The 144,179-nt window shown below is 42.6% G+C and overlaps 2 protein-coding genes across 6 annotated transcripts; one reads left to right on the top strand and one right to left on the bottom strand.

The window, feature by feature from the left end:
- Positions 1 to 14,548: 14,548 nt before the first annotated feature.
- Positions 14,549 to 26,074, top strand: MC5R (melanocortin 5 receptor). Of its 3 annotated transcripts, none has more exons than XM_045005122.1 (4): positions 14,549 to 14,610; positions 20,646 to 20,740; positions 22,299 to 22,396; positions 23,347 to 26,074. In XM_045005122.1, exon 4 carries the CDS (start codon positions 23,430 to 23,432, stop codon positions 24,405 to 24,407), a length of 978 nt encoding a protein of 325 aa, XP_044861057.1. In that variant the 5' UTR covers positions 14,549 to 14,610; positions 20,646 to 20,740; positions 22,299 to 22,396; positions 23,347 to 23,429; the 3' UTR covers positions 24,408 to 26,074. The 3 variants fall into 3 exon arrangements, with proteins under 3 accessions (XP_044861057.1, XP_044861058.1, XP_044861060.1); XM_045005123.1 differs by lacking the exon at positions 14,549 to 14,610 and adding an exon at positions 18,937 to 18,979 and having other exon boundaries at positions 20,646 to 20,752; XM_045005125.1 differs by lacking the exons at positions 14,549 to 14,610; positions 20,646 to 20,740 and adding an exon at positions 21,601 to 21,697.
- A 756-nt stretch (positions 26,075 to 26,830) lies between these two features.
- Positions 26,831 to 106,592, bottom strand: MC2R (melanocortin 2 receptor). 3 transcript variants are annotated; one of them, XR_006576893.1, is made up of 3 exons: positions 106,426 to 106,592; positions 29,427 to 29,480; positions 26,831 to 28,578 (listed from the first exon to the last, which is right to left on the bottom strand). XR_006576893.1 is itself a non-coding variant. In XM_045005126.1 (2 exons), exon 2 carries the CDS (start codon positions 89,222 to 89,224, stop codon positions 88,271 to 88,273), a length of 954 nt encoding a protein of 317 aa, XP_044861061.1. In that variant the 5' UTR covers positions 89,225 to 89,371; positions 106,426 to 106,592; the 3' UTR covers positions 78,886 to 88,270. The 3 variants fall into 3 exon arrangements, 1 of the variants encoding a protein (XP_044861061.1); XR_006576894.1 differs by lacking the exon at positions 106,426 to 106,592 and adding an exon at positions 30,376 to 30,466; XM_045005126.1 differs by lacking the exons at positions 26,831 to 28,578; positions 29,427 to 29,480 and adding an exon at positions 78,886 to 89,371.
- Between the last annotated feature and the right edge of the window lie 37,587 nt (positions 106,593 to 144,179).

Consider the following 144,179-nt stretch of genomic DNA (forward strand, 5'->3'; position numbering starts at 1 on the left):
ACTGCCACCACAACCATTAGACACGATCTGCTTCACCCACTAGACAGGCCATCCATGCCCCAGCAGCTAGCAGTGGGAGGGTATCGGCTTAATGACGTGGAGATCCCTTCTATAATGACCACAGTGGGAGCCCAGCTTACCCTTGTGGACTTAGTTGGGGCCTTACAGGACCTGGTGGCATTTTAAGAACAGGACCTGCTGCATTTTAAGAACAGAATGCAGTCCTGCAGGCCCAAGAAATGCAGGCGTAGGCTGCCACACTACAAGACAGGAATGCCACCCTTCAGGCCCCCTGACTCTCACACCTATTGCCTCTGAGCTCAAGGTTTTCCTACCATGCCAAATTCTGAGGGTTCTTGAATCAATGTTGCCAGCTGTTCATACTGAAGTCTCTATCATACCCCATGGACCCGTCCTTAGAAGGACTTGTGATTAGCCTGCTAACCGGAGAGGCTCAGGCATAAGCATGAGCTTCTCCACTATTGGAGGGGTCTACCCATCTGCTCAAACTCTTCGAGGAATTTGTCCAGGCAATGACTGGCATTTTTGATGACCCTATCAGAGCTTACACGATAGTAGCTGTGTCCAATCCCTCTGGCATGGGTCCTGGTCTGTGACCAGATACGCAGCCGAGTTTTGATGCCAGGCAGTAGATACCCACTGGAACGAGGTCATGCAATGACATAATTTCCAGCAAGGACTCAGTGATCCTATTAAAGACAAATTAGCTTGGATGGAATCTCATCCTAGCCTGAGGCACTGATCATTCTGTGCATTAGGACTGATGACCAGCTAGCAGAACAATGCTAGGAAAGGAGGTGCAGCACCCAACCTTCATCAAATCCAACTCTTCTGTTGCATGCAATTCTGGGTAATCTACCAGACCCTGAGCAAGTTCAACCCCACCTCTCTGCCAATGAAAATAACCAGCACCAGGCTTGAGGACTACCATTTTGTAGCCGGATGCCCAGCTGGGTCAGGAAATGCTAGAACCCAGCCCCAGTAGTGAGGCTAGGGCTGAATCTGTACTTTACTCTGCCCTGCAGTGAGTCATTCTGCCACAGCTCTGCCGGAATCCTGACAACTCCTAACTCCTGACAACTCAGCAAGTCACCACTCCACTCCATCTTCCTCGCCATCTCCAGGATGCCACAATGCTCAATCACCACTTCGAGGCACTGGTCAACTCAGGCGTATCCAATAACTTCATCAACGAAGAAATTGTCAAATGTCATTGGATTCCTACTCTCTTCAAAGACTCAGGCTCATTAAGACCATCGACAGCTCACCCCTCTTTTCAATGCCCATCACGTATCAGACAGTGCCTTTTGGAGGTCATCACCAGTGGTGGCCATGGGAAATTATCCAGTTCAGGGTGATCTATGCCCTGCACTAGCCAGTCATCCTCAGTCCCCTTGCCTCATCACCTACGACCCCTTAATCTACTGGCAATCAAGAACAGTGCTCTTCCGCTCCCTGTGATGCCTGCAAGAATGGCTCCTGAGCCCCCATCCAAGGCTGATAGAAGTCTGTGATAGAAGTCTGTGGTGTGCTCCAACCCCCAAGAGAAATAAACAGTAGGCCCAGCTACACCTAAGATTCTTCTCAAATACTGGGAATTCACCCAGGTGTTTGACAAACAGAAGGTGGGCACTCTATGACCCCACTGCAATTACGACTGCCCTATTGAACTCCACCAGGGTACAGAAGTTCCCTTTGGGCACATTTATGCTCTTTCTGAGCCTGAGTAGCTACAGGACCTCTGGAAGAACTTAGAGGAAAACTTATGGAAGGGATTTATTTGTCCTTCCCCCTCCCCAGATGGCACCCCTATATTCTTTGTTCATAAGAAGGACAGCACTCTCTGATCCTGTGTTGATCACCAGGCATTAAATCAAGTCACAGTATGCAGTTGATATTCCCTTCCTTTTACCAGTGAACTCCTGGAGAGACTCAATCAGCCTGGGTCTTCATGAAATGAGACCTCTGTGGAGCATATAACTTAGTCAGAGGGATGATGGCATATTGATCTAGATACAATCATTTTGAATATTTGGTCATGCCATTTGGCCTCTGTAACACTTCTGCTACCTTCCAACATTTTATGTATGATGGAAATCCTTGAGCAGTGCATTGTCATCTTCTCTGAAAATCAAGAACTTCATGATCCCCAGGTACATATTGTTCTAGATTGGCTTTGCCAGAATCAACTCTATGCCAAGCCCAAAAAGTGTGAATTTGACAAGGACCCTGTGGAATTTTTGGGTTATGTCATATCCCTGGCTGGGCTCACTGTAGACCCTCACAAAATAGCAGTGATCAAAGATTGGAAGGCACCCTCAAATGTGTAAGGGGTATAGTGATTCCTGGGCTTTGAAAACATTTACAGGTGATTCACAGAACAAGGGGTTCTCCAGTTGGGTCATTGCCTTAATGTCCCTCCCTTAAGAAGGGAGCCAGATTCACCTGATCTGCTGATGTGCAGGCTTCACTTGATCACCTGAAAGGAGCCTTCACACTGGCTCCTATCCTAACTCATCCACACTCCACTCAGGTCTTCGTCACTGAAACTGATGCCTCAGACATTGTAATAGGTGCAGTTCTTTCCCACTTCGCAGGTCCCTGTAAGGTACTTCACCCCTGTGCCCTTTTCTCTTGGAAACTGACTTTCACAGAGAAAAACTATGACATATCGGATAAGGAACTCCTGAACTTCAAGTTTGCCTTCAAGGAATGGTAGCACCTTCTTGAAAGGGACCGCACCCCTGGCCAACTTTGGGTTGATCACAAAAACCTAGAGGACCTACAAATGTTATACCAATATAATAAAAACCAGCAGGATCTTATTAAGAGGGATAAGGCAAAGATGCCACATTTATTGTAAATATAATAAAAAAGCAAAAGACAAAAGTAAACAATGTTGTTTAACCACTTATTCCTATTACTACTTATTCCTTACACACACACACACACACACACACAAATATTCATTCACACAATCATTCATTCAGGTTCTGTACAGGTGTTATAGTTACCAGCCTAGAAGTTGCTCATGCCAAGTTACTGGCCAGGTATCTTGGTCATGAGGATGGAGCCGAGTCTGTGTCAGATGCACCTGATGCTCCTGGAGGCTGGCAGCAGAACCAGAGACTCAAAGTCCTCAGTTTTTAGAGTCCATTTTTATAGGAATTAATTCCTATGTTAGTCTATGGGAGCTTTTACATTCCTGGTGGCTCCACACTGTCTAAAGTGGCACATTCCTTCCAGGTGTTTGGAGTGGATCCCAGTTTACCCTCCGGGGGTTGTCTGGTGGTCCACTTGACACATTCTTCGGCCCATGGATCCTTTCTAGGCTGGCACCTCCCTAACCATTCACGTACATTAAGCATGCATTAACATGCATTCCATATTTTAGGCAGCGTCAATTACAGGCTTAAGGCTCACAGCAGGGGTGGTAACATAGTGTCCACTTCAAGAACAAAGTCAATTACCTTGTTTGTAAGTTTTACATAGTAATAGAGTATCTTTCACAGGACAGATACAATTAATGTTTTCTGCAGACAGGAGCTCACAAGTTTTAACAGAACTAAAAGATTTTTGTACTTGGTGAAACTGGGGGGGTGGGGGAGAGGGGCACTGTCACTTGGGGGAATCACTGTTAGTACCTTCTTTAATATCCCTACACAGACAGCCTGATGGTTAAACCAATGCCAGATCTGCTGGGCATTTTCTTGATCCAGATTCAATTTCATAGTCACTTATCATCCAGGGACTGATAATGGGAAGGCAGATGTGCTGTCTTGCAAGGACAAGCAGCACAAAGTAGAGAAAGAAGCTCTTACCACTGTTATCAAACCCTCCCGTTTCACCAGCAGGATGGGCAAGGGCCAGCTGATGACTGCCATCCACTCTCTGCCAATCTGTGGTGCCAATCTGCCAGTACCTGGAAAACCCTGATACCTCCCCAGGATCAAGCTTCTGTCTATAGCAAGGCCTCCTCTGCTACAGGGGGATGGTCTTTATATTTCTGAAGGGGACCCCCAGCTCCAAGTATTGAGATTGTGCCACAACTCCCCCATGGCAGGACATTTTGGCCAGTTTAAGACTGGGAATTTGATTTCCAGGTATTTCTGGTGATCAACCTTATGAAAAGACATAAAGGACTATGTTAAGATTTATGATATCTGCAGCACACTAAAAACACTGCACATGAGGCCAGAGGGCCTTCCCCAGCTCCTTCCCATGCCCTTGATCCACCCTCTTGATGGACTTCAATGTGGAGCTGCCCTGTTCCCAAGGATGTTGGGAGTTAAGGCATATTTAGGCCTGACAGAAGCCTGCTGTGTATTTTAAGAGTCTGTTCTGATAACATTTAACAGAGTAAGCATAAGTAGAACTGTGCACGTGTAAGAAATTGCAGAGTAATCATGTTTGTGAGAACAAGAAAAGATAAAGTAACCAAAAAACTAGAAAAGACCAGTTTGAACAAATACTAAACCTGTACTGACAGCAGAGGAGAGTTAACATAAAAATGAGAGACTAATACATATGTATAAGAAAAGATAACAATAAGTTTGCTTAACAAAGGGAGGATGAAGCTGTATTGTTCAGTGCCGGATTCAATGGTGATGAGATTGTCCTGATAAGCTACCCGCTTGTAAGCAATTGATCACTACTTGCTGAGTGTTTTGCCTTAATAAATGTTTGTTAGTCCTATCTGCTGAGTAAGTGAACCATAATCCAACAAAGGTTTGGAGGTTCAGTGGTACTGACAGTTATGGACCTTCTGACAAAAATGGCCCATTTCATCCCCTGTTGTATCCTGCCATCAGCCCATGAACAGCACAGCTCGTCCTGGAACATATCTTCTGTTACCACAACATGCCATAACATATCATTTCTGATAGGAGTGCCCACTTAATCTCATAATTCTGGGAGGAATTCCTTCGATTTCTCAGTACCAACCCCTTTATCTCAGCTGCCTACCACACTGAGATTAGTGTCCAGACTCCAAAGGTCAACCAGACACTGTAACAGCATGTCTGCTGCTTCTTGAATTTTCACCAACATAATTGGGTCCCCCTATTATGACTGGTTGAATTCATTTACAATAAAGCAACCTATGCCTCCACCCAGCAAAGCCCCTGCAACCTTTGGTTTTCACCCCCAGTTTCAATCTGAACTATCAGAAAACTCCTTGATTCTGGCAACCACAGACCTGGTCCTTCATCTCCAACAAATTCATCAGGTGCTCCCAGAGCATGGGTAGGCAAACTTTTTGGCCCGAAGGCCACATCTGGGTATGGAAATTGTATGGCGAGCCATGAATGCTCATGAAATTGGGGGTTGGGGATGAGGGCTCTGGCTGGGAGTGTGGGCTCTGGGGTGGGGCTGGGGGTGAGGGGTTGGGAATGCAGAGGGTGCTCTGGACTGGGACCGAGGGGTTCGGAGGGCAGGAGGGGGATCACAGCTGGGGCAAGGGGTTGGAGTGCGGGGGGGGGGGAGAGGTGGAGGCCACGGGTGGTGCTTACCTCAAACAGATCCCAGAAACAGCAACATGTCCCCCTCTGGCTCCTATGCAGAGGCACGGCCAGGCGGCTTTGCATGCTGCCCCATCTGAAGGTGCTACCCCTGCAGCTCCTATTGGCTGTGGTTCTCGGCCAACAGCAACTGCGGGGGTGGTGCTTGGGGCGGGGGCAGCTTGTGGAGCGGAGCCCCCTGGCTGCCCCTATGTGTAGGAGCCGGAGGGGGACATGCTGCTACTTCCGGGAGCCATGCGGAGTCATGGCATGCACAAAGCGGGGCAAGCCCTTGATGCTGCTCCCCAGCTGGAGTGCCAGAGCGGGTCAAGCCTTGGACCCCGCTCCCCGCTGGGAGCTCAAGGGCCAGATTAAAACACCTGAAGGGCCAGATGCAGCCCTCTGGGCCGCAGTTTGCCCATCCCTGTTCCAGAGCATTTTGCTGCTGCAAAGGAGTCTTATAAGAGCTATGCTGATCAACATCAGCAAGTCACCCCAGACTTAAACATAGGGTGATAAGTTGTGGCTCTCTGCCAAGAACTGGAAGTGAACCCATCCCTCTCTCTGTCAGACTTGACCACAAGTAGCTCTGCCCCCTTCAGATCACCCAGAAAATAAATCCAGTGACTTTCAAATTCCAGCTCCCAGAGTCTCTTATGGTCCACCTTGCCTTTCATGTCTCCTTTCTCAAACCATTCATCAACAACCCCCTCCCGCAGGTTGGATGGATTCACCACTGCCACTGGGGGCAGGAAGAGTCCAGGGGCAGGAAGAGTACTAGGTCCATCAAATCCTTAATTCCTAGTGGGTTGGGGGAAGTTCCAATACCTAGTGGATTGGCAGGGGTATGGAACAGAGGAGCCATCTTGGGCGCTGTAGCAGGGTGCTGGTGCAGAAGCACCTAATTAGCCCCTACGTGGCCAGCTCCAATCAAGGGAAGCAGATTGGGGATGATGGAAAAGGCCTGATGCCAGCCTGAGGAGTGGCAACATCTGCTGGCCTGACAAGCCAAGGGCTATAAAGGCTGGGAGGGGTCCAGAAGGAAAGGGGGCAGCAAGGGAGAAGTCAGTCAGGGAGGGAGCTGGAGGCCTCCTAGCTGAAGGCTGACTCTGCCTGTAAGAGAGGTAACCAAACCAGTAAAGCTTGTATATAAATGGACACTGGTGGTGGGACAATGTTAAGTAAATAAAGACACGGGTGGTGCACAACCCTGAGGTCTGTCTGAGCCTTACTGGGGAGGGCAAACAGGCCCCAGGAAGAGGGGTGGGTCATGAACCCTGTTACACGAGCCTGTAGAAAACATCCATGCCCCTGTCCTGTTACAGGAATTTCACCAGCAATATCATGAAAAACCAGGACCAAGAAGGACCCCTAAACGAGTGGGTAAAGTCAGGAGCACAGCTGGCTCCCAGTCTGGTCACTACACATCCTAGCAAAGCTTAGCTGGGCCCAGTGAGCCATCTGCAAATGGCAGTTCTTTCTGACTGGGCAGGTGAGCCTACGGCCTGCTACTTGAGCCTTGCATTGGCAGCTGCACAGCGACTGCTCTGTGCGTACAATGCCTGCAGCTGCATTTGCTCTGCTCCTTCTTCCAGTCCTTGTTCCTGCCTCATTCCAGCCTTGACTCCTGTCTGCTCCAGTCTAGTCATTACCTCCATGCCCTGCTCCCAGTCCTGACTTCAGTTCAGATCTTTGACTTGGCTCCTCAACCTTGATCCCAGCTTCACCCTCATCCCAGTACCTGTATCTACGCTCTCCCTTACTCTGAACTGTCACTGCAATCACCAGGTAAGGCCCTGCTCCGCTCATGCTGCTCATGCCCTGGTATCTTACAATTTATAAACTTTCCACAGTGATCTACCAGGTCTTGCAGCACCATGGAGAAATACTCCTTTCTGTTTATAAACTCTGAGGCCTGATGTAAGGACAAAAAGTAGGGGACATGGGTCTTACCAATAATTCCCCTATAATTCAGGAACCCCAACCATGCAAAACCATTAACAGTCTTTTGTGCATTGCCCAGTCTTATGCCCCAATGTGACATAAACGTCTTGAGAGCAGTGCACACCTCCATGACCACATCCCTGACAGTTGCTCTATCAATGCCAAATTAGTTAGCTACTGATTGGTATCAACTGTGGTTTGTGAATTTCTAGTCACATTCTTCTCCATGCTGAGGGCAGCTTTCATGGTGGTGTTCCACTGCTGCAGCTCTAGGTGAGTTCTGCACAGCTTTCTAGGAAAGTGGCTTTCGACACCTTAAAGTTCTGTTGCCACAGCTGGTCGTCCCAGGTCTGCTGCACTATCTTGTCCCACCTCTAGAGCCCCAAAGCAGTGTTCCTGCTCCAGATCTTCTAGGAGAAGTGTCTGTTCAATTTTTAGCCTCCTCCTCCTCAGGTACCCTTATCACCTTGGTTCTGAAGTCACTGTATGACTTTAAATATGCTTTCAGCAGCAGCAATCAGTTCATATTCATCACCATGAGGCTCACAGTACTTGCTAATTTCCTTCATGCTGCCTGACAGTGCTTTGAAAATGGTGCTGGCTTGCAAAAGCCAGTGGGATGATAGGATGAAAGGAGAGGAGTCATGGGAATGATGTAATTTGACCCCCAGAAGTTCTTTGCCTTCCAGTAGGCACCCCACAACACACACTGTGAAAAATCCCACAATGCATACACCACAGCACAACACACCATGGGATGTCTGTCCAGAATGCTTATTTCAAAACATCACTATGCTGTGTGATTGTGATGATATGAGGCAAACATACCTTTAATAATGGGACAAACAATGCAGTGTGCATCCACTGATAGTGCTACAGCTGTTGTGGATCACTTAACATGGATACACAAAAGTACTTGGATAACACAGAACTACACTAAAGTTAACACTTTAAAATTTGTAAAAGCAACAAAGAATCCTGTGGCACCTTATAGACTAACAGACGTTTTGCAGCATGAGCTTTCGTGGGTGAATACCCACTTCTTCAGATGCAAGACTTGCATCTGAAGAAGTGGGTATTCACCCACGAAAGCTCATGGTGCAAAACGTCTGTTAGTCTATAAGGTGCCACAGGATTCTTTGTTGCTTTTACAGATCCAGACTAACACGGCTACCCCTCTGATACTTGACTTTAAAATTTGGATATCTAATCTTGGCCTTTTAAAGCACTCTGGTGAAAGTAGTCTAATTATCAGAAGTCCTGAGCATCAATAACTCCCAGTGCAGTCCATGGAAGCCATGTGTACTCAGTATCTCTGAAAATTCATTTACTTCTATTTAGGTGCCTGTGTAAAGAGTAGGTGCCTAATTTTAAATTTTGAAGATTACATTAAACTAATAATTACAGTCCAGATGTGGAATATATAGAAGGGTTATGTGACATATGGGCAAAGAACATAGTCAGAAGACAGAACCAGAAGAAAAATAAATTTTTATTGAACAATAAAAAATGATTCCTGTAGCCAAAGAGAGATACTGGAGTAAAAGTAGTTAAGTGTATTAACACCGAGCAAGTAGGGTAGATTTGCATTGGCTTCAGTTAAAGTTGTACACTACATCAATTGGGATTAGCATCAACTAACACCCAAATCCACGAGTGTAACAAGCTCTTTTAACATTAATCTCTTCTGGGGGACATGCTACGGTATTCACTGATAAGTCACGCTGGCATGAATAAAATAATATGCAACTTCCCTTTTACATCTTGCAGATATACTATAAAGGAGTGAAAAAATCTATTTCCCATCCACCTCCACTCCTGCCTGCATTGGATTTAGACAGTACTGTATTGTAATGTATTTTTGAAAGTGTGCTTACTGTTATCTTTTATTTATAATTTACAAATGCACGGAATGACTGTTACAGAGTAGAACGCACATACTATAGTAATACACTCCCGTGAGCCATACCGGAATACTCCTTTACATGTACTGTATGCTCTGTCTTTGACCTGGTTCATATTTCACATCCCGAATCCCACATAACAATTGTACACTCCCTACATGAATGGGAGTGTTCATTTATATATATATATATAAATAAATTTACAGTGTGTCTCCTCCTCTCTTTAACTATTTAAAGCAATCTTTCCTATTCATTCTCAATTTTAAAACACAATGCACAACCACTGACCGTCTTCATAATAAAGGATCATCCATGTCTCAAAAAGGGTCTTTGTGAAGTGCTGTCCAGGAAGGAATTTTTAGCAGCCCTAGTTAATCATCCTATGAAAAAATAATGTATGAAGAGGGGTTAACTATGGCCTTTCCTGCTCCCTCTGTTCTGGTGGAAGCAGTCCCAGAAGAAACAGGTTTTTGGAGTGGCTTCCTGCTGCCGCTAGTGTCACCACCTTGTTTGAAGGAGATATTGAAGCAGTCATATCTCCTCTTTCACAGCTGTTGCTCCCACCTCGCTGCTGCCCTATTGCAAGAGGTGTGGGCATCACGAGGTGGTTGGAATGGCTCCCTGTCCTGGTGGGAGGAGAGGTGAGTGGCCACAGCAAGCCCAGCCAGCTCTTCCACTGCTGCTGTTCCATTTCCTTCTTTAATTATGGTCATCTGTGCACCTCCTGGTGATTTCAGTGAGAGCAGGATGGCCCTTACACTCCTGCAGTAAATCATCAAGCTCTTTCTCCAGAAGATCAACTACATCCTCTTTGTGATGTGTGAAGAGCCTTCTCCTGCTCCAACCACGTGGAACAAGAATCCAAAGGCTGACTCGAAGTCTGAGTGTGTGACCTGGCATTGCACTACTGGACAACAGCCAAACCATCCAGTCTGGTGGCTGATTTCTTGTAATCAATTGGTCTACTCAGAGTATTAAAAAGAACAGTGAAAGCTATTGTAAATGCAGTTAAGCTGCGATGTAAGGAACATTATCAAGGGCAAACAGAATGCACAGAGGAATTTATAAATGGAAAGATTAGGAGAATTAAAAAGAAGACAAAGTAATAAACAAACAATTAGAGGACTAAAAGAAAATAATCAGCACTGAAAAGAGCATAGTATCTACACTGTTATTGGAAAGTTTATAAACAATGAAAGGAAATGATTTGCCTTAGGAATCTGATTTCCAGGTGCTGCAGACAAAGGATTAGAAATTATGCAGAAAGCACAAGAAAGATAAAACATGCCATACATCAGAAGTACTTCAAGATGAGAACCCCATATTCTTCTCTTTAGGCCACGGGATCAGAACTATGAGATTGCCCTGTAAACATAAACCATGCTAGTTACAACAGAAAGCTTTGTTTGAAAACCGTTAGAACCTTATTATGAAACTGTGCTAACTAGCACCATCTACACAGCTGACTCAACTGTATTTAACCACTGTGCTTGAGCATGGTTTAAAGAGCTGTTGCTGATAGAAAGAGTTATAAACACAGTTGGATAGTCCCAAACTGTGTTAAACTGTAAAAGTCTATGTTATTTAACCCTGTTAAAACACAAATTGGAACAATTTAATTTTGCCACCCAACTGATGTTATATAAATAAACTGTTTGGGCCACATGCTTAAGTGGATTTGTTAGGCTAGGTTGTTTCAGTTGTGTAGACAAGACTGGACTACCTACCAGGTTAGTAGCACGATTCTCAGGAGAAAATCCTGTCCATAATGGCTAAGGAAGACATGCTTGAATCCTGCCCTCAATAGGATTAAACCATATTGTGCAACCAACATGGTTCTGATACCAGCCTGGATAGTACCTTAGTACTTAGGCTTGTAATTAGAGCTGGCTGAAATATTTTGGGGTTGAAACTGGTTTTTTTTTTTCAGTTAAAAAATGCAGATTCAGTGATATCAAAATGTTTTTGAATTCTTGTCACTTTTGCTGAAGTTGGAAAAAAATCTGAACAAGTGGAAACAAAAGATTTTAATTAGGGCTGTCAAGCAATTAAAAAAATTAATTGCGATTAATCACGCTGTTAAACAATAATAGAATAACATGTACTGAAATATTTTTGGATGTTTTCTATATTTTCAAATATATTGATTTCAATTACAACACAGAATACAAAATGTACAGTGCTCACTTTATATTTATTTGTTATTACAAATATTTGCACTGTAAAAAACAAAAGAAATATTATTTTTCAATTCCCCTAATACAAGTACTGTAGTGCAATCTCTTTATCATGAAAGTTGAACTTACAAATGTTGAATTATGTACCAAAATAAGTCATTCAAAAATAAAATGATGTAAAACTTTAGAACCTACAAGTCCACTCAGTCCTACATCAGCCAGTCGCTCAGACAAACAAGTTTGGTTACATTTGCAGGAGATAATGCTGCCCACTTCTTGTTTACAATGTCACCTGAAAGTGAGAACAGGCATTCACATGGCATTGTTGTAGCCAGTGTTGCAAGATATTTACGTGCCAGATGCACTAAAAATTCATATGGCCCTTCATGCTTCAACCACACCATTCCAGAGGACATGCGTCCATGCTGATGGTGGGTTCTGCTCGATAACAATCCAAAGCAGAGTAAACCAACGCATGTTAATTTTCATCATCTGAGTCAGATGCCACCAGCAGGAGGTTGATTTTCTTTTTTTGGTGGTTTGAGTTCTGTAGTTTCTGCATCCGAGTGTTGCTCTTTTAAGACTTCTGAAAGCATGCTCCACACCTCGTCCCTCTCAGATTTTGGACTGCACTTCAGATTCTTAAATCTTGGGTCAATTTGTAGCTATTTTTAGAACTCTCACATTGGTACCTTCTTTGTGTTCTGGCAAATCTGCTGTGAAAGTATTCTTAAAATGAACATGTGCTGGGTCATCATCCGAGACTGCTATAACATGAAATATATGCAGAATGTGGTTAAAACAGAATAAGAGACCTACAATTCTTTGCCAAGGAGTTCAGTCACAAATTTAATTAACACATTTTTTTTTTAACAAGCATCCTCAGCATGGAAGCATGTCCTCTGGAATGGTGGCTGAAGGGACATACAAATATTTTTCATATCTGGCACGTAAATACCTTCCAACACCAGCTACAAAAGTGCCATGTGAATGCCTGTTCTCACTTTCAGGTGACATTTCAGGCAGCAGTATCTACCATAAATGTAAACAAACTTGTTTGTCTGAGAGTTTGGCTGAACAAGAAGTAGGACTGAGAGGACTTGTGGGCTCTGAAGTTTTACATTGTTTGTTTTGTTCAGTTATATAACAAAAAAAAATCTACATTTGTAAGTTGCACTTTCACGATAAAGAAATTGTACTACAGTACTTGTATGAGGTGAACTGAAAAATACTATTTCTTTTGTTTATCATTTTTACAGTGCAAATATTTGTAATAAAATACTACTATAAAGTGAGCACTGTACACTTCGTATTCTGTGTTGTAATAGAAATCAATATATTTGAAAATGTAGAAAAACATCCAAAATATTTAATAAATTTCAATTGGCATTTTATTGTTTAACAGTGTGATTAATTGTGATACATTTTTTGAGTTAATGGTGTGACTTAACTGCGATTAATCAACACCCTAATTTTAATTTTTCAGTTTGAAATTCCCTTCAAATTTATGAATTAAAAATAACTAAAAAATAGAAATGAAAACCAAACATTTTGTTTTGGGTCAAATGAAACATTTGGTTCGGCCTGAAACAATTTTTTTCCTGACTTTTTCTGAAAAATTTCATTTGCAGTTTGACCTGAAACATTTTTTTAAATTTTTGTCAGAATTGCCAACAAACCGAAATAGCTTTTATTCACACAGCTCTAGTTGTCACTCTCAGAAATGTGCCCACTCTCCCAAAAAGAAGTTTGTCTTGGAAGGACATTAGAATGGGACAATTAGCCACAGAGATATGAAATACCTTTTTTCTGGATTTCTTTCTTCTGGAGAACATAGGTACAGATGACTAAAGTGGTGAGCTGGCTGTCACTACATCACCTTCCCTCTACTCATGTCATCTGATATAATAACACTGAATCCCAAGTCAGAGAATAACCTTGATATTGTTACTTGAATATACACACAGATGAAACATGTTTTGATGTTGCAAGATCATTAAGGGTGGCATGAGCCAGAGAATTATCATGATATGGGCTTTTGAAAAGTAAATAAGGATCCTCTCTCTCCTGAGTGAGGCCTTTGACAGCACTTTGCCTTGAACTGTGTTTGTGTGTCAAATCTGGAGAAAGTTCAAATGGTTCCTATTTGGAGCAGCTTCTAAGGGCCTGTTCCTGCTTCCGTTCTTGTAATTGTCAAAACTCCCATTGGTCACAGTGGGAAACAGGAGTGGGAGCAGGCAAAATTAATTCCCAGAGGAACCTTATGAATCCACGCTCAAAAAGACAATGAATCAAACCTCCTTGGGGGCAGGGACATGTTGTCTTCTATATTTGCACTGTGCCTAATGCAGTGCACGGCCTGATCCTGAGAAGAACCTTTGGACACTACCACAGTGTAAACAATTATAGCACTAAAGAAAGTTCCTGCTGTGCATCGTAAACAGACACATTGATTTAATTCAAAATTAATAACAAATTCCTTGTGACCTAGATCTAAAATAACTGTCATTTCACTATATTGTCATTTGTGGTACATTGCATTGAAAATGCACACAGCAACATAACATGCCCCGTTTGTTATTGTAATACAGTTTGTTCTTAGTCCAGTATTGCTGTTAATTCTTTAAGAAAACTGACATATTGAATTTTTAAATTGCTGTGCACTGTGGAAAAAGAACTCTGGTGAACTGCTGGCTAAGGGCAGCAAAGCTTTTCACCTCACGCAAATCTGGGACCAACTGCTCAGGTTCAAATCTGGCACCAACTGCTAGTTGATTAGTGGCTTATGTGGAATAAGTTGATGGTCTGAGTGCTGATTGTTGTGTATTTGGTTGTCATGGTTTTTGTTCCTATGGCAACTGAGTTAGATTATTAGGGGATAGCCCAGCCGGTTTCGGCCGGTTGGGTGAGCTCTGTGTCTGTAAATAAAATGGGAGTTTTGTTAGCTGTCTGCTGTCTGGCCTCAAGTGATTTCTTCCTAAACCGGCTGCCCCCAAGGATATAACAAGTGGTGACGAGGGTAGGATTCCGGTGCTGCTCCAGTAACGGAAGGAAGTAGAAGTCAAGGTAAAGAACAAACAAACAAAAAAGCTGCTTGTTTGCACTGACTGTGAAAGTGAAACTAAAAATCATGGCTACTCTGACCAGGCCAATGGAACCTTTTGATGAGAATATAGAGCAGTGGCATGTGTATACTGAGCGTTTTGAGCTTTTTGTTATTGCAAATGACATTACAGAAGCGAAGAAGGTGCCAATATTCTTAAGTGTTGTAGGGGCTAAAACTTACTCCCTGCTACGCAGCTTACTACACCCTGTTAAGCCAGCGACTAAATCTTACAGTGACATTGTGGAAATCCTGGGGTCCCATTTTTCCCCCAAACCACTGGTAATTGCTGAAAGATATAGGTTCCACAAAAGAGACCAAAAGGAAGATGAAACAGTTGTACAAGTTGTAGCAATTTAAAAAAAGCTAGCAGAACACTGTGAATTTAAGGAGATGTTAAATGATGCCCTGCGTGACAGGTTAGTGTGTGGCCTCTACAGTGAAGTTATACAGAAGTGCCTACTGACAGAGGCTCAGCTTACCTTACAGAAGGCTGTTGATATTGCTGTCTCCATGGAACTGGCTACAAGGGAGGCGCAATACATCGGTGCATCCCCTAGGGTGCAAAAAGTGTCACAAGAACCGACCCACAAAACTGTGCAGAGTCAAGAATGTTACCGCTGTGGTAAGCCGGGTCACCAGTCATCAGAATACTGGTGTAAGGACCCGGTGTGTCGACACTGTGGCAAAAAGGGACACATTGAGTGTGCCTGTAAACAAAAGAAAAAGAGGCCTGTGGTCTGGCCGACAAAAAGAGGAACCCAGCATACCCTAGAGCAGACCCAGGATGATCAAAGTGACACCTCATCGCAAGAGGAAGTACCACTGCATGTTTTGTCTTTGGCAATGGCTCACATGAATACTGGGTAACCCCGTTGTTGGAGGGCAAACCTATACACATGGAACTGGACACCGGTGCAGCCGTTTCACTGGTCTCCGAGACTGTGTATAAAGAAAAGCTACAGCATCTTCCGCTTAAGGCAACAAAAACTGTTCTGAAGACGTATACTGGAGAAGCTGTGCCCATGTTGGGCACTATTGATGTTAAGGTGGAGCTCAATGGACAGGCTGCTAAATTGCCACTGTATGTGGTGAGAGGTAACTACCCAGCCTTAATGGGTAGGTCTTGGCTTGGGAAGATTCAACTGAACTGGGCAGAAGTGCACTGGATGACTAAAGAAGAAACCAGTCTAACCCCTATACTAAGGAAACATGCTGCTGTTTTTGGAGATGATTTGGGAAGTATGAAGGGAATCACTGTGACATTGAACATTAAACCTGACAGTCCACCAAAATATCTGAAAGCCTGAACTGTGCCATATGCCATCAGGCCGAAAGTCGAAGCGGACCTGGAGCGCCTGGTCACCAATGGAGTCCTAATACCAGTTACCCATAGGTCATGGGCCACTCCTATTGTTCCAATAGTGAAGAAAGATGGCTCTCTCCAGATTTGCAGTGATTTTAAAGTCACTGTCAACCCAGTGTTGTGTGCAGAGCAATACCCGCTTCCCTGCATCGATGACCTCTTCGCAGGCCTGGCTGGGGGACAAAAGTTCAGTAAGATTGATCTGAGTCAAGCATATTTACAGATGCATGTCGATGAAAAGTCCCAAGAGCTGTTGACTATTGTGACTCATAAGGGGCTTTATCGATACTGTCGCCTACCCTTTGGAATAACATCTGCTCCCACCCTGTTCCAGAGGGCTATGGACCAGATCTTGTGTGGCTTGTCAGGAGTTCAGTGCTATCTGGATGATATCCTGGTCACTGGAAGAAATGAAGAGGATCACTTAAAGAATTTAGAGGCTACCCTACAAAGACTGGAAGAGTATGGCCTACGAGTTCGCAAAGACAAGTGTGAATTCTTCAAGCCCTCTGTTAAATATTTGGGAGACATCATTGATTCTGCAGGTCTTCATAAGGCCCCTGCAAAAGTTAAAGCTATTGTGGAGGCTCCCCCACCTCAAAATGTAAGCCAGCTGCGCTCGTTTCTAGGACTACTGAACTATTATGGAAAGTTCATCTCACAGTTAGCCAGACTGCTAAAACCACTTCATGAGCTCCTTGGGCAGAACAAGGCCTGGAAGTGGACTGAAGCCTGTGATGTTGCATTTAACAAAGCTAAGGATGCATTGCTAAATTCTGAAGTTCTAACGCACTTGGATCCATCCTTACCCCTACAATTGGCCTGTGATGCCTCCCCTTATGGAGTGGGAGTGGTCGTGTCACACATTATGCCTTCGGGAGAAGAGAGACCTATTGCTTTTGCTTCACGCATTCTAAGCAAAGCAGAAACTAACTACGCCCAAATCGAACGTGAGGCATTAGGAATTGTTTTTGGAATTCGGAAGTTTCATCAGTACCTGTTTGGGCGAAAGTTTACTCTTCTCACAGACCATTGACCTCTGACGTCAATTTTTGGACCCTACACAGGCATTCCCCCATTAGCTGCTAGTCGTATGCAACATTGGGCATTGTTACTTTCAGCACACACATATGAAATCAAATATCGGAAATCCACTCTGCACGGCAATGCAGATGGCCTCTCCAGGTTGCCTTTGCCGGTCAAACATCAAGATAGTGCCCAAAAGGAAATCTTCTACTTTGAACAGGTAGAGAATACACCCATCACTGCTACTCAGATAAAGAAGGCAACTCGCGTTGACCCAGTATTGTCCCAAGTTATGGACCTGTTGATGCATGGAAAATCTCGACAAACCTCTCTGGTCTCACCCGACCTTGTTACCTACATGTCCAGGAGGACGGAGTTATCGATCCAATCTGGTTGTTTGTTGTGGGGGAGACGTGTCATTATTCCACCACCACTGAGATCACAGATGTTAGAACAGCTACATTCCGGTCACTGTGGAATAGTGCGCATGAAGGAAATTACACTAAGCTATTTTTGGTGGCCTGGACTGGACAGTGCTATTGAAGAGAAGGTAAAAGCTTGTATGTCATGTCAGGGTGTAAGGAATGCACCCCAGTGGGCACCCCTACACCCATGGGACTGGCTGAAAACCCATGGCAACGTATTCACATTGACTTCGCTGGCCCCCTTGAAGGAAGCATGTTCTTGGTGGCAGTAGATGCCCATTCTAAATGGCCAGAAGTCTCTATAATGCAGTCCACTACTGCAGAGAGTACTATCCAAAAACTACGAGGACTCTTTTGTCATTTTGGTCTGCCAGCACAACTTGTGAGCGACAACGGACCGCAGTTCATCTCTCAGGAGTTTCAAAATTTTATGAAGGCAAATGGGATACACCACATCACGTCAGCACCATATCATCCATCCACCAACGGATTAGCTGAAAGATTTGTGCAGACAATGAAACACGCTTTGAAATCAGCAAGGGGACAACACTCCATTCAAAAGCGTCTGGATACCTTCTTACTTTCCTACAGAAACACACCTCATGCTACAACCAAGGCATCTCCGGCCTTTCTAATGATGGGACGACAGCTGCGCACTTGCTTTGATCTGCTGAAACCTTCTGAACCCCAACAAATTGTGCAACATCAGCAGCAAAATCAAGTTATCAGACGGGCACCCAGAGCAAAAGAGCGAACCTTTAGCCCAGGACAGCCAGTTTTGGCTCGGAATTATACTTCCCGAGCTAAATGGGTCCCTGCCACAATCATCACTCAAACAGGACCTGTTTCTTACACAGTCCGGACTGCAGAGAATCTTACCTGGCGGCGACATGTAGATCAGCTGTTGCCAGGTCATGCCAGTCCTCAGGACACATCTGCAGTTGAGTGGTCTGACTTCACCACTTCTGGTGAGACACGGAATCACAAATCACCTGTTTGTCTGTTCTCCTCCATTACTGCCGGCGGCTGAGATACCCCTTTGCCCAGCACGAGCTGATACCACCTCCTCACCTGTTCGTGCTGCGGACCCAGAGCCCATGGTACTTTCAGGTGCAACAACACCAGAAGTTCGCCGTAATCCACCTAGAGACAGAAGGCCTCCTCATCGGCTGGATCTTTAGCTAGGGCGAACCCACGGTTATGGGGAAAAATAATCCCAAGGGTTTAGCCGGGAATGGAGGCAGTCTACCCTCCTTCTCTAGTCTAGTGTGTGTTTTATTTAGGGGATGTTCTTATTAGGGGGGGGAGGAATATGTTGTGTATTTGGTTGTCATGGTTTTTGTTCCTGTGGCAACTGAGTTAGATTATTAGGGGATAGCCCAGCCAGTTTCGGCCGGTTGGGTGACCTCTGTGTCTGTAAATAAAATGGGAGTTTTGTTAGCTGTCTGCTGTCTGGCCTCAAGTGATTTCTTCGTAAACCGGCTGCCCCCAAGGATATAACACTGATTCCAGCAGGTATTGTGCTGATTTTGATTTAGACAACTATCAGTCATAGCACAGAGGCAAAAGACTGAGGGCACGATCCAAAGCCCACAGAAAGTAAAGGAAAAACTCCCACTGAATTCACAAGTCTTTAGACCAGGCCCAAAATGAACACAAAGGACTAGAGGAGGTTAAACTAGTTGACCCTTGTGGGGAAATATATAGTTCTCATTGACTTGTTCTGTGGATAGAGGCTGTCAGTCAGTCTGGCAAGCAATACATTTACTCAAAAAAAAAAAGAAACAAAGCACTATGGATGTAAAGCTTCATAGCTTATTTTTGCTTTTCAGCGATGTGCAGAAAGTATTTGGAGGTATCAGATGGCAAGCCTTAAATATCTTCCTAACTACTGCATTGTCTGGCAGGCTGATAAATGTCTGTTTGTGAAGGTTTAAAGTACATCTGACATAAACAAAAATTGTGCTGTCACTTGAGGTCTTTGTTGTGATTTCATTCAAAATGTCATTTTTTTAAGACCTGCAGTAAAATCCTATAAATGCAGATGGAACAATGGAACAGTTGGGTTTTATTTTTTCCATCACTGCATGTTCAAATAACAGTAACAAAGAAAAATATAATTTATTTGGAGAGCTGAATATTTATTGGCCAAACAATCATGTCACAATAGCCTAGGAATAATTTGAATAACACTGTTGAGAGAGATTTGTCTTTCTTTTACCATAGAGTGAGTGGAGCAGGTTGTAAGGGCTAGATTCTCTTTTTGGACAATTTTTTCATGCTCACTTGCCATCTAATCCAGGGCAGAAGTTGGGTCTATCAATATAAATTGTGACATGTAGACACAACCAGATGTAGGAGTGGTACAGAAATGACACTGCCCTACGGAGAGCAACTGTGCCTCAGAAAGGCACCATGCTTCCCAGGGCCCCATAAATGTTCTGGGGTGTGTGTCTTAAATTTGGGACACACCTTTTTGTGCAGCATACCTCTCCACATGCAACCACACAACTCTGCTGGCTGGCACATGAGGGAGGAGAAAAGGAAATCCTGGATCTGTCTGCTTCTTCCCTTCCACATGTTTCCAGAGGGAAGATTATAAGGTGCAACACCAGTGCAGGAGATGTGATTCTGGGGAGGCATTACATGACCCTTGCCAGGGAGAATTCTGGTAAATTCTTATTTCCCCCAATCCAGCTCTAGATTTCAAACACCAGTTTAAGAGTCGTCAGATCTGCTGCCCAGTAGAAAAATACGCATTTGCAAAATTCAGGGTGAGTAGCAGGATTAGATTTCAAACATCCTCCAAAGTTTAGGGGTGTTTAAATCTGGAGTCTTGGTACAGTTCCAGTTTCCAGCAAACACTTTTAATCTAGAATAGGGTGTTTAACATTATTACCATTTCTTGTTGGTTGTTTATACAGGACCAAAAGTGTACATGGCACTTTAGAGTGGCAGAGGCGGTAAGGTGCCTGCCCAGATATGTTTGCTGTCTCACTCAGATGGCTACAATGCAGAAAATGTTTTATTTGGAGTACTCAGGAGTTCTCGTTCTATTAGAGAATGACTGGGAAATTACCGGGAGGTAAATGCTGCTTGTTTCACTGTTCTGATTAATTTCATTAATAGTAGTAACATTATTGTACAATAAATACCTCACATGCATTTTTGTATCTTGAAGGAATCTAAGGGACAAGTTCCTGCCTTGTGTGGATTTGCTAGTGGGAGCAGCACTTAACCTTAGCGAGGGGGAGTCAGCTGTCTTGCATGCTACAGGTAGATCTACAGGTCAGTATTTTAATCTTGGATGGGGTGTGATTTTTTAAATAACATTCTTATACACTAGTAAAAGTGCTAGTGTAGACATGGTTATACCAGCAAATTAAAAAAAGAAAAGCTTTTTTGGTCAGGGAACTGGTGAACTCTACTGATAGAATTGCTCTTTTGCCAGTATAAGTTGCATCCCACCAGAAGGATTTGCCAGTATAGCTGTCCCTGGCTGAATGGCTACGATGGCAAACCATGTTTAGTACAGGCTAGACTTTTCCAGCGGAACGTTTTTTGTCTCCACAAATGCTGGTTTGTTGAAATCAAAATGTCCTGGGTGACCATGCCAATTCTGACAAAATTCAGGCAGAAGCCAGGCAGGTTTCCAGTGTATCCCTGCCTGCCAAGCAGATTTCAAAACCTGCCTTGTTTCCTTTTAGCTCACCTGCCTGGCTTCTCAGCAGCCTGACTGGAATGGGGAGCCTGGAAGTCTGCGAGCCCTGGTTTGTGGTTCTTTGGCAGACCAGGCTCCCAGGTCTTTCAAGGTCCCCAGCTCCAGAGTAGCCTGGCAGGTTGGCTCCCAAGACTCCCAGCTCCTCAGCAGCCCAGAAGCCCTGGGAGCTCCCTCTCACAGACTCCTCAAGCTATGGGCTACCAGGTGTCTGGGCAGCTTGGGAAACCACAGAAATGTTTTAGAAAGGTTGAAATGAAACCTGATGATGTCTGGGAACTGCTAAATTTAGACCTGCAGCCCGAGCCCTGTGAGCCCAAGTCAACTGACCCAGGCTCTGAGACTTGGTTTTTCTATGCAGTGTCGACATACCCTTAGTCACAAACCTGACCCACCAGTCTGCGTTCTACTCACAGGACAGAGTGCCTGCCCAGTCTGGGTTATCCTGTCCTGCCCTTATGGGCTAGCACCCCTCCATTTGATCCCCTAACTTGGAGAGGATCCTACTAGTAAAGGTAGGCATTGCGTGTTCTTCGTTTATGTCTTTTTGCAGTTCTGTTTAATGACACTGTGGCTCTTTGTCTGTTGAAGATCAAGTGCCACTGAGAGTGCATATAAGGCAAATGCTAGGTGTTAATAAAAATAAATAAATAAAGGCTACCACAAAGTTCTGTTCCTGTGCTTGGATCGATGATTTCAGTGGAGACTTGTTTTCAATCAATACTAAAAATAATAGGGAAAGAAAAATAGAACATGTGCATAAGTGTAAGAAAACAAGCAAAGCAACTGGCATATTATACACACACACACACACACACACACACACAAATAAAACAGTTTGGGAGTGAATTCTGGATCGCAAACAGCTGCCAATAAAAAATAAAAGTTGAAGTGCTCTACAAGTATGAGCCACTAGGTGGTGGTAAAAACCCAAGCCTTCAGTAATGAAATGTGTGGGAAGGGAAGTTGGAGGCAAAGAAGGGGGTAGAGGAGGAGTCACAGATTGAGCACTGAAGTCATTAACTCTCTGAGACTATATAAGGGCAGTTGCATGGTAAATAGTTTATACCTGGGCAGCCTTGACTCTATGAATTTGAACATTCTTTTTTCATTTAGCCCTTGAGGATGGACAGGCAGAGGAGCTGAAACATGTGACAGCTAGAGGGAAAGAATACAGGATATGAAGAGAAATAGGATCTGAAGGAACAGTCCTGGTAAATAAGTACAACTGCTTCTTAATTGTATCGGAAATGTTACCTTTTAAAATGGAGAGTAGTTTTTCTTAAAAGCCTTTGAATTTTATTTGCACTGACGAACAGCAAGCTAAATATGTTCTGCTTATTAAGAATTTTATTGCTTATGACATTCCTCTCAAAATATTATCATTAGTGGGGAAAAAAAGCCTTGATTAATATACCCATAATTTGAATAGAATACCCATTCCTGACAGAAATTCCCTTGTGATTTTAGTGGGCAAGTTAAAATATTCAAATCTTAATTACAAGAGAATAAAACAATGTGAAACCTGAAATATACAGATTTGTCTTGTTTAATGGTTTAAAACAGTATTGTTAAGCTGAGCATATTAGTCTGGAGCAGATAAGCTGTTTATACCACAAGTTATGCAAACTTAAGAAGTGCAAAGGTCAGAAAAAATATTTAAATCTTTTGCTTAAAAGGCTCAGTCATTAATTCTTGCAGGAATTCAAATTTTATATAAGTATGATCAGATGAGAGGATACAGTCTGATTTCAGTTATGAATAGTGTATTCTTATGGGTTTCAAGGCTGCCAGGATTGAGACACCTGTCAGATACTATTTATTGTTCTGTAGTAATTTAGCTGAAAATATTCTGAGTTCACCAGAATTTCCAGATAAAATGTGCTAGCTTCAGGGAAAGACAATCAACATTGGAGAATGAGCAAAAGTCTGAGGAGAAAGAAAAAAGAAGGGTCATAAATCTCTCTATTAGTTTGTGATTTTAATTTCCCTATGAGCAAGGATAGCTGGAAAAAATCTATGACAGGTTAATTTAGAATAAATATAGAATGTGGAGCAGTCACGAGCTGGATATACTGAATTAAATACAAATATTTGATTCCATTTGATATTTGTTTTGTCAACTCTTACCTGTTTTTGTCATGTTGCCATATTTTTTTGGCAGGGCTTCTTGCCTTTCTGGAAAATGCATTTACCACCCTGCTTTACAAGTCCTTTGGAAAGAAGAGAGCATATTTGCCTCCAGATATGAACTCATCCTACCAGCTACACATTCCAGAACTTAACTTGAGTACTTTTGGCATCAACTTTACGGTGCCTATTGTCAAGAACAAATCATCACCATGTGAGCAAGTGGTCATAGCAGTGGAGGTGTTTCTAATCCTGGGCATTATAAGCCTCCTTGAAAATATCTTGGTCATCTGTGCAATAGTAAAGAACAAGAACTTGCACTCACCTATGTATTTCTTTGTGTGCAGTTTAGCAGTAGCTGACATGCTGGTCAGTGTTTCTAATGCTTGGGAGACCATAACGATATATTTAATAAACAATAGGCATCTAATTATGGAAGATGCTTTTGTACAACATATAGACAATGTTTTTGATTCAATGATCTGCATATCTGTGGTGGCTTCCATGTGCAGTTTGTTGGCTATAGCAGTAGACAGGTATGTCACAATTTTCTACGCCCTGCGTTATCACAACATCATGACAGTGAAAAGATCAGGGCTAATCATTGCATGCATATGGACGTTTTGCACTGGCTGTGGCATTATCTTCATTCTTTATTATGAATCAACTTACGTTATCATTTGTCTCATCACAATGTTTTTCACCATGTTATTCCTCATGGTCTCTCTGTACATACATATGTTCCTCCTGGCTCGTACTCATGTTAAGAGAATAGCTGCTTTGCCTGGATACAATTCTGTCCATCAAAGAACCAGTATGAAGGGGGCTATCACTCTGACCATGCTACTAGGCATCTTCATTGTTTGTTGGGCTCCATTTTTTCTCCACCTCATCCTGATGATTTCTTGCCCTCAGAACCTCTACTGTGTTTGCTTTATGTCTCACTTCAACATGTACCTCATCCTCATCATGTGTAACTCAGTGATCGATCCCTTGATCTATGCCTTTCGTAGCCAGGAAATGCGGAAGACCTTCAAGGAGATTATTTGTTGCTATAGCCTAAGAATGGCCTGTGGGTTGTCGAGCAAGTATTAGGAAAATGCATTTTTGAATGAGGAAACCAAGATGCAATATTATTATTTATCAGGAAAATCATGCGTCAAAATTGTTAGCATCTTCTTGCCCTATTTCTGCTGAAGGAACTATAAAATGTCTTTCCACCTTGTAATGAGGATCATGTTTTTATGGAAATTAGAAAGCTGTTTTTCTAGTTTGATGTTATTTGGTTTATTTCCCCTTCCATACACACCTATAGCTCTACCTGGCATTAATAGGAGTTAGCATATGCATGTATATCAAGAGAAGAATAGAACATTTGGGGCCAGATTCAAGCCAGATATTTTATAAAAGTAGCAGAAATTTCATCCTTTCCCCTCTGATTTTTATGGGTAGGGTACATGAATATGTAGATGTGGGTAGGATATCCCTATTTGTCTCACTGCCAAATGCAGTGAGCATTAACTAACACACAACCAATAGATGGGTTTCTAGTTAACATTTTCTTTGGGTACAACATGGCTCATTGTGGCAGTGTGAGAATGGACAGGTTTCCTGTCAATTTCTTCATTGACATAAAGCCAGAAGAATAACTGATCAGCATTAAGTGAAAAGTATAATCTGTAAACGTCAGTGTCTATACGCCTCAACCAACACAATTATGAACAAGAAATTGTATATGTATATATACACAAATTTTTGTACCCCAATCATGATTGTTGCATTCACAAAATACATACTACACAAGAGGTCAATGTAATTGCACCATTTCCCAGTATTAAGCATAGTATTTTATGACACCTGTCTGTATTTGTTCCAGTGTGCCTATTACTGTATATTTAGGCAAAGGTGTACCACATGCTGATTTTAATGCTGCAGTGGTTCATCCTAAAGGTAGCACTGGATATGGGTTTTTCTGGTCCCTGAAATGAGTACAGCATATATGGCTTCAAGGTAGACAAAGGTAACCCATGTAACCTTTTGTGGGGAGACGTTAGGCCAATGAGCATGTCAGAGGCAGCAAGAAGATTGTCAGATGCGGGTGGATTTGGGGCACTTATTATTGGAAAAATTTGGGTCCCAGAGTACAGCTTTCACGATGGCATTATACAAAGTAGGGATGGTTTTCAAGGCATGCTGGGGGTGGCTCCCAGGAACATGGGAGAACGTGTAACATGTTTACATAGGCCTAAGCCAGCATCTGATATGCTTTTCTCTTTACCAAGAGGCTGCCATTTTCATAAAATACAGCAATCCTCTTAAATTTTGTGTGAGCAATTTGCTTCCTGTTGTGTTCTCTCCAATACTGTCTTGTGTAACAGTTATATAATGTGAAAAATGTGGGATATGATCACAGATGAAGAAAGTACAATCAAGGAGCTACAAAATATTCTAATTTCTCTTCCAAGGAATGATACAAATCTACTGAATGTCCTCCCAAAAGCTGGACTTTAGCATTTAAATATAAAATATATAAAGACTCACAGAGGGAACAGTTTCATATTGATTACACATCTGAAATGTAAGTTAGCTCACAAGAGTAAATTATTCCTTTCCAAAACCAAGAGGTTACTCTTGCTAAATTGTCTCCAGTGAACCTGTTTCAAGGCCTCAACCAAAGCCCATTGAAGCCAGTAGAAAGACTCCCATTATCCCAATTGGCTTTGGATTAGGTCCTTAGATCGTAGCATATTATAGAAAAAAAACTTGGATGTTTTATTATAAATGTCAATTTTTTGCTCCAAACTCAGCACCTTATGCAGCACTAGCCTCAAAAACAAAGAAATCTAGAGATCCACACTGTTAGGAGGACAGCTGAATATCTTCAAGTCTACATTTTCAGTGTGGAGGTTTGTGGTATTATGATCACAGTGGAGACTGGATGATAAAGCTTTGGACTTGTGTTTGGAAAGTAGTCAAGTTTACAAAATGAGGGCCATATACTGCCCTTGATCTTCATCCTCAGCTCCCATTTACATGAATGGGCATTTCACTCACAGTTGAGACACCTGAGTACAGAATTTTAGTGCACCAATTGTATCAGGAAACCACCAATACTTTAGGGGCCAGATTCTTCCCTCAGTTACACTTGAGAATGGGATTTTACATCGGCAGAATTTTGCTTTAAGGTGAAGTTCACTCCAGTGAAGAGTTCACCACTTAAATCCCACTTTAAGTAGCATGGATAGTCACTCTACACTGGGGTGAATTTCATTCTAGCTAGGGTGAAAATGAGACAGTACATTTAATTTCCAGCAACATAATTAAAGGCACAACAAGTCTTCAAACCACTACATATATATATATATATATATATATATATATATATATATATATATATATATATATAAAAAGGTTGTATTGTAAATAATTGTAAATCAGTAAATAGGAAATCAAAACTGTAAAAGCTTTGGATATTTTCTTGAATTGTACATTACCTCATATTTTGTTTTTGCTCTGGAATTTTATTTGATGTAAAAAGATAAGTATCTGAGGTAATTATTAAAGTCGAGGGTTGGAAAACCCATTTGTTGTTGAATATTCATTGTAATATAGTCTCTAGAGTTTATTTGGAAAATTGTCAGTATTTTTGGGCTGTTATTTCAAGTGGTAAATTGCAAACAGAATTCCCGGGGAAGGGAATATTACACACCAGGATTTCATGTTTCAGTTTAAACTGATATTTAGTGATGAAAGCCTTATAAAAGAAGTTACGGGCTAACCAAGAGATATTTAAATTAATTTATTTTCTCCTGCAGGTGTTGACATTTTCTTTACCCATCATTGTCAGCTTTACATGGGGAAGAGGGAACTCTGGCATGACACTGATTGCACAGAGTGGAAACTGCTAGCATCTGTAATAAGAGACAGGAAAAATATGCCACAATAGTGGCCCTGATTCCCCGTTCTGTTACACCAGTTTCAGTGGAATCATGCCAGTGTAACTAGTATAGCAGAGTGGCAAATTAGGCCCAGTGTTTATTGGTCATTGTGACTAACACTATTAAAACTAATGCTAAATAAATGAATACATAGATACCACCATACATACGCCTCATATTCAACAACTGAATGAAAACAAATATACTGTTTTTGTTTCTACTAGAATATGATGAGGAAAAAAAAAGTGAGTATTCTGATTGTTTCTGGCAGTCATCATTATTGAGTTTTAATTAAAAGTATGAACCTTCATGCCAGTACCCTCAAGAGAAAACCACAAGAAAATTAGCCACTGGGTTTTGCTCTCAGCAGCCCACCAATCCATGATACCACCCATGCTCATGCTGTCATTCAGTTATGGTTCAACAGAGGGTCTGTCCACCCGGAAGACACATGCATAGTAACAACTCTGTAATAGAGCAGAATGTTAACCAAGAAAAACAGCCCTGCCTTTGAAGGGGACACTTGATCACTCCTTCTTCACCGATCCACTAAAAGGCCACTTCATTTTAGACCTGGTGGTGGTAAGAGTTATCCTCTGATGCTTAATTTATTTTTCCTTTAACCTTAAACACAACAGATATGACCACTATTATTTGCTGTATTGGATGTTTCCCTTTTCCCCATGTCAAAAACCAAGAGAGAAAAAGAATGGAAAACTTGTTTTGTTCTGTGTGGACACCAGTAGTGTTCTATTATGAGTCATTACTATACATCTCATTTATTCTGCATTCATACCTATTGAAAGTAGATGCAACTTGCATAGAAGTCACGGGGGCAACTGATGTAAAGGGCTAGTGTCAGTTACATATCCAGTCAAAGGAGGTCAGAAGCAACTAGGAGAGTGTTAGAAAATTGAGTCACAGAGCTGCAGCAAAGCTGAACTTTGGAATCTTTGATCCATAGGGCTGCTGGAGGATTGTTTTTCTCCCAGTATAAGATAAAGCAGCCCCACGGCTGCTATAAGTTCTATTGGCTGCAGTAGACTCCAAGAGGCGTGTTGTTGGAGTTTATGGGCATTCCAGCCACGACCCCCATCATGCTCCTGTGGTGGCTCTATGGCACTTGAAGATTTCCCTATGCCCTACACACCGTGGTTGGTCTCATTGACTTGAAGGAGGTACCAACATGAGTAAGGCATGCACGGTTAGGCCCCAAGTCAGACATTGTGTCAGACAGATTGAGGAATCCTTCTGTCTGCTCATTTAGCATTATCAAACTCTTCTCACTAGTAGAGCTGAGTGAATAACTGATTTTTTCAGTTCAGTGGCTGAAACAAAACAAAACAAAAAATCAGTTGCTTTCAAACTGAAACTTTTTTCATTTTTTATTCAGCCAACACTATTAGCCAAATTCCACTCCAATTCACAAGTAGTTTTGGTTGCCCTGAAACTGCATTTTCCAGCAAATTTACTATTTGACTGAAAAATTTTGTCCATCTCTACCCACTGGTGACAGTACAGGTACACCCTCTACTGGACTTTCATATCAAGTTTAAATTGATTCTGTAGTAACTCTCTGGAAGGGGAGTGTCAGAGGGTGACATTGGCCTTTTATGAGGGAAGAGGCCAGTGACTGGTCAGTTGACCTCCTATTAGGCTTAAAAGAGGGCAGCTGGGCCCTAGAGGGGGTGGTCCCTAAATGGGAGACAAGAAGCAGCAGCAGAGACATGCTCTGAGAGAAACCTGAAGAAAGCAGAAAGCTCCGGATGACCTCCCTGGAAAGAGGGAGAAATTTCCAGGAAGCCAGCAGAGGGAGAAGCATGCTGACCTTTCTGAGCCTGAGAAAGCCCAGGCCGGAGAGGGCTGAGAGCACCAGGGGGAGATGTCTGATAGCTCTCTGAGCCACAGTGCTGAAGATAGAGGGCCAGAGCGGGCTAAAGGCTGGACTGAGAGGCTGGAGCTGCAGAGAGCCTGAGCGTGGTGAGAGACGCTGGGGCTGTACATTGATGGACTATTGAGGGCTTGCTTTGTGATGCACAGGGAGGATTGCCCGGTTTGGTTGGACGTATTCCCGGAGGTTTCATCACATGGGACTATACTGATAGTGAATTTAAAATGTGTGCAGCTTAATGAGACGGGGTTAGTGGAGGAAGTTCACATGTCTGGATTATCTCACCTGAGACAAGACTGGAATACAGATAGGCTGAGAACCAAAGACCCAGTGGATAACCTAATGAAAGAAGTGGGAAATACACCATTAGTCCCATCAAGCCTTCATACTGTGAACCTTTGGATGGGAAAGCAAGGAACATGAAGAACATAGTGTTTATATCCAACGACATGCTGCTGAAAATGTCAGTTTGAAAATAATGTTGATAACAAGTAACTGAATAGAATGATGAAAGGTGCAATAGTCAGACCAGGAAAGGAAAGGAGAGAACCTGGAAATACAGATGTTTTAAAATGGTAAAGGATAACTAAATAAATCATATCCAATGAAATGTTAAAGAATGAGAAGTGTTAGTGCTGGTGGAAAATCAGATTATTTGAAGGTGTACATAGAAAATCAAAGGGAATTTATATCATTCCTAAACAGTATTACTTATTGACTGATATCTTACAACAGCCCTGAGAAGAAAACCCTGAAAATGACATAGAACCAAACCCAGAACCACACCTTTAACTAGATAGATAGAATATTGCTCTATTAATCTACCTAAGAACCTTCCATTGACTTCAGTGGGGTTTGGATTAAGCCCTAATAGTATTTCCGTTATGTACTGCATAACACTATAGTGCCACAAATGATGGCAAAAGACTTGGTAGAGTTTATGTATCTAATTCCATATAATTTTGTTGTTTTTGACTATCACTTAATGTCCCCGCAAAGTTATCCAGATGCTAATTGAGATCAAACCACAGCTGACATGTAAATTCAACCGTATTTTAGTTCTTTGTGCCAAAAAAATAAAAATAAAAAAAAATCTGAATTCCATTTTCTTTTTGAAAGTGTCACATTTCAGGGGCACATACCACCTTAGGGACATGTGCCCCCGTCTGTCCTGGGCACTCTTGCCAAGTGACAGGCCTGTCTCTACCTGCACTTCTCCCATAGTGGAACTCACCCCACTTTAGATTGGATCACCAGGCTTCATCACTCCTGGTTTCCACAGTCTGATCACGCTAACTGGGTGAGTGATTCCTGAGACCCCTTTGCAGCCCCTCTTGAATGTACACTCAGGTGACAGGTTCTGCTGCCTTCACTGCTCTCCAGGTGGAACTCCGTGGTTCTGCCACTCTCACAATGGATCCCAGGGTTTCCAACCATGTTAACACAACAGGCCCACCTGTATTTTGCACCTGTAAGAAATGTCCCTCTGGCAGCCTGTGACCAGGAATTGATTAAAGTGACTCAAAACCAGCTACTTCAAAACAAACATTGTTTATTCTCTCTCAAAAGGTACATAATATTCAGAGAGAAGGGTTAAAACAACAACAGTCTTTAGGCATTTGGTTTCACCTAAATGTATCCTTTTCTGGCAAGTTTTGGTAGTTTCCACATAACCCAGCTACCTCCAGCCCTAGGTAGGGAGAGAGAGAGAGAGAGAGAGTCCCCTCTGCAGCTCTCTCTTCTCTGTCTCTCCTGCTGAGCAGCTGCTACTAGCTTAGTCCCCTTCCTCTCTATGCTAGGGTCTTGAATATTTACGGCTCTTTTGATCCTAGGCTCAGTCCTGGGAAAAATTAACCTGCTGGCCTGATTGGAGCCAGGCAGGTGAGCATTTCCCATTCAATAGCTTCCCATTGTTTCTTCAAGAACCTTGGTATTCTCTCTGGCAATAACTCATGTTTTCATTATTTCATTTTCTGTTTGTTTCCCTTCAGCCTTCTTTGATTTAACTCCAGGCAGTCACACAGGGTAATAGCAAACAGGGAAACTGAGGTTCACATGATATTTATAACAATAATACAGATGATCCCTTCATTTTCTATAAAATGCAAATACACCTCTACCGCGATATAACACTGTCCTTGGGAGCCAAAAAATCTTATCGCGTTATAGGTGAAACCGTGTTATATTGAACTTGCTTAGATCCATCGGAGTATGCAGCCCCCCCACCCCGGAGCACTGCTTTACCGTGTTATATCCAAATTTGTGTTATATCGGGTTGTGTTATATTGAGGTAGCGGTGTAATATATATATTTTTTTCTGGTTTTCCTAAACCAGAAATGGCTGTACGGATTTTTTTCTCAAGTTTTCCCACATACAAAACTTACCACTGGATAAAGGTCAAGAATGAGAAACTTCAGTCCCAAAAGGACTTAAAATAGGATCTGAGCATCTAAAAGGGTAATTCAGACTGTATTGATACTGATTTTCAACCTTAGTATTCCAGCTAATGATATGCAACAACTTGTCCTGTTAGATCAGGAGACATTTGGATGTGCATTATTTCTTAAATTATAAGTAAATGTTAATCAATTAAGAATTACTTATAGTTATTAATAATGTCTCTCTTTCATGTTGCATAAGTTGGACATTATGCTGTGTTTGCCTAAGCGGCCTCAGTGCCTCATGGGAACTGTAGTTTGGGTGCCTCCCACTCCCATTCCCTCTGTGAGCTGAGCCCGCTGTTTGGACTACATCTCCTACAAAGCACTGCTCTCTCCCCTCTGATTGATCTGCTGTAGTACATTGTGACCAGCATGCATCATAGGAGGCATAGTCCACCCAGGCAGCCCAGCCTCCAGAGGATTTAGGAATGTCAAAATGTTTTGACATTTCTAAATAGAAATTTTGAAAAATTTCTGATCTCCGAAAGATGTGGATATTTTGTTTTTTTATCCTGATTTGGGATGAAAACAAATTTTGAAATATTGGAATTTCCCACACAATGAAAATTCCAATTTTTGACCAGCTCTAATTTTAATGATATTTAACATTTCTACAGCATCTTCCATATGACTATTTCAAAAGTGTTTTGTCAACATTAATGAATTAAATCTCACAATATTACTCTGAAATGGTATAGTAAATATAACTGCCATTTTACAGGGTGGGAGAATGGCGACAGAGAGGTCAAACTAGCATTTTCAAAACTGGATAATTATAACTAGCACCATTGGTTTAGTTGCTAACTTTAAGAACCTATGTTTAACAAATTATTGATCTATACTAGAAAATGGATTGATCCACCTACGTCATTCAGGGGTAAGAAAAATCCAGACCACTGAATGATGTAGCTAAGCTGGCCTAAATCCTTATGTAGACAGTGCTAGATTGACAGAAGAATTCTTCCGTCAGAAAACCCCTTCTATCAGCTTCCATAGATAGCATCTACACATCAGTGCTATAGCAGCACAGCTGAAACTGTGTTACTGTAGTATTTCAAGAGTAGACAAGCCTTGAGTCTGTAATCTAAGTCTCCTTTTTGGAAGTAAGCAGCACTTCTTCAAAGCGAAACATCCAGAAAAATTGTTTTTAATAAGGTTAAGTAGCCATACAGAATACAACCCATTACAGTAAAAATTGTAAGGTAGCTAAGGTCATTACATTGAATGAACGTAAAAAAAATATACTTGACATAATGCATAAAGCTATAAAAGAGAATGCAATATAAGAAAGAGGGGGTAGGACATTAAGATTTGCAAAACATGAAAGTCTAGACTTGTTTAAGAAAAATTTGCATAGTTCTCCATCATTCTGAGCTTGCTTAATGAATCTCAAGTCTTCAGAAACTCTCTTTTAATTCTCAGGAGTGTCTACTGAAGAGAGATCAAATACAACCCAGTTTTCTTACTGCTGAACTGAGACAACTATAGCCAATAGGATTTTATGGGTCAGCATTTCACAGTCAACTATACATATTTGCATATTAACAACAGACTTAGCTGATGATCAGCCAAGACTTTACTAGAGTGGAGTTTTTTTCTGATAAGCCAATCTGGTGACCATTAAAAATATACACTGAAAATTCTGTGCTAGAACATAGTTTTAGGGCTTTTCTATAGATTTTTTGATTTGCAATGCTTTCAATAGAATGTTAGGTTTCATTTAAATATAAAGTTTCCAGCCCTTCTGCTTACTAAGAAAACCTTCTCAACATGGAGTGCTACAGAGTCATGTAGCTGAATTCACTGACCCAGTGGAAAAATAGCACTACAAAGAAGTGACCTGCTCCATTCATCTCAATATGAACCCTTAAGATTTTTTTTATTGTCAACTATATGACTGGAAGTTAGCTAATGTAACGCCAATATTTAAAAAGGGCTCTAGGGGTGATCCCGGCAATTACAGACCGGTAAGTCTAACATCGGTACCGGGCAAATTAGTTGAAACAATAGTAAAGAATAAAATTGTCAGACACATAGAAAAACATAAACTCTTGAGCAATAGTCAACATGGTTTCTGTAAAGGGAAATCGTGTCTTACTAATCTATTAGAGTTCTTTGAAGGGGTCAACAAACATGTGGACAAGGGGGATCCGGTGGACATAGTGTACTTAGATTTCCAGAAAGCCTTTGACAAGGTCCCTCACCAAAGGCTCTTACGTAAATTAAGCTGTCATGGGATAAAAGGAAAGGTCCTTTCATGGATTGAGAACTGGTTAATGGACAGGGAACAAAGGGTAGGAATTAATGGTAAATTCTCAGAATGGAGAGGGGTAACTAGTGGTGTTCCCCAAGGGTCAGTCCTAGGACCAATCTTATTCAATTTATTCATAAATGATCTGGAGAAAGGGGTAAACAGTGAGGTGGCAAAGTTTGCAGATGATACTAAACTACTCAAGATAGTTAAGACCAAAGCAGATTGTGAAGAACTTCAAAAAGATCTCACAAAACTAAGTGATTGGGCAACAAAATGGCAAATGAAATTTAATGTGGATAAATGTAAAGTAATGCACATTGGAAAAAATAACCCCAACTATACATACAACATGATGGGGGCTAATTTAGCTACAACGAGTCAGGAAAAAGATCTTGGAGTTATCGTGGATAGTTCTCTGAAGATGTCCACGCAGTGTGCAGAGGCGGTCAAAAAAGCAAACAGGATGTTAGGAATCATTAAAAAGGGGATAGAGAATAAGACTGAGAATATATTATTGCCCTTATATAAATCCATGGTACGCCCACATCTCGAATACCGTGTACAGATGTGGTCTCCTCACCTCAAAAAAGATATTCTAGCACTAGAAAAGGTTCAGAAAAGAGCAACTAAAATGATTAGGGGTTTAGAGAGGGTCCCATATGAGGAAAGATTAAAGAGGCTAGGACTCTTCAGTTTGGAAAAGAGAAGACTAAGGGGGGACATGATAGAGGTATATAAAATCATGAGTGATGTTGAGAAAGTGGATAAGGAAAAGTTATTTACTTATTCCCATAACACAAGAACTAGGGGTCACCAAATGAAATTAATAGGCAGCAGGTTTAAAACAAATAAAAGGAAGTTCTTCTTCACGCAGCGCACAGTCAACTTGTGGAACTCCTTACCTGAGGAGGTTGTGAAGGCTAGGACTATAACAATGTTTAAAAGGGGACTGGATAAATTCATGGTGGCTAAGTCCATAAATGGCTATTAGCCAGGATGGGTAAGAATGGTGTCCCTAGCCTCTGTTCGTCAGAGGATGGAGATGGATGGCAGGAGAGAGATCACTTGATCATTGCCTGGTAGGTTCACTCCCTCAGGGGCACCTGGCATTGGCCACTGTCGGTAGACAGATACTGGGCTAGATGGACCTTTGGTCTGACCCGGTACGGCCTTTCTTATGTTCTTATGTTCTTAACTATGTCAAGATGATCACTTTAATAACAACATCTAACTCGTACATTTGGCCTGTGTAGGTGGAGTAATTGGAAAGGATGGTTGTCCTAGAAAGGAATATGTACAAATTGCTGTTGTGGGGATTTGAAAGGACAGCACCAATCTATGAACATGATTTATTATCCAAGTGCATTGGCAAAGCCACAAATAAGCCAGTGGCAGATGAAACAGAAGCTTCTTGTGCCACCTTCCTCTTCCTGGGATTTTCTAAGTGTAGGCAGAGTTATTTCTTTCTCTTGAAATGTACAGGAGGTTAAAAATTAGAGGATTTTGGTTGACAAAATCCATATTTTTATAATATTTAGGCAAAACCTATGGCTTTTTTTATAATACAGAATTGATTTTTCTTGTTTATTGTAAGATTAAGATACATGGATTTACTTTTAACCAGACTGTAATCATAAGTTTAAATTTTAAACATTCATATTTCCAAACATTTCTTTTATTAAAAACTTGTTTTCTAGCTACCAGCTAAGTCACATTAGTGTCATAGGCTGCTGGACGCATTAGGTACATTGCTGATTACTCATCTATGATCCTCCTTTTTTGATTGCTTCAGCTGCAGCGTGAGCAGTAGGAAACTGTCTTTTACCACAAATGCAATGCTTTCATTTCCAGTTTGAGTTTTCCAGTAATCTACCACCCCAGGATTACAGCCCTAGGGTTTCATCAAGAACTCAAGATATAAATAACTGTAGCTTCCCATGATAGACAGCTATTAAGGTGTTTGTATCTTTTGGCAGCAAGAAATCCTGAGCTGCAGAAACTGTGCTATATTTAGGATAAATTCCATGTATGTCTCCTGAAGAATAAAGTGACTGTGGATGAAAACTATGAAGTCCACTTAAATATCATTTTAATAAGGCTTCCTACCTTCTTTGATCAATGGCCAGGTGCACTAGGCCCTCTTTTAATTTGTGTGTTTCTTAAAGATTTCTGTAGCAGATTGGCACCCATTTGTTTTAGGCCCCACTCCAGTACATTACTAAAGCATGTGCTTAACTTTAAATGTAGAGATAGTCCCACTGAAATCAGTGGGACTACTCACATACTTGAAGTTAAGCACAGGAGTGAAGTGGTCTTCTAGAATGTTCAGAACCTTGAAGGATGATGGCAATCAGCTCATGATGTCTTTTAATTCTGTTAGGTATCATCAGTCTGGGCCTCTTCTTATGACACATTGCTATGGAGGGAACATGAATAGAAAAGGAAATTTAGGCAGGGTTGAGGATGTAGCTAATAGCCCAAAATCTGAATTATGCAACCAAGTGAGTTGGAACTTGTAGATTTCCTTTGTTAGTGCCATAGTTGTATTAATGTGTTGAAGTGCTCTGGTAGGTACTTTTGCTGAAATCTGCATGTTAACAAAAAGAAGTTATGGCCTTGAGAAAGAAATTTCTGGGTGAGACTCTATGGCCTGTATTAGTCAGGAGGTCAGACTAGATGATCCTCATAGTCTCTTCTGGCCTTAAAAATCTGTGGATAAAATTCTTTGAAAGTGTTATAGAGGGTTCATTTCTTATTCCTGAGGAATGTAGGTAGCTCTTGTCAGCCAAGATGGTCAAATACCACACCCTGGCCCACAATCACCAACATTTACAAGTGTGGAGGTGTGGGGTTACATCATCCCTATGCTGCCTTGGTGGAAAGTTACAGCAGCAGGACAACAAGAATAGAGGAGTTAGATAAAGTTGTTATGAGAAAGTTGAGAGCTAGCCCGTGGGAGACAGACGCCAGGTGGCCTAACTGGGATCAGATAAGTTGCATGGGAAATGGGAAACCAGTAAGCAAAGGGCCATGCATGTGAAAAGTGTGTGTATCAGACAAAGAACCAATCAGCAGCAATGTAATGTTGGTGTGTCTGACGTTTGCTAATATGGAGAAGCCTATATAATATGATGCATTGTAAATAATAAATGACTTTGCTTTCAATCATATTGATTGTTGAGCTTTGTTCACGCACGCCTGCGCTGCAACAAATGGTGACCCCGACGTGATTCGTATCGAATGAAAGTGTCGGTGGCCTGACCCAGGCGGAGAAGCCCTGAGCCCAGAGGCGAACGGCCAGGAGCCTGAGCCCAGAGGCGGGGAGTGCTTATCCGACGTGACTCGTATCGAGTGATGATAATGTCGGGAGCCTGAGCCCAGAGGCGAACGGCCAGGAGCCTGAGCCCAGAGGCGGGCGGCTGGGAGCCGCGGCGGGGAGTGCTTGAGAAGCCCCCGGATTCCGACGTGATTCGTATCGAATGATGATAGTGTCGGGAGCTTGAGCCCAGAGGCGAACGGCCAGGAGCCTGAGCCCAGAGGCGGGCGGCTGGGAGCCGCGGCGGGGAGTGCTTGAGAAGCCCCCGGATTCCGACGTGATTCGTATCGAATGATGATAGTGTCGGAAGCCTGAGCCCAGAGGCGAACGGCCAGGAGCCTGAGCCCAGAGGCGGGCGGCTGGGAGCCGCGACGGGGAGTGCTGGAGAAGCCCCCGGGCGTCCGAAAAGAGAGGCGCACCTGAGCCCTGAGGAGAGCGGCTATAAGCCGCGGTGGAGAAGGGCAGAGCAGCTAATGTGAGTACCGCTGTATCAGCTGAAGAAAAGATAACACAGAAGCCTTTATTGCACATTATGAACCGACAGGGGGAAAGAATCTCCCCTGCTGCACTGATTTACTTATTAAGAAGAGAGGGGGAGTTGGGGAGGCTCCTCCTGACCGGCCTTCGGGCACAGGACGAGGAGGTGCTCCGCTGGAAGCGAGCCCTGGACGGGAAAACTTTGGAGTGCATGGCGCAGGCAGAGGCTCGTGCTGTGGCCCCGGAGGTTGTTCGGACCTACAAGCAAGTAAGTTGTTTTGGCAGGAGCCCGGAGAAGGCGTTCTACGCTGGCTGGTCTAAGCCTGGGACAGTGCCGGGAAAACCGTTGTGCTTCTCCGGTATGAGCAGCAACAGCTGGGTGTTCTGACACAGGATTTACAGTTTAAAAGAAGCCAAGCAGGGAAAGTAAAAGAACAGCATGAGTTAATCGAAGACAGCTCATTTTTTTCTTTTTGGCCCCGGTCAAGGACATATTGCTCACAGCTCAGACTAATGAGAGCTGAAAAACCGCCCAAAAAAGCTAATGAAAGCTGCAAAATCCTGCCAGGCACTAATGGAATGTGTTAGCTGTCTCCTTTCACAGGTATGGAAGAGCTGCCCAAAGATTCTAGCAGCCCTGCCATTTTTGCAACCAGGAGACTGACTGCCTGGATCCATGATTTTTATTGCAAAAGACCCCTTCATATCAGGAGAATTTTCCTACTGATGATTGGCCTAATTTTTTTTTTTAGTTCCATTGTGCTTTTAAACAGCAGCAATAAAGGACAAGGTAACGTGCTGGCTAATCTCTCCCTTGTCCGCTGCAGCCCCTACGTTCTGATTATTTCCCCCGTAGAAGCTGATCCACGACGGTGGTGGAAAAGAAGAAAAAACATTCACGTTGTTGATATTGCCAAAGTCCAGAAATTCCTGATTAAAAAGACATTGAGAACTGACTCTGGTGAAGAAATAAAGAATTGTACACTGGCAGGAAGAAATTTGGGACTCCTGCTGAGAAATGTGGTATTAATTGGATTTTGGGATTTATTCTACAGGCTGCGCCCTGTGTTTTGGATAAAAATTTTAGCATGTATTGCCCCCCCCTAATTGGATTGTAAATGATATTACCCCCCCCCCATTACTAACCCTGGCATGTGGACCGGTTGGGTTGGGGGGTGAGGGCTCTCACATACCGAACCCCTGCCGGGTTCATGGGGCGGATGATTGTGGAACTAATTACCCCAGCTTTTTAGAGTTTACCTGTTTGTTGTTTTTTAAGTTTGAGAAAACTCAGCCAAAGGGTTTGTTGAGTATTCTCAAGGGGGGAATTGTGGGTTATTTAGGCATAAATTTAGGTAATTTGGGAGAATGGTTTTGAATTTATGTGATTTGAAGTACCTTTATGTAAAGTGCTTTTGTTAGCCTTATTAGATTTTTGTTAATTTTGTGTTATGTGCTGATTATTGGTTGTTGTAGATTGCTTGATATTAGATGTAGCCCCCACGGTGGGAAAGTACAGATAATTGCTTGCAGTAGAGATTAGAAGGGTGGGGGCTAGTTAAGAAGTACACCCTCCTAGCTAAATTGATAGTGGGATAAGTTAGTGTTTATGAAAGGAACGGTTTAGCAAAAGGAAAAAAGGATCGGGCCCAGGCAGGCAGGCAATAGACAGAGAACTTGGAAAGGAAAAAAGGATCGGGCCCAGGCGGCGGGCAACAGACAACAAACTTGGGAATTTCAAATATTCAGGGGGATACTTGGAATGGTGATTTAAGTTGAGAAAGGTTGTTGTTAAAGTACAAGCAAGTAATTTAAGGCAGAGTAAAAGGTTAATTTTGTGGTTGCTGAAGGGAATACTAGCTGAATTTTGTAAAATGCTAAAAGAAAAGTTTTGGTGTTTTTAAATGTTTGTAATAAGTTTAGGCAAAGAAATTAGTTTGCAATTGTTTGGCCATAAATAATTTTGTTGTATTAGTTGAAGATTGTATATTGTGCTATGTAATTGAAATTGTATTAGGCTTAAGGATATATAAGTGGTAATGTTTTTTTTTTTTTTTTTTAGTGTTTAAAAGTAGAAGTTAATGGTAAAATTTTAAGCTGTGATTAGCTTTGAATTTTAGAAGTAAGTTAGGAAGCAATTGTATTATTGTAAATGATTTAATTGATGATGTGATTTTCCTTTTTTTTTTTTTGCCTGGTAGTAATAAGGGTATTTGTATATTGTATGTAATGATTGCTTGCCCAGTAGGGGTAGTTTTGTTTTTGTTTTTTAGATATTAAAGAAAATTGGTGTTAGCTGCATAGCATTTAATGTACCATGCATTTATTTATAGAGTTTACATTTATGTTTTATGTTTTATGTTTGTTTGTGATGTGTTTTTTGGCCAGAATTGTTGTGGTGTGGTTGAGATGTTTTTGTGGTTTATGTTGTGTTTTCTGCTGTGAACCCCCCCCCTCAGTGTCAGTTTGATCACCTGACACATGAGGGATGGATTGGTAATAGAAAATTTGTCACAATTTGGTGTGCAATAGAGTATGGGGGAACCCTGCAGACTTTACATTATTTTTTTTTTGTTTTACCCTTGTTACTTTATGTTTGTTGTGTTTGATGTTGTTGGTGTTGTATGTTGAGAATTGCATGGTTACAGGTGAGCCCTATAGCATAAGATAGATTATTTGTTTTTGCTTGCCCTGTTTTGTACGCCTTTTGCTATGAAGTTTGGAGAGGTTTATTGGATGTTTTTTTTTTAAGAAAAGAGGGGGAGATGTGGGGTTACATCATCCCTATGCTACCTTGGTGGAAAGTTACAGCAGCAGGACAACAAGAATAGAGGAGTTAGATAAAGTTGTTATGAGAAAGTTGAGAGCTAGCCCGTGGGAGACAGACGCCAGGTGGCCTAACTGGGATCAGATAAGTTGCATGGGAAATGGGAAACCAGTAAGCAAAGGGCCATGCATGTGAAAAGTGTGTGTATCAGACAAAGAACCAATCAGCAGCAATGTAATGTTGGTGTGTCTGACGTTTGCTAATATGGAGAAGCCTATATAATATGATGCACTGTAAATAATAAATGACTTTGCTTTCAATCATATTGATTGTTGAGCTTTGTTCACGCACGCCTGCGCTGCAACATGGAGGTTCACGCTAGAAGTATTCAGGAGACCAGCTTGAAATCTTTTATTTTAATCCTTCTGTTTGTAACAGCTTTATTCATGGAGCAGAAACAGTACCATGTGAATGAGTGGAGCAGTTACACATCTGAAATGTAGACTAGTCAAAGACATAACAGAAGTGCATATGTCGTTCTTGAACTATAGCAGGGATCGGCAACCTTTGGCACTCTGACAGGCTGGGCCAGTTTGTTTACCTGCTGCATCCGCAAGTTCGGCCGATCACGGCTCCCACTGGCTGTCCCAGGCCAATGAGGGTGGTGGGAAGTGGCGGCCAGCATGTCCCTTGCCCTGCGCCACTTGGCCTGGAGCCATTGGGAGCTGCGATCGGCTGAACTTGCAGACACGGCAGGTAAATAAATAGGCCTGGTGGGCCACGTGCCAAATGTTGTTGATCCCTGATTTAGACGGTCTTAAATGCAAGGGAATTATATAAAATGACCTTACATTCATGAATGTGAAACTTAATTTCCTTGTACAAAAAGGGCAAGCCATCAATTTAGATGTAGTAATCCATCAACGTTAGTGATAATCTGTTTAAATTACATGAAGTGTAAATTAAAATGATATAGGTATTTCTGATAGGAATGAGAGAACTTATCTGGCCAAATTTAGAACCAACTCAAAAAGGAGTTCTATGTTTGAAACAACTCCTTTTCTGGGGCATACATTTAATTTGGCTCTGGCAAAATTCAACTTCTGAACTGCTGCATCTTTTTAAAAAACAGTAAATGTTTTCAGTAGTCCTAGAATCTCCTGGAATCTAGCAGGATACAAATTACTTAAAATAAGAATCTTTAATCTTTATTCCTTGCCTAGCTCCCATTTTTAGTTAGACATATGTACAGGTTCTCGTCAAATTTCCTTTGAAGGGGGCCAGATAATCGATTGTGCTGAGCTTCCTTTCAGCACAGCAGAGAGCCTTTAGGAATACCCAGATCTTTGATTCTCTGCCCAGCCTGGCACAGCTTAGAACAGCATAGGATGAAGTAAGGCAGAGATCTGACCCAATGGCTTTAGTAATAAAATGATTGGCAAGCTCAAAGGGATATCATGAATTCTCATACACTAGGTGGTGAGGTGTGAAGGAAGAACCACTGACAAATACATTGTGAATGATATTCTAGGCATCCTCCGAGAGTATTTTCTTTTCTGTAGCCAAAATGGAAGATGAAATAAGAATAGCTGTAAAGGTCCTGATTCTCCTGCCAATGAAGTCAATGGAATTATGCCAGTTATACACAAGAATGAGAGGTGTTTATAGTCTGAGAGGAATAGCCGCTGATCAACACTCATTGGAGAGAGTATTTTTTCCTTTTACCTAATCATTTTAAGAGCTGTTTCTTCAGGACTCTTGCCTACAGCAATATTAAATATCAGCCACTCTGTTAATTAGTTTAGAAAATGATAAATAACTGCTGGTCTAATGAATTTACAAGTTAATTAATAAAAATAGCTTGATGCTTCATGTCTCACACACAGATTCTCATTGGGGATTGTGGTTTATGGGGGTAGCGTCGCAACACAATTAAGAGAGTTAAAAACAGCACTACCACTTGCTTGAATTTGCTTGGCACTTTGCAAATCGTAGGGAAAAAATGTATTTTGCCTGTGTTGTTGGCTTTTTGTTCTGGAAAGTCATGTTAATCAGGGGTGGCTCCAGACCCCAGCACGCCAAGTGCGTGCTTGGGGCGGCATGCTGCGGGGGGCGCTCTGCTGGTCGCCGGGAGGGCGGCAGGTGGCTCCAGTGGACCTCCCACAGGCGTGCCTGCGGAGGGTCCGCTGGTCCCGCGCGGCTTCGGTGGAGCCATGGGACCAGCGGACCCTCCGCAGGCACGCCTGCGGGAGGTCCACCGGAGCTGCGGGACCGGCAACCGGCAGAGCGCCCCCCCGCGGCATGCCGCCCTGCTTGGGGCAGCAAATTGTCTAGAGCCGCCCCTTATGTTAATGTCCTTTATGAATTGTGTGGGCCTGGCTTGGCATGTGTAACTGGACATGGGTGAGACTGCCTTTCTTGGAAGTCAGAAGTAGGAAAGTAAATGAATCAGCAAGCTGGAAACACTGTCTGTGCTAAGATGGGTCAGTCACCTAAGAGACTGAATGCACAATAGTGGACAAGATAAGCCTTGAATGTACGATGAAGTAAAGAGTAGGTTGTCCATGGAGAAAGCATGCTTTCCAGGGCCTGTTTCCTACAAAATAATAAAGCCAATACCAGAGTGAGTGATGTAATTTAGAGTAATGCAATTTGTGTGTGTAAACATAAGTAAAGGAAGAGGTTTTCTGTGTAATTTTGGATTGGGGATACACCCTCTGCATTTGAGTCTGATCAGTGTTGCTTTGCTGCATGCCAAATAAAGATACCTGAGTGACAAAATTTGGAGTTGAACTGAAATCTTGGGAAGCCAAGTGGAAAGAGGTCTTAGAGGGAATCCCAACAAATTGCTTTATTTTTCACTGATCTCAGTTATTCTGCGATTTCTGGGCAGCTAATGACCAGAAAGATATTGACAAATTCGAGCGAGTTCAGAGAAGAACAAAGAAACATGATCAGTGGAATGGAGACATTGATTTAGGAAGTAAATCTAGAGTTAACTACGTAGAAGGGAGACTGGGACCTTAATCACAAATCCAGATACCAGGAAGGGAAAGGACTAATTAAGAATTGTACTGCAGCTAAGAGAAATGGCAAGTCCAATTCAGACAGTGCTGCCTAACTTGTAGCTGCAGAGGGGGCACCAGAACACTGAGGTCTGCTCCAGCAGGGCAGGTTGAAACATTTACTGTGATGTTTACTGCCCATGCAGCATGTGCACATGACGCCAAGTACAAGCATTGGCTAAATGAGAGATTTGTGTCAAGAACTGTAGGCACCCAGGCCAAGATTTTCATATGCGACTAGCAATTTTGTGTTCCTCAGTATTTGGGTGCCCAACTTGAAAAAACTTAAAGGGCGGTTGATTTTCAAAAAGTGTAATACGTACCTTGCCTTCAGACTTCATGATTTCCAGGCTGGATAATTGTAACTCATCATGCCTGGAGATGAGCATTGCCTATATTAAAAAGCTTCATTGATTTCAGAATTGACAGCCTGCCAGTTAAGCAACAGCTGCCAAAGCACAACACCCCAGAGCTCTGTTCCTCATAGAATACAGCGTCAAACTCAAGATCCTGGTATTAATTTTCCTGGCAAGAGTCCTTGGAAAGCACTTCACTTTTTATGACGAGAGTCTCCTTTGACAACACAGGGTCACTGAAGTTTTCAACCTCAAGGGAGAAGTATGTGAGAGCAGGAAGCAGGGCCTTCTTAGAATCTTAGAATATCAAGGTTGGAAGGGACCTCAGTAGGTCATCTAGTCCAACCCCCTGCTCAAAGCAGAACCAATCCCCAACTAATCATGGTAATAGGGCCAAAGATTTTGAATTCAGTACTAGAGAAGATAGTGAAATCTGAGATCATTCCTGCCTTCAGAGTGAAGTGAAAAAAAAACCTCACTTCATCTCAGCTTTCCCGTGGCTGTAACTAAAAACAGCAAAGAAAAAAGGAGGAGGACAAAGAGGTAAAGCCAAAGAGGAGAGAGAGAAAACGAAGAAAAATTAAATTGCTGGCTTATTGCGAGTCTGCTTCAGGAGGTGCTCAGATTCTGTGCTGAGGGGAGTCTTTATCAATACCTAGATAGGTAGAAAGCAAAATAGTCTTCTACAGGAGCTTTGGAATCTGTTGCTTGGGCCACTTATTTAAAATTAGACTAGAGAAGCACTAGTAAAATGAACATGAGGCTTAATCTTGCAATGGCAGGAAAATAGACCAGATAGCCTATAGTAATAGGTCTTTTCCATCTAACATCTAGTTTAGGATTTCATGGTACATCTGATGACTGTCTCTGTATTACTCTGCTACTTAATTTAGTCTAATATGTAATTTAATAACCACAGAATAAAGTCTATCTGGGTCATTATATGCTCATATACTATTAAAATCAGAAAAAAATTATGTGAACCCTTTGAAAAGAGGAAGGTATGAAAGATTTTTTCTTGATGTAGAAACATGCTGTTCTGTTACTAGTAGGAACTCTGATGTGTAGCATTAAACTGAAAATACATTTGAAAGGGTGATAGTCTTGTCAGCTATACAGTGTTACATTTTGTGCAAACAAATAGTATCAAGTTTTGTGAAGTCAATCATGATTTTATACCGCGTACGATTAGTAAAACTTTCTAGGACTCTCTGAATGAATTAAAAATTCTCGGATCTATTCAGATACAGCCTCCTGATTTTTTTCTTTAGTTTACATTTTATACTGCTGCACCACTAAAATGGAAGGATAGATTTTGTGAAGGGGTGGTTTATGCTACTCTGAATGATCTGCTCAATGACTAGTAATAGTGTCAGTACATGAATTCTGTTTCTCTTTTGGATAATTCTGTTTCAGTGATTGGCTAGAATTTTGCAACATATTTCTTAGGAGGAATTATTTTAAAACGCGCCCTAAAGAACTGTTTTCTAAGAAGAATGTCACTGAATTGAAATTCAGTGTATTAAATAGCAAGAGCTTGAACCAGGCAAAGTATGAACAACTTTTGTGCAAACTTCATTGCTGTAGAGTTCCACCAATGTTTCTCAGCCCTGATTTGCAACAACTATGCTATTCCTGTCTTGGATGTCACCAACTGTCAACTGATCATGCCAAATTGAATAAATCATGCCATTCTTAAATCCCACTTAACACACCAGAGTATTTCTTCCTTCTGTACCAGAACTTGAATGTCTTGCCTAGGTTTCATTCTCTTGGCAAATTAGGAATCTTAGGGTATCTCCAGGGGTATACACAGCAAAAACTCAGAACAGGAATCAACTTCCTGCTAGAGCTAGGCAAATAGCAAATTTTTCAGTTGGCAATTCACCCCCTCTTGCCACTCCCCCCTCTTCTCAATCACTTTAGGGTTAAACCACAAACAAGATTTTTCAAAATTTCCAGCCAAAACAAAAAATGTTTGAGCTCAGACTAAATATTGTTTTGACAGAAGTCAAAAGACGGTTTGATTTTGACCAGTTTTAAACATGTGTTTAATGAAATTAAAGGAAATTTTGAAACAAAATGGTCATAGTGAGCTGAAAAATCTAAAAGTTCTGTTTCAAAAGTGTTAAAAAAATGAGTTGAGTTTTTAAAGTTCCCCTCCCCCCAGGTCAAATCAAATGTGGTGAAATCAACACAAATTCACAAACCCTTTTGGTGTCACCAACTTTGCATTTTTGCCAAGAAAGTTTTGTAAGAAAAAATTTGCCCAGCTCTACTCCTGGCGTCTTCTCTTCAATTTTTGACTTCTAGTTTGTAGAAAAAGTTAAGATATAGCAAATACAGTGGCCCACATGCTGGATCAGCAGATGTATGTCCTGATCTAGTGCTCATTGAAGTAAATGGAAAGTCTTATAATGCAAGCACAGTATGTGTACATAGAACAGGATTATATTGTCCTTTATATAATACATTTTTGAAGATGCTTTCATTCATATATACACAGGGTATAACACTTGTAGGTAAGATAACAGTGGTCCTGGAACTAAGAGTGTTGCCACATCCTCCGGCGTGAAGTAATAACAAACACCAAATACATGGTTTCCATATCAGCATCCCCACTATAAAAATCATTCTAGCACACCGGTAAGATAATGTTAAGATTGCACTGTTAGCAACAAAGAGTAAGTCTATGTTGCATATACAATCTTATCTCTGCCCCTTCCTGCATTGCAGAATATTGTATTTCTTGAATTGAGAAATAGTATATGATCTGAAATTTAAGACTAGGTAAAAATTTCAAAAGCATTTAAGTAGTTTAGGCACCCAAGTTCCACTTTCATAAGTGACTTAGGTACTTAGGACCCTAATTATGATTGAAAGTCAAATCAAAATTTTGGACCAACAAATATTCCAGCCAATTTTGTTTCCCTTTCATTGTTTCTGTTTGTCACCTCTTTCAAATGTGAAAAGTTTGTTTTTGGTTTTGCTTTGATATTTTTATTTCTATACGTAGGTGGCATTTTCCATAACCAAAGCCACAGATAAAGACTGTGAGAGCATCAAACAGTTAAGTCAGTAGAGCAGTGATTCACAGCTTGCAGGCTTTCATAAAAGCAGCAACCTTGCCCTCTAGCTAGGAAACATATGGTGCATTAACTTAAGTTTAATGCCAATATGTTTTTCTAAAGCCCTAATGGCAACTAAGATTAAGAAAGTAACTGCTGAGGACAAATTCAACTGCAGCAAATCTGAGTAACACAGGCCACTAACAGCATGACACTCCAGGACTCTGCTCTCCCCCAGTTTCCCCATGGAAACCCATTTCAAATGCAGGGTTAAGTTCCTTATCTTCAGAACCTGTGGTTGAGCTCTCAGGCCTGGTTTATGCTAGAAAATTAGGTTGGCATAATACGTCACTCAGGAGTGTGAAAAATCTACAACCCTGAGCAGCATAGTTAAGCTGACTTAAGTCCCTGTGTAGATTGCACTACGTTGACGGAAGACCACCTCTGGAGGAGATGGATTACCTGCACCGATGAGAGAACCATTCCCATTGGTCTAGGTAGTGTCTACACTGAAGTGCTACAGTGGCACAGCTGCGGCAGTGCAACTGTTCCCCTGTAGCATTTTAAGTGTAGACAAGTCCTCAGTCAAAGGGAGGCTGATACAGACAAATATGAACTTGTGAAGCTGAACAAAATGTTGTTATAAACAAGATTGAAACAGTCACTTAGGGAAACTCATAGTGCCCTTATACAGAGTTCTCAAGTGAACCACACGTTGTATGTACCACAGTGGAGTTCATTTGGCTTCCCTGTCTCACTGAACTGCAGGATGGTCAAACACTGGAATAAATTGCCTGGGGAAGTCATGGAATCTCTGTCATTGGAGGTTTTTAAGAGCAGGTTAGACAAACACCTGTCAGGGATGGTCTAGATAATACTTAGTCGTGCCATGAGTGCAGGGGAGTGGACTAGATGACCTCTTGAGGTCCCTTCTAGAGCAATGTTCTGAGACAAGGAGTAGCTGGCAAAGGTGAGGGGCAGAGAAGACTCCTCTTGAGTAGTTCTGGCCTCCTGGAATGGTACAAGGAACAGAGAGGCCTGTGAGGAAGGAAACAGTTGCTCAAGAGCCAACAGTAGGTTTTGGGTGTAGGGGCACTGTTTTCCATAGGAGGATAGAAGGAGACTGGAGCACAGTTGCCTCTGAACTGCTGGGGTCTTTATACTCCTTCTGCCTCACTACCTTCCTGTGAAAAACCTGTCAGCACAGCCTGATCTTTCCTTCCTCTATTCAAACACTAGTTCTGGTTCCTCCTGAACAGCTCTGCTCCTTACCTCACAGGCTGCCCCACAGATGGTCATGGTGTTGCAGTCATTGAAAGGTGGCAGCCTAGGCAAGGTTCACCTCTCTCCAGCTTACCCTTCTCGCTCTAGCAGTGCTCAAGAAACCCATGTCCGGGCCCTTTCCCAACTCCCTCAGCAGCCTGGACTGGGTCCCAGGCTTCAACAGATTAAAAAAACTGGTTTAATTAATTAACAAAAAATGAGAACACATGCTTACCGATGGACTTTATAGTTACAAAACAAAGCTTATAATCTGTTGCTTATGGTGGGATATGCAACATTTCAGTAATTTGTCACATAGTTCAATGCCTTGAGTCACCCACTGGCAGGTGTCAAGGTTGAGAGGGATGCCACTTAACTTCCTTGGGCAGGTAGCATGGCTCTCTATTCTGTACCGAGCTCTCCTCAGCCTGGGTTTGCTTGGGCATGCCTCTCCCCTCCCACACCCAGAACAAATGGCCTCATTAGAGTTGTGAGGCTCCCTCTTTTCTGTGCTTCTTCTATTGATGGTAGCTTGTGGCGAGTTTTGCTCAGAATGGTTGATTGGGCATTGTAACCCTCTTCAGCAGCACATGGGTTCATAATCAGGGCAGATATTGTAGGATGATGACCCTGCTTTACTTACGAAGGTGCTATAGAAAAATGTTAATGGTTAATAATTAGGCACATCTGTGGCTGAAAGGCAGTTCTGTGTGGTGTCTGTCTGAGGGATGCTGGATATTACCCACATTATCATTCATCCGGACAATGCAAGCTCTGTTTTGTTAAATTAACAGCTGTGAATGGCACACATAATTGGGACAACAATCTTTTTTTTTTTTTTTTTTTACTTTGGGCTCAATCCTGAGCTTGACTGCATGCCCAGGCTGGCAAGTATGAGAGCATAAGGAACTCTGTTACTTCCTGTTGCAGGCTAACTGCATTGCCAGATCCTGCCTAGGAGAGAGGGATAGCCTGTGGATGGCTTCTCCTGTGCAGGTAGGTGGGCCGCGATTTGACCCCATTCCCAATGGGGTAGTCAGCACAGCTGAGCCAGTAGGGACCTCTAAAGCCATAGGGAAAACCGGGACCGAATTATGACTCTGGGGCAAACACGCTACTGCTTACTTAGGGTGAGTGGCAGTGTGTCAATCCAGACCTTTGGGTTTTGTTTTTCAGAACCACTGAGTGCTAGTCCAGCCCTAGGATTTGTAATCTAGAAGCATGTGAAGCAGTTCCAAGTTGAAGTTTCATATTTATCCCAGTGCCCCTGCCTGAGGTGACAGTTTTCATTAGCAATGGGAAGAAATGGAAATATGAACGTATAATGGCATTTTGAACTTAGGATAGAATAGACATGGATTATTCTTGTGTAGGCTGATGAGTCTATAATGAGACAGGTCTTCTAATGGGAAAATGGTACACCTGCCCGCAAGTGTGTGACACAAATGCTGTGCCAGTGCAAAAATGTAGTGATATTCCAGACAGCCCATTCAATTCTCTTTTGCTCTTATCCCTCTGGAACTGAATGCCAGTATTTATCTTTACAGAGTACCAACAGTCTCTCCCACAGAATCCTCAATTACTCACTGTAGCTAGCCACAAAAAAGCTAAAGCTTGCTTCCCTGTCAGCACCGATCGGTAACTGTATCTCTGTGTGAGGGGGCGAATCAGGAAGCAGTCCAGCTTTTTATAATACTAAACACAAACTAAACTGTAGTCAGGTTTGTTTTTCTGCTCTCGCCAAAACCTTTAGTTACATAACTGCTAAGGTTGGCAGGGCTTTGGTAATCAACCTTTGTCCCCAGGATTGCTATATTGTTTAAACTCCCTCTGCCAGTTCCCTTTTACTGTTTTCACTAGATTTGCAAAATTAATGTTTGCCACTTGCCTAACAGAGGAAAATATCCTATTTGCACAGGTTTGGGGCAAAATGATTTTAATTTCAACCTCAGGCTTTTTTTATAAAAACAGAAGATGGCTTTTGCCAGCAGAAAAAAAAAAAGTATTTTCTTTGCAGAAATTTGTTTGCTTTAACTGGGGAAGAGATGAATTTGCAACTGAAGCAAATATATGCAGAATCAAGACTTTGTTCAGAAAGTAGAATTTCATCATTTTCAGGAAGTATTAACATTAATTATAATAATTGCATTTGCTGAAAGAAAAAGATGCAAAATAGCACAGGCTCAGCTACCATGGTGATGAGCATAGTACAAATATCTGGACTCAATCTGACTTCACTAGATGGACAAATAGATTTAATAAAATCAGTAAATACTCAGGAAGTGGAAAAACTAGTATGTTGAAAAGTGCCACTAACCACTGGTGCACCCTCTCATAGCTCAGTGTGACTCAGCAGGCTTTTTACTTGTCTAGTGCCCCACACTGACTAGTGTGGGGCACTGGCTAGTGGTCCAGCCCTGCAGTGGTCTTTTTTCCCCTCCATAACTCAGCCCTCCTTACGTCCACCTCTTCAGGGCTAAGAGAATATCCAGCAAACAAGAGTCCAAATGCCTTACAAAAAGGTTTTCAGTCCCAACTCTGGGCCCCATGGTCCTCACACCTTTTCTTCAGGGCTGTCTGCCATTGTCCCTTTCTCAGGCCCTCACACCACCTCATCAGCAGCTGGTAGGAGAACCTAGGCCCTCCCACTACACCAGGTTCCAGCTCAGGGATCTGTAACCAGAAGTCAAGATCTGTTCTAATTCCTTGCTACCACCTCTCTGAACTTCTTCATATCCAGCATCTCTCAGGTTTTCTGCCCCACAACATCTCTACATTCACCCTTCTTTCAGGGCAAGGACTCTCAGGGCCCTCCCCTAGAAACTCCTAACAAACTCCAAAAACATAATATAGAAACATAAGCACATGTCTACCCTCCTTGTTCTTGACCTTATGTCCTCCTCCCCAGAGGTCCAAATCCTGCCATTTTGACATGGTATTCCCACCAGAGCTTCCTCCCACACTGGTAGCTGCTCTCTGTTTCCCCTGGCCTCCTACTAGACTTCTCTACTGGACTGCCTCCTTGATGCTGCTGGTTTCCCTACTCTTTAATCCCAATAAGCAAGTTCCTCCCTCCAGACCCCTTCTGCTGTAAACTACCTTTGTTTATAGTCCAATGCAAGCCCCTCCTTAGCTGGGCTTCACCATTTAAGCCTGGCCCACGCTCCAGGTGAAGCCTGATATGCTAATTGGCCTCTCAAGCCAACATTAACTAATTGCATGCCTGTGTGGGGTATGCATATGCTTTTCTAGCCTTTTTCTGTGCAAATGCACTAATTATTGAGGAAAAATCTAGCTTTTGTGTGAATAAAAACAAGGCTGCGAAACTGATCAAATGCCAAAAAATTAACAAGTGTCTACATTTGAGGTCCCCTTTGAGCTTGTGGCCGGGGCCAAACAGCCTCCTGGCCCCCTCTCTGATTGGCCCTGCCCTTCATATAGTAGTTTTCTGCTGGCTTTGGCTACAGGGAGATTTAATGAATCCCAGGAGAGTGGAACTGAAGAGATTTTTTTTTTTTTTGCTGAGAGACAAAGAACTTGTTCCCCAGGTGATCTCCCCCTCCCATTCCCTATCTTTATTGATAAGCCAGTCTGTGATCATTTCCTTAATTGTTAGGAAAATTGATTGTTTCCTAATTAAGATTCCATGAATATCACTTGCTAATTACCATGATTGGTTTACTTCTACTTGAATAAAGACATGCTGCTGAAAATTGTGATAAGGAATTTCTAGAGCTCAGTATAAAGACAATTTAATTACACAATTTAGAGCCACAGGCAATAATGAGTGAAAGAAACAGGCCTATGGTGACATGGTTGAGAGGCATAAAATTATGTGTTTCTTGAGGTGCAGTCTGTGTGTTTTTCTCTGCTCCCTCCCACCCCCTGAACCAAATGTTTTCATAACTAATGACTACATGGCCTGTGAATCCATCCTCCCTTGTCCAGGAGCTCCTGTTCATGGTGGCTCAGCAGTAATGAGTGGGTTACTCTTTGGTAAATAAGTTAAAACATTCTTCAGAGAGCCTATAACAAAGAGAGATGGGGAATTAAAGGGCATAGGCAAGGGATAGATGACAGCAATTTTCTGACTCTCCAGCCCGTTCCATGGTCAGCAGTTCTCCTTCTAGTACTGACTTAAAAGTTTCTCATTTATCTAATAATCCAGTACATTGGTAGTGTCCCTAGTGTATAATAAAGTATTATACCCAGAAAGTTCAGATTCGCCCACTCTGCATTTTGACTCTTATTTCAACATTTGGACTAAGTAATTCTTTAGGCCTATTGCTGGCTTCCCCTAACCATCATGTTTCTTGACCTCAATCAAAGCCTTGGACATAATTTCCAGCTTTACATGTCTGCTCTTATTTCTTGGTTACTTCTTCCTCTAAACATACTCTTCTTCTGCAAAGTCTTAGCAATGCCGCCTAAAGAGTCCTACAGCACCTTGAAGTCTTACCAGTACCTGATGTACCATGGTTCTGAACTGTTTTGTTTATGCCTGCATTGCCTACTGTAGCTTGTAAGCATCTTTGGGCATTCAACATCTCCTTGTTTGTTAATTGTCAGTTAACTTATCACGTTCTTGAGGTAAAGACACGTCTCTTAGGTCTCAGGTCTCTAGGTTGTCACATTTCTTGAGGCAGAGTCCCACGACTCTCTCTGCCAGGTATTTAAACTGTTCTTCCTCCTGCAATTCACTGTGATCATTTTTAGCAGGTCTGACTTTAGTTCAGTACTGGCAGTCCTGCTTTCTCTGGGGCAATGACAGAGTTAACCAGTGACCAGCCAGCCTTCATAAAGAAAAGCATTATTTATTCTGAACAAAAGCATTTCAGAAAAAAAAATCTTTAAAACAATAATCAGCTTACATGCGTGTCTGACTTACCAGGTGTCACCCATCTTCCACATGGAGACTCTGGCAGGTTTCAAGATACTTCAAATCCTCTCAAAGACCTGTCCCTCTAAATACAGTCTCTTTCTCCCAACGTCAGGGTGGTCACTTCTATACATTTTTAGTTCTTTGTTTGCCAGCCTCTTAAACTAGATTAAACCGGTATATAAAATTTCCCCCAAGGAGTTGAGGCCTCTCTGGACTTGTAACCTGCCTAGGGATTTCCACTAGTTACCCCTGAGAGATTTTAGTTCCTGCAAGAACCTCCTGTGACTCCCCTATGGAGCCAGAATATAATCCCTAACCCATAAATATACATACAACATTTATAATGTTAATATGTAGTCCTTCTGCTAGGTGTTATTGGCAGCAATGAGGGTCAGGTTCAGTTATCGAGGGGTTCCTTCTGAAAATTTAAATAACTCCATCTCAAACTCCCATCCAGAAACCTGGGAACATTAAATGACCTCCCCTGGGTGTCCTAGCAGGCAGTACTTCTCCACTCGTAGGCGCTGAGTTTATGGGTTTAAAAGAAAGAACTTTATTGGAAGGGAAAAGGAGGACAAGGAATCAACTTGAGAAAGCCAGAAATTAATAAGGTAGTTACCAATATCTATTAGGTAGTTCCCTTCCTCCCTCTTGGTTGTCTTAACAATAGCCCCAACCTCAGTCCTCCTTTTGCAGTTGTGAATGGCTGATATGTTCTAGTCCCTTCCTTCCTCCCCAGCTTCCCTACTCGTCCAGGGGTGGAGGAGTCCAAGAATTCTACCAGGTCAGTCTCCAGCTCCCAAGAGAAGTGTTGCCTGAGGTGCTCTGGGGGCTGTGTCACCTGAAGTGATTTCACCTTTGAATGCTAGATAGGGAGCCTGCATGGGAACCCATCAGGTAGACTACTACTCTCTGTGGCTTCACAGCAAGCCACCCAGCCCTCTCACCTGCCTCTGTTTAGCTGTGTACATCACCTCAAAGCCATCCCCTGTCTCAAAGCTACTTCTGAGCTGAGTTTTTGGTATATAGGGCTCTTTACAGCATCCTTATTACCAGAGAGGCATTCCTAGCAGAAGACAGGAAATCCTTTCTCTTCAGCCTTATCCAGGTTTCCTTACCTAGCTGTGCCTGACTGTCGTCTCGGTGAGAGTGCCTGAAGTGAGGGGTGCAGCTCTCTTATCCTTTCATTTCCCAACAGGGTGAACATCAATTTAGTGCCCCCAAACTCAAAAAACATAACTGTATTTTAATCAATGTGCCCCAAACTGTCACATAATTGAAATGTAAATGAGGCCTGGCCCATTCAATCATTTCCCCTTGGTCACCAACATGCTGGCAGCGAGTTCCTTCCACCATGGAGCCTCTGCCCATCTGGAGTCCTCAAGCAACTCTGGGCCACTCTTCTCCTTATTCACCCACAGGTGCCAACAGTGAACTCTAATGTATCTGTAAGCCCAGTGGCCTGAAGCCAATACCCTTTGAATATTCCATATGTCCATAACATCTCTCACAATGGTCACAAAATAGGAATTAGGACTGCAGTATTTCCTACCATTTTACTGGTGAAATGAATATTGTATTCCATTTTTAAAAGCCTAGGACAAAGGATGTAAAATGCCTGCCCCGTCCCCCCCTTTTTTTTAAGTCTGGCTGATGAATGGTGGCTATTTCTACATTAATATTATTCTGGTTGTGAAACTACATTGACTTCAAATGCTGAATCCTCCCTAGAGCTTTATTAATATGTATGATCTTGCTTCTAAAACCACAAAGGAAAAAAATAATTCTTTGTGTTGCCAGATTTGTCTGTCAGATGTCTTCCTTTCTTTCCTTCACTCTGGCAAGAGATCTTAATGCTACAGCAAGCCGACCATGTTGGTGGCTCTGGGTCCAAATTTCATGCACTCTATTGCAACACTTCCTTGTTGCCCATGTGCTTACAAATTATTAATATTAATAAAGCACCATGTAACTGCACGATTCACCTTGCAGTTTTCTTTCTAATCATTCCATGGCTGAGGTATGTCTCCCCTAGATCAAGTCATGGGGATAGCCCTCAAACCCACATACTCCAGGCCACTTCCAGCAAAGAGAACCTAGGAGAGATTCCTTCCTCATCCCACATCCTTCGCTGTTAAGACAAAAACAACCAACCACCAAGGTTCAGGCACTAGCCTCTCAATCTGACCTTATCCCCAGCCTCATACAGAGATGCAGGAATGAAGAATAATTCCCCTCACTGGTGAAAGTCAATGGCCTGTGGTATGCAGGAGGTCAGACTAGATGACTATAGTGGTTCCTTCTGGCCTGAATCTATGAATTTTCATGAGAGGGTGGTTTCAGGGTCAACTTGGGAGGCAGTCTGCATCCGGGTGATTACTATTCAAGTAGTTTCATTTTAGAAGTGCTAAGGTTTTCTTATATGTAACATTGAGGAAGTTGGTCTTGAGAAGGGACTTAATAAAATGGAGGGAAGAGGTATGGCAAATGGTGGCAGAAAAAGAGTTCTGAGCGGAAGGGATTGTGTGAAAGGAGCCAGGTGAATGGGAGAAGGAGACCATATCAAGGCAAGGAGTCCAGGTGCTTGGCTGGGGTGAAGGACAAGTGTAGAGTCCTGCACTTAGGATAGAAGAATCCCATGCACTGCTACAGGCTGGGGACCGAATGGCTAAGCGGTAGTTCTGCAGAAAAGGACCTGGGGATTATAGTGGATGAGAAGTTGGATATGCGTCAACAGTGTGCCCTTTTGCCAAGAAGGCTAATGGCATATTGGGCTGCATTAGTAGGAGCATTACCAACAGATGGAGAGAAAGTGATTATTTCCCTGTATTCGGCACTGGTGAGGCCACATCTGGAGTTTTGGGCCCCTCACTACAGAAAGGATGTGGACAAACTGGAGAGAGTCCAGATGAGGGCAACAAAAATGATGAGGGGGCTGCGGCAAATGACATATGAGAAGAGGCTGACGGAATTGGGCTTAGTCTGCAGAAGAGAAGAGTGAGGGGGGATTTGATAGCAGCCTTCAACTACCTGAAGGGGGGGTTCCAAAGAGGATGGAGCTCAGCTGTTCTCAGTGGTGGCAGATGACAGAACAAGGAGCAATGGTCTCAAGTTGCAGCAGGGGAGGTCTAGGTTGACTATTAGGAAGAACTTTTTCACTAGGAGAGTGGTGAAGCACTGGAATGGGTTACCTAGGGAGATGGTGGAATCTCCATCCTTAGAGATTTTTAAGACCCAGGTTGACAAAGCACTGGCTGGGATGATTTAGTTGGGATTGGTCCTGCTTTGTGCAGGGAGTTGGACTAGATGAGGTCTGAGGTCTCTTCCAACCGTAATCTTTTATGATTCTATGATACAGTTATGAGATCTATGCATGTATTATAGGTAATTTGCTCCCTCATGAGAAACTGCTTGAAACATCATAATTCGAAGGTGCCACTCTTTCTTTAGTCTCAGCTTCATGTTCTATTGCAGCAGCTCTCAAATGACGGGAATGCTACCTGTAGAGATTATATATTAAGTTATTCTAAAGGGGAAGTTATTAGAATAAAGCACAGCACTGCACAAGAAACCACTATTGCTACGTCTGTTAGGGTACGTCTACACTTACCTGCCGGTTCGACGCGGAGAGTTCGACTTTTCGGAGTTCGAACTATCGCGTCTGATCTAGACGCGATAGTTCGAACTCCGGAAGCGCCGCGGTCGACTCCGGTACTCCACCTTGGCAGAAGGAGTTGGCGGAGTTGACGGGGGAGCCGCGGAGTTCGACCCCGCCGCGTCTGGACGGGTGAGTTGTTCGAATTAGGGTACTTCGAATTCAGCTACGCTATTCACGTAGCTGAATTTGCGTACCCTAATTCGAACCCCCTTCTTAGTGTAGACCAGGCCTTAGTCTATAAGGTGCCACAAGACTCTTTGCTGCTTTTACAGATCCAGACTAACACGGCTACCCCTCTGAAACTTGACACTATTGCTACTGCATCTCTATAGCAGCAATGAATAGTAAAGACAGTTACTAAATCTTGGTGGAAGACCCAGGTGATTTAAACAAGTGCCTGAAAACAGCATGTATGAAATAAATTAATTGACTAGGGTACAAATTGTAGTTAATAGTTTTCTGCCTTCACCCTCCCTCATCACATACAGTATTCAGGTATGAACTAGGAATGGGTTTTGGTTTGGAGTCCAGGCCAAGTCAGAAGGAATTATGCAGTTCTAAGGGATTAGATCATTACCGGTCCTCCTTCATGTCATCTTTGGAGAGGCTTCCCCCACTCACCAGACTTTAGCAGCTGTTCCATGCAACTGGGGAGAGCCTTTACAAAAAGATTGCAAGCTTCCTTGCTCTCTCTCTCCCATGCACCCACAGAGAGGCTATCTACACCTTCACTCCCAGGCACCCACAGAGAGGCTAGCTACACCTTCACTCCCAGGCATCCACAGAGAGGCTATCTACACCTTCACTCCCAGGCACCCACCTAGCTCAGTGGTTTGAGTATTGGCCTGCTAAACCCAGTGTTGTGAGCTCAATCCTTGAGGGGGCCACTTAGGGATCTGGGGCAAAAATTGGTCCTGCTAGTGAAGGCAGGGGGCTGGACTCGATGACCTTTCAAGGTCCCTTCCAGTTCTAGGAGATTGGTATATCTCCAATTATTACCTACACCTTCACTCCCAGGCATCCACAGAGAGGCTATCTACACCTTCACTCCCAGGTACCCACAGAGAGGCTAGCTACAATCTGGCCCTTAGTGTAGACATACTTTTGGTGTCCATCTACTCTTGTCTTTGCTTTTTGACGCCATTATTTGTGTTTTAATTTTCTTCAAGAGTAAGTTGTCATCTGTGTAACCCTTACAGTAGTATTATGTGTTGAAATAACTGCAATTATTTACATAAACCAGACAATCATGGAGCTACTCTTGACCACTGAAGCCAACTGTAGGAGTGGGCAATTATGAAATCCTCTCCACTCCCACTACTGTTAATGTTAACACCACCACCATGGTGTCACTCAAACCCTTAACCTAAGACTTAACTCAGGATTTTATCCTTCCTCTTGCCCCAGACACCCAGACAAGAGCTTCAAAAATCCTGCTGCTTCTTTCTCCACGACACAACTCGAAGTCAAGAGCTTTGTGGGAGGGAGGACATGGCACAGGGAAGGGAACTCAGAACCTCTGGAAATTCATGGCTTCAGTGTCTTAAGCTGGGCTTCCAAAAACTGACACACTCAAAATGAAGGCCCTTCTCGCAGCTTTTAAGGCCAGAAGAAACTATTATGATTATTTTATCTGACCCCCTGTGCAACACAACTTCAAGCTGTAATTTCTGCCTCATTTTCATATCTTGTGGTTGAACTAGAGTATATTTCTAGAAAGACATACAACCTTGATTTAAAAATGACAAGGTGATGGAGAATCCATCACATCCTTTGGTAAGGTGTTCCAATGTTAATTACTCTAAATACATAATTGTACCATATCTCTTGTCTGAATCTATCTAGCTTCAGCTACCAGCCATTGGCTCTCATAATGCCTATGTCTGCTAGATTAAAGAGACAATTGTAAAGGGCAGAGAAAAACTCCTATTGTAGATGTATGAAAGGGGGGAAAAATCAGAGAAAAATACAAAAGACAGTATACCATAATAACCTGCAGCTGCTGAAAGTCTGGGGAAAAGTCTGTAAAAACAGCCAGGACTTCAGCTAACTCACAGGTTGATGGGCTTGAACCAAAAACCTGCCACGGAACTCTCCTACATTGAGTTGTTTTCAATGTACATCCAAATATCCCAGCTTCAACCCATTTCTAGTTTTTAATTAAAAAAATGTTGTGACAGGAGTTGTGTCAAAGGGTACTCAGGACTGATGTATGCTCTTTTTGTTGTGGTTCTGGCCATTTTTCTCCTACTCCTGTTTCTTATAGCTGCACTTCTGCTGCTGAAAGAAGGCACTGCTTTAATGGAGCTAACATTCCATCCCCACTCTGCTTTTCCTACCAAGAGCTAAGTTCTGCATCAGCTTAGTTGCTATTCTTCTGCATTACCTGTCCCGAGAAACTAGATGCCCACCACTAAACATCTCCCTTTTTCAACCCAGAGGTGGCTGCAATTTGGTGATGATGACATGGTTCATATGCACATACAGGCTCTGATCCTGCACATAGATGCAGAGCTGAGAGCAATTGTGTGTAGAAGGATAGTATGTTAGAGGTACATTAAAGGCTGGCTAGCACACCAGATTTCTCCAATGAAGATGAGGCCTCAGTATAACAATGCTGCGCTTTTTGGAGCAGAAACCTACAAATAAGATAGTCTCCCAGTTCACTGCAGAAAAGCCAAGAATATCTCAGATACACAAATGGACAGCTTCTGTGCTCTCAAGGGTTATGTTATCTAGAGCTGAGAAAAGATAATGAATGAAGGGATTAATCAATGAACAGTAAAGAATTTTCTCAACCTGAATCTGGTATGAAGAAATGCTTCTAAAAAATTTTCAGATTCATTTTGACATTTCTTTATCTCTGGCACAAAAATACTAACGTAGACAGTATCATTAATAGAACACATGTACTTCAGACCCTCTGAGTCTTATTTCTGAATTTTATTCCGGGAAACAATTTCACAACATTCCCAGGTGGCAAGAAAGATTCTTTATACCAAAGCTTTTGTCATTCTAATTACATCAGCATGGGCCAGGAGGGAGAGCAGACTTAATTCAAATAGACATGGAAGATCCCTCCTCCTTCTCCCCTTCTTCACCATCTTCCTCCTTCAAGGGAGCATTAGCCATCTTATCCTCCAAATCCTCAAGTTGATGGGTTGGCTTTTGAGATGTTAACCCAGGGATCGGCAACCTTTGGCACGCGGCTCGCCAGGGTAAGCACCCTGGCGAGCCGGGCTGGTTTGTTTACCTGCCGTGTTCACAGGTTCAGCCGATCGTGGCTCCCACTGCCCACGGTTCGCTGCTCCAGGCCAATGGGGGCTGCGGGAAGCGGAGCAGGCCGAGGGATGTGCTGGCTGCCGCTTCCCACCACCCCCATTGGCCTGTGATGGTGAACCGCGGCCAGTGGGAGCCGCGATTGGCGAACCTGTGGACGCAGCAGGTAAACAAACCGACCCGGCCCACCAGAGTGCTTACCCTGGCGAGCTGCATGCCAAAGGTTGCCGATCCCTGTGTTAACCACAAGCAATTTGAAATCGCTCAGTACAGCTGGGGCTATCTTAATTCAGTCTAGGAGGAATTCCTCTTCAAGTATTTACTGTAACAGTTCAGACATTCCAAAGAATGCCCTGACACTTTCTACCATCTGGTTACAAACTGGATCCCCTGGCTGGTGAGAAGCCCTGCTCTGCAGGCTGATGTGGGGGTGGGGCTGTGGTCTTGTTGCCTCCCCCATCCTTGGTACATGATTTGTTCTCCAGAAATAGCAAGAGCCAAGCCCCTGTTGGGAGGGGTTGCTCTTGCACAGACCATGTGTGTGCATGTGCGGTGGGGAAGGGGGACTGCTGGGAAGAACAGACTGCTTGCACCACACTCTTCTCCCCCTCCTGTGCACAAGAGCAGAGCACAATTTGTTAGCTATTTTAAAACAGCTTTTAACTGGTACTGTAAATATATGCTGCCTGGACCATGCTTATTTATCACTTAAATATTTCTAATTTTAGAGCCTGCTTCTATGCTGCTTTGTACCTCAGTTACACCTGTTTAAAATGTGTGTAACATGTTACAAGTATAAGGCAGGGTAGAGTCAAACTTACCAAGTCCTCTTTCATATTATTGCCCTTTAGTCACTCCTCCTATTAAAGGTCTATTCTTTTTAAAAATCAGAACAAAACTGTTGAATAGGTTATCTTACATTAGTAAAAGTGTCACGCTAGGCAATTTTAAAGGTATGGGCCAAAATGAATGATGATAACTCAATAGCAGTTAATCTAATGTACACTAATGTAATTAGGTTTTAGGATGGTTATAAAACACTCTACACCGTGCATTATTAGACTATTCACAGGGACCTCATAATTTGGACTTCAAATGAACATGCAGTAATTTGAATGTTAGGATTATTAGGCTTTTTTTTTTTGCAGTTCTGATATTTTATTCAGCTAGATTTTAATAATGTTAGGATAAAGACCCGTTATGTTAACAGGGAACAGGTTTTGAAGAGACATTTGTATAGTGATCGCTGATGAATCATTTTGAAATATCTGAATATACTCCAAAGGTGAGAGGAATTAAAAAAAATGAGAACTTACATGCATGCTAATAAGCTTAAAAGGCATCTCACCTTACATATATATATAGTTTTTGGTTACAAGTTCCTCAGTGCTTCAGCTCATAACAAGCACAGAGTCTTCTGAGGCCTCAGTAGGCCAGGTTTTACCAATCCTCACCTAAGAATTGGGGCCTATATAGAACAAGGGTCCTGTCACTTTGCTGGATCAGGAAGGAGGCCCTGAGTCAGTTTAAAACCTAGGCTTTTATCCCAAAGCCTTTTCTTTGTCTATTGTTCTATGGAGAATTTAGTTTGAACTAGTATAGGTGTGTCTCCCCATGGGGGTTGCTTCAAAGGTTGATAATGGAGGAAGTTCATTATTAACCACCATTCCTCCTAGAAAAGGTACATACAATGCCACAACACCACATGCACAATTGCATTTTTAATACAAATGTACCCCAAAGGTATTAATGTAGGGATATTAAAGAAGGTTTATATTAGACATGGTTTATATGAAAAATGACTTATTGTTAATTGATGCCTCATAACTAAAGGTTTATGTTAAAAGTAAATTTGTGATTCTAACCTGCAAGCCACCAGCTGTGTCTGTGTGAAGCCTGCTCAAAGAAATACTTTGTATAAAACTTGTTAAACATTAATTAACTCTAAGTAAGCCAAGACAGTAAAATAGATGTGATTAAGATAGAGAATGTATGTGACTGAATGATTAGGGAGTTACCAGTCTGAAGAATTCAGTGTTGGCTGAAGAAGGTGTCAAGTGGGATCAACCAGATGACCCACCACACCTCAAAGGAAGGAAAAACAAGCATCTGACAGAATGGAGCCAGCCATCTGCTGATTGATTTAGCAACAGCAGAATGAGGCAACTCCTATGAACTAACATAGGGAAAAATCCCTATAAAACTGGACTCTAAAGATTGAGGACTTTGAGTCTATGGTTCTGATACCAACCTCCAGGAGCATCAGATGCATCTGACACAGACTCGGCTCCATCCTCATGACCAAGGTACCTGGCCAGTAACTTGGCATGAGCAACATCTAGGCTGGTAACTATAACATCTATACAGAACCTGAATGAATGATTGTGTGAATGAATATGTGTGTGTGTATAAGGAATAAGTAGTAATAGAAACAAGTAGGAAAACATTGTCTTTTGTTTTGTTATGGTATTTACAATAAATGTGGCATCTTTGCCTTATCCCTCTTAATAAGATCCTGCTGGTTTTTATTATATTGGTACAACATTTTGGTGGAGAATAGCGAAAGGGGGATTATTGGTATTTTTGCCTCACTTATTGTAAACCATTCTGTGTGCACACAACCGGCTCTACAGAGCACGGTTCTATTCCTGGTTAACCAAAACTGCTGGCCCCCGTGTGGGTAGCAGGAAAATAAAGAGCTCATAAGATTTTTAACAAAACCTGCTGGCCCCCGGGTGGGTAGTAGGAAAGAAAATATTGTTAACAAAAACCTGCTGGCCCCCGGGTGGGTAGTAGGAAAAGTAAAATTGTTAACAAAAACCTGCTGGCCCCCGGGTGGGTAGTAGGAAAAGTAAAATTGTTAACAAAAACTGCTGGCCCCCGGGTGGGTAGTAGGAAAAGTAAAATTGTTAACAAAAACTGCTGGCCCCCGGGTGGGTAGTAGGAAAATTGTTAACTAAATCTGTTGGCCTCCGTGAAGGTAGCAGAAAAAGAAAAATAAATATATATATATATATATCAGGAGCAACAAGAGGGTCCCAGGGACCAGACAGTGCTGCTCGCTGAACAAAATTTAAAATGTTTAAGAAAAGGCAAGGGAAAACAGTCCCAGAGGAAGAAATGAAGTCAAAAGTAGCTTCTACCTCACCTTTTATTAAAGAGAGAACGTCTTTTCAGCAAATTCTCCAAAGATATGGGCACAGTCCTTGGACTGAACAAGACCTTGCAGATATCTGCACCATTTTGGACCTAGAGGATAGATTGGCCCAATATATCCTCATATGCAAACCCCCAAATGCAGTAAAAAGAGATGCTGCAGGGATCTGGCTGCTGTGGAAGGCTTGTAATGACAGCTACCTCCACCTAGCAGCCTGTAAAGAGGAGAATATAGCTCTAAAAGAAAAACTATCCCAATTGGAAAAAGGGGTAGAAAATTGGAAAGTAATGGCTCATTGGGAAAAAGAGGCTTGGGACCCCCGAAAAACATGGGAAGAAAATATGTGAAACAACCATTGTAAGCTGCTCTTTTAGGAATTAAGGGTTATAGTGCTTAATATTTATCAGTTTGGTTGTTTTTTTTGTTGTGGTTGGTTGTTGTTCACAACTGTTGGGAAAATGTAAAAACAAACAAAAAAAAAAACTGCATTAAGATTTACAAGCCTCTGCTGCAAAAGCAGAGAAATAAAAATGTATGTAGTACTCAAACCCAGTTAGATGCCCTTAAGGTTGGGTACAGAGAGTTAAAACAGCACTCTCACATCCTACAACAGCAGTAACATCAGAAGAAGGAACATTTGAGACCCCAGAAGGGGCAGGTTTTTGGGACCTCTCTGGAGAGTGGGAAGGGGAATATTTGGGTAAATTCTTCCTCCCAGGGCCAGAATGCCATTGCAACAGTAACAACAGTGCCTGCTTCTGCCTCAGACCTCCAGGCCGTGGCAAAGTGGCTGGGAATTTTAAAATGAATTTTTTTTTTGCAACACTTAATTAGCATTTGTGCAGCCCCAAGTACCAAACACACTGTGGCAGAGACTAAGCAGGGTCTGCCAGGTGGAAGCACTGTGCTAATTTATTTCTAAGCTTTTATCTTTCAGGCTCTAAAACCAAAACATCAGAAGAGCTGGTACCAGCTGAAGAGTTATAAAATACCATGGTTATAGTGTCGCGACAAAGTCTGTGTTCAGTGTTCTGTGTTGCATGTTCTCTGTTGCATGTTCTGTGTCTGTCTCTAGTGGTGTCCTGTGCTAGCATTGGGTCCAGAAAAAATATACTACACTAGACAGAGCAAATGTCTCTCTACTTCCCCCATGTCCATCCAACTTATCAATCACCACTTGTGTCCAAAAAACTTTGGTCCCTAGTGCATCAGGTTTATTTTTTGTTAGGTTTTCCACACTTTTCTCTATGCACTCTGGTTCTACTTCCCCAAGTCCTAAAGGGTAGTTCTTGCCCCCCCCATAACCTGTAAGACCTTGACCCATAATTGCAGGGCCCCATCTTTCAGGTCCCCAAAAACCTCTTAAGTACAACTGTTAAAAATAGGGAATTCTGCAACATTTTAGCAAATAAATGTTAAAGTCCAAATCAGCTTAACCCTGCATAACAACTGCGGTCCTCCAACAAAATCTTATTTGTTGTGTGTGCTTAAAAAGGTCCTAACCTCAGTAACTTTTATTGTTTGATGGCTATTGCAGCATCAAATGTACCCAATTATTGTAATGGTTATGGTTTTATTGTATTCCCAATTATTATAACTATAATTGTTTGGATTTGTGATTAGGTTATATCTGGTCTTTAGTCAATTGTAATGGTTTTAGTTATATTCACCTGGTTATAATTGTTTGGTTTGTTTACAACAAATCACCTGTGCCCTACCATGACAACAACTACTATAATGATCATAGATCAAGGGGCAGAGTGTTAGCAGCCCCCAGTAGATAAATGTAAATGCAATGTCAAATTACAACTTATCATTGGTATAACATATTCTCTGGATGGTCCCCAACCACTACTGGCATCCTATCAGTAATGCTACATCCCTTAATAGTTGTCTTAGTATTAAATTGTATTTGTATTATTGAAATGTTTAGCATGTGCTTTTGGCACAACCCATGTTGCCTCACAGTACCTTCTTTTAAACAGGTTACATAGAAAGTGACACTAACAAGTATATGTATATCGTAGTGTCAAAAGGGGGATTATGTAGGGATATTAAAGAAGGTTTATATTAGACATGGTTTATATGAAAAATGACTTATTGTTAATTGATGCCTCATAACTAAAGGTTTATGTTAAAAGTAAATTTGTGATTCTAACCTGCAAGCCACCAGCTGTGTCTGTGTGAAGCCTGCTCAAAGAAATACTTTGTATAAAACTTGTTAAACATTAATTAACTCTAAGTAAGCCAAGACAGTAAAATAGATGTGATTAAGATAGAGAATGTATGTGACTGAATGATTAGGGAGTTACCAGTCTGAAGAATTCAGTGTTGGCTGAAGAAGGTGTCAAGTGGGATCAACCAGATGACCCACCACACCTCAAAGGAAGGAAAAACAAGCATCTGACAGAATGGAGCCAGCCATCTGCTGATTGATTTAGCAACAGCAGAATGAGGCAACTCCTATGAACTAACATAGGGAAAAATCCCTATAAAACTGGACTCTAAAGATTGAGGACTTTGAGTCTATGGTTCTGATACCAACCTCCAGGAGCATCAGATGCATCTGACACAGACTCGGCTCCATCCTCATGACCAAGGTACCTGGCCAGTAACTTGGCATGAGCAACATCTAGGCTGGTAACTATAACATCTATACAGAACCTGAATGAATGATTGTGTGAATGAATATGTGTGTGTGTATAAGGAATAAGTAGTAATAGAAACAAGTAGGAAAACATTGTCTTTTGTTTTGTTATGGTATTTACAATAAATGTGGCATCTTTGCCTTATCCCTCTTAATAAGATCCTGCTGGTTTTTATTATATTGGTACAACATTAACTCTAATCCAATACAATTATAGTTCATCTTAATTCCATAAGGTTTGTTCAGTATGTTATCAGTGTGTCACAGTGAGGAATAGCTAATGCGCTTTAAATTCACACCCTAACTTAGTCCACACTAACTTCCCTGTGTAGATAAGCTCTAAGATGTGGATAGCTATGTATTATAGATACTGTAGATATCTTGTAAGGTGCGGATCACTTTATTTATACATACTATCTAGATAAAACATTAAACAGGGCTCTAATGCTCCTCTGGCCAAACAGAAGGTTTGAACACACCAAAGTCAATGGATGCAGGATCAAGCTCAAAAGTCTGTGGTTCCCTTGGGGAGTCAAACATCCTAAGAAGCGACAAAGAGTCCTGTGGCATCTTATAGACTAACAGAAGTATCGGAGCATAAGCTTTTGTGGGTGAATACCCACTTTGTCTTTTCACCCATGAAAGCTTATGCTCCAATACTTCTAACATGGCTATCCCTCTCAAACATCCTAAAGACATCCTTTATAAAGTTATTTTATTTATTTATTTTTTTGTAAAAAAAATTGTATTATCTGTAATTTACTCCTGTTGAGTTACCTATGAACTTTTTCATGTTCTCTTAGAAATGACACTAATATAATATCAGTCAGAAATTACACAGCCTATTACGTCACATTACACATCCAGTATTGGCTCCATCTGTGTCTTATTTAAGACGTGCTAAAAAATGACTTTGACATGCTAATGAATAGATTGATGATGGTTCACAAAAGGTTATTGATGTTTGTTTCTTCCTAAACTGTGGGTGAATAAACGCCAGCATGTTCCAAATGAAATAAATTGCCTATGGAGGTTGTGGAATCTCCATCATTGGAGATTTTTAAGAGCAGGTGAGATAAACAACTGTCAGGGATGGTCTAGATAATACTTTGTCCTGCCCTGGGGACAGGGGACTGGACTAGATAACCTATGGAGGTCCATTCCAGTCCTATGATTCTATGGACTGTTTTAGGACAAACTGTCCTATGTTTTTCAATTACAGAATTTGACATAGTGATATGCATTTTCAAAATTACATGGTATTCCTAGGATATGTTAATTGAGCACTAGCAGTAGGCTAGGCTCTATCTAACCAGGGGTGGGGGCCCCTCATACCATTTCATCCTGATGCTAATTTAAATTTCAGCCCAGTATTTAGCAGTGGTTTGTAACTCAATTACTCTCCGTGGTATTGGAACACTAAAAAAAAAAAAAAGGTATGGTAAATTAAATTTTTAAACACAAGCAAAAGCAAACTCAGCACTTGAGAGGCCATACATAGCTGCAAGGCTTTGCTCTTTACAAGCATGATCAACAGCAATTAGAATGCTAGAGGGTTGCTTAACTCATCTGACTACAGCTGTGACTCAGTTTCCCTCCATTGATAGAGTGCCCACCCCTTGGAGGGTAAACAAAGACCCAAAACACACCTTTCATCCTCCCTAAGCCTGTGCTTTCCACCTCAGTTCAGAGATTCAGTTGCCTTTTACTCTCCAGCAGTTAAATTGAAGTTAGAGAAAGGGAGTTAAAGGGTCTTCCTTCCACATGCTCAGAAAGTCCCAGCATAGGATCCCTACATAAAAAAAGTCACAAGTCCACAGTGCTGCTCTGCTCCAAGCCATTTCCTTCACTTGCAATTAACCCCTCCCCAGGGGTGCCAGGTTTATATAATTGTTGGTGGTACCCGAACAGGTTCAAGCAGAGCGGTTCTGTCCATAGTGCTTCAGTGGGACATGGGGTCCAGATGGACCTGGAGGTCTAGCAGGGGGCCTGGCATTGGCAGCAGTGAGTAACCTGGCCCCAGCATGCCCCTTCTCTGCCCCTGCTCTGCCTCCTCCCCGCCCCCATTCCACCCCTTTCCCCAAGTCCCCGCTCTATCTCTTTCCAGCTTCCACCCCCTCCCCTGAGCGATGCCAGGAGCTGGCGGGGCGGGACAGAGCGGAGCAGGGTGGGCTGGGGCAGGGTCGCCCGCTGCTGCTGGTGCCAGGCTCCCAGCTAGTGCCCCAGGCCACCCTGGACGCTGCATCCCCCTGAAGCTCAGGGCCACCCAAAGCTTGGAAAGCCCAAACACTGGTGGAGCTAGGCCCACATTCCTAAATATTGGTGGAGCATGGGCACCATGGGTCCACATAACTCGCTGCCTATGCCCAGGTTCCTTCTGCATTTGACTTCTGAGCTTCTTCTCCTTGGGCCTACTCTCAGGCATCTTACCACATAGTCCTTCTCAACAGGGAACCACTGCCAGTCTTGGCCCAGCCCCATCATGCCTTGAGAACTCCCTCCTACAAGGTTCTTTCCAGCTCTCTTCTCTTACTAGGGAACAAGACTTGCCTTTTATACTGCTTTCCCCACTCTGATAGGCCCTGTTACTGCTATCCTATAAACAGAGGAAACCAGAAACAGGTGGAAGATGAGGCCTCAATTCCTCTTAAACTGTGAGATGACATAATGGGGTTTAAATGGGGTTTAATTGATGTATAAGCCTTGTTGCAGGCCCTCTGCACCCTAAGGCTCCAATCCGGCAAACATTTTAATTTTAAGATTTTAACAATTTTAGATTAAGGAGGTGCATAATCCCGTTGACTTCATTGAGACTATTTACATGCTTAGTTAGAATCATAGAATCATAGGGTTAGAAGGGACTGCAAGGGTCATCTAGTCTAATCCCCTGACAAGATGCAGGATTTGTTGTGTCTAAACCATCCAAGACTGATGGCTATCCAGTTTCTTTTTGAAAACCTCCAGTTTTCAACTACATCACTGGAAGGGGTTTTTCCATCACTGTCGTTAATTCACTTCCTTGAGAGCTGGTAGCTAGACTGACTGAAGAATTCTTCTATTGACTTAGCCATGTCTATGTCAGGAGTTAGGTCAATCTAACTACGGTGCTCATAGCCCTGAGTGATGTAGCTAAGTCAATCTAATTTTAAGTGTAGACCAGGCCTCAGTGAATATTAGTGTAATGCTGCTATTGAAGCAATGCAAAAATGGTAACAGAAATCAGTTCTTTTAATAGCGGTATTGTTCAACTTGCTCCATTTTTAAAGCATTGTTCCCTGGATGATTAAACCAAATTTACTTTAATCCGGTCTCCATTCAATCTTATGTTTTGAGAAATTCAAAGGTGCCTTCCTAACTTTGCATGTTATTTATAGTTTAAAGATATTTTTTAGTTTTTGTTAAGGATGCTGCTTTAAATAGATAAGCTGTCTGGAGGAAATTCAGGACCAGCTTCACTGGCACTCTGCAGCTACTCTGCACCTCTCCAGGGATACAAAGCAGCCATAATCAGTCAGTTAAATTGGTTTTATATATGCCTTGCATCGCTGGAGCAGTGCAAATCACCTGAAGTGCACCAGTGAATCTGGCTCTCAGTTTCTAGAGTACTGCTGGATGGCTGCTCTTGTGTTTATTTTTTTTTAATTGTCCAAAGCCAAACTGAACTGACACTTACCAGTGGCATTTCTGTTTGGAAACTTTGAACAACCCATTTTTGCATGTTACCTTTTGTTGAAATCATTGTGATTCTTTTGTTTTAAGTCAGTAACATTAGTAGATAGTGATACAACTGGGGGAGGTGGGGCAGTTCATTGCACTCACCAGGGGCTCCTTACATCCCTGCAGCTTGCCACTCAAGATCCCTCTGTGCTACCCTCTCATCACCTTCTATTTCAGGTACTCCTTGCATCTCCCCCAATTCTCCTCCCTGAGGGGTACTGTCAGTGGCGTAGCCGGGTGGAACGAACAGGGGGAGCAATCACAAAAAAAGGTGCCACCCACTGCAGCGCTTTTACTCACCTGGCGGCGCTTTTACTGATGGGATGGCGCTCTGGGTCTTCGGTGGCACTTTGGCGGCGGGTCCTTCACTTGCTCCATGGGTCTTCGGTGGCATTTTGGTGGCGGGTCCTTCAGTGCCGCCAAACACACCTGGAGCAAGTGAAGGGCCTGCCGCTGAAGTGCCGCCGAAGACCCAGAGCGCCACCGGGTGAGTAAAAATTAAAAAGGCGCTAAGAAATTGAAAAGGTGCCACTTATACTCAGTGGGAGAGTGGCCTCTGCCCTGCTCCCTCCCTAGTGGGTACTGTGGCTGTCTGTTGTTTGTGTTTGGGGGTTATTAGCTGTGTGCTGAGCTTGTGTCTGTCTGTCTGTTTGTTTGAAGGACCATGGGCTGTGGCCGGCAGTTGGAAGCTGTGAGATTCTAAACAAGGTTTGAAATCTAGAAGCCTCTGTTCATTGGCTGAGCTTTAGTCGGCGGGCGGTCTATCAGGAAGGCCAGGGCTTCATAAAGCAGTGAGCGAGCGACCAGGGAGCTTTGCGAACAGCGGCCGCTAACAGGGAGTTTCGAGAGGGAGTTTGGGAAGGGGGCGAGGTGCACTTGCCAGTCTTTAAAATCTTTAAAATAACCTATAGTCAAAACTTCTTGATTTAAACAAAAACCCTATCATTAACCTACATAGCTGTAGGAGAGAATGCAGGCAGAACCTCAGCAGCAGCGAGGGGGCTATCCTGTTTATTGTGCTCAGTGCAGCATGTATGATTACCTGCCCTGTGGACGGGGGGGCGTATGTGTGCATTCGGTGCAAGGAGCTCCTGGCCCTCAGAGACCGTGTACAGGCTTTGGAGGTCAGGGTGGCGGAACTGGAGGAGCTAAGGGAGGCAGAAAGGTATGTGGATGAAGCTTTCCAGGACACTGTAGATTTGTCCCACCTCCGGTCAGACACCCCCTGCGCTGTGATGGAGGATGAAAAGCTCAGGGAAGGAGAGCAGTTAATGGGAGCAGAGGGAAACCTTCCCATAGTTGGGACCCTCCTTCCAGATGATGTTGGGATATCCTCTCGCACTGAGGTTACCTCTCCGGGGAAGGGAATTCCAGTCATTAGGAAAAGGCAGGTGTTAGTAATGGGAGATTCGATCATTAGAAACATAGATAGCTGGGTTTGTGATGACCCGAGAGAATTGTATGGTGACTTGCCTGCCAGGTGAGAAGGTTGCAGATCTCTCGAGGCATCTAGATAGACTTATGTGTAGTGCTGGGGAGGAGCCGGTGGTTGTGGTACATGTAGGTACCAATGACACAGGGAAGGGTAGGAGAGACATCCTGGAGGCCAAATTTAGGCTGCTAGGAAAGAGACTGAAATCCTGGACCTCTGTGGTGGCATTCTCAGAAATGCTTCCAGTTCCACACGCAGGGCCAGGTAGCCAAGCAGAGCTTCAGAGTCTCAATGTGTGGATGAGACAACGGTGTAGAGAGGAGGGGTTTAGATTTATTAGGAACTGGGGAAACTTTTGGGATGGGGGAACCTATACAGGAAGAATGGGCTCCACCTAAACCAAAGTGAATCCAGAGTGCTGGCAATTAACATTAAAAAGGTTGCACAGCAGTTTTTAAACTAAGAGATGGGGGAAAGCTGATTGCTGCAGAGGAGCGTGTGGATTGGACAGAGACTTCTCTTAAGCCTGGTCTACACTAGGCGTTTAAACCGGTTTTAGGAGCGTAAAACCGATTTAACAGCACAACCGTCCACACTAGGAGGCACCATATATCGATTTTAATGGCTCTTTAAACCGGTTTCTGTACTCCTCCCTAACGAGAGGAGTAACGCTAGTATCGGTATTAACATATCGGATTAGGGTTAGTGTGGACGCTGATCGACGGTATTGGCCTCCGGGAGCTATCCCACAGTGCAGCAGTGACCGCTCTGGATCGCAATCTGAACTCGGATGCAGTGGTCAGGTAGACAGGAAAAGTCCCGCGAACTTTTGAATATTTCCTGTTTGCCCAGCGTGGAGCTCCGATCAGCACGGGTGGCGATGCAGTCCGAAATCAAAATAAAGAAAGAGCTCCAGCACGGACCATGCGGATGTGATCACTGTAAGGGCAGGCAAATCCGTTCTATCAGTGCTCCGTTACAGAAGATGAAATTCAGAATCCTTTTTTAAAAATCTCCAGACAGACGCCATAGCAGGGACTCAGCGCACTGCAGCGTGACAAGCATAACGGAAAGCCAAAGAATCAAATGGACGCTCATGGACTGGAGGACTGGAGGACTGAAGCTATCCCACAGTTCCTGCAGCCTCCGAAAAGTATTTGCATTCTTGGCTGAGCTCCAAATGCTTCTAGGGTCAAACACAGTGTCCGCGGTGGGTCAGGGCATAGCTTGGCAATCTACTCACCCCCCGCACCCACCCCCAGAAGCGAAAGGGAAAACAATCCTCTGACTCTTTTACATGTCACCCTATCTTTACTGAATGCTGCAGATAGACACGATGCTGCAGCCGTCAACACCAACATCCTCACTCCCCCCCTGCCATGGGTGGCTGATGGTACAAAAGGACTGGTAACCGTCCTCGTCATCAGCCTATTGGCACATGGGGCAGTAACCATGCTGACTAGCATCCGTCAGGTCGATCAAGGGCGCCTGGCCCTAATTTTTTCTGGTGGATGGTGGATGGTGCAGTATGGCTGGTAACCATCGTCATCATAGCAACAGGGGGCTGAGCTCCATCAGCCCCCACCCTTCATGTGTAAAGAACAGATTCAGTTGCCCCTGGACTAGCAGAGGGATGCTGGGCTTCTCTCCTACACACTGCTTAATGTCCTGTCTGGACTATCATAGCAGCTGGAGGCTGCCTTCCACTCATTTCTCACTAACAAGTCACCATGTCTTTTTATTCCTGCATTCTTTATTACTTCATCACACAAGTGGGGGGACAATGCTACGGTAGCCCAGAAAGGCTGGGGGAAGAACGGAATCAACAGGTGGGGTTGTTACAGGAGCACCCCCTATGAATAGCATACGGATCATAGTTTCTGCAGGATCTGACACAGAGCAGCTGTGCTCTCTGGTTCTATGATACAGTGGTTATCTAGTACACTTGCCTATATTCTAGGCAGGACTGATTCTATTTTTAGATACCAAAAAGGAGGGATTGACTCAGGGAGTCATTCCCAATTTTGGCTTTTGCGCCCCTGGCTAAGAGCAGCCAGGGGCACTTATGACAGCAGCAAATGGTACAAAAGGACTGGTAGCCATGATCATCTTAGTTCCAATTTATGGAAGGGTTTGGATGGTGCAGTATGGCTGGTAACCATCTTTGCTGTCATGCAAAAGCAAAAGCATGCTTCTGTGTAGCGCTGCTGAATCGCCTCTGTGAGCGGCATCTAGTGCACATATGGTGAGAGTCACAAAAGGCAAAACAAGCTCCATGATTGCCATGCTATGGCATCTGCCAGGGCAATCCAGGGGAAAAAGGCGCGAAATGCTTGTCTGCCGTTGCTTTCCCAGAGGAAGGAGTGACTAACGACATTTACCCAGAACCACCCGCGACAATGATTTTTGCCCCATCAGGCACTGGGATCTCAACCCGGAAGTTCCAAGGGGCGGGGGAGGCTGCGGGAACTATGGGATAGCTAGGGAATAGCTACCCACAGTGCAACGCTCCAGAAGCCGACGCTAGCCTCGGACCGCGGACGCACACCACCGAATTAATGGGCTTAGTGTGGCCGCGCGCAATCGATTTTATAAAATCTGTTTTACAAAACCGGTTTATGCAAATTCGGAATAGTCCCGTAGTGTAGACGTACCCTTAGAGGAGAGTCTATTGATAGAGATTCTCTAGGTTTTAGTCAGGAGGAGAGGATGGAAGAAGATAAAGTATGGGCCAGATCAGATGAGAAACATTCACATAAAAAAGAATCTGACACGTCAGAAAAGGGCAGACAAATAAACTGTGACAAGTTTTTAAAGTGCTTCTACACAAATGCTAGAAGTCTAAATAATAAGATGGGTGAACTAGAGTGCCTCGTGTTAAAGGAGGATATTGATATAATAGGCATCACAGAAGCCTGGTGGAGTGCGGACAATTAATGGAACACAATCATTCCGGGGTACAAAATATATCAGAAGGACAGAACAGATTGTATGTGTGTGTGTGTGCGGAGGTGGGGAGTGGCACAATATGTGAATGAAAATGTAGACTCAAATGAAGTAAAAATCTTAAATGAATCCACACGTTCCATAGAATCTCTATGGATAATAATACCATGCTCTAATAAGATATAACAGTAGGGATCTATTATTGACCACCTGACCAGGACAGTGACAGTGATGATGAAATGCTAAGGGAGATTAGAGAGACTATCCAAATAATTGTGGGAGATTTCAATTATCCCCACTATATGACTGGAAGTTAGCTAATGTAACGCCAATATTTAAAAAGGGCTCTAGAGGTGATCCTAGCAATTACAGACCGTTAAGTCTAATGTCAGTACTGGGCAAATTAATTGAAACAATAGAAAAGAATAAAATTGTCAGTCACATAGAAGAACATAAATTGTTGGGCAATAGTCAACATGGTTTCTGTAAAGGGAAATCGTGTCTTACTAATCTATTAGAGTTCTTTGAAGGGGTCAACAAACATGTGGACAAGGGGGATCCAGTGGACCTAGTATACTTAGATTTTCAGAAAGGCTTTGATAAGGTCCCTCACCAAAGGCTCTTACGTAAATTAAGTTGTCATGGGATAAGAAGGAAGATCCTTTCATGGACTGAGAACTGGTTAAATGGCAGGGAACAAAGGGTAGGAATAAATAGTAAATTTTCAGAATGGAGAGGGGTAACTAGTGGTGTTCCGCTAGGGTCAGTCCTAGGACCAATCCTATTCAACTTATTCATAAATGATCTGGAGAAAGGGGTAAACAGTGAGGTGGCGAAGTTTGCAGATGATACTAAACTGCTCAGGATAGTTAAGAGCAAAGCAGACTGTGAAGAATTTCAAAAAGATCTCACAAAACTAAGTGGCTGGGCAACAAAATGGCAAATGGAATGTAATGTGGATAAATGTAAAGTAATGCACATTGGAAAAATAACCCCAACTATACATACAATATAACGGGGGCTAATTTAGCTAGAATTAATCAGGAAAGAGATCTTGGAGTCATCGTGGATAGTTCTCTGAAGACATCCACGCAGTGTGCAGCGACAGTCAGAAAAGCAGAAAGGATGTTAGGAGTCATTAAAAAAAGGGATAGAGAATAAGACGGAGAATAACTTATTGCCCTTATATAAATCCATGGTACGCCCACATCTTGAATACTGCATACAGATGTGGTCTCCTCATCTCAATAAGATATATTAGCGTTAGAAAAGGTTCAGAAAAGGGCAACTAAAATGATTAGGGGTTTGGAACGGGTCCCATATGAGGCGAGATTAAAGAGGTTAGGGCTTTTCAGCTTGGAAAAGAGGAGACTAAGGGGGGATATGATAGAGGTATATAAAATCATGAGTGGTGTGGAGAAAGTGAATAAGGAAAATTATTTGCTTGTTCCCATAATATAAGAACTAGGGGTCACTAAATGAAATTAATGGGCAGCAGGACTATAACAGGGTTTAAAAGAGAACTAGATAAATTCATGGAGGTTAAGTCCATTAATGGCTATTAGCCAGGATGGGTAAGGAATGGTGTCCCTAGCCTCTGTTTGTCAGAGAGCGGTGATGGACAGAGATCACTTGATCATTACCTGTTATGTTCACTCCCTCTGGGACACCTGGCATTGGTCACTGTTGGTAGACAGGATAGTGGGCTGGATGGACCTTTGGTCTGACCCAGTAAGGCCATTCTTATGTTCTTACGTTCTTATTTGTCGTCTGTCTGGGAAAGAAGTTAGTTATGGTGCCAACATGTTACACTCTCTTGGATGGATGGGCAGAGATGAGAGATTATTATGCAGAAAGGCACTTATTAGGTTCCATCAACCAGTTGTGTGACCTATAGACAACTGCAGAGGAGCAGGAAGCCATGGCTGTGATAAAAATGGCAGGGACTCTGCGATCCCCATTTCCCCCCAGATCAGTAGGATTCTAATCACTGATGCCTAGAACATTACTTGACATTTTGGAATTGAGCAGATGTTGCATTCAAAAGGTATTGTGTTACATACAGAGACACAGAGAAACGATGTTGCGTGCCGGCTCAGCCAATTATAAGTGAATGGAATGATGCAACAGTTAAAAGAGAGATCCAGATATTGGAATTTAGGAATTGGGTTTTAGTACTGGACATTGGGGAGCTGAATATGAAATTACATTGATGGTAACAGTACATTATATAATTACACTTGGAGGTCTATCCTATTATCTGACTCGCATTGTTGAATAACTCAGAAAATCAGCTCTTTGAATTCTGTACACACATACGGAGTAACTAATTCTGAAAGCTAAAGCGTGATGCATTGTGCTGGAGTTCAAGACCTTTATGCTAGATCAATATTTTGAGGGGACTCGGGGACAAAGATGCCTTTAGGAAGCTGCCTTGAACTGAATGTTCTCCAGATTGGTACCACAAGTCATCCTCCTTGAATGAGGAACTCACAAGAGTGTTGTGTTCTATAAAAGTGACACTTCAACAGAAGCAAAGTCAAAGCACTATTGAATAACAAATACATAATGTCTTGATGGATGGCTATCTACTAATTATTTCAGAGCAGGAGGCCTTGCAGTGCAGACACCAGTTTATCAGGGTGAACTCATTGTCTGAATTTATAGCACCTGAAGGGCAATTGTTCAAAACGGCCTCAAAAATATGTTTTTAAAGAGTATTATTTTATTAAAGTGCAGATGAATAGTAGTGAAGCAATCACTTCCTAGAGTCTTGTCCACTAAAATAGCAAGCAGAGAATCCACTGGCTTTCTAATCACTAAAGCTTGTGAATATAACCCCAATGCAGCAATAACTATTAAAATATTAATTAGGTTTCATGTTAAATTGGTGATTTCAAACCCTCTTCTTTATTATTTTTCCTGCAAGTTCAGTGTAGGTGACTTCATACAGAGGACCTGGTCCAAGATTTTTTCAAAAATAGGAATCTAAAGTTAGGCTCCTAACTCAGTAATTTGGCACCTAAATAAGTGGCCTGATTTTCAAAAGTGGTGAAGTAAAGAGCAGCTGAAGAAACTCAGCACTTTTGAAAATCAGGCCACTTATTTACGTGCCAAAATATTGATTTAGGAGCCTAAACTGAAGCACTTCTATTTGAAAATTTCGGGTCTATAATGGATCACAAATAAATTACAGCTAGATTGCTCGTGTGTTTTTCCTTCCAGTTTGTAAACTGTAGCCTGGCCATTTTGAGGATGAAATAGAACTACTTATCCAGGTCCACTGTTTGGGTAGCCACAGTTTGCTGACTGTTCCAAGAGGATGTTCCCCACTCTTTGCCTTTCGCTATAGATTTTGATCTGGTTCATCTAGCTACAGTCATATATTCTGTCCCCATATATAAAGTTAAACACAAACAAAAAACAGTGGCTGGGCTCTTTTTAGTTTGTTTTTAAATATTATTTGTATCTGATAGCATCCAAGATATTCTGAGTGCCTTCCCAACAAAGACAAGGCCTAATCCTAAATCTCAAACTGTTTACACTCTAAAGGCAGGCAGGCAAACAGACAAAAAGACTGTTGTTGGGGGTCTATGTACAACATCTAAATAGAGTGGTCAAAGTGGTATTTGGCTACATCTTGGGCTCGATGCTCTACATCAGAATGACAAAAGTGAGGTACAAGAGGGAGTTAAACATGGGGTGTGTGTGCGTGTGCGTATGCGTACAAATATGCCAACTCTTATGAATTAATCGCAAGAGATGAGATTTCTAAGTAAAATTAAGTCTGACTAATGATCTCGCGATGGAACTCTGAAATGTCAGGATTTCAGCTGTCTGAAAAAAAAAATCCTGATATTTGAGAGTTCTGTCCCGAGATCATGAATCAGGCTTAACAATTTTACTTAGAAATCACTGTCAGTCAGCTGCCCAGAGCTGACAGTGGGAGCCACAGCCAGCCAGAGATGACACCAGGAGCACCTCTTCACAGGGAGGGAAAGAAAGAAAATAAATAATTTAAGAAATAATATAAGTTTCACTGTTTGCATTTTTACATAGTTTTTTTCTTGTCAGGACTTTTTCTTTTTCAATTTTACTTTTATTTTTATATAGAATATAAACACAACCAAACAAAACATATATACATATATATAGGATGGAAATAGCATATAAATAACAAAATTTAACATTCATTATTTTCAAAACCAGAAAAAACAAAAACACAAACAACCCCCACCTCTGAACCGATATAGGTCATGCAGGACATCAATTATTAAAGTCACTAAATAGATAAATAAGTGGGAACATAATCTCTGAGTATCGGGGACTAATATATGGCTGGTCCGAAGGTAGTGGGTTATCTCAATTGATTGTTCACAGTCACTTGAGTATCGGGGACTATTATATACTAAACTGCAAAAGTATGAAATAGTTTCATGTGTGACCAGACATCCTCATATTTTTTCCCAAGCACTTCTGTTTAGACAGTCATTTTTTCCATTAATGCAGTAGTGGAGAGCTCACTAAGCCAGTTTGCATATGAGACAGGAATTGCGGATTTCCATTTTCTCAAAATAACTTTTTTGGCCACTAAAATAGGTACTGCAATCCACTTCTTAATGTTAACTGGTAATAGCAACTCACCCAGCATCCCTAAGATACACAAGCTTGGAAAAGAAAAGATAGCAACACAAAGTTTTTGAGAGAGCACTGAATCTGGTGTTCCAGAATACATGCATTTTTTAGGGCCGCCCAGAGGATTCAGGAGGCCTGGGGTCTTCCCCCCCGCCGCCAAATTGCTGCCGAAGACCTGGTACTTCGGCGGCAGGTCTCGGGGCAGAAGGACCCCCCCGCCGCGGGTCTTCGGGGCACTTCGGCGGTGGGTCCCGGAGCGGAAGGACTCCCTGCCGCTGAATTGCTGCTGAAGACCTGGAGTGGAAGAAGCTCCGGGAGGCCGGACCCCGTGAGAGTTTTCCGGGGCCCCCAAAGTGAGTGAAGGACCCCGCTCCAGGGGCCCCGAAAAACTCTTGTGGGGGCCCCTGTGGGGCCCAGGGCCTGGGGCAAATTGCCCCTCTTGGCCCCCTACTCTGGGCGGCCCTGCATTTTTTGACAAGTATAGAGGATGTGTGAAAGGTTGGCATGTGGCTGTTTGCATCTCCAACATTCGCTGCGTATTGCTTAGACTTATACAAATGTTATGGAGTCCAGTAGTGCCCGTTTAAATATCTTGTTCTGGAAGAATCACAGGGATAAAAAACTTGAAGTATCTTTCATATTAAGTCAGACATCCTCCCAGGTTTCTGTTGTGATCGTTAAGGCTAAGTTTTTTCCCCATTTTTCTTTGAGACGGAAATGGAGAAGGTACTGCAAAGCATTAAGCCACCTATAAGTAATTCCTACCAAGTGTCTTTTTTTCCTATTTCTGAACATGCTCTTCTAAAGGTGAGATAGTTGAAACAGACCAATGGTCCCCAATCCTTGCATGAATCCTTGAGCATAGTTGCTGAAAGAAGGAACTGTGAGACAGTGGAAGCTGGTATTTGTTACTCATGTAATTGAAGGCGGACAGTCTATCATCTTGTAATCCTTTTTCTATGCAAATTGTCTTAAGCGTGGAGTTGGCCTAGGGTTGTTCCATTGTGGTACAAGAAGAGACTAGTAAGATTGGATGTTGCAATCGTCTGAAAGTGTTGTAGGATGCCCCTTGTAGATACAAAGCTTTGATTTTGCCTTAAAGGTGTGGGAAGCCTCTTTAGGTACATAAAAGAAGAGAGGGAACCAAATGGCATAACTAAGCATTTTTTAATTTCAAACCAGGCCAGGGTGTATACAGAGCTACTAGAGGGGAACCATCTCACAATAGGACACATTTGGAATGCTAGATAATATATATACAATATATATACAATACAATAATATATACAAATCTGGCAACCCCCTCCAGGATTTTTTAAGGGTCTTGTGTGGCAAGTGTGGTTGTTCTTTATCCCATTAAAATTGCATGATAAGCCAATTTATTAGAGCAAAGAGTGAGGGAGAGACCTGGAAAAGCAATAGGCTAACGATAGAAATCATTCTTGGACAGATATTCATTTTGACTATTTCTAGTCTCCTCAGTAAGGATAGAGGGAGGAAATGCCATTCCTCTACATCCTTGGAATATATATATATATATATATAAAGAAAATTCCAAGGATATATATATATAGTCCATATTTATAGAAACATTTCTGAGAGGATTAGGACAAATTTTAATACCTAAATAAGTTATTTCCTTGCATATTTGAAATGGAAATGGAAAATGCTGAAACGGAGAAGGATCTGGTCTTTTGGATATATTCATTGCTTGTGATTTATTCCAGTTAAAGCAAAAACCAGAGATCTTTCAGAAAATGTCAGCTACATTCAGTAATGATGGGATTGATGAGGACAGTACAAAAGTACAAAAATGTCATCTGCATATACACTGATTGCGTATGCTTTCCTATTTATAGTCACACGTGCAATGGCTGAGTCCTGACGTATGTACATTGTAGGTGGCTCGAGAGAGATTGAAAAGGAGGGGTGAGAAGGGACAGCCCTGACCCTCTTTCTACTTGAAATGTGGGAGAAATAATTCCATTAGTTGATAGTGAAGAAAGGAGAGAGTTGTATAATAGACTGTCCAATTCAGGAATATTGGTCCAAATCTGATTTTTTTTAAAGACAGCCATTAGGTAAGGCCATACAATTCTATCAAACACCTTCTTGCATCTAGACATAAAGCTATGGAGGGAACATGTGACATCTGAGCTTACTGGATCAAGTGAGTGATATTTCTCATATTATCAGCAGCCAATCATCCTTTAAGGAAAGCAAGCTGATGTGTGTGTATAATTGGTGATGATGGTGTTCTGTTGTGTCACTAACATTTTGCAATCTATGTTTAATAGAAATATGAGATGGAAGTCACTACAAGTGCAATCATCTTTGTTGTTTTTGAATATTAATGAAAGCAATTCTCATGTCATCAGACATGGTTCCTTTTTGGAATGTTTCAATGAAGGCCTTTGAAAGCATAGAAGAAGCATAATTACAAAATGTTTTGTAGAAATCTGCTGGAAAGCTATGTCTCTTGCTGGAATTCATATTTTTAATAGCCTGATTGTTCTTATGTATTGTGAAAGCTTTGTCCATAAACAGCACTTGTTCTGAAGTTAGGATATAAAAAAGTAGGCCTTCAATGAAATTATCAAATTTAATAGACTTAAATTGGTTGTCTGATTTGTATAAAGCTTAACAGAATTGCTTAAATTGATTATTTATATCTATTGCTTCAAGAATGCCAATGCCATCTTGTAATAAGGAAGAAATATTGTTGTGACCTAGTTCCATCTTAAATCTTCTGGCAAGTAGTTTACCTGCTTTATCTACCCTGTCAGAATATCTTTGTTTGACCCTCTTGAGTATAAATTCTACTTGGCTGGAGAAGCATTCATTATATTTATATTTGGTGTTGATTAGAGAATGTGGAAGGTATTCATTATCTGTGTCAGTCTTGTGCATTCTCTATAACTAATCTATTTCCTTGGCTAGCACCTAGTAGCTTGAGTAATTTTTTTCTTCTTTTGGGAGGCATATTTTATGCATTCACCCCTTTCAGTAGCTTTCAGAGCTTCCCAGAAGATGGTATTTGAGGTAACTGAGCGCTTGGTTTCTTGAATGAAGTTAGAGATGACTCAATCAATTGGGGAACAAAAATTTGCATTTTTAGTGCGGTGTTCAGCTTCCACCTAGAAGACTTTAATCAGATATAATCAGTGTCTATGGTAAGTATAACTGGAACATACTCTGAAATTCATATATTATCAATAATTGCTTCAATTCTGGAGCAGAATTATCAATTCTGGAGTAAGATGAATATACTATAGAGAAATATGTCCAGCCATGCTCCTTGGGTGTCTGAATCTCTCTATACCCTTTAAACCAAGTTCTTTCTTTAATAATGAGGGTTGGTCTATTGTACTTTGAGAGCTGGCTCTCATGTAATTGGGTTTGTCCAGATGTCTATCTAGCGTAGTATTCTGATTGCCTCCCAGAATTACAGGATTTTTTTTTTAATTAGAAAGAATGTCTGCAATGGTTTTGGAAAATTCAGAATTACCTCCATGTGGATTGTAAATGCTTTCTAGAATTAACCTTTCTGAGTTGAAACAGCCTTCAAGAGGAACATATCTTCCTTCAGGATGAGACCAAGACTATATATATTGAAAAGTTATACTTTTATGAATTAAGATGGATGTGCCTCTGCTTTTAGAATTAAATGATGAATGATACACTGTACCTACCCACATTGTCTTGACTCTATCCGCATCTATTTCTGGTAGATGAGACTCCTGCGATAAAGCTACTTGACACTTTTTTGATCTGAGGTGTCTCAGGATTTTTATTCTTTTGGAAAGTTAAGTCCCCTCAAATACCAGGAGCACATTTTAAGAAAAATCATGGCATAGTTTTAAAAGATCACCTTATTCTAAAGACACATTTCCCCATTTATGTTGTAAAAATCACACCTCTAGGACATGGTCCATATTTATGTATATTAGATAATGGTTAGTTCTGAATGAATTTATGCCTTCAATTGGGCCTTTTAGGGTGTCAGGTATATAAAAAGACTTATAGTTAAATATCATGCAACTTCCAAAGTATATTTATAAGAGAAAACAAAACAAAAATAACAGACTTAAAACAAGCCAGTGTGGGCACATTCAGATCTCTGATTGCTTCAATGCCATCTGCTCCTCCCCTCCCTATGTTATCTAATAATAGTCTAAACATCTCTAAATGGAAATGTATTTTAAGTCAAATATTACTCTGTAAATAACATTGGGTATTCTAAGAACACACATAATATATTCCTACATACAGAAGTTTTCATGTATACATACATACACATATGTATATCATATACACACAGACTCAGAACATGTAAATTTACAATTGATTTGACAAAAAAATATAAATTAGTACAAAATCTAAATATGGAAAATACATTTCATATTCATAGTATGTCAAATGCCCTGCACAAATTGAATAACTAGTGCCATTTAAGATTTAGGTGCCCATCTACTTTACATGTCAAGAGAATTTACTGTTCCAAGGGACTTGTGGTTACCATAACACAATCCACCGGTGGCTGAGCTAGTGAAGAGATTCTATCTAGCAGTGCTAGTTGTGTTCATTTGTGCAGATAATACTTCAATCAGTAGATGGTGCTCTGTCCTCCAGCTTAGTGTTAAATCTATGCATTGTAGTGCTATGCACATGATGTTATTGCTCAGTTCCAAAGGAAATCAAGAGAAGAATTCAGCTTAGCTGGTTATCTGCTAGGTGTTGGAAGATTATATAAGTGAATATTACCATATTTACAAAGATATACAGGAAAACAAACCCATTTTTAAACTTGTTGAGGTATGCATTTTATGATAAAAAAACCCATTCTGCTACTTTTAGTCAAACCTGCTCTTAGGGTACATCTACGCTACCCGCTGGATTGGCGGGTAGCGATCGATCTATCAGGGACCGATTTATTGCGTGTAGTGTAATGTAGACGCGATAAATTGATCCCCGATTGCTCTCCCGTCGACTGCTGAACTCCAGCTTGGCAAGAGGCGGAAGCAAAGTCAATGGAGGAGCTGGGCCAATAGACCCTGCGCTGTGAGGACGCAAGGTAAGTCGAACTAAGGTACGTTGACTTCCGCTACACTATTCTCGTAGCTGAAGTTGTGTATTTTAGGTCGATTTCCCCCCCGGCCCAGTGTAGACCAGACCTTAGTGTTTGGAGTGTCTGCCAAGCTTTAGAGGAGGATTTGCAAAATCTTTCGAGCCTGCTAAATCCATAGTGAAGGTGGTTGGGTACTTGCTGTATCTGATGTTGGTCTCCCTCAGGATTTGCTTTATGCCATTGAATGCAGCCTTCTTTTTTTGAGCTTAGCTGAGAAGTCAGAAGAAAGAGAAACTTTGTGGCCTTGTACATAATGGTTTCAGATTTTCTGGAAGCTTCCATTAACCTTACTCAAACACTGAACTTCAGCAGCTTGAAGATAATGGGTCTGGGCTTGTCAGTCTCCAGTCTTCTAGCAAAAGGTATTTGATGTGCCCTTTCAATACTAAATGGGGGCTGCTGGAGGTCCAAATTAAATATGTCAGGGAGCAATTTCTGAAGAAAGCTAATGATATCCTTCTCCTCTAGACCTCACCAATACCCAGGAAGCAAAGGGTTTTTCTTTGAGATCTGTTTTCTAAGTCATCCCATTTTTCTTCCAGTTTGTCTAGTCTCAGCTTTAAGAAGGCAGTTTCTTCTTTAATTTCACTGGTTTCAATGGCATTCTTTTGTAGCTCATTTTCCAAGTGACCCATTTGGGATTTTACATCACATATATTTTTAGAGAGGCCACAAATGTCTTTTGAGATTGAATTCAGTCAGTCTGTGAGGAACTCTTTCAGTGTCACAATATCCTGTGCTAGGTTCTGCAGAGGCCTTGTGGTCCTCCCCCTTCAACTGCTTGGGTGATTCAGTCTAAGGTCTTTTGTTGCCCCTCATTTTTTCATTGGAATCCATATTCAACAGTTTGAAGCGTATCCACGGGATTAATTGAAACTTCTATGACAGAAACTTATTGCCAGTTTGCTAGGAAATTAATCAGAGAAAAATTGATATGTGGGTAGAGAGGAGGTCTGGAACTAGACCGCCACCTTTCTCATCAGTACCATGCTAATGCCCACACCCCCCAACGATCCCCCGGTCTGGACCTTTTCAAATCACCAACACAAATCAATTTGACTCCCATCCAAATCTCTGTGGAGCTTTTCTCTCTCTACCCCACTGCCTTTCCATCTGTGCTATAGGGTAAGTCCTCCAAGAAGTGTAGCAATGCCGTACTTCCTGCATATGCTTCATGTAGTCTTTGGTTTCCCAAATGACACATTTTCCACTGGGGCAGAAAGAAAGAAATCCAGGAGAGGTCAAGACTAGATGATTAAGATGGTCCCTTCTGGCCTTAAAGCATCAGGGTAATCTGATTGTGGGTCATGAGACATTTTGCTGACATTGACCGTCCGCAGGCATGGCCCCCCGCAGCTCTCGGGAATAAAGTCTATGAGATAGGGCAATCTCAGGCTGAAGCTACACAGAGCAGTGGGAAGTTAGCTCATTTCTGTACATAGTTCCTGTTCACGATAAAGGCTTTATCCTGATACTTGTAAGCTCATGAGTAAGATACTATACAGACAAGCAGGAGGAGCCACTTTCAGTGGGCTCCTGATGAGCGTGTATTGTTTCTGTGGAATCTGATCCTTGGGACAGACTTCGTCCATTCTCTTCTAATGTGGAATTTGCTGTAGTCACAACTTTTCCTCAGCTTCCAAAGCCACATTGTCAGTTTTTGTGGGCAACCAAGCTGAGATGCTAGCTCTCTAATGGATCATCTGAGAAGATATATGTCAATATTGCCCCAATGCGTAAGCACTAGCAGCAGTGACCATGGGTATGCTAAGACAGGAGCAGTAAAAAGAGCTCTTTTCAAATCTAAAACCACTAAATCATACTTGGCCACTGAAATGGTTTCCCTTTCTTGCTCAACCTATGCAATGGTTCCACAAGATTGGCAACCCCCCAAATAAACCTATTTTACAAAACTCTGCATATCTGAGAGTGTCTGGGGAAGTAGCTAGTTCTGCACAGCCTCCACTTTCATTTTGTCAATGGAAATTCCCTCCAATGAGTGTGTGCTTGAGGTTGATTACCTCTCTTTGGAACAACTCAGATTTCTTTGGGTTCAGCTTCAGACCACTGGTAGATGTATCAAAAGTTCAAAGGTTTTAGCATGCACTAAGATATCATAGCAATCAGGCTGAGAGGCATTCCATGCAGTATCCACTCCATAGCCTCTCAAACGTGGCCAGCACATTACACAAGCCATTCCTTTAGATTGTCACAGGCCTTGTCCTCTATGAAAGCAGTTTTCCCCTGTCTTTTGCCTCTGCTTTCACTTGCCAATACCCACTTTTAATATACAGTATGGAAAACCAGACTGAACCTGTTACAGCATCTAGGGTATCATCTATTCATGGTAATAGAATCTGATACTGCTATCTGGACTATAGAAAATGAAATCATTTTAAAGGATTCTTATCAAGGTTTTGTAGCCAATTTATTTATGTACCAGCATTTAACTAAACTGCTTCCCTTAAGTTTTATATTATTGCCAATTTCCCTTGTTTTACAAACCAAATTTAACAATTTTTCCAACTGTTCAAGAATGTCATGAACCACATTAGGATTCCCTTTTTGATCATACATAGTAGATATAAATCTGTACCCACAAGGCTCCTGGTGGATCTCATTGGTGGCTGCTGCTTCTTCTGTTGGACTGCTGTAAGGAAAGGTTCAAGTTCTGAGGCAAATCTCACAGTCCAAGGGTCTTTGGCCTCCTTTCTCTGATCTTGATCTTCAAGTCCCAGGCCAAGTATGCATCTATTAATTAACTCATCACTGATTTTTGCAGATATGACAGGAGTACAGGTTCCCTGAGTTCCTCTGCCAGTTCAGATAGGGTCTCTTCTTTCCTTCTCCTTCTAGCTCTTAGCTGTGTCCTGGCCATCTCAGATTGATAGCTACCTCTGAACTGCATATCAAGAGCTTGTACCAGATCTGGATCAAGTAATCTCTTTTCTAGGGGTAAGTTCTGCAGTACCATCAGTGCTGGGCCACCTTCTGCCTGGAACCCTGCCTTTTGTCCATCTTCACAGCATTCATTTAGGCTATGATGATGAACTGAGCCAAATAAGCCTCTTTTAGGGAACTTTTCCCTTTCTGAAATAATACAAAAGCCTACTATTTATGAGAGGAATCCCACCTATTCTATCTGGGCCTGCGTGGGTTATAAACAGGTTAGATACTGTAAATGTCCAATCTTACACAGGTTTTATGGCTGGTCCAATTCCCCACCCAGAAAGAATGGATCGGGAATTACTTCCCTACTCCCACTATGGTCTGTGATTCTTTGAATTCCTCCTCCAGATTATTTTTTAGCTCCTTAAGTTCTTGCTGCAGCTCATCATTGTTAGCAAGTTCCAAGTTGTCCAAAGCTTTCTTGCTCACCATTATTTCCCGGTACAAGGTAGTTAGACCAAGGTTGCTGGTCATCTAACTAATCCAGACAGAGAGTTTTGTGATTAGAGAGTTTCAGTCACTCCCAGGAAACCTCCAGATATTTCTTTAATTCCTTTTGTGAAATCTCCAGCTTTTGTTTAATTCTTGTTTTTGGTCCTGCTTTTAATTCCATTTGGTCATCTTTGATTTCTATGAGCACCTCTCATTTGTTCCAGTTTACTTCAACCAAAATATCAGCTCACAATTTCCCTCCATAGAGACTTTATCCAACTACTGGCACCAGAGTTACCCCTTTAGCTCAAGCAGTTAGCCAAGATTTGGGGCCTTGCTGAGTTCTTTCTATTAGGAGGAGAAATTGATTACATGAATTACTTATTTCTTTGGTGCAGTCTTGTTTATTTATAAAGAATGCGCATGAAGTCCAATTAGCCTGAAAGAAGAGTGATTAGTACACCTATCAGCTTTAACCAGTCTGCAATTGATGACAGCCATTAACACCCTCCAGAATAACAGTATTATAGTGATGTGACTGTGACATTATACTTCAGTTAACAATTTAATAACACATGTAATCTTAGTCCCTGTTTCCAATTACTATAAAACTTTGTCTAAAAATGTCTTTTGGATCAAAAATATCTCCTGCTTGGCATCAGCCTCCTAATGACATTTTTGACACTTTAAAAAAAAACGTGCTTGTCTCTTTTGAAATTAGCTATATGTAAAAACAAGAAGATCAAACCAGCCAACACCCAGCCATATCTGTGTGTATTGGTTCACAATAAATATTTTCTTATTCTGAAAACATAATAATAAAGCAGTTTAGAAAAAAATGTAAAGCTAATTTCCCAGTTAGTTCACCAGAAGAGTTTTATAGTATTTTCTCCTTGAATTGAAAGCACTGATACAATATTCAGTGGCCTAAACTCTGTGGTGCATCTCTATGTACTGTAAAGGAGTCACTGCAGGGTTAAATTTAGTACATTTTCTCAGTTAAGCAGTTGGTTAAGATTTTTATTACTTTTAAGATGGAACACATGCTCTCCATTCCCATGATCAGCCCTTCTGCACCTGTTGCAGGCTGAATTCATAGTCCTACTGAGGTCAGTGGGACTACCCAAAGTGTATTAAGTTAAGACTATGTGTACGTTTTTTGTAGAATTCTGGTCTTACTTAGTGTCTATAATTCTTACCAGTATTATGCATGGCACTGTAGGCTTAATTTTACAAACATTTTTCAAATTTGGTATTCACTAATTCCAGTCTGACCTGGTGCAATAGAACATCTTCTTCAGTGTACTCCGTAATTCTGGACTTCGGAATGCATAAATCATAGGGTCAATGATGCCATTGCACAAGATGAGTGTAGCATTCACATGGAAAATGGTCATGTAGCAAGCACAGTAAGGGTTAAGTGGGCAAAATTTCATGAGGAGGATGTGAAGAAGAAAGGGTCCCCAACAGCAAAGGAAAACACCAAAGAAAATAGTTAATGTAATAGCTCCTTTCAAGTTAACTCTCTGGGGACCTGCACTGGTAGGCAGTGAAGCGATCTTTTTGGCATGAGATCGTGCAAGCAAGAACATGTGGATATAGAGGCAAAATATAAAAATTAACATAAAAGGAAACAGAATAGTGAAGGAAATGACCGTAGCTGTTTCATGGGAGAAGATGGTCATAGCAATGCCACTCCCCGCACAGAATGCCCAAATTACTGCCAGGATGATTAAAGCACGATTCAGTGTCATGATGTTATGATACTGTAATGCAAAAAATATAGTTATGTATCGGTCAGCTGCAATGGCTAACAAGCTGAAAACTGACCCCAGCAAAGACAGAACAAATAAAGAATCCATGACATCATCTATCTTGGTCTCCAAGTCTCCTCGAGGTGTCAGATACCCCATTTTGCATAAGATGATCAAGGTGTTCTCCAAAGTTTTGTACAGACTGACCAACATATCTGAAACTGATAAACTACAGATAAACAAGTACATGGGCAAGTGGAGATTCTTATTCTTGATCACAGCTATAAGGACAAGTAGGTTCTCCAGTATTCCAGCAATGGCAATTGTGAAAAAGACTTCTTCTGGTACTACAACCTGGGTGCAGTCACTGTTCATGGAGAGATTACTGATATTTTCAAATGAAGGAATGCGTGTCTGCCCTAGGAGTCTCATTATTTGAGAAGTGCTATCAGGCCTCATTTCTTCTGCTTGTAGAAAAATATGTGATTACTCAGGCGTGACTTCACTGAGACACCAACCTGTCATTCAGATAATCTTTTCTGTGGTGAAGCCTTTCTGGTTCTATCTTGAGCAATTGTAAGACTTAAGCGAGATGTATTCAGCAACCTATGATAAAATGTACAGAAAAGTAAGTGAGAGGAAAATTAATACATCTCTGTGACAAAATTAGATATTTTGAAGTTCAACCTATGAATTTACTGGAATGAACATTTTTCATCAGTAAACTGGTTTGGCTAAAGTAAGAGTTGTCCTAAGCCTCAGCCCAAACCTCAAAGGAAAATGAAATGTTAACTCCTTTTTAGGCTGAATAAAGATAAGTATATTTCCCTTCTTATTTGGCCTCCTACATTTGCTGAAATCGATCCCAGACTCCCTGAATATCTGGCAATGTTTACTTGCCTAGCTGCTTACTTTGAATAATTTTGGCACTTCTCACAAGATTGACAATATTACAAGAAACAACTAGATAAATGCCAACTGAAGCTGATGTGTAGGGCAACAGCATATTTACCTTTACACTTGTTTTGAGGCAATGCATGGGGATGCATGTGGAGTCACGTGCCCCTCACCCCCCAGCTTTGCTGCCTGGCTTGTATTGAGCATGCTCACACAGACTGAGCATGCTCAGTAACACTGCTGAAGCCAGCTGCCCTCACTCTGCCCCACCACTGTCAGCAGGCATGGGTCATCTCTGCTTGTTCATATATGAAAACTTGTAAATATTTTTCATAGGTACATTAGAGATTATTTTGCTGGTGGAGCTGTCTGAAGCCACTTTTCAAGTAAATCAAAATGTTCTGATTTGGCAAACATAACAGTAATTTAGGTTGAGATCCAAAGGAAATTCTTGAACAAATTTTACAGCCCAGCCCAAATACTGTACAATTTGTTCAAGAATTTCCTTTGGATCTCAGCCTAAATTACTGTTATGTTTGCCAAATCAGAATAACATTTTGAAAAGCTGAAAGCTTTGCTTCAGTGTACTTGATGCTCTTTTTTCATTATGACCTCAATCCAACCCCCAGTAAAGTCAACAGGAATCTTTCCATTTACTTTAAAGGGAATTGGATCAAGCCCTGTATGCTTGTCGCTAGGGTTACCAGATAGCAACTGTGAAAAAAATGGGTGCCTATATAAGTGCCTATATAAGAAAAAGGGCAAAACCAGGACTGTCCCTTTAAAAATGGGACATCTACTAAATGGAGATATACCTTTTTCATAGAACTGGAAGGGACCGTGAAAGGTCATCAAGTTCAGACCCCTGCCTTTACTAGCAAGACCGAGTATGGATTTTGCCTCCAATCCCTAAGTGGCCCCCCCTTGAGGATTGAACTCAGAACACTGGGTTTAAGCAAGCCAATTGTCAAACCACTGAGCTGTCCCTCCCTTCCCCTCTGGTTACCCTACTTGTAGCTATTCATTTAGATGTAAATTGGTGGATTACTTTGCCCTTGGGACAATAGGACCTAGAGCTTTCTGTCATTATTATGCCTCCAATTACAGAATACATTTACTGTTGCTATTGAGAATGCCCATAGTTAAAACCAGCAGAAGAAAGATTTTTAAGCTATATAAATCTGGGATCACATCTCTTCACAAGCCTGACCCACATAGCTATACCAACAGCAGTCTGTCGTGTAGATATAGCCTTAGTTTTAAAGGGGCACACATAAAAGCCTCCTTTATGCTATACTCTTCCTCCCACTTCAAACCTCCTGTTATTGACAACAGATGTCAGCAATAAGTGCAGCTGAATTTGTGCTTGATATGGTTTAGCCACAACCTAGACAACTGTGTTCAGCCCCATTTCAGTAGCCAGTGGCTTTGACCACAGTTCACCCCAATTCAATCACTGAGTTTTCTGCTGCTGAGATTGTTAGCAAAGTTGTAAGTTGGGGTCATGGCTTTTGATAGCCATCAGGAACTGGACTAACACCTCCAATTCACTTCATTTAGGTTTAAAAGAAAATATTCAGGAGAATGCCTGTGTTTATTTGAATGGCTCTGATGTGGAGTAAATGAGTTACATTATATGGCACAAATGCACTGCATCTAACTGAAAATTCTCTATTATAAATAAAACATGGTACTTCAGGAGGGAATTAATACTGAAAATGGGAGACTTAGCTTTGTCTGTAAATTGACAGGGATTTTTCCAGAGACAAGGCAGGTGAGGTAATATCTTTTATTGGACCAAACTTCTGTTGGTTAGAAAGACAAGCTTTCCAGCTCTCTGAGCTACTGCCACAGGGAAGCTTTAGGATTTATAAAGCTAGCAGTCAATTTCAGAACAATTTTATTTTGATATTTGATTCATTTAATAAAAACAGATAAAACTGTAGTTCAATGGGATTTAGGCAAAGTATCTCCCACAGGGAAAAATGCATTTATTAAATCAATGTTTTTCATATATGGTTTCATTACAAGAGTCTTTTAGTTCTCATACTTAGCAGATACCACTGAGCTTATTTCCCCTGACCTTCTAGTAAGTAAGGCATCATATTCACACAGATCAATGGCATATTAAAAAGTAATGGATGCTGTTAAACCCTGGTCTGCAAGAACAAACTGTGTACATTCAATGGCTAGCAGCAGCTATTAATTTTAAAAGAATTGGAGGGTGCTTATAATAGTCCATAAAACAGGGCTGTACAAGTGTTGCTTAACTGTTAACATGTTGAACTGAATGTCTAGAAGGTTAATTTGGGGAGTGGGAAAAATGCAAAATAAAAACCAGAATTTCATATTTCTTCTTCTGAATACTTTTTTTCCCAATTTTTTTCATAATTAAAAATAATTGTAACCCAAACAATGACATGTGCTAGGGTTATGCCACTTACTGAACCTTAAATGATATCTGCTCAAACTGATATGGGAACAGGCCTGTCTGCCATTGTCCTGAAGTTTTCGGTTGTTCCTTAGAGGTTGTTCCTTAGAGGCTGTGGATTAAAAAACGCCTTGTAAAGCAAGGTTCTCAAACTTTTCCTAGGGTGGACCACATCTTAATGGAGCTAGTGTCTGATGGACCAACCTCACTCCCCTCTAGTGAGCATCCCATGGAGTGGACCACCATTACTACTTGCAGTCACATAACTTCCTGATGTAAGTACATTAATTGGTAACAGAAGGGCTTATGGTCTAAATAAACAAGACAGACACAGGCCCGGGGAAGGGCAATAACACACAAGCAGAGCAAACAATGTGATGGCAGCAAACCTCACGTTAGTGTTGCAGTTTTTTTGGGGGTGGGTTTACTTAGGAGTGGATCAGGTAACTGGAATGAAAAGGGAAGGGGAGGAAGTTGAAGGGGACAGAGCAAGGGAGAACAAGGTAAAAGGAGGAAGCGTGGAATGAAGCTGAGGTGAAGAGACTGAGGGAGTGGGAGGGTTGTGGCAACAGGACAGAGAAATTCCAGTCAAAACGGTAAGAAAGTTCTACGAATGTCCCAGCATCCCTGCTTTGGTTGCTTCTGTCTATGGGCTGGAGGATCTGGCTGGTGCCTCTTTGCAGTTTTCCCCCAAGGCCATGTGGGGGGTTGGGGAAGAGAGACACCACCTAGGTCCTAGTGCCCCCAAAGTATTTATGGGGGAATCTCCCCTTCATAGTCCTGGGTCCAGGAGTGTTCCAGGCTCGGCCCTATATTACTTCTTGCCCCTCAGCCCCTGCTTTGGCTACTTCTACCTCTGGTAGCTAGAGTAGCTCCTCTCTGCAGTTTCCCCCCAAGCTGATATGAGGATAGGATGGAGAGGCACCACTGGGTCCTAGTGCTCCTCTTTTTCACACCACTTTGGTAGCTTAAGGCAGTGTTTCTCAAAGTGGTGGTCCGCGGATCAGTGCCGGTCCGCGAGCCATTGGCTGCTGGTCCGTGGTGAGTTTCCTCATAAGAGTGTTGAATAGGATAATAATATGGCACCGGTCCCTGGCACACTGGAAAAAAAAATTACCGGTCCCTCACATCAGATAGCTTGAGAAGCACTGGCTTAAGGCACATTTACACTGTCAAAGGGGCATAAAGGAGCCTTTGCATAACTGAGAATCAGGTCCCAGGGCTTGTCCTTTGAGGTGCTGATCACTCTGAACTCTTACTGGCCGCAATGGGAATTGAAGGCTCTCAGCACTACACAGGATTGAGCCCTTAAACATAATGCAGGGCTCCCTTTGTGTAAATCCCTGTAGATCTGGCCAGAAAATATCATTTCCTGTGTACTACAATTGCACTGAAGAAACTGTAGCACTTGGACGTTCCAGGAGCTCATCAGTTCTGCACTTGAGTTTTTACTGAATAGAGCTTTAGTTCATTAGACTAAAAAAAGTTATAAATTGGCTTATTTTCCTTGTCTTCTACCTCCAGGTAAGATATAGTTTCAGCTCTGATCTATAATGCATAAAATGATAAGGCCTTGAGACACATTCAATAAACTGTATTTCTTAAACTTTCATCACTTCTTAGCTTCCTTTGCCATATTTGAATAATTGATATAAAACCTTTGCACTCCAGCCTAGAGAGAGGGCAACTATAATTACTCTCTAAACCCTTGGCTGTACATGATACACTGAACACGGAATGATTTTTCTTGGGTTCTCTTGGACTGCACAAAATGACTATGATAAACTCATCAATAAGGCAGAAATGAAGGATTTACATCAGGCTTGCAGATTTTGTTTATTTTAGAAAAAATGCCACCTATTAGGCTAGAAAGGTGATAAGTTGCATTTTTAGAGATACTGTGGCGTTAGCCTTGGTGGCATTCTAAATGATTAAGTATATCTCCTTTATCCAGAACCCACTGCCCCTGCAAAAGCTTTTGTCACTAGAGCAGGTTATGCATCTCCAGCATTTCAGTCCTGAAGCTACTCCATTTAATTCAGTGGCAAAACTCCCATTGACTTTGATGGGAGCAGAATCAGGATCTTCATCATGAAGTCGCACTGGAAGTCTGTTCACTTTATTTTCTACCTCTAAAATAGCCAGGAGTGGAATAATGACTCAATTCAGAGGTGGTTTTGCAAGCTGTGTTTGATTGGTTCCATGTAGCGCTGCTTAAAGCATACTTCAGACTTTTTGTAGATGATAGCCCAACTCCTATGTCTGAGATACATTAATGCGGCCAGGAGAAATACAATATTCACTGCTCCCTTTTATAATAAAAATATATTTTACAAAAATTATGGCAAATTACTTTTTCCCTTGTTTCCAGTTTTCCAATAGCATTTGATTACATGCCATGCTTGTTAAAAGCACGGTTAAAGGGTTTTTTATTGATATCAAGCAAGTGAGCAGAGGATTATCTAATGTATTTTCATCAGCATGTAACTAATTGCATTCTTGAAAGCACAGGGAAAAGGAACTGTAATATTCAGGCAAGTAGCAAGGATGTGAAATTCTCTGCACTGGTTCCCTAATGGTCGTAAAGCCTTGTCTTCTGTGTGGGTCAGGACTATGCTAGTCCTGGATGAACGTGAAACTGGGAGAAGAAGAGCACAAGGCATTTCTCCACTGCCTTGCACCTTGTATAGTCACTCACCCCTGTACAAAGTGAGTACATAAAGGGAAATTCATTGTTGTGCTTGTGCATGGAAAAAAGTGGGGCAGCCGTGCACCTCCTTTATTCAGTGGTATTGGCAGGGCCGGCTCCAGACCCCAGCACGCCAAGCGCGCGCTTGGGGCAGCATGCCGCAGGCGGCGCTCTGCCTGTCGCCATGAGGGCGGCAGGCGGCTCCGGTGGACCTCCCGCAGGTGTGCCTGCAGAGGGTCCGCTGGTCCCGCGGCTCCGGTGGACCTCCCGCAGGCATGCCTGTGGATGCTCCACCGGAGCCGCGGGACCAGCAGACCCTCCGCAGGCATGTCTGCAGGAGGTCCACTGGAGCCGCGGGACTGGTGACCGCCAGAGCGCCCCCCGCGGCGTGCCGCCCTGCTTGGGGCGGCGTAATTCCTAGAACTGCCCCTGGGTATTGGGGTCTTTTGCAGCTGTCCCTCGGCAGGCTAGGTCAGCCCTCAAAGCTGCCCCAATTTACTTTCTGTGGCAGTGACCCTTGTGGAAGATGTTTATGAATTACTTCAGCCATTTTGGTTTCTGCAGAGTTACTCACAGTACTGTGTAATTTAATTTCAGACATTTTATATGTGCCATCTAGGGTGACCAGATGTCCTGATTTTATAGGGACAGTCCCGATTTTTGGGTCTTTTTCTTATATAGGGTCCTATTACCCCACCCCGTCCCAATTTTTCACACTTGCTGTCTGGTCACCCTAGAGCCAACCTCTCTATGGCAGATGTTCATCTCTGTTGAACAGAGCACCATATAGACATTTTACTGGCTACAGGTGACATGTTTAACAACAATAAGCTCCAGAAGTATCGGAAGAGTTTTAAGCTAAGAATCTGGACAAAATGAAGACTTGCAAACTATACAGCTAAAGAAAATATTAAAAAAAAAGTACATATGCATCCACACAAATCCTGCTGCCTTCTTATCTTCATAGAATATCAACTTTGAAATACTCCAAGTAAACATATTCTGTTTCTTCAATAAAGTGAATAAACTCTGCCCAAAGAGACCCCAGTCTCCTAATTTGAAAGTTTATAAATGTTCAATGTACTATTGATTTTAGTCAGCAAACAGTGAACAAATGCACGAAGGCAGTTAGACTCTCTAGGGCTGTGTGTGCAGAGGCACCTGAGCAGTGCATACTGTCAAGGCAACAGGGGCGGCACCAGGCCCCAGCACACCAAGCGCGTGCTTGGGGTGGCAAGCCACGGGGCGGGGGCGCTCTGCCGGTGCCGCGAGGGCGGCAGGCAGGCTGCTTTCGGCGGCTTGCCTGCGGAGGGTCCGCTGGTCCTGCGGCTTCGGGGGACCTCCCGCAGGCATGCCTGCGGAGGGTCCGCTGGTCCCGCAGCTTTGGAAGACCGCCGAAGCTGCGGGACCAGCGGACCCTCCGCAGGCAAGCCACCGAAGGCAGCCTGCCTGCCGTGCTTAGGGCGGCAAAATGCCTAGAGCTGCCCCTGCAAGGCAATGAGTGGGAGCCAGCCCCAAAACATCCCACAGCATCCCGGGGATCCCTTATCACATCACAGCCCACGGCAGTTTTCTCTGAATGACACTAGCAAGGCTATACCTAGAACATTACATACAGCTCTGGGCATTTCAATAGTTGCTGAAAACTGCATGGAAATGAAGGAAGAGCAATGGAACAGAGTATTACAGCAGCCATCGCACCAGTGCCAAATATAGAGGGTAAAATAACTTCTCTATCCCTACTAAAGATTCCCCTGTTTATGCAACCCAGGATCGCATTAGCAATTTTGGCCACAGAATCATACTAAGGGTATGTCTATACAGCAATGTAAGCCTAGGGCTAGTGGGAGTCAAGTCAGCTGACCAGTATCAGGGAACCCTGAGTTTGAGCCTCTACACTGCATTTTAACCCTAGGTTAATGCTTTTCTGATCCATGCTCGAACCTAGGCTCTAGCATCCACACTGCAGTGCACAGACCCCAGTCAAAGTAACCCTATCCCAGAGTGTCTAGCACCCCCATCCCCATCTAATCTGGGAATTGGGCTCTCCACCTCTAGGCTGAGTCCCACGGCAGGAAGATGCCCATGTGCACTTGGTCTGAGGATAATGAGGACATCAGTCTGCAGGGCTGTCAAACTATTACAATTAAACTTTGCAATTCTTCATATTGAAAATATGGTGTTAAATGAAGGTGGTTTCGTTTGGTTGGTTTTTTATTTATTTTTTTCTGTTTGTTTTGAAGTTTGACATAAAATGTAGGTTTCAGAGGAAAAACACAGCTACTGGCTGTGGAGTGGTGAAGTGTATCCCCAGGGCTTGGGGTGCAGTGTGCCCCAGCACCCCCTAGGGATCCCTTATCCCTTCCCCCACCCCATTCTGGGAGGCAGAGATAAGGGATCCCAGGGATGCTGTGGGGCTGGCTCCCACTCATTGTCTTGATAGTGTGCACTGCCCAGGTGCCTCTGTACATACGGCCCTAGAAAGGGGGTGGGGGTGGGGAGGGCCTGGGAGCAAGGGATAGAGAGCAGATCAGTGGCTAAGCAGCTGCCCTGCAGAGAGAAGGAGCAGCAGAGCTCCCAGCTCAGCATGGCAAGGGGAAGGTGGCCCCCAACACCATAGCTCAGTGGTCCCCAACCTTTCTGTTGCAATAGCATATTCATGTTCCCAGAAGAGTGTGGCGGGCGCCGGATGACCAGCCATTGAAATGCTGCCGAGAACCGGCCTCATCAAGAAGCGTTGCCGCTGAAATGCCACTGAGAAGCAGTGGCATTTCGGCGGCGACGCTTCTTGGTGTTGCTGCTTCTTGGCAGCATTTTGGCAGCTGGTTGTCCAGCGGCCGCACTCCTCAGCGGTGGGTCGTCCGGCGGAAGTGCTCCCTTGTCAGTAGGCAGGCGCACATAAATGCCCCGGCGGGCACCATGGCGCCCGCGGGCACCGCATAGGGGACCACTGCCATAGCTGGTGGGTCCCTCTGCCTTCTGGCCCCCCCTTTTTGGGGGAGCATGCACTATCAGGGCAGCTAGTAGAAGCCAGCCCCAAAACCTCCTTGCAGCCTCCAGTGGTGGCAGCTCCAGCTCTTCCTTGCTGCTGCACAGAGCTTACAGGGAGCAAAGCTGACAGGCAGGAGGTGGCTCCTAGCCACCAGGGTGTTGAGATCCATGGCAGGCTGATAGGCCTATAATTACGTGGGTCATCCCATTTACCCTTTAAAAAATTGGCACAAAATTAGCTCTCTTTTACTCTTTTGGAACTTCCCCAGTATTCCAAGACATTTAAAAGCAACATTAACAGTCCAGCAAAGTCCTCACCCAGCTCTCTTAAAGCTCTTGGATACAAGTTATATTTGTTAGCAAATATTACCCCATTTTCCCCTCCTTCTTGAAAATTAAATTGATTTGCATATTAACTATTCTCCCAGAATCATAGGATATTAGTGCATTTGAAGTCTAAGGCCCAGAGTGTTGGTTCTCAAGCTGATCTGTGCCCAGGAATTTTTGTGTGATTGAATGTTGGTCTTTATCTAACTGTCCTCAGCATCTCTGGGTCTGTGGGAATATAGAGGTCTAGGAAAAAGATCCCTCAAACTAATATAGAGTATCAATGGAAGTACAGTTTATACAAGACTGGGTGATTGATAAGGGGTGCCTATGATTTAAATATGGTCTATGGCTGATAAGAATTGCTTGTTATTGCAGATGTTTTCTGCAATGGATGAAATAAGGATCCATTGAAAGATGTTTAACAGTAAGAACTGCCTGCTGCTTAATAAGAAGATTGGATTAGAATTCCATTTAGTGTGTCACTCATGTAACCTAAAAATAGTATAAAAGAACTCCATAAATAGGGAAAATTAAAGTGTCAAAAACAGAACACGTAGTAAAATTAAATGAAGGGAAAGGATTTTTCCCCCCAAAAAGGAAGTTTCTTTGTCTCACACCTTATAAAAGGAAAGAGTGTTGGACAGTTAGGTTGGGAATGAACACTGTCAGCATTCCATCAGGTACAGAAGAAGGGACTAAACTACCTTCTCTTCACACAAGGTCTGTCTTCTTTCTGTACGGTCCTATACTAATCTGTGTGTCAAATAACTGGCTCAAATGGAATTATTTAATCAAAGATTAATCTTGAATCATTAACAACTTCAAGCATGCAATATACTAATTTTAAAATGTCTAACTTTAATAGCTGTTGTTCAATAATCCTTTTGAGATACTAGTGGAATGGAAATTACTATCCTATGATATGACTACATCATGTTCCCCCCCCTTCAAATACAGAACAGAAATATATGTTGAACACTTCTGCCTTTTCTGGATTATTATTGATAATTCTACCTCTTCCATCTAGTAATGGACCAATAACCGTGTCCTGATTCTTTTTGTTCTATTATATTAAAAAACAAACAAACACAAAAACTCCTCCTGATTGCCCTTAACTCTGCTGGCCACAGATTCCTCTTTGTGCCACTTTACTTCCGTTATCAATTTTCTACAATTCCTAATGTCTGATTTATATCCATTACTATCAACTTTCCCTTCTCCTATTTGTTTTATATACTTTTAAGTAGTTGCCTTCACTTCCCCTGTAACCCAGGTCAGTTTTTCAATCCATATGGCCTTCTTCCTTGACTATGGCTTTTTGGACATCTAGCAAGGTATTTTTCAATGATTCCCAATTATCAGAGACATTTTTCTGATTAAATTCTTCTACCCAGCTAATTTAGCTGAGTTGCTTTCAGCCTTTTGAATTTGGCCCTAATAAGGCACCAAGTATTTATATATTATTGGTCTGGACTTCATTGGGCTTGGGCACTATGATTCTGATGATCACTTGTACCTAAGCCATAATTTTTTAGTTCTGTCATTATTAGACCTTGTCCTAATAGATGAAGAGGAACTAAAGAATTCCCCTGTGTTGGCTGCAACACTTTGAGTTAGGAAGTTTGTCACTTATAATGTTTAGAAATTCCAAGGATGTTTTAATACTGGCAGCATGAGACCTCCAGCATGTGTCACTCAGGTCATAGAGGGAAAGGAATTCTTTAGGGTGTTTCCAAAGGAGATAATGAAGAGTAGTAATATGACAGTGAGAAAAATAAGATTTAGTTCTCAAAGAACAAAACAAAGACAATCCCCAAACTTAACCCTCGAGAAACATTTCCTAGTTGTAGAGCACCCTCCTAAGCAAAATGGCGAGGTGCCCTTCTTTCTAATCATGTAAAGTTAGATTGGACTCTTGAGAATATATAATTTCTCAACTCTAATTTCTGTTATTTTGTAATATCCTGTAAAATGCATAGGGCAAAAGTTGGCTTAGGGTGCTTAATTTTTAGTGAGTCATAAGCACAAACTGTTTACAAAGTCATCACCCCATGTGTATGCACAAACTCATACTCAAATCTAGGGGTATGAGCAATCTATGAGTGATGAACAATTTACTGTGACAAACATTTGAACTATGGATTGTGAAAGTCTGACAGCACCACTGACTGCATGACTTTTTTCTGTATATGAAATCTGCACTGTAAAGGACATTTCTCTTCTAGGGCCAAAGATTGACTAGTTCAGAGACCAGCAGTAGGTATTTTAGAGCTATAAGTTTTCCAACAATCACATTAAGTGAGGTTGCCTGAAACAAGGGAGTAACATGGAGTTTTCCTCTGATCATTCCATTGATGGGGGTGAGGTGAAATTCCCTCCAATCCCTACGAGAAAATGAGCAGGGTTTTGATCCCCAGACTCTGAGGATCTCTCTTCTCCTCTTCTCCACCTCATATCCTTGCAGGTCAAGGATACAGGGTGATGGGAGTCTTTAGGAATACTGGGTCAGATTCTTTATGGTTTATATCACCATAGTTCCATTGACTTCGGGATCAGCTTGATCAATAGAGCTGTCAATATACACTAGCAGAGGATTGGGCCCAATATCTATGGGGACACTCATTAATTCTCTGTGAGAACTGAAAGTGACTTGCAGGATCCTGCAAAAAACCTTGATTCATTTTCAATTAGAAACTCATGAGGTAAAAGTCTTCACACTTTCCCCACAGCTGCTGCTACTGCCTTCTTAGTCTGTGACATATTAATGAATTTATTACCAATCAACTGTATTTTGTAGAAACAACCTTATTGTAATGAGAATCCTGCAATCCAAGTTACAATTACTGTGTAATGATGCCCTAAGATTTGGGGCCACATCCTTACCTGGTGTAAATCAATGTCCCTCCACTAAAGTCAACCTGTTGCCAACCTGTACCAATTTCCGTGAGCTAAGTACCAGGACCTTTATTAAAACTGCAACAAAGTGAATTTTATTTGTAACTGTTCAAGCATCAGTTACTGTCTTCCAGACATTATAGTCTGCTTCTTTCTTACCTATCTACAGAATATATGAATTTAAAGACAGATAAATGTAACTTTCCCAAGGAATAAAAAATAACGGTGAATTTGAGTCCAAGACAAATAGTCCTCTGGATTAATTGTAAAAAAACAAAACAAAAACAAAAACCCCACTAATCAAAAAAGGCCTTCAAGTGACATCTCTGTTTGAGAACACTGTTCTATTTTTATTCCTTCCAGCAATGCTGCTGGCATAAACCTGTTACAAACAAGCATCAAGGAAATCTGTTGTACAGAAGGATATTAACCATTCTTTGGTAGGAGAATTCAGATGCAGAAAATTTCCTTCCAGTTTGTTGCCCTAGGAATGCTGGTCCCTAAAAATTAGAGAGCAGGAGAGCATCTACTAACTAACAGATGCAAATAAATCAATAGTTAAAATAAGCGAAACAATTAAAATAATGTCTTGAACTACTTAAGGGGTTTTTCTCTGACTAAAGAGGAAACAAATCTTATACTGTATTTGGAGAAGAAAAAGATTTGATTTCAATGTTACAAGAATCCTATCTTGAGTAACTTGAATATGTGAAATCTAAATCATTATGAAATTAGAATATTAAGAGACTAATTAGATGTATAAATGGAAAACAAAACACAAATAAATCAGATTAATGCTAGCAGACAACAGTAGCAAAAAAAGGAGTTTTCCAGCTGAAGGAGGAGCATCTAAGCGACTCTTGGAGTGAGTTAGTTGTCTGCTTGTTGCTTGCCATGTGCCTGTTGTGTGAACTGTTTTGGGGGAGTGGAGGCTGTGTGCTGAGCCTAGTGCCTGCTAGGCAAAACTGAGAAGCTTCCTAGCAAGGCTCTAGTTTGCTGTCCTTTGATCCCTAATCCTTGACAAGGGGGCAGGGCTAACTCAGGGAGAACAGGGGTTTAAAAAGCTACCTTCTAAGAAACGAGAGAACTATCAAACAGGAACAGCAAACAGGAACAGCAAATGGGTAATTTTGTGAGGTAGAGGGAGAGCCAGATACACCTAATAAACATTCTCTAAAGTTAGGCCTGTAACAACTCCAATCCCCCACCCAAAACCCTCCAAACCAAAAACCAAAAACACCCGCAGGAGTAAAAATATTGCAGGCAGAAGTCCAGAGTGGGGACAATCCATTTGATTGCACTGGGTGCAGCATGTATGATTGCATGATTGTGGATAGAGGGTGTATGTTTGTATGTGGTACAACCAACTCATGGCCTTCAGAGATCAAGTACTTGCTCTTGAGACAAGAGTGGCTGAACTGAAAGAGCTAAGGGAAACAGGGAGGTACATAAACAAGCCTTTTGGGGACAGAGTGGTTCCACTCTGAGTCAGACAGCCTGTGTTATTGTGGAGGAGAAGGAGGAAAGTCTTGGAGAAGGAGAACATCAAGCTGGAGCAGAGGGAAATGATCCCATAGTTGGGACCCTCCTTCCAGATGATGTGATGGCATCCTCCTATACTAAAGTATACCCCTCTGGGGGAGGGGACCTTTGTTATTAAGAAGAGCCAAGTAATAGTAATGGTGGGATTTGATTAAAAATCTAGATAGTTGAGTTTATGACGACTAGGAGAAGCGCGTGGTGAATTGCCTGCCAGGTGCAAAGGTTGTGGTCCTCGAGACATCTAGGTAGACTTATGTGCAATGCTGGGGAGGAGTCCGTGGTCATGGTATATGTAATATCAATGACATAGGGAAAGGTAAGAGAGGTCCTGAAGGCCAAAATTGAAGCTGCTGGATAAGAGATTAAAGTCCAGGACCTCCACAGTAGCATTCTCTGAAAAGCTTTCAGTTCCATGAGCAGGGCCAGGCAGTTAGGTAGAACTGTAGGGTCTGAATGCATGGATAAGATGACTGAGTTGGAGGAGGGATTTAGGTTTATTAGGAACTGGGGAACCTTTTGGGTAAGGTTGAGCCCGTACAGGAAAAAAGGTCATAGAGGAGTTCTTAAACTAAGAATTGGGGGAGAAAGCACATGGTTCAGACAAACACCGTTTAATGAAGGATTTATTAAGGGGATAGTCAATATCCTACTGAAGAGGAGGAAAGGAGCATATAAAATACAGATAGGAACTGAAGAGAAAGTTGCACACAAGAGTCCCATTCAATTACATCACATGAAGGCAGACAACAAAATATTGACAAGTTTTATAAGTTTAGAAGCTTTATAGGTGCTTGAATACAAATGCTAGAAGTCTAATTACTAAGATGGGTGAACTAGAGTGCTTGGTATTAAATGAGTATATTAATATAATAAGCACCACAGAAACTTGATGACAGTCAATGAGACACAGTAATACCAGGGTACAAAATATATAGGAATGACAGCATAGGTCATATTGGTGGGGGAGTGGCACTATATATGAGAGAGCATGGAGTCAAATATAGTAAAAATCTTAAATGAATCAAAGGGTATCGTAGAATCTGTAGGCATAAGATTCTGTGCTTGAATAATAAGAGTATAGTAGTAGCAATATATTACTGAACACCTGACCAGGATGTTGATGGTGACTGTGAAATGCTCAGGGGGATTATAAGCTACAAAAAGCAGAAATCCCTCATTATTATTGGGTCTTCCACTATCTCATATTGACTGGGTACATGTCACCTCAGGACAGGATGCAGAGGTAAAATTTCTAGACACCATTAATAATTACTTCTTGGAGCAGCTAGTCCTGGGACCCACAAGGGGAGAGGCAATTACTGATTTAGTCCTAAGTGGAGCCCAAGATTTGGTCAAAGAGGTGACTATAACTCAGTAATAGTGACCATAATGTAATTAATTTTAAACGTCCGGGAAAGGGGAATACCAAAAGAAACCTATCCCAATAGCATTTAACTTCACAAAGGGAACTACACAGGAGCGAGGAAGCCAGTTAAGTGGAAGTTAAAAAACTTTAAGACTTTAAAAATTGGAAGGGAAATCCTACTTAGGAAAATAGGAGCATGAACTCCGGCAAGTCTAGTACAAAAATATAATTAGGCAGGCCAAAAAAGAATTTGAAGAGCAACTGGCAAAAGACACAAAATCCCCTAACTTTTAAAAATTACATCAGAAGCATGAAGCTTTCCAAAACAATCAGTGGGGCCACTTGACAGTTGAGGTGCTAAAGGAGCATTCAGAGATGACAAGGCTGTTGTGGAGATGCTAAATGAATCCTTCACATTGGTATTCCCTGCAGAGAATATGGGAGAGAGCCCCATACCTGAGCCATTCTTTTTAGGTGACAAATCTGAGGAACTGTCCCAAATTGAGGTGTCAGTAGGAGGTGGTTTTGGAACGAATTGATTATTGTTTAAATTATAAGTCAGCAGGGCCAGATGGTATTCACCCAAGAGTTCTGAAGGAACACAAATATGAAACTGTAGAACTGTGGTACGTAACCTATCACTTAAATTACACTTTATCAGATGACTGGAGGATAGCATAGGTAATCCAATTATGTTTTAAAAGGCTCTAAAGGCAATCCTGGGTCAGTAAACCTAACTTCAGTGCCAGGCCAGTTGGTTGAAATGATAATAAAGAACAGAATCAGATATATAGAGGAACACAATATGTTGGGGAAGGGTCAACACTCCTTTTGTAAAGGGAAATAATGCCTCACCTATCTACTAGAATTCTTTGAGGATGCCAACAAGCAGGTGGACAAGGGTTATCCACTGTCTTAGTTAGGCTTTTTTATGAGTTAAGATGGAAAATCCTCTCAGGCATCAATAATGGGTTAAAAGACAAAACAAAGGATAGGAATAAAATGGTTAGTTTTCACAGTGACAGTACTTCTTATTGGTTTCCTTAGTTTCAATCAGACCAAGTAAGGAAATACTCAGCATGAGTAAGGATGGCAGAATCTGGCTATTCTAAGTTACAAGTAATTCTGCTTTGTCCATCAGATTGTCTATCTGATATAGGAGATAAGATTTTTTTTCTCCTGTAATCATTGTGCTTCAGTGAGAACAACTGCTTTACAAGATTATCTGCTGTACATGGTATTAGGAAAGAGGTGAGGATATAGATCAAGACATTTCTGACTGGATTAAACTATCTCCTTAATGTGTATCTTCTATAATTTTGATACTCACCCCAGTGCAGCAGGTCCTCACTGGACCCTATTTACCATTTAAATCCCACTTAAACCATTAATCTGGGTCTTAAATGAGAGTTAAGTGATGCACAGGGACTTGTGCAGGCTCTTCGGATCAGAGTGAATTAAGATTTAAAAGCTTTCCCCATTTTATTATCACTCTGAAAGACATACATGTACTGACATTTATTTATTAATTTTTTTATAGGATAAAGATTGTCATTAGTTAAACACACACCACTGAATATTTTCTATAGTCCTTTAGCACTAACAACTCCCTATGGGCAAGAGGAATCCCTTAGAGGAAATTATGATTTCCTTAACATATCTTAACTGGTGGAAACCATTTTAAGTCTTACTGTTCTGCATTGGTAGAGACATTTACACCTCCATGCACTAAAAATCCCAAAACAGTAAAAAATGGGACCAGCTTGACACTTCTCATGGGAAAACCTTTGGGAGGGGATAGGGAGAAGGAGAGAAGTTCTGCAGGGTGACTGTCTGGGGGTGAAGAGTAAAAAAGAAAAGAGCAGGGGGTTCAGCTCCAACCCCTGCCCATAAAAATCTGCATAGATCTTGGAGCAGTAGCTAGAGAAATCTGTGTGAAGGACCCATGCCTTTGTGAGTCTTCCTGCTTGCCTGTCAGAACATCTTGAGTGGATCCAGTTCTGACAGGGTGTGCCCTATGGGCAGAGGTACCTGAAGTCCATGTGAAGGAAGCATTCCAGAGCATCAGGAGAGGTCTGCTCAGATGCTCTGAAGGTCCATGCACTCCCTGCTGCTTCCAGCCCGCCTCCTTCCCATATAAAGATCCTGGACCACACTGAGAGCCCAGGGAAGGGGAAGTGACCAGTACTCTCATTTATGCACAGACAAGGACAGATCTTTGTTAGAAAAATCTACTTCACATGTGGATGTGGTCGATTAACTGAGGATTTCTAATTCTGGTTGAAAGACAAATAGAGATGGGTGAACAAGTGTTTTAGCCCCATACACTGCAATAGAGGATTAAATAATCCCATTTACTTTGCACCAAATCCTCAGAAGAGAATAATTGTGAGACGAGAAATTTCATGGATTATTAAAAATTCAGAACTTTCATTCCACAACTCATATTACATCTCTCACTCTATGTTTTCCAGACAGACTTTTCAGGGTATAAGATAGTTGTAGTAAACCCCACTTACCTTGGTCCGGAGACAACTTTCGAGTCAGTGTGAGGGTATTGCCGGGAGCAAGATTACCTATTAATGAACTCGAAATCAACACAGCCCTTGCGCAAGGAAGAGACTGGAACATCTAAATCAGAGAGAAGGACAGCTGTCTTGTTATCACAACCTTGAGCTAGGGTCATTTTAAAATAAGTCATCCACTTTCTGAAAAAAGGTTTTTTTTTTTTTAAACACTCAGACTAAGAGGAAATACTCTAAAATGAAGCAGCCAGACTAGCCTGTTCCTAGTCTTTCTGAAAGAGATACACTTAGTGGAACAAATAACAAGGAATCTAGAGCAGGCTATGTTGTTTATTACAAATAGTATTTCAAGTTTCTAGTAAATTCCTGTGCTGTTGTAGGCAGGGCCATCCCTAAGGGGGGATGCGAGGCCCGGGACACAGGATCTGAGTTTCTATCTTCTGGGAGGGTGCGGTTCCGGGACATAGGCTCCGAGTTTTTATCTGTCGGAGGGGTGCTCCCCCACAGCTCCGCCCAGACCCCGCCCCCACTCCACCCCTTCCCCCAAGGCCCCACCCTGCCTCTTCCCACTCCCACTCCGCCTCTTCCCCACCCAGTTCTGCCCTCTTACTCCTCTCCCCTCCCCGCAGCACCTCCAGATGCCGCGAAACAGCTGATCAGCTGTAGGCACTGGGAGGGAGGGAGAGGCATTGATTGGCTGGAGGGAGAGGGATGTTGGTAGGGGGACTCCTCCTCATCCCCCCTGCCCACCCACCTCCTGCCTCACCTCCCTGCCCGCCTCCTCATGAAGCACGGGGGGCCCCAAAGCGTGGGGCCTGGGCAGTGGCCGTACCCTAGGGACAGCTCTGGTTGCAGGACATGTACTTTCAGCTCCTACGGAACATCCAGATGATATTCAGGTCAGGGGAAAAAAATGTAGTGCTTGTTAAAGACAGTTCAGAAAGAGGCAGGAGTCCTGAAGTCAGCTGCTGAAGCACTTTTGGGGGGATGAATTCAGGGGCAATTTTTGTCTAAGGAAAGACTTCAGGGTTAGACTGATAAATTGAGGGTTTTGGGGATATCAGGGCCTGGAAACAGTTTTACACTCCTAACTGACATGATTTAAATGAGCAAATACAAATGTATTCAGAAAAACAAACAAAAAAATAAAATAAAAAAATAGTCTCTCAAAGGACAAACGGAGCCTGAGGATGAAATTCTCCCATGTGCCAAGGGATAGCACGAAACCCCACTTCATCTCTATTTTGACATCTTAAGTGGTGCACAGGTGTTGCATTAGCTCTCTGCAAAGGTGTAGGATTTCAAGCTCAGCAACTTGCAGGAGTAGGCCTTCATGGTACTAATGACTTTAATCAAAACTCCACAGTCTTGCCTAATTACAGGGTCAGAGTTTCTTTTTATTTTAACTAAATTAACAGAGTTCCCAAAAGCAAACACAAAAGGAATAGTCTATCCCTCTTAAACTGGGCACAGACCCATCTTCCTAGGTACTATCCCTTCTTTGGGGACCACTGCAGGCAGGGCTGGCTTTAGGAAGTGTGGGGCCCGATTTGACGGGGCCCCAGCAGGGATGACTCACTTGGCGGCGCTCCAGGTCTTCACTCTGGGTCTTCCGCGGCACTGAAGGACCCGCCGCTGAAGACCCGGTAGGGAACCGCCTGGTGAATACATCCCCCCCTCCATGTCCTGCCCCTGACTGTCCCCCTCAGAAACCGCAACCCATCAACTCCCCCTGCTCCTTGTCCCCTGACCACTCCTTCCCAAGACCCCCGACCCTAACTGTCCCCCAGGATCCCACCCTCTACCCAACTCACCCTGCTCCCTGTCCCTTGACTGCCCCAACCCCATCCACCACCACCCCGACAGACCCCTGGAACTCCCATGGCTACCCAACCCCCCTTCCCCATCTCCTGACCGCCCCCCCAGAACCTCTGCCCGATCCAATCCCCCACACCTGCTCCCTGTCCTTGGGACTCCCTGCCCCTGCCTTATCTCCGGCCCAGGTCTCGGGGCCGCGCCAACTGGCCAGAGTTGGGGCCGGGGCCGCACTGCCCGGCCAGAGTTGGGGCCCGATTCAGGGGAATCGGCCTAAAGCCAGCCCTGCTTGTGTTATACAGGAGGTCAGACTAGGTGATCACAATGGTCCCTCTGGCATTAAAATCTGTGACATTCTTATCGTTTGCATGTGTATTAAGGCCAATGAATCCACATAAACATAGATCCCACTGCACTTCTCCTGGCTGGCCCCTCCATACAATTCTATAGGATGTGGGGCAGGAAACTTGGAAACTGGAGGAGGAGACTAGGACTGACAGTGCAAGGAGACAGGAACAAGAAGCCTGAGATGAGTTGCATGGGGATGGGAGTGGGACAGGGAGAAGTGGGGAGATTGGAGCCATAGAACTGGCTGGAACGGATAGGGGAAAATGGGTCAGGCTTGGGAGGAGGAATGGAGAAGAAGGGTCTGTGAACACTCTCCTCTGGAACTTGGAATGGAACCCAAGATTCCTGAGTCTCTACTTTCCTCTCCTGTCAGCAAATATCCCTGAAACCTACTGCAAAGAGCATCTTTGTCTCATCCCCTCTAGTGCTGGTCCACACAGAGGATGAAAACCTGCTACTGTTATCAGTTACTCCATTAACTCAAGTGGCAGATCTGTGCTGCAGATCTAAAGGTTCCAACTCTGCTGATAACCTATATGGATGTTAATGTGGTTTAATAAGATGGAATTACTATTATTTCAGTTTGATTTAAAAAAATCTAGCAAATTACACACAACATCTTTTGTTAAAAGTATGAGATCATGTAATTAAAGACTGTATCATAATGCATACACACAAGGGGGCTGAAATACAGTTGCATGGGTGACCTTAATTCTAGCATTTCCTAACTTCTGAGTGCTTGGCTTTGCTATCTTAATGTTTTTAATTTATTTTTTACATGTACTATGACTATTCAGTGCCAAACAATTTAAAAAGTTTTAAGAAGAAAAATTGGGTAGTGCTTTTGTCCTGAAAGATTGATATCACAAAGACGGAGAAGTAATATGATTGTATTGATCAGAAAGGGGAATTAGAAATTACTGGGCTATCTTCTTATGAAGATTTAATATATAAAATCAACAGAAAGTCAGGAGAATTTAAGTCATTATGTAAGAAGTATATTAATATCTTAAAGAAACAGCAAAGGTAGAGTCACGGAGGGTTATATTTTCTTAAATGTGAGTGCTAGATGGACTGGCAGACTGCCGTCCTATGTGTCTTCTTCCTTTCTCTCCTATTTATTGGTTGTTTCTCCTTCCTCCTCTTCTTTCTTTGTTTTCACACCTTTCATATTTAAGTGTGAAAGGAATCTTTGTGGAACATTCTGAGCATACCAGACCAGACTATGAGGGTAAATCAAATAGATATTTACTATACAATTATCTGGATGGTCATATCAGTTTTTCAAAATGAATAATAAATTAAAATTAAAATATAGCATTCATTAATAACACTGAAGATTTGTTAAGGGGAAATCTCAAATCATAAACACATGTTCTATTGAGAAGTACTTTTTCTGCCATCCTCTCCTGCCTCTTTATTCAAATCCCTCTTCAAAGCTCACTTTTTTTTTAAAGTTTGCTTCCTGTTACTAATCTCAGTTTTGGAATACTGACAACAAAATATTAGAGCTGACTGAAATTTTCAAACAAGTGTTTTAATTGAAAAAGTGGCCATTATTCAAAAATGAACATTGTAATGAAATATTAATGCATTTTTTTTACCTGAACTTTTATTAAAATATTTACCATTTTTTTCAGTAATATCTTGCGTTATGTTTTCAGTAAAAATTGTGAAAATTAGGTCTAGGGTATCTCAAAACAAAACAGCCAAATCTGTGGCCACTTTTGAAAATTGCAATTATTAGGGTTCAGGATGTAGCTCTGAGGCTTACTGCTGGACATCAATGCACTGACATCCAATACTTGTCATAATTCTGTGTCTTTGTACAGGAATGTTTCATTTTATATTTTATTTCTTTTACCACCATTTCTTTCCAGTAGGCATATGAGTGCCATGAGCTCCTAGGAAAATCTTTTCCCCTACTAAGAGGTGGTTGGTCTCCTGTACTGAATATTATTACTATGAGACACAGGATATCCCTTTCTAAAAAGGTGTTAATAATTGTGACAAGCTATCCCTGCATTCTGAGAGCACAGATATATTGGGCATTAAACTCAGAAGGTTTAGTAATTCCTAAAAGTAGAACTGTACACTGCTTTCTTACTGAGATGCTACTTAGAAGAGAAGGAACTTTCAAGGAGAATTTAAGAATGGGTTATAAAAGGTAGATGTTCAGGGAGCCCTTTGTGTACTAATAAATGTTTGCTGAGGAATAAGTTGTGATACCTTTGGTTTAAAACCTAGTTTCTTAAAAGCAGGGCTCAAAGAATGAACATTTAACAAAAAGAATTTGATTGAGTATGATGTCCTCTCTTTATCCAAGGAAGTCATTTAATTTTGCAAAGATAACATCACCCTTCCCACACATACCTATCGTTTTTATGTTTGAACTCTGTCTTATCACAGGAAAAGGAGCCAGTTGTTGGAGAGGAGCCTCTTTGCCCAATCCTGCAAACTCTTCCTCATGCAAGTAGTCCTTGGCCACATGCATAGTCCAACTGATTTCAATGAGAGTACTAGGGAATACCTGCATTAACAATACATAGGATCAGGCCTTACATGGGTGGCATCACAATAAGGTGCATGTTTCTGGAAAGAGCCTGATTGGGTAAATAGCACCTCACATGCACTAGATCACACTCTACTCATATGAATGTTTGTCTGTTTCTGAATCAATCTGGACAAACCAGAGGGACTTCAAAGAAAAGCAGCAAAAATAATCCAGGGACTAAAGAGACGAATATAAGATTAGAAAAACCTAAATAAGTATTTGAATAACTTCAAATGGGGAAATGATGACAAGTTACAAGTATCTGAAGATTGTAAAGAGTGATAAGGGAAAGGGAATATTTGACCCATTTGATAGCATTGAACAAAAAACAACACAAGATAAACAGCAAGCATCTTTTTCTAAATATCAAGCATCTTTTTGAGATCTTTTAGAGGGGTAATGTTCTAGAACATGGGTCAGCAAACTTTTTCACCTGAGGGCCACATCTGGGAATAGAAATTGTATCGCGGGCCATGAACGCTCACAAAATTGGGGTTGAGGTGCAGGAGGAGGTGAGGGCTCTGGTTGGGGGTGCGTGCTCTGGGGTGGGGCTGGGGATGAGGAGTTTGGGGTGCAGGAGAGTGCTCTGGGCTGGGATTGAGGGGTTTGGAGAGTGGGAGGGGGATCAGGGCTGGGGCAGGGAGTTGGGGCGTCAGGAGAGGCTCAGGGGTGCAGGCTCCGAGTGACGCTTACCTCAAGCGGCTCCCAGAAGCAGTGGCATGTCTCTTCTCCGGCGCCTATGCAGAGGCACAGCTAGGTGGCTCTACACACTGCCCCATCTGCAGGCACTGCCCCTGCAGCTCCCATTGGAGCACCCGAGGGGGCCATTGGAGTGCGTAGGAGCCAGAACGGGGCCATGCCGTGGCTTCCAGGAGCCTTATGGTGCGGCCCCCGACCCTGCACCCTGGCTGGATCACCTGAGTGGGGCCATGCCACAGCTTCCAGGAACCACCAGGTGCGGCCCCCAACCCAATGCCCTGGCTGGAGCGCTGGGGCAGCCCCCGACCCAGAGCCCTGGCTGGAGCATCGGAGTGAGGCAAGCCCGAGACCCTGCTCCCCAGCGGTAGCTTGCGGGCTGGCTTTAAATGGCTCGCAGGCCGAATCTGGCCTGCAGGCCATAGTTTGCCCACCCCGGTCTAAGAGATAAGGTGGAAACTACTGCTGGAATCATTTAAAACTGGACTGTAGAAGACACTGGGGAAGATACAGGGAATCAACATACATTGGCCCATGAGGGATGGATTAAGTGCCCGATCCTGTGCAACTGAAGTCAATGACTGATTTCAGTGGTGCAGGGGCAAGTCCTAAAAGGCCAACTGAGCCAGATTTCTGATGGGTGGGCCCTTGCTTTCATCAGTAAAATGGCTAATTGTAGAAAGACAGGGATGGATTAAAAATTTGACACAGTCATTTGACAGTTGCCCACCACTGCTCCAAATCCAATCTAATAAAAGCATTCTCACCCCCCACCTTGAGTCCAAGTCCTGCCCTCTACCCATTTCTGAAACATTCAGCTCTTTAGAGAATCCATGTTAGTAAAGCTGGTGAAAACAGAATTTCAGTTATCATTTTGAAGTTTTTTTCTTTCCAATTTGGATCAAAATAGAAATTTCACGGCTTCCCATGAAAGGAAAATTCCCAGAAAGTTTCATTTAAAAAATATTGTTTCAAGAACACTCCCCTGGCTTTCAGGCTCCTCAGCAGCCCCTCTGCAGGGGCTGCCATGAACCTCTCAGGGCTCTCCAACTCCTAGCAGTTGGTTCCCTGATTCCTAGGACAGGTGGGTGCCTGGGGGGTTGGGGAGGTCAGGGAACTGGCCCTGGCTTCCAAGTTCCCTGCCAGGTGGCCTGCCACACAGCCAGAGAGCCCAGAGGCCCCAGCAGCCCTTTCTCTGCCGCAAAATTGAAGTTTTCTCACAGAAGATTTTGATCTTGTGGAAACTGTATTTTCCATTGGATAATCATTCAGGCAGAAAACTCCTGTTAAACTATCACTTAGCTATTCATAAACTGCCCTTTCTTATAACAAATGATTTTTTATTTAAATGTGTTACATAAGCCTCAAACATTTGCACAGAATAAAGTCGGGTACAGTCTACAAAGTATGGGAGACTGTTATTTCCAAATTAAATCAGTGGCTGATAGAATCCTTTTCAAATTTGTTGTGTACATTTTCCATGAAGAAAGCCCTTTAGATTAAGTGTGCTTCTTTCTGAGCTTTCTTTGTCAGGTGATTCAGAGAAGAGATTTAATGCACAAGCTAACAATTAAAAATACACAAATTTGTTGTGTACATTTTCCATGAAGAAAGCCCTTTAGATTAAGTGTGCTTCTTTCTGAGCTTTCTTTGTCAGGTGATTCGGAGAAGAGATTTAATGCACAAGCTAACAATTAAAAATACACAAATGAATAAGACTACACCTCTACCCCTATATAACGTGGCCCAGTATAACACAAATTTGGATATAATGCGGTAAAGCAGCGCTCTGGAGGTGGTGGGGCTGCGCGCTCCGGCGGATCAAAGCAAGTTCGATATAACGTGGTTTCACCTATAATGCGGTAAGATTTTTTGGCTCCAGAGGACAGCGTTATATCGGGGTAGAAGTGTATAATGCTAATCATAGGAACTAGTGTTATTAAAAAGTATTTTTAGGCATGTGAAGGCAGAAAAATCATCTGTCACCATATGGAGATCTCTCTCTACTGATGTACCAGAAGAGAATCTGACTCCTTACTATAGTTTGCACACACTAAAAATCTTGAACCTCAGAAGCAGGGCCGGCTTTAGGTCGATTCCCCTGAATTGGGCCCCATGCCTAAGAGGCCCCGTGCCTACACCTAAGAGGGCCCCGCGCCCTAAGGAAGAGAGCCTAACTTTAATTTTTACTCACCTGGCAGCGGTCCGGGTCTTCGGTGGCACTTTGGCGGCGGGTCCTTCACTTGCTCTGGGTCTTCGGCGGCAGCTCCTTCGGTGCTGCGGAAGACCCAGAGCGAGTGAAGGACCCGCCACCGAAGTACCGCTGAAGACCTGGACCACTGCTGGGTATTCGAATCGGGCCCCGCACTTCCTAAAGCCGGCTCTGCTCAGAGGCCCCAATTCTGTCCTCGGTGGCTGCATTGGGATTGCTTGAGTGTAACATTGGGAAGAATTTGGTCCCAAGGGTGATCTTTTAGGTTAAGGCATACTTCTCTTTTATTCTGCTAGCTCCTGGCTCTCCCTTTGTCCAGAGAGGCAAGCACATCATTTTAGGGAATGAAGTCTGAAAATTTTTGCCTTTTGGCTTTGAATTTTTTTGTGATCATATTAGTTATTGTCAAGTTTTATACAGGATGATCTTTCTAGAGTGACATTTGTGTACAATGTCCATACTCTGCTTAGCAGTGGATAATTACATGCTGGAAGGCAAATGAATATGATTTCAAAGTGTAAAGGACACTGGGAGTTGACCAGTCTGTCACCTTTGTCTCTAGCCTTTCCTCTTTTAAGTAGCTACTGTCTAAATTCTAACTCATAATGGAAACTGAAGCAGAACATCCTATCACATTTTTACTGTTTCCCTGGGACATTATTTGACTACTTTATTCTTCTGACTAAATACCTTTTCCATAAACAATTGGGTATTTGTCATTCAAAATCAAAAAGCCTCTTATGTTGTGGTAGGTATTGAGAATTGGGGAAAAATTTGAAAGAGTTTGTACTGGTAAATTGGGCTTTTGAATCCACAGCAGTCAGTACAAGTGGTGTTTGTGCTCACTGGGCATTTTCAAAAATGAGTGCAATTAGGTTGTTTTAATCTGCGTCCAAATCAAATGCCAGAGGGCATTTATCTCGGCAGCACATGAAGGAGGAATGAGAGTGGAAAGTTTGATTTGAGCCATTTGTTAACAGTTCCTTTTAATTTCTGTCATGTGTATAGATATCAAAATATAATAATTCAGGTGTTTTAAGCAATCGGATTATAGTACAAGGCATTATTAAGATAAGAATGATATAGGAAGACAGTGGAAGAGGAGGAAGAAAGGTGATGTTCTATCTAGGTCAGGGGTCAGCAACCTTTCAGAAGTGCTGTGCCGAGTCTTCATTTATTCACTCTAATTTAAAGTTTCACGTGCCGGTAACACATTTTAACGTTTTTAGAAGGTCTCTTTCTATAAGTCTATAATATATAACTAAACAATTGTTGTATGTAAAGTAAATAAGGTTTTTAAAATGCTTAAGAAGCTTCATTTAAAATTAAATTAAAATGCAGAGCCCCCCGGACCGGTGGCCAGGACCTGGGCAGTGTGAGTGCCACTGAAAATCAGCTTGTGTGCCGCCTTCGGCACCCGTGCCATAGGATGCCTACCCCGATCTAGGTATTTATATGGCCTCCATCACTTTAGTGTCTGAGAATCTCGCTGTCTAACATATTTATCATCACAATACCTCTGCAAGGTAGGGAAGTGTTATTCCCTCTGTTCTACAGATGGGGAATTGAGGCATAGCCAGATTAAGGCCCAGTTCCACAAAGGTATTTAGGTGCCTAAGTTCGAGGCCCCACTGAAATCCACAAAAATGGCTGCTTGTCTGCTGCCTAATCCTGTAAGTGCCTAAACTCACTCAGCACCTAATTTTTCTCAGGGACCCAGGGAACTCTTACTAAGTTTCTGCCTCTGGGCATGTACACTGTTGCTTCAGTCAAGGCATTTGGATGCGTAAGTCCCACTGCAATCCTAACTGAAGGAAGAAAGGTGGTCTTCAGCGTATCTCACCTGTGCAGCCCAATCCAGTTGGTGTGCTTAGAAGCCACTTACTGCATTGGGTCCTGTTCAAACTGTGGCCAGAGGAGGAGAAGGGAGTAGTGGCAGTACCCAGCTTACAAGACTTTTTGCCTACTTGTTAAAGCACTTGCCTAGAAAAGTACTTGAACAGGAGTTCCCCCATACCTCTCTGAGCATAGGCACCGACCTCCCCTCTGCCCGGTGGGTGCTTGACCCTCCCCGCCCCTGGCCCTGCTCCTGCCCCGCCTCTTCCCACCCCTGCACCACCTTCACCCTGCCCCCATTCCACCCCTTCCCTAATGTCCCCGCCTCTTCCCCGCCTCCTCCCCTGAGTGCGCCATGTCCCTGCTCCTTCCCCTCCCTCCTGGAAAGTCCTAAGCACCGCTAAACAGCTGTTAGGCGGTGGGGAGGTGGGAAGCGCTGGGAGGGGGAGGAGCGGGGATACTGCATGCTTGGGGTGGGGAGAAGGAGGCAAGGAGCGGGGAGTTTGGCTGCCGGTGGGTGTGGCGCACCTGCTAATTTTTCCCCGTGGATGCTCCACGGAGTCGGTGCCTATGTCTGAGTCCTCTAAGCACTAAGCTACCACCTCCTTTTGCAGCCACTTTGTATGGAGTGAGGCAGATATTTAACTCATTCTCACAAGAAACAAGTGATGTGCCTAAGCCTCCTGACCCCAGGAGAAGGGTTCCTGGTTGTGGATTGTTGGCAGAGAGAAGTGCCTCCCTGCAGCCTGGGCTTGGATGCCTAACACCCTGAGAGGGGAGGGACTTAGGACACACACCCTCTTGTCAGCCTATCCTATTGGCTAGTTTAGGCAGCTCCCCATGCTGGCTTTTGTGCACTGCATTCTAAGTCACCTATTTCTCCTCATTGTACAGGGAGTCCTGGTGCCTAACCTAGGCTTTGTAGATCACAATGTTATTCCAGTGGTTTTCTAGGTGCTGCAACACTTTGAGTTATCACACATAAGTCCTTTTGTGGATATGGGCCAGACTAATTTGCCCATGGCCACACAGGGAGGCTGTGGCAGAATATGGAACCAGATACAGGTCTTCTGAGTCGCAGGCCAATGTCCTAATCACTGGACCACCCCTGGGGTGATGCAGCTCTGTTTGACTTCCAACATGTGCCAATTAGCCCAATCTGACTTTAGGAATGATGTAATGGATCAAGTATGAAATCAAAAGTGTAGTAGGAACTGCACTGTTAAGATATAACCTCAGAGAAAGTATTTTCTCCACCAGAAACATTACATAAAGTCTTGAAAATTTAAACGTGTGATGCGTCTGCTCAAAGATGGATGAGTAAACATTGTCAGTATGAATGTTTTTATCTCCCCATTAGGCACACTAATCCAGAGTCCCCTGTCCTTGATTATGGTACTTTGTCTTTGATGCTTTGAATTACAGTTTAATAAAGCCACCCACTTTGCTTCGTTCTGCTCAGAAAATATTTAGTGCCTTGAGTCCCTTTCAGTGCTTTAACTGATTCTATCTCATCCTTACATCACTCAGATCTCCTAAAGTGCCACATGCCCTCTAATGGAACCCAGAATAGCTTGCTTTTTATTCTGAAGAGAAGCTCAATAATTATATTAAGCTTGAAAGGATGGAGCCATTCAAAAAGTGAGAATGAACAGGGATTCCTACAATCGACACAGCCTGTGCACTGACTCTGAGAAAAGCTGCTATTTAGAGTTAGTTATTAATCATGGTGGGTACACACTGATTTGCTTATGAAATGTCAAACTACTGTGAGAAGCAAAAAAATATATGGCCATAATGAATGGCCACTAATTAAATACAGTGGTATGTTAATCTGAATTTTAAAAAACATTTAAATTAGCTGTGATGAGAGCTATGTGGGACATACGAGCTGTTTTAAGGAAGTTATGTAGTCAAACCAAAAGTGTATTTTACTTGGTTTTGTGGAACATCGTCCAGCTTTAAAGTTCCAATCCTGCAAGCACTTTGTATGCGTATAGCTTTGAAGTCAGACTAGAGCCTGATTTATAAACAAATGTCATTTTCTGGTTATGAGACTTGTGGTACAGGGGGTGCCCGGTATACGTCTCCTCCTTATCCATCGTTTCGCATATCTGTCGCTCATCAATAGGGGAACATGGTCCGATTCATGTCAGTCCTGATGTGCATATCCATTGCTTCACCTTTTGCATGGCTTTTCTTTGGGTGCTTCCCATGGCATTCAGGAGGCACTGGGAGGGAGGGGGAGGAGCAGGGGAGGGACAGGGTACGCTCGGAGAAGGGGGCAGAACTGGGAGGGAAGAGGCGAGGCCAGACGAGGGTCAAGGAGGTGGGGGCAGAAAGAGGCAGGGTGGGCCATTATTCCTTATGGGGAAAAATTCCCTGGTATCTTTGTTTCAGTATCCGTCGCCCTTTTCAGGAATGCAACCCTGATGTATATTGGGGACCTGCTGTAGATGAGGAGCTCAATATGTTGTTCACTATTTGGTGCAGCAAATAAAAAGTGATTTAAAAAAAAAAAGCTGTGAGAAACCAGGCAGTGTATCAACAAGGTGAACAGCTGGCAAAAATTAGCTCCCTGTGGAATATGCTTGGTGTCTTTCTCTATATTTATAAACTTTTGTAAACCCAACTATTCAGCAAGTTCTAAGTAAATGATCACATCCTAGTGATGAAGAAATTTCAAGAGTATTTCCAAATCTGCCTGTACTTAGTTTATGGATATTTTATAAAAATATTCCAGAAGTAGTCTACAAAATAAGGTCACCTATACTTAAGCTATCTTGCATGTATTTAAGGAAAGTTAATTTAAGCTATTTAAGGAAAGTAATTGTACATAGTTGAAAATTGAAATATGAAAGCCTTTGTTGCACCTGCAAAATGTGCATGTAGATTTTTTTTTGTATAAAAGTACATTTGCACAAGATATGGCTATTTGTATACATGGAATGGGTAATTTCAGGCCTAGCTTCCCATTTGCACACTAATGTATTTATTTTTCATGGTAAATTTTTATTTTTTCAGGATTTTCGGTTCCTTGGAAAAAATCTTTTTTGTTCTGAATGAACCAAATTTTTAAATGTTGAAATTTCCGACAAACCTCAACTTTTGGCCAGCTCCAGGAGTACTACCAGCAAATGTAACAGAGCAGTCCGTCTCCTGCACCCCCAGGCTGGAGTATCTGGAGGCTAGGTTAAAGAGAGAGACATGTATCTCTAGTCACTTGTAAACTGGCAGCGTGCAGGGGCTGGTTAGAAAGGGCGAGGACATCTAAGAAAATTATTTTGCGTTAACTACAAGCATGGCAAACTTCAGTTTCACATCTAGCTGGTACCCTTGGATGGGTTTTTGTACATAACTGAGGAGGCAGCCAACTACAATGGCCAGACCCAATTTGCAAATGAAAAGATGGAGATTTTTACCGAGTATTCGACAATCCCTTAAATAAGGGAATAGAGTTTCCTTGAAGGCAGGGCCGGCTCCAGACCCCAGCGCGCCAAGCGCGCTCTTGGGGCGGCCTTTTACCGGGAGGGCGGCAGGCGGCTCCGGCGGACCTCCCGCAGGCATGCCTGCGGATGCTCCACCAGAGCCGCAGGACCAGCGGACCCTCCGCAGGCACGTCTGCAAGAGGTCCCCCGGAGCCGTGGGACCGGGCGACGGGCAGCGCGCCCCCTGCGGCGTGCCGCTGTGCTTGGGGCGGTCAAATTCCTAGAGCCGCCCCTGCTTGAAGCGGGTATGGGCTGCCCGAGCTAGACCTGAAAGTTGATTGGGGAGCAGTGGGTCTCTGGGCTTTACCAGGGCAAGCAGTGTGTATTGGATCCGGGAGGTAATAGGGAGTAGCTGTAGGGGCTGTCTCCCATCCCAGTGACAGTGACTGCATGCAAGGATGAAGTCAGGAGTGAAAGAGGTGATTCTGAAGTAAAAGTGACGTATTGGGCCATGTTGATAACTGCCAGTTCAAGTGTGCTAGCTTGACCAGAGTTAGTGCACACACCTCTACCTGAGCTGGAAGTTACACCTCCAGCTCAAATGTAGCTGTAGCCTCAGGATGTGGTGGATGGAATTTGAGAGCTGGTACTGGGACTCACAGAGGAGCCTATCTGGGTACTGCTTGACCCAAGGAGCCTTGGTTCTTGACCAGTTTTGTGTCTATGCAAAACAACTAGCACCTTGCACATTGAGGTATATAATGGAGGAATTTACTCAACTCCACTTGAGGGCAGGGGCGAGCCCTCTCAGTATTTGACAGTACAATCTGTGGTGTCATGGATAGTGGAAGGGTGGTCTCTATCAGGCTAATAAGGGGTTCAGCAAGGAAGGATTCAGCTAAGGCTTTGGAATTTAGAGTTCTGCAATGGGGAGGAGGCGAGCTGACACCCCGACTCAGAGTATCAACCTCCCCCCGCCCCCAAGATGAGTCAATTTGTCCAGTCAATGGAGCACAGATGTGGTTACAGGCCCTATTACCTCTTCAAGGAGAAGGGAGTTACCTCAAAAACGGAAATTTCAGTTTATAGTAATGTCAGAGTATATACTGAGATTCCCCTGGTGGAGTGGGATTCCATTCAACAGCACAGAATAAGAGCCCAATAGGTTATGCCTAGCAATGGTGGCAATTGAATGAATACCAGTGTAGAGGTCCCCTCCTGGGGAGGCTAATTCAGTAGGGATGAAGCAGACAAGCTGGTGCCTCCTTGTGACTGGTGTCCGGTGCAAATGTGTAGCACAGGGGGCTAATTACTTGATATACCAGAGCTGGAAGTAGACTTAGGGGAAGGAATCTCCTGAAGAAGCTGGGGAAATCAGGTTGGGAATCCCAACATATAGTACAGTGAGGAGACAACCTGCTTCCCTGCAGGTCCTTAGCCTTCATCAGGGAAGGGTGGTGGTGTCCCAGCAATAGGATGGGACCAGATTTAGAGGGGGCTGATGGCAGCTCTCACTAAATAGGTGGAAAAGAATGAGGAAGGAATAACAACCTCTACTGCCAGAGTTATTGCTGTGGGAATTTTCCAGCAAGTTAGGTTAATAAATTTGTGACCTAATTAAGCCACATTCCTCACATCTTGTTTTGATCCTGCACATCTGGGACAAAGAGTATTATGTTATTTTATTCTTACCTCTTCTTTCCCTCTTGGGGTGACAAAGTATAATCTTTAAGAGACCTTAGAGCTTTTCTTCCTGCCCTCCCTGATATATTCATCATAAATGATCTTTTACTGTGGGAAGACAGAGGGAGGAAAATGAAGAGAAAATTAAAGACAGAAAACTAAGGGAATATTGAAGAAGAGGGAAATAGAGACACACTATATTAACTGTAGTTAAGACGAACAACATTTTCATTACCATGCATTTATATTGATTCTTTCACAAGAGTCCCAGTGCACTGAAAGAAAGAGTCAATTAGCAGCTAAAAAAAGCAAACCACAGCAAATAAATACCCATTTATTGTAACCTGCATTGCTGAGTCAAACCCAGGTCACATAACAGTCAGTTAGAGATCTGGTTCCACAACAAGGGAGCACAATTACACAAATCTCAAGGTTATAGATACAGCCAACTCTGCCCTCAGTGGGCCAACCTGCAAATAAATGAATATAAAAGCGTAGTCAGACATGCTGGACCATAAACCCTGAGGTAAGTCATGGAAGTGAATGAACTTACAAATCAATATGAAGTGTACGAGGTGGCCAATGTAAACATTTTAGAATAGTACCAATCCAGACAGAATCAGAGACTTTTTATAAGCTAAATCCTATGATTAATGATCAGGAAGTCCTGCCAAAGGACAATTACAATAAGCCAACCTTGAAACAACATAGGCGTTAGCCCTCATCTCAAGATCATTCTTACTATACAGAGCTCTCACTCTGGTGATTTTTTTAAAGTGATAACAAAGTACATTCTAGTCACTGTCTGAAAGTATTTATCCCTTGAGAACACAGAATTTTCTGCAACTCACTGGCACTGGAGTTGAAAGGGCATTCTCATGGAATTTTGATATTATTTCTGCTTCATGTAACAGTCAGCTGCTTCACCTAAGGCTAATTCTTAATAGGAAATTCCATTGGAATTGATTTTTAGTAGTAAATTAACATTAATATGAATAAATAAATGAGCTCAATAAATAAGCTGGATACAGACTAACATGGCTACCACTCTGATACTTAAATATGCTCAGTTTTTCAAAGCCAACAGCAACACTGCTAGTGATAAGTATTTCTCCAAGATCTAACTCCTACATATTCAGATACACAGAACTAGCAAGAGGGTTTTCAATAGCATCATCTGATTGCCAATAATGTCAATTTTAACAATATATTCTCTTTCAAACCACCTAGTATTTACATTATAGTCCATAAAATCAGATACTTTTGTCACTGTTCATAAGTGCCACATACTAGAGGGGCCCTTCTATGTTTTAACAGTTAAATTTGTATTGTTCATAGTGGCCTCAATATTGCATCCTGAAGCAGATGGGACAGGATGACTCACATGAGTAAGGCTTGGTCCCTTTATGTGGAAGGATTTACCTTTCAAATGAGTAATTCAGATTTAACTAATATTGAAGTCAATTGCTCTGAGTTGTCTACTGAATAACCATTGTCCTCAAGTGATTTACAACTCCATTGCATATTTTCTTCAGGGCTTCATTAATCCCTAACTCAGCTATAATGCCTTTATCCTAGCCTCGTTTTCCAGACAGACTAAATTTTTCCCCTTCCAATATTTTTTAAGTTTTTTGCCTCCTGCCTTCTTTACAAGGTACAACATTCCATAGAGAACTTTTTAAAGCTATTCTTGTTCTTGTTCCTTGGTTAATATTTTTAAATTTTAAGTCCTGCTATCACTCTGCCTTTTGTCATCTTGCAAACCATTTTCTGGTTCTTGCAATTAGAAAACCAGTGTTCAGAAAGCAAGTGAAAAAGTGTCTCCCCCATTTAAGTTATCATTTACATCTAACCCCTGAACTTTTATCCAATTTGGCTTCCATGAAATTTTGTGCTTCAGCTTTATTAAAGAGGCAGATTGTCTAGTGATAGGTGCAGAGCACAGTGACTTGGGAGTCCTAGGTTCTATTCCTATTCTGGAACTGATTTTTCTGGATGAGTTCAATGAGAACTCAGTCAGATCCAATGTTAGTCAGTGGGAATTTTCACTTTAACAAGAATTGAATCAGGTCTAAGCCCTCTGTGCTTCCCTTTTCCCATATCTAAAATGAAACATGGAGCCTGAAGTCCCTCCTCCAAAAGAGTTTTGGCTGAAAAAGTTCCCCTAGGTCTAACTTGGACAGTATATGCATTTTTCTAATTATGCCAGCAGCATAGGGTCTCCTCTGCACATTAGGTACCAGTACTATCTGCTTTTTTATTCCTGTTTTTTTCTATGTTGTATTTAGCCTTCAATTAGTTCAATTTGTTTATTTTTTCCTTAATTACAGCCAGCTAAACATCGGTGTTATTTTTAGTGTAGAGCTCCATACACTAACTACAGATACCAGGGGTAAAATCCTGGCCCTATTAAAGTCAATGGCAAAACTCCAATTAACTTCAATAGAGCTTTTATCTCACCCTAGATTTTTCACATTTCATTAGTATTTTTCCAACTGAGAAAGGTGCCTTTTGCCTTTAGAAAAGTTATTAGAAGAACATTTTCTCCATTTTAACATTTCATTTTTACATCCAGTTGTGTTCCTTCATGTCACTGAACAGCTGCTATTGGGTGGTTAACTTTCCTGATGAACAAATGCATACAAGAACTGTAATATTTTGAAGTCATAGAATGCTTTCACAACTCATCACATCTCCGCTCCTCCCTCTCCCTCCCAGAAAGTCCTAAGTGCTGCCAAACAGCTGTTTGGTGGCAGGGAAGCACTGGGAGGAAGGGGGAGGAGCGGGGATGCAGTGTGCTCTGGGGAGGAGGTGGAGTGGGGGTGGGAAGAGGCAGGCCTGGAGCATCCCCCGCAAAGTCAGCACCTGTTCTTCTCGGGGGAAGCTGATGCTGTGCAAGGTGCTTCCTAGTGTCCTTGCCTGCCTCATTGTTGCAGCGGGCTGTGCCTGTGTGGGATAAGCCAGGGGCACCTCCCCAGTACAGTACTGTACAGTATATAATGCTGTTTGTCTCCCCCCTCCAAAATTTCCTTGGAACCTAACTCCCCGCATTTACATTAAATCTCATGGGAAAATTAGATCCGTTTAACATCGTTTCACTTAAAGTTGCATTTTTCAGGAACATAACTACAATGTTAAGTGAGGAGTTACTGTAATGGATTCTTGTGGTATAGATGACATATTTGGGCAGTTACATCTCCCCTTAACTATCATTTGCTAGTCTGAATACACCCATTTCTCTTAACCATTCCATTTAGGCTGTCCTGTGAACGTTGTGTCATTTATCAATCAACTTACTTTAAAATGGGGTTCTCAAAAAATGGGTTATGGCTGCATTGTAATGCTGGAGTAGCACATAGCAGCTCGAGTTAACTGATGAATTTGGCCATAAGTACTTTACACTAGATAAATGTCAAAAAATAAAAATGAACAACAGCTCAATCAAGAAAGGACATAATTTTCTCTGGCATATTTAACCGCCATTTCCATTCTAAGAAATCTTTTATACTATATTATCTAACAGACAAGAAAATTAATGTTTTTTCTTGTTTACCATGAGATAAATTAATCTCTTGACAGATGCAAGTCCATCCACATATTCAGCAATTAGTAGACTCAAATGAATCCTTTGCAGCATCAACGGCTAAGTAAATTATACACCATCTGTTTACACAGTGCATGCAACGCAATACTCAATTTATAATTACTGAGATCTTACAGATGTAGCTGAAATAATTTCCAAATAAGTTGTCTTTTCCAGAGGTCATTGACTAAATGTCTATGGGAACTAATATATTATTTCCTAACTGATGAGAAACGGAAAACAAAGAACAGTTGTTTTGGTTTGACATGGCTTATGGTATATGGTGTTTCTTCTAAGTACAGTGCTATTGATTTAGTGAATATCGATCCATCATATGCCAAAGGTCAAAAGTCTCCTATGCCAGCCCACATAATAGGTCTAGTCTTTCTTTCCAGCAGGCACAGACAGGAATAACACTGAACTTCAATGTCACTGCTTTTATTATAAGGTTCTTGTTGGCTGTCAAGTTCCAGCTGTTCAATAGGTGGAAGCTGTTAGCTGTCTGTTATGTTATTTTTCTCTGTCCCCAGCAGCTATTTGGGGTTGAAATACAATTTCTATTTTAAAATTTCACCCAGAGGGACCACTGGGCAGAACCATGTGTATGACAGGGGAAATCACCCTGTCTGCCACTCAGTGGCTATCACTCCTTCCCCTTCCAAGCAAGGGACCTGCAGCCTACTTGACAGACAGCAGCTCCTACTGAGAATTCTTCTGCTATGGAGAGACATTCACATCTCCCAGCTGTATGAATCCATTGGTTCCAAAGGCATTTCATCCCTGAATGGCCCTTGAAATGGATGCAGGGATCCCACCAGCTCATAGGTTGTAATGGCTCATCGGTGGCTACGCTGACTGTCAGTGCATATGTTCAGTGCCTCCCTGACTCTGGCTGCTAGCACAGGGGTAGAGCTTACTCTTCTCCTGGCTACTAGAATGCATTGGGGCTCCTATCACTACTTCACAGGCAAAGCTCCTCCTCCCTCTCTGCAAATACACATGTTCAATGTGCCTCTTCTTGAAAATGCCCAGTGAACAGTGAATCAGTGAATAATAATTTATCAGTGTTTTATTAATTTTCAGTGGCAAAAATGTAATATATGATAGGTCTGGTCTACACTACAGTTAGGTCAACACAAGGCAGCTTACATCAGCCTAACTATGTATGTATGTGTCTATACTAAAATTTTGCTCCCACCGACATAACTCACCCCCTATGCTGACTTAATAACGCCATCTCCATGAGAGGCATAGCATTTAGGTCATTGTAGTTAGGCTGATGCATTGTCAGTGTAGATACTGCTTTACTTACATGGACTGTTAGTGGCCTCCAGGAGATGTCCCACAATGCCTCACTCTGACTGCTCTGGTCACTATTCTAAACTCTGCTGCCCATTAGCCAGGTACACAGAAGCTGCTTCCCTTTAAAGCTCTGTGAGTTTTTGAAATTGCATTTCCTGTTTTCCTGGCTCGGAGAGATCACCTAGCAACTCTTGAGCACACCAACTGCCCAGCTGACCACGCTGGCTCCATGCTGCAGTCGCCCTCCTGCCTGGAGTACATGGGAGGTGTTGGACCTCCTGGGTCTGTGGGGAGAAGAGGCTGTGCAGGCACATTACTGTCCTCCAGCTGCTGTCCCACAATGCCACACACTGACCACTCTGGTCACCATTGTGAACTCTGCTACCCAGGAATCACAGGGACCAGAAGTCCCCCCTCTCCTCTACAGTCCTGTAATTATTGGAAATTCCTTTTCCTGATTGCCTGACATGGTGAGCACAACTAGCAGGTCTCCAGTGTAGCTTTAAATGTATTTGGTTTTGCCTGTTCCTTTTTTTTTTTTTGGGACCGATTTTGTCACAGAATAAAATTCTGTTATTTGGAACATAATTCATCTTTATTAGTTCACAACATATGCACCTGGTGCTCAGCAGTTCTGAAAGTGATGAATTACCTGTTATTGCAAAGTATCACACAACTCACAAGATCATTCCCAAACAAAATTAATAGGTTTGTGTTCCTAAAAATGTAAGAGTCATGCACCTTCCTTCACCAACCCACACTGATGTCAGTGAAGCATTCCTGGTGATCCACCTGCACTTGCATAAGCATAGAAAAGTAGCCCTTTTTGATGGTGTGCTCGGGGCAAGGTGGGATATGCATGCTGTCTGTTGCTTCACCGCAGTTCAGGAACCCCATACCTGTAAAGCAATCCACTGTGTCCTGCACATTGCTGAGAATCACATTCCTACATAGCAGGGGGTGATTAATGGCCCTGCACACTTGCATCACAATGGCCCCCTGTAGCAGTGGGGTCCCCTGCTCCTGCCCTGAAGGGCTTAAAACAGCCCAGGAGAGGGCTGTGGCTGGGGCAAGAAGCCTGGGCTGATTAGGGAAAGCAGGCTCAGCTGTGGCCATGCCCCAATCAGGCCCAGCTGGCCCCTATAAGAGGCTGTGAGCCAGAAGCCCAAAAAGGTCTCTCTCTAGCTATAGAGGGAGAAGGGCCTGGCTGCAGGGAGCTAGACACAAGGTACCTGAGTGAAGCAGGGCTGGGGAAAAGCAGAGGAGCTGGGGAGCTCCAGCCTGGAAAGCCCCAGGTTGTGGCCTAGCATTGGGCTAAAAGGTACTGGGGGCTGCAGGGGGCAGCCCAGGGGTAGGCCAAGGCAGCAGATCCAAACCAAACCTTGCCAGTGATGAGTAGGCTGATACTGCAGTCTGCCCCAGGGTGTAGGGGATAGACAATGACTGGCAGTAACCATATACTGAGGCAAGGTGGGGATAGTGGGTGGGGGTTCCCCAGGGAGGAGAGACCCTAAGACTGAGAGAAAGGGGTTACTGCCAGGGGGCAGCACCCCCAGTTAAAAGGGCACTGGGTCCAGGGAGGAACACGGGGGCCAGAGGACAGGCAGATCACTGGCCTGTAGAGGGTGCTCCAGAGCTGAATCAAGCTAATTCCCGGAAGACACCAGCAGGAGGTGCCACAGGGGTGAGTCTGCTTATCTACACCACCATGGTAAATTTCCCGACTTCTGATTGATTCACAACTGACTGGTAGCAATCTAGGGTTGCAAATTTCCACCATGTGATTGCTATTCACTTCTCCACTCTCAGTGCAGCTCTCATTTTTGTGTCCCTCATTTTGTGAGGGCTGGATTGAATTCAGCACACAGATCCAGGAATGTGGCCTTATGCATCTGAAAATTCTGCAGCCACTGCTCATCATCCCAAACCTGCATTATGATGCAATTCCTCCAGTCAGTGCTTGTTTCTTGGGCCCAGAACCGGCACTCCACCATTGCAGCTGCTCTGTGAACTCCGCCAACAACCGTGAATTGGTTCTCGCTATGTCCCACAGCAATCTGTCCTCCAAGGAATTGTCATGTTCCCTGTATCTCTTCTTGCAGCTCTGCAAATACTGCAGGATTGTGCACCCTGTGCTTGCAATGCCCATGACAAAAGTGCACAGCTGTGCAGAGTCCATGCTTCTGCCAGAGATGGTGGAGAGTCAGATTTGTCAGTTTGACAAAAAGGCACAAAAATTATGGGATACAGATGACATTATGGAATGGAGACTGTTGCAAACTGGGAAGTTGATCCCAAGCTCCCAGTCATCCCTGCATGAATTGTTTTGGCCCCATCATGCTCTGCCAAAACTTCCCGAAAGACAATGCACTGGACAGTGGTGAATTGCAAAGTGGGATAGCAACCCATGCTGAATTGCACTCTGCATTGATACAAGTACCCATGGCGAGTACGTGTTCCGCTGACAGAAGGAGCCAAGTATACACGTGCGGAGGCGATGTGTTAACTGTGATGGCTGTATGCTGACGTAACTTGAGTCGACATAAGTTTCTAGTGTAGACATGGCCTGAGATAGACAGACGTTTAAACAACACATGGCAGAGGTGAAGGGGGCTTAGCTTTCAAATGTTTGGGAAATGCTGCCCTAAAGCCAGGTCTACAATAGAAACTTTTGCCAGCATAGCTATGTCGGTTAGCGTTGTGATGAGGAGTGATCCCTGATTGATCTAGCTGTGCTGGCAATAGTGTGCTTCTGCCAATATAGTTTATTTCATTCAGCAGGAGGCTGAAATAATCTATATCAGTTTTGCCAGTATAAGCTGTGTCTATGCTAGGAATCAACAAGGCCGCCCAGAGGATTCAGGGGGCCTGGGGCGGGGCTGGGTCTTCGGGGGCAATTCAGCGGTGGGTCCCTCTCGGAGGGAAGGACCCGCCGCCAAATTGCCGCCGAAGAATGAAGCGGCGGCAGTAGAGCAGCCTAAGTGCTGCTGATTGCGGCTTTTTTCCCCCCGCCGCTTGCAGTGCATGTACTCACTGGGCGGCGCTCCGAGGCTTCAGCAGCACTGAAGGACCTGCAGCTGAAGACCTGGAGCGAATGAAGGGACTGCCGCCGAAGTGCCGCCGAAAACCCGGAGCAGCACACGGGGCCCCTCTGGGGCCCAGGGCCTGGGGCAAATTGCCCCACTTGCCCTCCCCCCTCTGGGCGGCCCTGGGAATCAAGTATCAGAGGGGTAGCCATGTTAGTCTGGATATGTAAAAGGAACAAAGAGTCCTGTGGCACCTTTTAGACTAACAGATGTATTGGAACATAAGCTTTTCACTTTGTCAGATGCATGTATTCACCCATGAAAGCTTATGCTCCAATACATCTGTTAGTCTATAAGGTGCCACAGGACTCTTTGTTGCTTTATACTAGGAATGCTTTGCTGTTATAGTATACCAGTACAGCTATACTGGGAATGCTCTCTCAGTATAGAGCTGGCCCACATGATCATTTTTGGGAACCATTTGGCTACTTCACCAATAATTCTGCCACACATCCCAGACATAGAACTGAGAAGGGAACCCACTGGGCAGAGCTTTCTGTCCCCACCAGCACGACTGTCTGAAACATGAGTCTCTTGTAAGTGTCATCACAAAGAACAATGTTAATGTGGAAGAATAATACAACTGGCAATTATGAGCAAAGTAATATTCAATACTCACAGGTACTAACTGTAGGAATTTCATTGTGCATTAAACATTTAACATTTTCGTCTTTACAAATTATAACTTTGGGTGACAGATCAGCTAATCTGACCATGATTCAGATTTGATATAAAGTAGAATTAAGGTTAACAGTTACAGAATTGCATAAACTCAGTGATTTTAGGATGACATCTTCAAACAAGATAATTACCATCCCGAAGCATGATTATTAAGGCCAGCACAAGAGGTAGGCAGCTTTGATGTGGGATATGCGTATGTTTGTGCGCACAAACATCCTTCCCCATTTAGGGTCATAAAATGCAAAAGCAGAATAGGAAAACAGAAACTGTAACTGGAAAACAGGAACTGGGGGGAGGGATAGCTCAGTGGTTTGAGCATTGGCCTGTTAAACCCAGAGTTGTGAGTTCAGTCCTTGAGAGGACCACTTAGGGATCTGGGGCAAAATCAGTACTTGGTCTTGCTAGTGAAGGCAGGGGGCTGGATTCAATGACCCTTCAGGGTCCCTTCCAATTCTAGGACATTGGTATATCTCCATTTTTTTTCTTTTTAAAAAGCACTGACTACAGTCCAGGATGAATTAGGGGACAGACCCATCTGGGGACTGGGAGGTCTGGGATGATGACAAACCATGCACATCAAAGCAATCTGAAATATATAATAGGCCTATGAAATAAAGAGTACATGTGATTTTTAAATAGATTTAGTCCATTCAACTTTGTATATACACACTGTTAAATTCATGTCAGATGGGCTATATTGATTTAGTTTGTGCCTGTAATTTAGGCCTAACTTACAGAGTTTTTGTATTTGTATAATTATTGTGGTTGGGGATGTGATTTTTTTTACCAAAAAGTTATACCAGTGCAACAGCAGGTATGGACACAGTCATACTAGTATAAAAGGTGCCTTATAACCACCTTTATACTAGTATAACTGCATCTGCACAAGGGGGATTTAACTATAATGGTACAGTTAAAGTAGTACTACTTGTGTGTATGTGTAAGCAGAGTCAGGATGAGCTCTACCCTGACATCTGTTGGTGAATTATGGGGAGTGTGGAAAGGAATTTCAGGTATTTGCATTGGCACACCCACCCCACCTAGCATAGCACATGGAGCCTGGGATGGTTATTTTGACAGCTCTGGGATCCCCAATTTCTTTGTTATTGGGGCAGGAGGAATAAAGTGTCGTCACCCTGATTATGTGAATGAGGAACTATGAGACTGCTTTATAACAGAGATGTCTCAACATCAATTAAGTAGCACTTGCTAGACAAGGGACATGGGTGCCAAAACCCAGTGAAATGAGAGAGTTTGGGGACTGGTGTGTGTACCTGATGGTATGGGCTGCCTTTTGAGGGCCTGGGACACCAATTGCACATCTTCCTCTCTCCACTGCTGAAGAGCAGAGCTAATTTTGAATCCATTAGGAGTCCATCTAGAGGCTGCTGAGCTGAATTCATGTTGGGCCAATGGTGCACCAGCACCTGGGCTCCCCTACTACAAGCTGAAATCACTAAAAGAGCTAAGCTTACTGAGCTGAGATCACTGAGTGCTGTGTTAATTGGTGGGGGAGCCTGAAGATCTATCGCTAAGCGGCTGGCAGAGCGGAGCAGTTTGCAGTACGTTGGAGCAGCCCATGGAACAGTGAGCGGAGTGGAGCGGTTTGCGGGGGCTGCTGGAGTGGCTCACGGGTTGGCTGGAGGAGCAGCACAGCTGGAGGAGTGGAGCCAGTTGTGGGGAAGGCTGCAGCAGAACTCCACGGAGAGGCGGAGCAGTTGGCCCCGGCCCACGTAAGGTGCCCCTTAACACCCTGTGTGCGCCCCCCCCCCATTTCCACCCAGGCTGGAGGGGAAGGAACTCTGCAGATAAACTTTTGAACTCTGGGGGGGCACTGACCAGAAACAGAGACTTTTGGGTTGTTGGACTTTGGGGTGATTGGACTTAAGACCCTAAGGGGGAAAGGACATTGCCAAACGTACTTGGAGGTGGGTTTTTTGCTTATAGTTTGTGTTATAATTCTGTTTGTGGTGTTTCTCCAATGTGATGCTGCATTGTTTCCCTCCTTTATTAAAAGGATTTTGCTACACTCGGACTCCGTGCTTGCAAGTGGGGAAGTATTGCCTCCTAGAGGCACCCGGGGGGTGGTGGTATGTAATTGTCCCAGGTCACTGGGTGGGGGCTCGAGCCGGTTTTGCATTGTGTTATTGAAACGGAACCCCTGGATACTGAACCTGGCCCTTGTTGCTGCCAACTCAGAGGGGCAGAAGGGTTACATATGGACAAACTTTTACATGCACAAGCTAAACTGATATAGACCAGATTTAAACTGATGTAAGCATGTTCACACAGCACACAGGATTTTTGCACTAAATCTGTTGTTAAAGAAATTTAAGTTAAGGAGGGTAACTTATATGTGTAAACAAGCCCTGAGAAGGAGGTGTCTCTGACAAGCTCAGTGGCCAACAGTGTTAATAGGAAAGTGGTAGAGGGGAGAAAGCACTATCTAGACAAGTAAGACAATTATATATAACTAATACTGTTCCTACCTAGCTTAACTATGACTGTGAATATGAGATTAGTTATGTTAGATGGTGCATCTGATTCTTCAGTCTTTGATTTTTACAAAAAACAAGTGTAACATATTGGAAAATCAGGCCCAGTTTCTTTTATTTTAATCCGATTTCCTCTCTATTCATGCATAGTCAGCTAGTGCATCACAATGTGGGATTGGGCCTTAGAGCAAAATAGGTGTATTTTGACCATAGTATGGCTAAGGTGGGACAAAATAAACGTCAACCTTTATTTAAGGATGTTGACACCAAGGATGGGGATTGATTTCTGTAGGATGGTACAATGGGCAATACCTATAAGTAATGGGATACAATTAAGAAAAGAAATACTTAGGCAGAGATTTTTGAAAGTGCTCTGTGTTGGCCTAATGCTATTCCATTTCAGTCAATGAGAACAGAGTTATGCCAATGATGGTGGATTTCACCCCAAGCTAGGGAACTGATCTTACACTAATTTCTCCTGTTCTTGGTGTTCTCTACCTAGCGATTTCTGGCAGGCTGCCCAGAGAGGGGGGGGCAAGTGGGGCAATTTGCCCCGGGCCCCGCAGGGGCCCCCACGAGAGTTTTTTGGGGGCCCTGGAGCGGGATCCTTCACTGGTCCGGGGGCCCCAGAGTTTCTTCTGCCCTGGGTCTTCAGCGGCGAGGGGTCCTTCCACCTTGGGATGGAAGGACCCCCACCGCCGAATTACCGCCGAAGTGGGACCCGCCGCCGAAGTGCCAGGTCTTCGGGGCACTTCAGCGGTGGGTCCCGGTGTGGAAGGACCCCCCATCGCTGAATTACCGCCGAAGCAGGGGGCCCCCGCAGACCCCAGGCCCCCTGAATCCTCTGGGCGGCCCTGATTTCTGGAGTTATTTTTCATAAGAAAGAAAGTTTTATTACTACAATAACTCAAAAAGAAATGTTTATTGACTAGGAATATTTCTGAATAAAAACAGCTTCATTTTTATTAACATCACAACATCACACTTCTGGCATTGGTTCATCTTCAAATAAGATTGATCATGGTATTTATTTTCCATTAAATCTGACTGGTACTTTTTGATTCACATTTTCTTCTTATTTAATTTTTTTTTAATCAGAAAGATAGTCATTGTAAAGCTCAGACAGAATTTGTGAGCATTATCCCTCAGGTAACTGCACTTCTCACCCTACTGTGGCCTCTCACCCTACTAAGATATCTGGCCTCTAGCCATAACCTTTCTTGGGACAGAGTCCCACGACTCTCTGCCTCTAGGCTGGGAATGTAGGCTGCAATTCCTCCTGCAATTTCCACTGTGATCACCACAGCAGGTCTGACGTTAGTTTAGTATCTTCTGTGCTGGTCTCTCAGGGGAATGACATATTTAACCAGTGACCAGCCAGCCTTCATAAAGCAAAGTATTATTTATTTTGAACAAAAGCATTACAGAGAAACATACCTTAAAAACAATAAACAGCTTATTTTCAGGTCTAGCTTTCCAGGCAGTCATCCATCTTCCACATGGAGATCCTGATAGGATTACAGTACTTCAGGCCTATTCCACAGGGTCTGCCACTCTTGGCCACAGTCTCATGTCAGTTATTTAACTGAGTGAGGGTGACCTGCATTCCTATGCCAGCCTTGTCACTTTATACGTTTTCAGTTCTTTGTTTGCTAGGCTTCTTCACCCAGGTCAAACCAGGCTATGCAATTTGCCTCAGCAGGCGAGACTTCTCCAGACTTGCTACTTGCCTAGGGATTTGCATTAATTACTCCCCAGTGGGTTTAGTTTCTGTAAGAAACCTTGTAACTCACCCATTCAGTCAGGAATACAATCACTAGCCCATAAAGATGGATAGAACATTTATAAAGTTGATACAACAATAGTCTTTGAATATTCCATATGCCCATAGCATCTGTCACATCTTACTCTTTAAGAAATAAATGGGACTACTTGTGGAATAAGGAACTACTCAATATGAGTACATCTGGTTCTTAATGAACAGAGATCTGAAAGTGAATATTATTTTTTTTAACTTTTTATTAATGCAAAGTTACAATAAAATGTTGACATACTACCAGGGCAGGTGCAAGGATGTTTCGCGCCCTAGGTGAAACTTCCACTTTGCGCTCCCCGAGCCCTGTGGCAGCTCTCCACCCCTCTCCAACCTGAGGCGCCTCCCTCTGCGTCAGCTCCCACCCTCCACCCTGAGGCGCCCCCCCCGCGGCAGCTCCCCCCGGACTGGGGAGCCGTGTGGCAGCCCCCCCACCCCAGCTCACCTCTGCTCTGCCTCCTCCTCGAGCACACCGTCGGCGCTCCACTTCTCCCGCCTCCCAGGCTTGCGGCGCCAATCAGCTGTTTGGCGCCGCAAGCCTGGGAGAGAGAGCAGAGTGGGGCGGCGTGCTCAGGGGAGGAGGTGGAGTAGAGGTGAGCTGGGGAAGGGAGCAGTTCCCCCTGCGTGCCGCGCCCCCTTACTTGCTGCAGGCGGCCCTCCCCGCGCCCCCCTGCCCCAGCTCCCTCCGCCTAAATGCCGCCGCCGACCGGGGCGGCCGAAGATCCAGCCGCCGCGGTCGCCGCTGAAGGACCAGAAATGCCACCCCCAAATACTAGGGCCCTAGGCGACTGCACCGGCCCTGCATACTACATTGTACATTAACTACTCAGGATCAAGTTAATATTCAAAGAACCTGACTAAGGATTCTAGCTTGCTGGGTGGGGGGGCCCTCCTTTGAGTACACTAAAAATGGTTACTAAATTTCTAAATACTATCCTCTATTTGGTACTTCTATTGTGTACGTACATGCTTTGAAAGCTTTTCTAGTGCAAGGACAGTCCATATTTTACCACAATTCCATTGGAGGATGGAGTCACATTTTTCCAATAATGTGCAATAGAAAACGTAGCTGCTAACAGTTAAAAATTTGTCATTCTGTTTAAAATGTAGATCCTGTAATGGTGCATTAAGTAAGCAGGTCAGGAGAGCTCTAGGAAGCCTCTCAAAAACTAATTCCTGGAGAAAACCACCCCTCCAACAGAGTGCCTCCCTTGTAACAAAAATATGATGGATCTTAACTGGAGTCAAATGCCAGCTGGACATTAATTTATATATTATTTAATGAGCTACACAATTTGAAGCATTATATTCGCTTACCCACATAGACATTCACTGATCCAGCAAATTTCTTTGTTTAAAACCCTGTGCCATCTTTTCATCTGGGTTGTTTTAACATATTTTTCAATCAAAATTATATGTATCTTAGAAATTAATCCTTTCACCTTGCTCCTGGGTCCACTCCTCAAATGTGGTTACAGTTCTAAATAGAGTTGCCTCAATTCCAGATTTCACAATAAAATATTTGACTTGTAAATACTGAAAATACAGAATCTTTATATTATTTACATTATTACATATTTCTTGGAATGATTTCAATTCAGAACCCAGCAGAAGCTGCTCAAATTGAGTAATTTTAGCTTTTACTTACAACAAATAGCCACTTTGATATTTCCTGATTGTTAACGAAAGTAGCTAAGGGAGAGGGCTTTGGCGACAGGAATTTAGAAAATTTGTCCAGAGCTGTTAAGGTGGTCTGAATGATTTTTTTGATGATCTAAATTTGTTTTTAACCCAACAATTACTATAAATAACTATATTTGGGTTCCAGTCTTGTTCAAGTTTACCCAGTGTTTGGTCTATTGTTAACTCAACTGATCACAATATTTAAATTGTGATTCATAATAATAAGTCAAATTAAGGAAAGCTAGACCATCCTATTTTGTAGGTTCATACAGAACTTTAGAACTCTCCCTTGGTCTTTTATGTTTCCATATGAATTTTAATAGCACATCCTGCCATATTTTTATTGTCAGGTCAGGGATAGCAACAGAGATGCACTGAAACACAAATAACTTTGGGAGGACAGTCATCTCTACTGAGGCTACTCTGCCTACCCAAGAAATTTCATACTTGTTTCATTCCTCCAAGCCTTTTATTATTTTGTTCCACATTGGAGGGTAATTTGCTTTAAGGAGATTTTTGTTTATTCACAATATTTATTTCTAAATATTTTAAAGATTCCTTTACCAATTTAAATGTAATTGACAACAGTTTGTTTTGACCCTTTGGGGAATATTCATTCCTAAAATTTCAGCTTTATCAAATCATTTTGCAGCCTGCCCAAATTCCAAAGTCAATTGTTCTACCATTTTTAACAAGGCTTCTCGCTCCTGCAAATATAACAAGACATAGCATACAAAGCTAGAGTGTGTTCCAATTCAGATGGTATTTTGATGCCCATTACCAAAGTGCTGTTTCTCACATTTGTTGCAAATGGCTCCACTGGCAAAGCAAACAGTAGAGGGAATAAAGGACAACCCTATTTCGTACTCCTAGACAAATTAAAGCAGTACACAGGAAGAACTGCTAGAATTAATGTTATAGCTCAAACTCAGAGTTCTGCTGGTACTATCAGATAGATACCTGCTAGTGCTGAACCTAGTTTAGTCAGGGTTAACATATTTGTGAACGATAACAATCTGTTTGCTAGCACCTTGGTATACATTTCAGCATCTACATTAATTAAAACAATAGGTGTATATGATGCAGACTCTGTAAGATCTTTTCCTTGTTTAGGAATGACCACGATTTTTGCCTCTTTCCATGAATCTGAAATCTCATTTCCCTGCAATATCCCATTAAACAATTCAATTCAAATATGGACCAATGATTGCTTTAGAGTTTTAGAATACTCCCCAGGACACCCATTGGGACCTGGAGCTTTACTGGATTAAAAATTCTTAATTACAGCTGCCTCTTTAGCAATTCACTTATCAGTAGCTGCCACATAATCCCCTGAAAGCTGTGGTAGTTTCACACGTCTCAAATATCTATTTATAAGTTCAGGATTTGGAAGTTCTGAAGCATACAAAGTATGGAAAAAATTAGGAACAGAGATCTATTTGATGCCAGTTAGGGTACATCTACACTATCCGCCAGATCAGCGGGTAGTGATCGATCTATCGGGGATCAATTTATTGCGTCTAGTGTAGATGTGATAAAATCGATCCCCAATCACTCTGCCGTCGACTCCAGAACTCCACCGTGGTGAGAGGCAGAAGTGGAGTCGACGGGAGACCGGCAGTGGTCGACTCGCCACCGTCCTCACGGCCAGGTATAGCATAGCTGAAGTTGGCGTATCTTAGGTCGACACCCACCCCACCCCCTTCAGTGTAGACCTAGCCTAAGTCTGCCTTTTTATTTCTAATCAGAGAGATGTCTGATTTATCCTTTCTTTTTTAACTTTCTGGCTAAAAATCTATCAGCTTTATTGCCCTTTTCATAATATTGTTTAATATATCTAAGTATTTGCTCAGCCTTATTGTTTTGTAATAAGTTACTCTTTCTTCTTATCTCAATTGTTTTCTTAGATACTCTTTTAGATCCAGTAGGTTTAGGTCTACATTTCAAAATAGAAAGTTCTTTAACCAAACTTTCTTCGTCAGGGACTCTCATCTTTTTGAGATATGATGTTTTCTTTATAAGGATCCCCCTCATTGCCACCTTTCCTGCTTCCCAGAGAACACTTTCATTGATCCCTTCCCTATCATTTTCTCTTAATATTTTAATATTTCTGAAATTTATTTCCAGCTCTTGAATTCTAAGAGGATCATATAACAAAGCTCTCGTCAGCCACCAGGCCCCTTTCCCCTCCCGCCCCCACTGAGTCCCAATATTTTAATCTAATATTATGCATGGGGAAGATCAGACCAAGTTATAACTCCCAGAGTAGCTTTTTTGAACAATTTAGCCAAGGTCCTAGGAAAAAAATCATATCAATCCTGGATTAAGATCCAGGAGTAGCAGAATAATACGTATTATCCCTGACATCTGGATTCATCTCCCACCAAACATCCATCATCATTTTCTAAGTGATGCAACAAATTTGCATTTGCTCCCCTCTGTGTACTTTCAATAGCTCAAAAGTGGATTTAAGCACTTCTTTAAAATTTCTCCCTGAATAATAGCCCTTTCCTTAAGGCTTCCTAAAGCCCTGAAAAACTGATAAAAAACAAAACAAAATGTGCCCTTGATTCAGAGCATATACGTTGGCTAATGTGAGACATTCACCTTTCAAAGACCCCTTAATTAAAATATACCTGTACTGTGTATCTATGAGTTGTGCTGAAATAATAAAAGGAAAATGTTTGTCAGAGTATTGCTACCCCTCTTCTATTGGATTCCCCTGGAAAGACATACGGTAGCTGGGTCCAGGAAGTATTCAGGTATGTATCATAATTTTTCTTCAAGTGTGTTTCCTGTAAATAGATTACATTCGAAAAATCCTTTTTCAGTGAGTAGAATACCCTTTTCCTGTTTGTTGAATTGTTCATGCCCTTCACATTAACAGTCATCACACTAATAAACTCCCCATGTGTACCAAGTCTGCTCATGCCCAGCATATTACCCTTTGCTAAAAGCTGCTAGATGCCCTAGCCACACACCAGGTCTCCATTACATCTGCACTTGTTCTTTAAATAAGACATTATAGATGGAGTTTGTATCATACACACAGTAATTTTAAGATGCCCACACACATTTTGCTTTTTCCTTTTTTTAACAGCATATTGTTGTACCCTGATCCTGAGTCTGATTTACTATAATTTTTTAAACTTCTGAGCCTTAATGTTTTTATTAGTAGAATATTTTCTTTTACAAACATATAACAGTATTTAACATCTGTTTCTGTTTTCTTCACCTGCATACTTCCCTCCTTCCTCCCTTCTCATTCCCCCATTATTATCTGGTCCCTTCTAGCAGTGGGAGCCTGGGATCTCCTTACTTCCTTCATGGGTGTGTTAGTTCCCGGATGAGTTGTGTGGGGTGTTCCTCCTCCTTTTATTGTTGAGACCCACCAAGCCTTATCGAATCTTGTGAAACATCTGTATAATATTGGATTTTCTGAGGTTATTATGCTATCTTTGAGTTCACTTTTTAGAAGAAGTTTCCACATTAGGTGACCCTTCACAAACATTCCAAAATATATATCTCTAAAGTCAAACTTCAGTAGGGGAGTTCTGGGTCTCCTGCTATTTCATTATTAACTTCATTTATAATACAAATCACTACATTGTATGAACTATAATGGTTTCCCTTTTCTGTGTATTGTATCCTCAGAGAATAAATATCCCAGCTTCCATTTAATTATATTCATGTGGTTATAATGATAAAGTAATAGAATAGTCATTTTTTATTGTAATGTCTTCGCCCATGAACTAATCTTGTTTTTCTGGATCTGGACTGTTTTTTCTGCTCTCATGTCTGTCCTGTTGTCTTGATGATGCATCTTTTTGAGCTATTTAGACTCTCTTTGATCTCATTGATTCCCAATGATTTACTGGTGACCTGTGGGACCGATACCTTTGATCCTGTTCAGAATGTAATTGAGCTGATTCACCTATTCCCATGTCCATAAGTACCTGTACACCTTCTTCTGGATCTGAGATAGACAGATATCTGTCCTTCCACATAAAGGACAATTTAAATGGGAATCCCCATTTGTATCTTACCTTGTTCTTTCTGAGAATTGTGGTCACCTGGGAGAGTTCTCTTCACTTGCTAAGGGTTGAGGTTGCCAGATCTGGGGAAATTTGTATGGGCTTATGTGTGTCAATGCCACAGCACCCACTCTGGCCAGGCCTTGCACCAGAGTTTACTCAGTCTGGCAGAGTGGTCAGTTGGGTCCTCTCTCTCAAGCCCTGCTGGGGTGTGCAGGTTCCCTTTTTATTCCCGGTAGAGTCAGCTGGTCCTGTGGTCCAGGGGGTCTGGAAACCCCCTCAGTTCTTAAGTCTCTCAGGGGGCCAGTAGGGGAACCTAGGCCTGCCTACTCCACTGGGTTCCAGGTCAGGGCCCCTAAGTAGGGTTGCCAACCCTCCAGGATTGGCCTGGAGTCTCCAGGATTTAAAGATTAATCTTTAATTAAAGATTGTCATGTGATAAAATCTCCAGGAATAATCCAACCAAAATTGGCAACTCTAGCCCTAAGTCAGAGAGCAGAATCAGAACTCAACAACTGCTGCTGTTCCCTGAGCTCCTTCCGACCTCCTCTGGTTTCTGTAGGCTTTTTGGCCTGCTGGTCTGGTCCTCCCTTCTCAAGGTGCTGTCTCTGAGCAGCTTCTCAGCAGCTTGCTGGCAGGAGTTTCCTTCTCCAGCCTTGTTTGCTCCTCTGGCAGTCACTCTGCTCCTCTGCTTCCCAGTTCTTTTATCCTCCCAGATGCTGTGAGGCTGCCAATCATCAGTGGCTGACAGCACCTGTATTATCCCCTGGGTTGCTGGGCCAGCCTGGGGTATATACCTTCCATGACAGCTGGTCAAGAATCATGAGTAGTTCAGCTCGCTCCCTTGTTGCCCTCAGTATTTTACCCTTAATGTGACAGTAGTGTAGCTGGACAATCACATCTCTTGGTCTGGAGCCTGCTGTGGCCTGGGAAAAAGGGATTCTTTTGTCGAGATTCATAATGCTGTTCCATTGCTCATTTAATCCTCCTTCCACAGCTGGTATTTTCCCATTAATCTCATTCATTTTATATCTTTAAGTCTGGAACTTTTCCCTCATCTCCTTATACATCTTATTGGTTTCTAACAGCAGGCCCTTCATGTCAGCCTTAGTGACTGGTGCTTCTCCACCTGCCTCTATAGTTTGTTTGCTGGAGGGGGAGTAACTCCTTTTTCGTAGCCATGTATTTGTTTTGAAGGGGACAGATCTTTATATTTCTTTCCTTTCCCGGACATCTAGATCTTCTTGTCTTTCCCCCTTGCTTGTTGTGGGCCCCTCTCATGGTGGCTGCTGCCACACTTACATAAAAACCAAGCAGCAAAGAATCCTGTGGCACCTTATAGACTAACAGATGTTTTTGCAGCATGAGCTTTCGTGGGTGAATACCCACTTCTTCGGATGCAACTACTTGCATCCGAAGAAGTGGGTATTCACCCACGAAAGCTCATGCTGCAAAAACATCTGTTAGTCTATAAGGTGCCACAGGATTCTTTGCTGCTTCTACAGAACCAGACTAACACGGATACCCCTCTGATACATAAAAACCAAGGTCCATCTAGCCCAGTATCCTGTCTTCCGACAGTGGCCAATGCCAGGTGCCCCAAATGGAATGAAGAGAACAGGTAATCTTCAAGTGATCCATCCCCTGTTGCCCATTCCCAGCTTCTGTTTGTCGACCTTTCCAAAATGGCTGCTACCATACTTCATCCCCCAGCCACAATAGTACAATTTTAAACAATCTCGTTGCACTCACCCACTGTCTCTTTATAGGATAATGACATCTCCAAGCTTGCAGAGTAATCTTCTCCCTAGAGGTTGCTCTCTGGAAGTAGGATGTCAGCTCTTTTCAGCCTTCCTTTTTTTCTTTTCAAAGCTGGCTCCATGGGTGGTTACTCATATTTAGGAGACAGATCTGTGGGTTCAGGCTGTGTTGGTTCTTTTTACCTTCTGTTGCTTTCATTTATTCCCCCTTTATTGCAGAAAGCTAGATTAAGTCACCATCTTATTTGTTGGGTTAGCCCAGGTCACCTGAATATTATTTTTATAATGCACTGTTCAATGCGGGGACACTGTTTTCCTCTTCAAGCCACATAATTACAGACTTTGCTGTATTAGCACTAAGACAAGTATACGTACCAAACAGTGCCATCAGCAACACAGAAATCTAGTTTCCGAGTCTTCCAGAACAATGCTTAAATCATCTCTATATAAAGATGCTTTGTGATTTATCTTCCCAATCTGTATCCCATTAATACTCACTGCATATTCTTTGCAAAACGGCATCTGTAGCTAAATATATTTTGGACATCAAAGCGGGAGCAAGGTATATTCCATCTTTGTTCCCCTTATAAAAGGCTGGCAACCAAATTCCATTAGTAGCTAAGTTTTGCGTTGAGTGAAGTGTAAATCAGCTTTACCCAAGGGATGAATTACTGGATAAATTGAACTCATAGGAAATTCTATTCATCTTGTCTAAATACATTTTTGAGTACTTTTAAAATATGCTGCTAGAAATTCCTTAAGACACTCATCATATAATAATAGGGGAGAACAAAGCAAACTCCTTCCAGCTAGTTTGAATTGAAGAGATGTTAAAAATGTTACTTGTGAAATAGTATTTTACAAGGCCTCTAAATGTTTTATGAAGCTGCATTGTTCTCCATTGTTCTTACATAAGTCCATCATTGGCGTCAGCAGCACAAACACCAGTATAACTGGTGATATGAGTGGACGGGCCAGGCTAAAAAGGGTGAATTCATAATAAAATGTTCAAATCTGCAGGCTACCATTTAATTATAAATTTAAGGCTTTGTGTAGTGTGACTCACTATCAGCTCAATCAAAAATAACAAATATTTCCCTAAAGTATCCGGGCCTAAGAGCTGATCTGTTTTTGAAAAGTGCCTGCATAAAACTGGCACATTCTTATTCAACACATCTTCTCCCTGCATGTATTCAGAGTTACACAAAGCTGGGTCCCATAGCCCTAACCCAGCTGCAAGTGGAGTAACTCCTTTCTTCCCCCCACACCCGCATTTGCCCCTGCTCAGATTGTGATTTTGGCTGTGGGGTGGAGAGCAGGGAATGCTTGCCAGATTGTTCCCCAGTCAGTAAGTGGGCAAAGAGGTGCAACAGTGAACTGCCTTTAATTCAATGCAGATCGTGAAGTAACATCCCAGAGGACTGCTCTGCTCTGTTCCTGACTAAAATAAGTCTTTACAGGATTTTACTCTTGATAAGCCTGAAGAACCAACCCAACTCTGAAAGAGTTCTCCGGATTATTGTTAATTATTATAATGATTATTTGTACGGTATTTCCATATTACCTAGCAGCCCCAGTTGCAGACCAGGATTCCGTTGTGTGTACAAACACAGAACAAAAAAAGACAGTCCCTGGCCCCAGGAGCTTACAATCTAAGCAAAACATATGATACAACAGATAGATATGGACTGATGGTTTGAAATGTTTTGCGGCACTTTTAAAAAATGCCTGAAGACATTACTGTTCAGTAACTTTGATTTTTGTAAAAGAACAGCAGGATAAATTGTTATCCAATCATTCCTTAGTTCCAAAGTGAAAGGCTGGAAGTAATACTATATTAATGTTTCAAACAGTTTTTAACCGGGAATAAATTACACGTTACATTATGAAAAGTGCCAAAAACCAAACCTGCCGTTATTATTTAATTTAACCTCTGAAAAATTGGTTATTGAGAAACTTGTTAACCCTGAGAGCTTACTCTTCTTTCCAAAGAGGCTTACTCCCAATCTCCTTTCCTTTAATATTCCTTTTCCATTACATTTTTACAGCATGTTGAATATAATCCTAGCAAAAAATAAAATAAAGTAGGAAAATCCCATCCTTGTTATGCTGGCTACATATACGGTAAGCTGTGGACCCAATTTGGTCCAAGAGACTTCTAGGAACATCCAGCTTTCCTTTATGCGTAAGACAAGTAAATTTACCCCATGGGAACACTTCTATTAAAGGAAGCCACTCAAGCACACCACACACCCTCTATTCATCTTCTCATCTCACTAAATGGAATTCACATCCATCAGTCTCACATCAATATTATGGTACATTAGACCAGGCTGTAACTGGCCCTCATGAGGGAGTGCAAAGAAGGACACAGGGATATTCCTTCTTCTTGCGACTACCATGCAAGAGCCTTCACTCTTAAATTTAATTCTTGATTCTTTCTTTTATCAGGGTTGGAAGGGACCTCAGGAGATCATCTAGTCCAACCCCCTGCTCAAAGCAGGACCACTCCCCAGGGAGATTTTTACCCCAGTGCCCTAAACGGCCCCCTCAAGGATTGAACTCACAACCCTGGGTTTAGCAGGCCAATGCTCAGAGGACTGAGCTATCCCTCCCTTAACTACCTGGTAACAAGGAGGCATAGTTCCAACATGCAGATTTGGTTGTTAAAAAATTAATCCTGCAAAAATGGAAAAGTCTCCCCACCAAATACTGATGCCTGGCTCAGTGATATGGATG

This window comes from Mauremys mutica, chromosome 2, assembly GCF_020497125.1.
Source record: "Mauremys mutica isolate MM-2020 ecotype Southern chromosome 2, ASM2049712v1, whole genome shotgun sequence".
Lineage (NCBI taxonomy): Eukaryota > Metazoa > Chordata > Testudines > Geoemydidae > Mauremys > Mauremys mutica.

Bases quoted from the DNA above. Each gene is read 5' to 3' on its own strand.
- MC5R (XM_045005122.1), top strand. From the start codon at position 23,430: ATGAACTCATCCTACCAGCTACACATTCCAGAACTTAACTTGAGTACT.
- MC2R (XM_045005126.1), bottom strand. From the start codon at position 89,224: ATGAGGCCTGATAGCACTTCTCAAATAATGAGACTCCTAGGGCAGACA.